At 42.6% G+C, this 144179-nt stretch overlaps 2 protein-coding genes across 5 annotated transcripts; one reads left to right on the top strand and one right to left on the bottom strand.

Moving 5' to 3' along the window:
* Positions 1 to 38252: 38252 nt before the first annotated feature.
* On the bottom strand, positions 38253 to 92397 carry PCGF3 (polycomb group ring finger 3). Of its 2 annotated transcripts, none has more exons than XM_032206454.1 (9): positions 92331 to 92397; positions 59946 to 60063; positions 56850 to 56946; positions 48177 to 48232; positions 47068 to 47178; positions 46525 to 46613; positions 45134 to 45271; positions 41791 to 41871; positions 38253 to 40022 (listed from the first exon to the last, which is right to left on the bottom strand). In XM_032206454.1, the coding sequence occupies exons 2-9, from the start codon at positions 60052 to 60054 to the stop codon at positions 39975 to 39977; spliced, it is 729 nt and encodes a 242-aa protein (XP_032062345.1). In that variant the 5' UTR covers positions 60055 to 60063; positions 92331 to 92397; the 3' UTR covers positions 38253 to 39974. The 2 variants fall into 2 exon arrangements, with proteins under 2 accessions (XP_032062345.1, XP_032062346.1); XM_032206455.1 differs by lacking the exon at positions 92331 to 92397 and adding an exon at positions 67430 to 67453.
* Positions 92398 to 127322: 34925 nt separating this feature from the next.
* Positions 127323 to 143784, top strand: SLC49A3 (solute carrier family 49 member 3). 3 transcript variants are annotated; one of them, XM_032206450.1, is made up of 10 exons: positions 127323 to 127488; positions 131709 to 131867; positions 132707 to 132926; positions 136719 to 136795; positions 136913 to 137050; positions 137620 to 137736; positions 138624 to 138776; positions 139897 to 140054; positions 140177 to 140289; positions 141771 to 143784. In XM_032206450.1, exons 1-10 carry the CDS (start codon positions 127360 to 127362, stop codon positions 141920 to 141922), a joined length of 1416 nt encoding a protein of 471 aa, XP_032062341.1. In that variant the 5' UTR covers positions 127323 to 127359; the 3' UTR covers positions 141923 to 143784. The 3 variants fall into 3 exon arrangements, with proteins under 3 accessions (XP_032062341.1, XP_032062342.1, XP_032062343.1); XM_032206451.1 differs by lacking the exon at positions 140177 to 140289; XM_032206452.1 differs by lacking the exon at positions 141771 to 143784 and having other exon boundaries at positions 140215 to 140283.
* Positions 143785 to 144179: the final 395 nt, after the last annotated feature.

Genomic DNA, 144179 nt, shown 5'->3' with positions numbered 1-144179 from the left:
TCAGGTTTGTCTCATGTGTTGAACAGCCCTTAAACAAATACCATTACAAACTAGATAGTCTCTCATTCTACACACATTAGAGTGTTGGGGGCTGATATTTTTGTTGTAACTGTGGGAATCCTGCAGATAATCCTGAAAACCATTGGAATATGGAAAACTTTTTACTTTAAGTTAAAACCTTGGCTACAGACCTGTGCCTAACACTTGTTTTTCAGTTTATATAGATTGAACTACATACAGAAAAATCCTGGTTTCTGAGTCAAAAAAAACAGTTTCCTTTGCCATTTCTTGGTGGGAGGTGGGGAAGAGAATAGGTTTGATTTGTTGTGTAGGTCTGTTTTCTTGTTTATGTGAGAATGTGTTTTAGAACAATGTTTTGTTTCCAATAAGATAAAATGGGAAGAATAAGATAAAACAGGAAAGGAGTATCTGAGAGAGTTAAAAATTAGAAAGATATTTTACCACATGAGAAGAATATTTTCTAAGTTGGCAAGCCCAACTTCTGCATTTCATGTTTCTGGATTTAATTTAATATTACATAATGCAGGGCTAGATACTGCATAGTGGGGAAAAAAAAAAAAAAAAAAGCTTCACCTTTCATGGTTTTGTAGAGACAATGACAAAAGATGTGCAGTAAGCTGTTAGGGTAACACGTAAGGATGTCTAAAACACAGCAGAGAGCTTTGGTCAGCTGTTTGTGGAAGGAAAAGTGGTTGTGCTCACCAAACTTGCTGAACTTCTTTGTATGAATATCTGGACAAAGAGCCACAGAAAATAACAATTGATGGACCTGCTCCATCTCAAGAACATGCAGTGGCATATATTTTTTTCTTACAGAATATTTCCTAACTAGGGATTCAGCTTTCTGCTGCCAATACCAACAATCAGGATGCTGTTCTGTACTGAGCTGTATCAACCATCCAAATGCTCATCAGCCCTAAACACCGTGTTTCCAAATGTCTCCAATTGTTCGTAGATTCTTACATAAACCTGTATGTTGTATCAAAGCATCTTGCCCAGCCCAGCTGTACAAATGGTTCTGACATTGAGTTGGGTAGGTCATGTAGGTTACCCACAGGTCTCAGTTTTTGGTTAGCCTGTAGGAACCTTCTCACCACATTTCAACTCCCAATTCCCACGGCACATCCTGTACCCATGGCAAGAAGCAAAATTCTGCCATTACCAGAGGTTGGCAGTTCACCTGAGGATAACAGATGCCATAGCTTGGCAACTGGCTTTTCCTTGTGAGCCTTTCTCCAGGATCACTGCTATGAAAACAGCCCAGACTGCCAGAAGGCTTCTGAAGACAAAGCTTGTTGCTAGAAACGGTTCTGTATTGATGCAGAGCCAGATTTTCTCTGCTTCTTTTCATCTTAATTCATAATTTCATTAAACAGATTTACAAAAAAAAAAAATTAAATACGTGCACTTAGAATTCTAATTTCAAAATGCACTGAGAAATAGGAAGGGGACAAGCCCACAATTATCTCAGTCTTTAATGCAGTTGCATAAAACCCATAGCAATTAAGTTGCAAAGTACCGTAATTTAGATAAACAAACAAAAAACAAGGGTGGGTGTAGAAATGTTTGCTTCAGAGACAAAATAGATGTCACAAACTGCTTCAAAACAAGACTGTAAAACAAGCTACAGCACACATAACACTTCTTGGTGATTCTGGCTGCTGCCTGTACATGGTTACCTTCCTCATAAAGAGGGTAGCATTTGGAAAAGAGGCTGGAAGGGAATGGATAGTTTCGATCAGAGGTGCCCACACCAGGTACCACAGATAAATTATGCCAAGAGCTACGAAGAATTGTCTCTTCCACATCAGTGGCCACAAAAAAGAGCACCAAAGAATGCAAAATGGGAATATCACTCTTGTATTTTAAACGACAGCCTATGGCTACACCCCTGAAACTTCAGCGGGAATGTTAGAAATCTCAAAGCCAGCCCTTCCCACCACCCCCACAGTAAGGGTTGTCTGGGCCCCATAAGAAGAAGGCAGCATAAATCACTGTCTGCAGATCTCTTTGAGAAATAACAGGCTTTAGCTTCACTGGCAAAAGCTACTGTGCCTCTTCATCCAATATTCCATCAGTTGCATGGTTGGTGTTGTAAGTGTTCAAGAAAATGACCACTTCATCCCAAAAAGTCCACGACATCCCTGAAAGTCCACGACAGGATGCTGAAGACTAAGAAATGCAGCTTAAAAGTATTTTCACAGACTGCAAGAGAAATGTATAATTTCCCCTGTGAATAAGAGGTGTTTTGTTTTGTTTTGTTTTGTTTTTTTAAATATCACAATATCCCCACAGGACAGAAATCCCAGTTTTAACTAGCTTGGTTCTGAAATTTGTCAGCATTCTGGTGCTTTAACTGCCACTCCAGAAAAATCAGGCACAGCTTATCTTTCCCATCTGTACATGCAAGCCTGAACAGCGAAGGTGGGAGAGGGAATTTAATAAGCGATTCCATCTCATATTTCTTCAGCTTCCTCTCATTAAATCTTTAGCAGACCACAAAGAGAATACAATATCATCAACCATAAAGAAGGCTTTTACTGTCAAAAAATGTAAATTATTGGCATTTAAAAATAGTAAATGGTCTTTAGAAAAATGAAATTCCCAAACAATTCCACAACCTGAAAACTGAAACAAATTTAGTTCTGGCTAAAATTCTGTAAATGTTACATCAGCAGTTTCAAAACATTTTCCATCTCTTTTCCTCATAGAACTGTGAATAGCTTACATTTTAAAGTAATACTACACAGGCAATGTCCTGAAACACTTGCAGCTTCCATGCCTCTCCAGAAGGGTCAAAATTTTCCAGGGGAAAATTTTAATGTTTAACTACTTCTCAGTCCTGTCTAAACTCTCAACAGTTTTCAAAAATACATATTTTGAATGGGGAATGACACAAGACATGCCTGACCAGCTTCCTGACTGTTGTCACTGCACGTTTCACACCAGAATCCTCTACACCACTGCAAAACAGCTCTTCTGAGCAAAGGACAAAACATAGTAGTACCAAGGAGCACTGTCGCTTTTCATCTCCAGAAAGAAGTCCTGCTTCTTCAGTCCAGGACAGAAAATCTAAATTGTCTCTAATTTAAATGAGTCTTTCAGGTAACATCAAGGAAACACCAAGCTATTTGGCCAAGATGTTTTCTCAATGCTAAACTCCTCTGCTCCACACTTCAGAGAGATTGGATGGGTGCATGCAGTGAGCCTGGTATTTCAGCTTGCATCCACAGCCAGAAATACCTATGAATCATTCATGCTAATACCCACCTCCTGTGATCATGAAATTCCACCAAAAACTTTTTTGTTGGGGAAAAGGTTCCTTACTAGCTTTCAATGACGCAAAGAAATGCAGGTGCCTTGTTCAGCCTTCCTAGGCTTGTAAGAGAGAATGGAAGACCTTCTCCGTGCCTTCATGGGTTGACTCCAAGACTTTAGGCCTCCCATAACTGCTGGACTTGTCTTACAGGGAGAGTCTGTCCAGCACTGAACACTGGGCCTACTGCATGTGTGGAGGTGACTGGACCATAGCAAATTCTTGTTGCAGCGTGGCTAAAGGTCCCTGACTGCACACATACATACTCATTCAGCCTCTCAGGAAGGAATGGTAGCAGTCACATCTGTGTGTCGCTTGCAGCTTCTGGAGGAAACCGTGACCTGCTTTTCTGAGTATGTATCTGTCAGGTCATTTGAACACTGCTGTATCTGTGTGGCAGGCACATCTGCTTATAGCACATTGCTCTAAATCGTAAAAGTCAGCAGCAGCCAAGCTCCTCCATCCCCGTCTTGCTGGTGTAGTTGCTAATCCACTCTGGACCGGGACAAACCTGCCTTTACACAGCCACCACTTCATCCTCACCCAAGCCAAAGACAAACATCCCTTGTCCCCACCTCAGGCAACAGCTGGATGCTCTGTTCTGCTCCCATTACATTCCCGAGAACTGGCTAAGGAAACCCCAGCCAGGGAATCTCCACATGGTGGCTGTCAAGAAAAGACAGTGTGGGTGTTGTCTGTGTGACCTGAGTTGCCAGGCCAAGGGCACAGAGCGGTGCATGACCTCCTCCACCATATCCATCTGCCGCTGCCGTGGCTGCCTGTCTCCCACAGCACCCATCCCACCCATTCCCCAGGATGTGTCCACAACAATGTGCTCATAGACCACTCATCCTGAGTCCAAGGACCACAAACACCATGGGCTGAGCTGCCAGATCCTGGTGGGAGCAGCCAGGAGCAGGTCCCAAAGGAGAGCTTGGCTGGTATCTCACTTCTCAGGAAGGCTGCTGGCACTTGGAAAGTTGTAAACTATTTGGGATCTGGCCGCAGGTGGCTCCCGCACAGCTCTTCACACATCAACACCTGCCTAAATCCTCACGGAGAGGCACTGTTCCCTGACTGTTTCTGAGCTGACATTATCAGGCACAGATTCCCATCCTGTTCCTGGCTGTGCCACCTGCTGAGGAGACCTTGCCAGCACACACCAACCCACACCACCCTCTGCCAAAACCAGGGCGCCAGCACGGATCCTGTAAATCCTCTGAATTGTTTTCTTCTCTCCCCCCTGAGCACTGGATGGAAGTTATAGTAAAAAATTAATGCTCTGAAGTGCTGGGAAAGGTCAAAATCATTTAAAAGTAAATAACAGAGTCAGAACAGAGTACAAAGCCCGTCTGCTCTCAGCTGACATGTCTGGCAGGCAGCACCAACATGAAGCTCAGAATTTTACAGGCCGTGGTAGCAAGTGAAGACTAGAACAAATATTTAGGGCTTTCATCTTTTAGCACTTCACAAGCATTAAAAGCAGTCAGAAAAGCAAATCTCTTGCGCAGGTCTGTACCTCCTCGCTGCGTAGTCAGTGCAAGGCCAGAGGCGAAAGAATTGGCCTCCTCCATATCAGCAGTTCTGCTGTGCATGGGAGGGAGGATTCCTGCCAGCTTCAGCAGTGGATGGACAGTCGTGTAGGATCTGCTGTGTCCCTGACATCAATCAAGCTAGTCGTCATGCTTACTGTGATGTTTAAACCATTCTGCTGAGGCAGTTGTGTTTGAGCCTGTGCCTCCCTGATGGAAGATATCGCCCATTTGGTGGACGTGGTTGCTCCAAAGGTGCTCCACACCACCACATTTGTACACAAATCAGAGGTATGATCAGCAGTAAGCATTCATACCTATGGACCTGCCTTCCTCACTGTGGAGCAGAAATTTTTCACTTTGCTTTCCTAGAATTGAGAAGATTCATAGCCCTCACATGCCTGGGTATCTACAACTTGAAATCTTACCTCCTTGACACTACACTACTTGCAGGCATTTGCCTACTTGCTAGCAAAGTTCCTATTTATGGAAACTTCTCTTGGACACAAATCATATAAAAGACTACTTAGCCTTTGATAATCTTTAAATGTCAGGTTACAGGTGAAGGTGAGAGTTCATACAGTTTCTCTCTCCTGTTCTACTAGTTAATTTGAGTAATTTGGCAATTTTCCTTTGCATTTAACTGAAAGACTTGGGATTGTGCAATGCTGTACTTCAAGCCATAGTACCACATGTCGGTTTGTTTGTTTGTTTGTTTTTGAACTTCTTAGATTTATCTATTTCATTTGGGGCTGAAATGTTCTTTGACTCATTCCCAAGGCAGATTAGGAAAAGGAATCCGACTGGGACGGTTTCCGTATTCTGCTTGTGTGGAAGATCACAGAATCACAGAATCACAGAATTTCTAGGTTGGAAGAGACCTCAAGATCATCGAGTCCAACCTCTGACCTAACACTAACAGTCCCCACTAAACCATATCCCTAAGCTCTACATCTAAACGTCTTTTAAAGACCTCCAGGGATGGTGACTCCACCACTTCCCTGGGCAGCCTGTTCCAATGCCTCACAACCCTTTCAGTGAAGAAGTTCTTCCTAAGATCTAACCTAAAACTCCCCTGGCGCAACTTAAGCCCATTCCCCCTCGTCCTGTCACCAGGCACGTGGGAGAACAGGCCAACGCCCACCTCGCTACAGCCTCCTTTAAGGTACCTGTAGAGAGTGATAAGGTCGCCCCTGAGCCTCCTCTTCTCCAGGCTGAACAAGCCCAGCTCCCTCAGCCGCTCCTCGTAGGACTTGTTCTCCAGGCCCCTCACCAGCTTCGTCGCCCTTCTCTGCACCCGCTCAAGCACCTCGATGTCCTTCTTGTAGTGAGGGGCCCAAAACTGAACACAGTACTCGAGGTGCGGCCTCACCAGAGCTGAGTACAGGGGGACGATCACCTCCCTAACGCTGCTGGTCACACTGTTCCTGATACAAGCCAGGATGCTGTTGGCCTTCTTGGCCACCTGAGCACACTGCTGGCTCATATTCAGCTGACTATCCACCATCACTCCCAAAGATGTATCATTTCCTCACAGGTTTCAACTTCAAACTGGTAACCCAATAGCTGAAACATTAATTACTATTTACTTTTTGGCTCTCCTGTATGCAGTGGACCAAGCTAAGATCAGTGAACTAAAAGCTGAGGCTATATTAAGGGAATACACATAATAACCATGCTTTGCACTACTGGCAATTGATTGAACAGAAAATTCACTGAACTGCCCTGATGTCACCTGTCTGTGAACCGTCTGGCTCTAATAATGACATCTCCACATGAAAACATTTCGGCCTGTTTAACCTCCATCTCTCTCCAGCTCTGACTGAAGGCTGACTGATTCTGTCTTAGGATATGCTGGAAGGTCCATAATAGTTCGTGTGGGAATAGCTGAGGAGTTAGGGCTCCATGGGTTTGAGAGACCTTAGTTAAAAACACTTCAGCTTCATCACCTGAGGGAGGAGAGGCTTTACAGGCTTCTATTTCTATTCCTTTTCCATCCAAAGCTCTTCACTGAACTACTTCGTTAAATCCAAGGTTAAAAATCAGGAAATGCATCAGTAGATGAGAAAGAGTTGGATTAAATCCACACATCCACAGCTTGCTTTATTCACAGCCTCAGAATTTGACAAAAAGACTCCAGAAAAGAGAAGGTTTCACAGTCCTGAGGCTGCTGGGTTAAACAAAAATTCTCCTCTAATGTCTCTGAAACAGAAACTGTGCCTTCACGCATAATAAAAGAGCAATGAAGAACAAAGTCGCAAGCCAAAGCTTCTCTTTTCCACTCCAGTGTACTTTTGGATAAAAGGAAATCAATAGTAGCTGTGAGATTCACATCAGATAGATCAGCTCATGAGCACAGCTCCCTGATGCCCTGAGGATGTCTGTGCTGTCCCTGCGAGCAGGTCAGCCTAGCCCGAGGGCACGAAAAGCCCACTGCAGAGTGCACAGCACTGAGAGGAGTCTTTGATCTCTGATAAATTGAAGACTTGGTGGGAGCAGGGGAAGGGGATGCAGATAGTTTTGTTATTCGCTATAATTGAGGGAAGTATTTTTAAATTCCTTTCTCTGCAGCAAAACTCAGAGAAGATTTCCTTTCTTCCAGTTCTCTTTGTTCTGCAAAATTCATTTTTCGGCTTGAGAGGCTTTTCCTCCTCACAACAGAGAAGGGAGGTCTTTCTGAGGACCAATATTACAGTGTATTTGTCCTGCCGGATGGCACATATTTGGATTTCTGTCTCTCACAAAAGTCCCAAGGCAGAGGTCAAACTTTTGCAGCAAGCACTGGCAGTTTTGCCATCATTCTGCAAGGTGCCAGCTCTCAGGGGGATCTCACTGCTGACCTGCTACCACAGACAGGCCCACAAAGAAACTCACCAGCAGGCTGAGCCTGGGAACTAGGAGAGGACGTGAGCTTCCACAGGCTTTGAGAAGGTGCCCCTTCCTTCACAAGATCACACTAAACTGCAGAGGTAGGGAGCTGGAACATGCCCTTGCTCAGTGGTGTGTAAAAGTTCAGTGTACCAGTGAACGCAAGCTCTTGCGGAGCTGCATGGCAGGCTCTAAAATGCTGCTGGAGTCTGAACCCTCCGCACATGGGAAGGTATCTGTGAGGGAGTCAGGCTCTGGAAATCACACATTCACCTCCATTCCTTTGTCCTGTACAAGTGAGGCTGCAGCTGCAGCTTCTTCTGTGACCAGGCTGTTCACAGTCCCAGTAGAAGAGAGGCTGGAACTGTGGTCTGCTGTAGCGTAGGCACCCCCAAAAGCATCCTCTCCTTGGTGATCATGACACTCAGCTTACCCACCTATAAGCACTGAGCACCAGGCAAGAAACTATCAGCTTTCAGGTTCGTAGGAAAACACCTGTGGTCGATGCCATGAGGTACTCACATGAGAACTGCCTAGTTCACCCTCTGCTCTGGCTAAAACTACACACACAAGCACCGCTCACATAGTGCAGACCTTCCTTAGCATAGCACCGTCCTTTTCTCAAAGATTTGGCTGCTTGGGAGAACATTTTCCATTACAAATCCAGACTCTTATCCTCACTCAATTTACTGCTGCAAGCATTGACAATTGCCAACAGCTCTTCCTCGACAAATTTTTGATTTGGAAAAAATGTCAACTCATTTCAATGCTCTATTTTCAGATCCAAACTTATTATGAATCCACCTCAACTCCATCTCTGATCCGCAGATACCAAATGCTGTCTCATCTACTTGGCACTCGATACTGGGAGACTGAGCTAGAGGAAGATCTTCCCATCTTCCAGATTGCCTGCATTTTCTTTCAGCAAAGGAAATAGTTCATTTTTTACAATGGAATCATTCATGAAAATGGCATTGAAACAAGCACCTGGGCAGGGCTTTGAAGAGAGTACGTGGAGCCATTAATAACTACTAGTTATTTCTCCCTTCGGTTTCCAGAGCTCTCTCCTTGGTGATGCACTAATGGTGCACATCCTGGAGATGCCTTCTTTGTGACCAGTTTAGATTCGACAACAGTGTTGATTCTGACATGCTTTGTTATGTTTTATTTGGAAATTTATAGGCTGAATCTCACAGACTGTAAAGTTATGAATGCAAGTGCTGACAAATTTTACTACAATATAAAACAGATTTTGCAAGAAGTGAAAGGAAGCTTAAATATCAGATAGCATGGAGAGACTCACATCAGCATTAAAGCACACTAGCTGCATTGGTAAACACTGTAATAAGCAATAGACAATAAAATTATGTTTACTAAGTCAGCCTAAATTGCTGAAATCTTCCCTGGCTGTCCATAAAATGATGCAGACTTTACTTTAGGTTATAGCAAATCTCATCTAGAAGGAGCCAGCTGAGAAAATGCAGTTTCAGAGACCACCTGTGGCAAAAGAAGCAAAACACTGTTCTTCCACTCCCTTATTTCTAGGAATCTATTTGGGGAAGTACAATGGTGGTTTTTGTTTTTGTTTTTGTTTTGTTTTTGTTTTTATTTGTTTGTTTGTTTTGTGGGTTTTGTTTGTTTTGTTTTGTTTTGTTTTTGTTTTTGTTTTTTCAAATATTCTTTTACACAGAAATTGCAAGACAAAAGAAGCTCCCCTTACCAAGCAGATAACTGCGGATTGACAAAATCACATGGCATTTGCTCTGTTTCTGTATAAAATTGGACCTTCTGTGGTTCTGGAAAGGTCCTCAGACATGAGCATATGTCTGCATCTATTCCCTGCCAAATACCAAATTCCAGAACTTGAGATGAATGGGAATGGGACAACGCCACACATGCTCTAACCTCCATCTTGAGCCCTTAATATTCTGTAGGTTGTAAGGAAAACATTAGCAGAATAATATATAAATTCCCTATAGGAATCTCTGCACCATCCCTTACTGGCCTTCTACATCTTCTTTGTACGCAGTACATGATGAAAGACAGAACAGATGTTGTTCACAGGTGCTTCCTTCTCTCAACATACATGCAACATGCAAAACAAAATATGTTAAAAAAAGAAGGTGAGACAAGATTGTATAATTAGGGACTAGGAAAAAAGAAAAAAAAATGCTAAAAGAGATTGTTGTCCTTTGTTAAATTGCAAGGGAGTTAAACCAGGAGGGACGCCACCTAGCTGGTAAAAGCAGGAATTGCTGCTTCACCAGTATAAACTGACTCAAAAATCTAGATGTAGAAACAAGAACTGCATAACTTCCCTAGGAATGCCAGTGGCAGATTAATGGACATTTGCATCAACCTTTGCCAGCTAAAGAGCTAGTCCCACGGCACCAGGACCCAAATAAAAGGGCTGGAATGAACAATGGACTCCCGAGCAATATAAAATACAGCAGGAAAAAAATTATCAGCCTGTAGGAAAAACTTAATTTCTGCCCATGTTCCCCATAATGACATTTAAAAATAAAATAAAATAAAATAAATTGTAATCTTCTTTGTTTTATAAAGTGTGTAACTTCATTTTGGTACCAAGGTCACTTCTCTGTTTGAAATGTGTGTGTGCAGAAAGTGAGGGCTTCTTTTTTTCTTTTCTCTCATTTTTTTTTTCCCTATTTTCAGTCCATAGTTTATTTTTAGACTTAACCTTTCATTCTGAGCTAGAAAGGGAAAAAAATAAAGCAGTGAGAATTCCCACAAGACAAGAGGAAAAAAAAAAAAAAAAAGAAAAAAAAAAAAAAAAGGTGTTGAAGAGCACTGCTTCTTGAGGAAGACCCGGAGCGACCTCAGCCCACCCCCAGGTCTGCAGGAGATGAACCCCTGTAACTTTGCCTGTGGCCACACTTTAACCCCCTCTCCCTCCCAACAGACCTCCGCAGCCCTGCCCATCAGAAGCCTTTCTGTGATCTCATCACACATTATTTCTGCCTGATTCCCAAGTCCACTGGAGGTTACTGAAATGTGTAAAAGCCCCGTGGTAGGCAGGCTAGCTCTCTGCACATCTGAAATCACCGTCGCTGTATGGGCCAGTAGAGACTGGCACAGCACGTTCGGAAATTTGTTTAGAAAACAGTGTAATCTGGAAACACCTCTCAGTGGCAAACAGAAAGGAGAGAATATTGCACAGAAAGAACATCAAATGAAGAAATTTGCGCTACTCAAAGCCCACTCGAGCACTTCTGCATACAACTGATGTCACTGCTGACTTGTTAAGCTGTTTATGTTACAATGGGAAAAAAAGGGAGCATTTTTTCATCTCACAGCTCTAGTTCAGCTTGATTCCAGGGTAATGTAATGGATGTAAGAAATTTCTCATTTTTTATTCCTTAGCCTCTCGTTCAAAACAAAACAAAACAAAAATCAAAAAATCACAGGCTGAGAGGGATCACCCTCCTTAAGTGCACCTATACACAAAAATTCCACAGGACAACAGACACGGCCATTAGAAATCTATCAAACATTTTGATGTGCACAACTACTCTAAATGACAGCTTGTTCTTGCAGCCCAGGCTGTATTCAAACCCAGAAGCTGCATCGAGAGCCTCTGACTGGCACATGGCAAAATAACTCAGCTGGGTGGGGAGTGCTTACCCAGCACGGTGTGAAGGGACAGGAGTGGCTGGGCATGGACAAAAGCACAGGGACAGTGATTACCCCAGTCCTCTCACCTGGCACAGCAGTGACTTTCACACTTTCAGCTCTTCCACAAAGGCACTGCCCAGATGATAAGGTCAGTCTACTCATTAGCTGCTCACACATTTTGCACAGGCTGAATTAAGGGTTTTTTCAACGCCATGGTTTGGTCATGCAGCAAATGCCAGTCACTGTGCAGTAGGTGTTTCCTCTCACCCACTAACTGAGAGGCAGCGGCACTATCAGAGCAACCAGATCTCCAAAGGATCCCAAACTGTCCCCACAGGCAACCAGCATGGGAAGCCACTCTCAAAGGCAGCTCCCAGAGAACAGAGTATTGAAGGTAGTAATGCAATCCCAAAAGAGAAAAAGCCTGAAGAGAAGCAGCATCCATTTTTCTTGATAGATGTGGTGGTTTCACACTGGTAGCTCCAACACAACACTCTCTCTCCCAGTTGCTGTAGCACAGCAGTATTTCCCCCCCTTCCTTAAATCTGCTCCCCAGAGGCCCACCCAGCATCACTCCCTGGCTCAGCTCTGGCCAGCAGCAGGTCCCTTTGGAGCCATCTGGAGCTGGCTCTGCTCTGACATGGGGCAGCTGCTGGGCTCTGCTCACAGAGGCCACTCCTGCAGATCCCCTGCTACCAAACTCTTGCTGTGTAAACCCAGCACAACAGCAAGCACCCCAAGATGCCAACTTCCACTGCAATGCTAAAAGAAGAGACAACCTATCAACTAAGTCATCATCTAACTGATGAAAATCTTGCCAGTTTAGGCAGACTGCAGAAAAGCATTTGCAAACACTTTTTTTTTTTTTCCTAGCAGTGGGACATCCAGCCCTATTTCCAACCACTTTCAGTGGCTTTTTGAGCTGAAAAAGTCCCATTGGGTACCCAGAAAAGTCTCTCTCTTTACCCCAGTCCTCTCGGAGATGTCCAGTCTCTCCACCAGATGCACACTGAAACTCCTGGCACTGGCAAATCAAGCCCTTACTGCTTATCTGCTGGCAGAGCACTGTTTCAAAGCAATAGCAACTTTGCTGAATTTCACAAATAATACTTTTTTTTCACATAATCAAGCAAGCTGATAATATGGACAAGACACTTTGACAGTATTGTGGTCAGGGCCAGAAGAGAGCATTTGTTTCTGTTCTGGGCAAAGCTTTGTCAACAGAGAGCCAGGAGATCTTGATACTAGAAAGCACTGTGCCCACGGGTTGCTTCTCCCATGGCACAGGCTCACAGTTCCTGGTTCACAGTTTTCGTACACATTAAGAGAGACTGCAGCTCCCGGCATCTAGATGTGATGAAGCTTCTGAAGGATTTCACAATGCTTTTCTGAAACTGGTTGCATATCAGCCATCAGTATGTGTGTTTTCGTCTATGACAGAACTAGGTTCAAAAACACATCTACTAGTTTTTTAAGACAGTTTATATGAATTTCAGAAAGCTTTGGGAAATATGTATGTTTTCCCCACTGATACATATAAGGATATATTTTTTTTTAATCTTGTTTATTTGTTTTTCGAAGAACTCTCCATCTGTTTTTTGTCCAAGTAAACTAAGATGTGGGGTGGCCCAAAGTAGCAGAAGACTTTCCCAGTGGTGATCTCTTGTTCTGTACCTAGTTCTGGAGCCCCCTTGAGTAGGCACAGGTTTCACACCTTTAAGTGTTGGTATTCCTCCTAAGGATGCAAAGGTTCCCAGTTTCTCTTTGATTAAAGCACAGAAGACGCCTTAAACATTTTTTTCCCTGAGTATTACAAGATAGAATCATAGAATTATAGGATCACAGAAAGAAATGATGCACCTTTGAAAGAAATTTGAAGGACTTCATCGTCTCCTTCTCACCACTTACAGACTCCACCTGCTGACACATGCGCTGTGGCAATTTTTCTTTATAGTCTTTCACTTCTGCAGCACCTGCCCTTTTCCCTGTGCCACAGCCAGGCGCGGTGGTTACTTGGTACTGCTCATGTGAGCGCTGCAGGAAGAGGAGCAGTAAGTCCATTCTGAGCAGCGTGCCTGTTAATTGAAACCAACTGGAGCACAGCACAACGCAGCTCTTAAAAACAAAGGAGATAAAGATGCGTGCCAAATCAAGTGCATTTCTACATCTGTTTCCAAGGTATCGTAGAACCTCATCAAGGGTGGTAATGGAAACTGTCGCCGTAGAGCTGCCTATAGAGAACCATGGCTCAGATTATTATTTTTTTTATTTATTTTTTTTTTCTCAAAGGCCTGGGAATTGCAAAAGAGCAGATGCTGTCACAAAATGGGCTGCGACTGTGAATTCATCATAGCTGCACCACTACACATCCAACATCTTTTCCCACTCTACTGGGAAAGAGCAATCTGGCGCTTATAAATTCATACGCTGAGCCCTGAGGATGGCTTCTGGGGAGGGGGGGAAATATGTCAGTACAGGTACACTGGTCATTTAATGAATATACAGAAGGGAGATTTGTGATGCTGTTAAAGCTCTTTTTCAGTCACCTAAAGGAAAATGCCTTTGTTACTATGAGACCAACACTGCTGAAAACTGAACAGAAAATTATGGAATCTGTGATAACAGCTTTGGAGAGGGGGGAATTCCCAACATTATATTTTAGAACTTAGGAAGCCTTTATGATCTGGAGACAAGGATAACATTTCTGTATAATATCAACAAAGAAAGGATCACAAGGTGTCGAACACTAAATGCATCTCTGGGCTGTAATCTTTTCAAGGTAACAATCATTTCTTTTTCCTGTCTGTAAAGCCACTAGTATAATGAAGCCTTCAGTCTATTAGTCACACCTAAAATGATAACTTTCTGCTATTACTACTGATGATTGCACTGGGCTTTTGGCTAAGGCTGAGTACTGTACTGAGAAACATTTAATGCCATATTCTCCGGGCACAGGGAAGATTTTGCACATGAAGTACTGTTTCCCAAACAGCAGCCCCTGGAAGCAGCTCAGGAGGGCAAGAGAAACTGAGGCAGTCTTACGGCAGGTGGGATAAGCAGTCATGATGGGCAAAGGTGAAAGCAAAAGCTGTTCTTGATGCAGCTCTGCAATTAACAGCCAGGACACATCTCTGAAGCACACATTTGCTCACGCAGAGCAAGAAGAATACACAAACACAACCTTCACTGCTGCGGATCATTTTTTGTTTCTGCTAGAGCAGTTCTGCACCTATCAAATGCCACCACAACTGGGGGAAAATATTCTTACTAGTATAAATCTATCATCAATTCGCCTCTGTCAAAGCAACTAACTTTGATTTGAGACTTAAATAATATAACCTGACTGCCTGCTTTGATGCTGCTGCTTCTCTTGTTTATAAGTCACACACACACACGCACACACACAGAGAGAGAGAGAGAGAGAGAGAGAGGAAAATGTCTTAATTTCTCTGCTTTCTGTATTAATTTAGCCAAATGTTTGACTGTGGGCACCTAAGTCCTCTTCCCAAAGACAAGTATTCTATTGCTAGTTCTCCCATTATCCCAAACATCTTTTGGTTCCTTACTGAAGCTGTTTCATGTAACCTTTGTCTTCTCTCTTCTGCCACCCAGTGCAGCCAGCAATGCTGAAAGGTCCTCTACTCCTTTTTGCCCAAAGCTCTAGAGGACAAAAGACATGGGAGGAGCCTATGTGGCTGCTTCTCCCTCCTTGCCCAGTTTCTTTCCTTGCAGCACATTCCCAGATAAATTTGTGCTGTTCACACAGACCCAGTTAGCGTTCCCAGACTCTGCTACTGACCAGGAACTACAGTAGGGACCACCAGGGACCGCAGCCATGAGATCTGGGGAGCCACAGACCTGCAACATGCTGTCTGCACCAGCACGTTAGCAGAAAGTCTTTGAGTGGACAGAGCTGGCAGGCACTTGAATAAATCAGACATAACAAGGAGGGGTCATGTTGGCATGTGTGAAGGAAAGCACTGCCTCACAAACCTATTAGTGTTCATGGGACGACTAAGACGACGTGCCAGCTTGAAACAGTTCTGATGGACTTTATCACAGTCTTCAGGAGACATGGATCTCCCGTGGGATAACAGGTTAAAGTCCTCAGGCATGATTAAATGAATGGTTAAAAGAGAAGAGATAAAGAGTGGGAGGAAACAGGATTTTTTTCCAACAGAGAAAGATCTCCAGAGAGATGTGCATTAGTGACCTTTGCTGTTCAACACAGCCTCAAATAAGCTGTAAAAGGTCAGGAGAGAATAGGAAGGGCAGAGGCTTCACTAGTAACACGAACCTAATCAGAGCCATTCAGACAAGAGCCAGCTTTGCATATGTACCTGCTAATACCCAGTGACTAGGTAATAAAACAGCAGATGAAATTTCCTGTAGATAAGAACAAAGCAATGCACATTGGTGGAAAAAAAGGGAAAAAAGAAAAAAAAAAGAGACAAAAAAAAAAAGACAAAAAAAAAAAGCCATCAATATCACGTATAAAATGATGGTCTCCAAACTAATCATAACCACAGAGGGAATAAGTTCCTGGCTGGTGATACAGTAAAAACACCTTGCTCTGTACTAGACAAAGATGTCACACAGCCAGAATTACTACAAATGGGATAGAAGGCACCAGAGACAACATCACATTTACTTTCCTGTACAAGTGAATAAACCTCGGATGCTCTGTGCAATTTTTTTTTTTTTCTCTCAAGAAAATATAATGGATTTACAAAACATGACAAGAAGGTAAGAGGGGTGGTCAGGTATCTGATACAGCTTCTGCCCAGTGAACACCCCAAAAAATGCCTGGATCAGAGGGAGAGGATTATGATGTTTGATACATATTGTTATGATACAGTGTGTGGGGGGAGCGGTATCACATGAAATGACAAAAAGCTCAGAGAGGGTGACCAGGAAATAATTGTTCAGCTGACTCCTCCAGTAAAAAGGTGGGGACATCTAATCTATCAGACTGTCAGAAATTCAAAACAAATGAAAGGAGGTGACTTTTGAAACAATACGTAATTCATCTGCTTACTTCTGTACTACAGCATGTGAGAGGTTTACACAAGTCCAGAAAGGAACATGGAGAAATTCACAGGAAAAAGCCAGCTGGGGCAGTTAACTTAGATCTGCCACCTGCAAGATGTCCAAGAGAGTGCTGGTATGGAACCACAATGCGCCCGACCCATTGAGCACAACTCTTGGCACCAGCTGCTGACCAGGACACCGGGACAGGGCCTTTGGTCTAATTTAGGCCAGCTGAACTCACCTTTTAGGCCTGGACACAGACAAAACTGTCAAACTTCCATGAGGAGCAAACCTCTAACATCCTGAGCAACAAGAGGAGCATTTGGGGCCTGCTTGAGCCTGACAGCAAGTTCCAAGCAGTTCTCCCTGTTCGTATCTCCCATCTGAGGATGAAGTTGAACTTTTTTTAGCTGGTTAATGAGCTGATTAATGGTGCTGATGATAACTCCCAGTAACTACAGACCTGTAGTTAGGTAAGTATATAAATACACAATTATTGCCCAACTATAGACCATAACTTGGTTCCCTGAAGTAGGATGTCAGGAAGTAGGGGTTAGCTGGAGGAAGAAGTTTATGGGGTTAAACAACATCAGTAACACTGATGTCATTCTTTGCAGCATGTTTTCGAGGCTGTGTGCAAACTTATCTAATTATAGATTATAATTATAAAGACTAGCATGCTGGAATACTAGCACCTGCCAAAATCAATAATGTCAAAAGGTGGACATAATTAAAAACAATATAATTGTAATTCTGCCAAGAATCAGTTCTGGCACACTGTACTACTGAACTCAGACCAGAGCTGTTCCAGTGGGTTCATCAGCAACCTAACTAAGCCACAGCCATTTTCTAAGGTTTGTAATTACTGCAATCAAGTAATGCTATTTGCCTCTTATTTTCTCTTTGCTCTAAAGAAAAAAAAAAAAAAAAAGTGTTCAATTCCATTTAACCTCAAAGTGCACAGGCTACAGTCTTATGGGTAACTTCTGTCTACACTATAGCCACAAATCAGAATGTCTTCCCCTTGCTCTACACCCCATTTCCACTACACGTTTCAAAATCCTCCACTTGGGTTGTTTCAGCTTGGGATTTTTCCCAGATATAGCCTTAATGCAGAAGTGGATACTGAGAGCAGCTAGGGTCTTTTGTGGTCTTTCCGTCTTTGTGTATTTACATTTTCAGGTACGCCTTATGCTGCCATATCTTGGTAGTGATGGACCAATCATAGCCATATCACAGGAGGGAGGCTGAAATCTTTGCTTCCTCTATCTGATCTGGGAAACTGAACTTCTGTTGTTCCCTCTCTGAGCCTGACAGTGCTGGGAGGAAAATGCATTCAAGCAGAACTCATCAGGGTGGTGACAAATTAAATTCACCTACCAGAGATAAAAATCACAAGCCAGCACAGATCAAATGATGAGACATCTTCTCATGTAGGGCATCCTCTGAAGCCCTCCTGAAGTCATCAGTGACAGGTGTCATTATTTTCCACCACTGATAATGCTGCCCTACACATGCCCATTTTGCACTGAAGCTGAGGGATTAGGCTGCTGCACAAGGTTTTATATCAGGTCCTTGTCAGTGAGGGGAAAATGCTTGGTTTTGCCTATTAAAGGGAGGTTCTTTCCTGTGGATATGGCTGTTGTGATTTTCGAGCAGCCTTCTGTCCCTCCCCATGGCCTGTTTCCAGCAGATCCACCCCAAGTTGCCTTCTCCAACTTCTTGGCCGTGGGAGCCTCACACGTGTAGAACAGAGTTGCTGGCGAAGGACTTCACTCTGTACCAGCCCAAAGGGACACACTTTGCTGACTGCATGGGGTAAAGCTTCTCTGTTTGCAGAGCAAAGAAACAAGTCATGCTTTAGCCACCAACCTTTATAGTGGATATTAATCAATTCAGCAGCCCTTATTGCCTCCAGCAGAGCTGGTTCTGAGGGATGATCTACAGCAGCTCTCCCCACATCTTTTTAGTCCCCACTGGGGTTGATTTTGCCAGCCAGAGGTTGTGACAGGGTAATGTAATGTACCAATGTCTTGGACAATGCAAGGACTGCCCTGCAGTCTCTGTGGAGGTGGAAAATGGGTGCTGGCATGTCCCCCCGCAGCATGCCGTAAGTTTGGCCACGCCACACAGCCAAGGCTGGCATCACCGAAGTGCTCGCTTAGCCAAAAGCCATGCCAGGATTTCAGATGCTCCAAGCCAAGAGTCCACTTAGGAAAAGCCAAAGAGATGTGAAATGTAGCATTTCCCTGAGAGTCACCTTGAACAACTAGACCAATCTGTAAAATTCATGCTCTGTTCTTGAAAGAACATGAGCATGAAACTTGCATGTAGATACACAACAGAGATATCCCCAAAACTTTCAAATGCCATCTCTCATAATAAGACTCCATCTGCATGCTCCTCCTTTTTTTCCTTGGCAGAAAGCAGTCAACATCTCAATCACTAATCCTCAGTGGTACCACCCTTCCTTTAATCATTCCTTTGGTGAGGAAACAGGACTCTGAACAAAAGCACTCAGAGCTCTTCACCAGTACTTACTGAGTTTGGAAACTTAGTAAATAATGGTTATTTCAGCCCAGCTCTGACGGCCAAAGGCAGAAAAGTTGTGTCCTTCCCATCTCTGAGCTTCATTCCTCGTTTCTAACTTCACAAGGCTGAGGTGCAGATGCACTCCATAGAAAACATAATGATACCGTTCACTTTTCTGCAAATTGTACAAAAGGAAATGGAACAGATGTTAAACACTGCTGCTAGCCAGAGAAAATTAATTTTAATTTTAAGATTATGAACTGTATGTTTCAGTTCAAAGTCCAGTGTAGCTTTTACAAAAAAAAGAATAAAAAATAAAAAAAAAAATACCACAGGTATGTCCATTCATTTTCTAGAGCTTGGCAGTATGTTAAAAATTATGTCTGATACTCAATTTTTCCAAGGCATATAACAGTAATAAATAACAGAGAAGTAAGAAAAAAAGTAATTGTGAAATATGTAGTGGTACTTTTCCCAGTACAAAATCATCTACCTGACTTCCTTAGTCTCCATAGGCTAAAAAGTTTAATTAAAAAAGAACATGGTTATCAGACCACTTGCAGAAAACTCATTTTAGCATGAATTTCAAGGTAGAAGCTGGCTCTCCTGGGGCAACTGTGATTCACTTTTTTTGACCTGACTTCTGGAGGCAGACTAAACTAAGCAGAAGGATAGAGGAATTATGCTAAAGAAGATAGCTGGGGTACATACAGTGACATTCTCTGCATGAATAAAGCAACAAGACAAGGATTTACAATCTCAAAAAAAAAAAAAAAAAAAAAAAAAGGTGAATACTCAGCAACTTTGCAGGAAAATAAATTCAAACTCGATTCATACATTTTACTCTGCCGTGAATTAACAGATATTTTAGTGCATTCAGCTGCATTACACAGAATAAACATTTTCTGAATGTTTACAAGGTTTTTTTATTACCCACCCAAATCACATTACTGCAGTTTGACTTTAAGGCTGTGGTCTGCAGAATAAAGAAATTGAATTTAAGCGGGGAATAAAATCGTTGATCGATGCTGAACTAGTTTCGCTAATGTATTTTGGGTAATTTTTGCCAGCTGGAGGACCGGCCCTCAACATAAATCAAAGGGAACCGAGCACGGCTTAGTGCTCCGTCCCAGGAAAAAAAAAAAAAAAAAAAAAAAAAAAAAAAAAAAAAAGGAAAAAATAAGAGGGTGAGGGGGGGGAGTCATGCAAAAAGAGTCCTCGAAAAGCATCACGACGGAGTCTCGGCTGAAGAAGTCTGGCAGCCGGGGGCGGCGGGGTGGCCTTGCGGGGGTCGGGAGCGGCGACAGGCAGCGCGGCAGCGACACCGGGCGGCGACAGGGGCGGCCTCGGGGGAACATCGGGGACTGCTGAATTCCCCCGGCATCGCATAAAGTGACCCCCGTCTGATAGGACTGGCAGGATTTAAACACCCTCGATGCTGAAAATGCATCGTCCGAAAGCAGGTTGTGCCGGGAGTGACGTCTGAGCGTGAATCACTGCCCTGCCGTGCTGTACCTGTGCTTAATTAATTAACGACGCTGCTCTCCCGGGAGGAGGCACGGGAAGTCTCACGAGAACTGTAAGGGCTGGATATGTTGCCAAAATGATAGATTTTAGCATAACTAAAAGCCAGGCTTGTAAGTAAATGCCAAAAGATTAGCCTTCTCTTTTGGCTCACCCTTTTTGCTAAAAAAAAAAAAAAAAAGTGTTGCTTTTAACAAAAAGGTGATACAGAAGAGAAAGTTCCTCTGGTGAAGATGCAAGATATTACTCAGAAAGGCTAATTTCCGTGGTTTGGGCTTAATTAAAATCAAGGACAAAAACAGCCACAGGCTGCCAAAAGAAATACATGTTTACAACTTCGGCTAAGCCAGAAAATCTCAGTAGCAGTTAACACTGGCAGGTCAGGGAATGCAGAAGAAATAGTAAGGTGGATGCTGCCTGGGTGGTAGCTTCCCAGCAGTGAACGTGGGTTACTCCAAAAGAGCAAGTGGCCTCAGCGCCAAGAAGAGGCATGGCAGCTGGTGCTCTCCACAAAGGTGGGAGATGTGCGGTGAGCATGCCCTGGGGCTGAAGCATCTCTTCTCTCCCTGAGGGGGAATCTAAGCCCGTTTCTGATGTTTGCAGATTTTGCAGTGCTGTGTTATGATTCGCATACAGTAGTACTGGGCAGCACCACCAGATCATCATGCAAAACGTGAGGCATCTTTAATTTTGCAGGTGTCAGTCCTTCACTAGCATGCCTCACAGCACTGATTTTTTTTTTTTCAAAGATGAAAAGACTTTCAAGAAGATCTGAGGCCTCAGGAAAAAAAAATGTGGACTGTTCCTATGTACATGTATGCCCTCTCTGCATTCTAAATTTTGGAACAGAAAAAGCCTCTCAAGGGCACTGCAGGAAGGAAACTTCTGAATTATCTATGCCCTGGGAGCACTGGGCACAGTGGAAGAAAACAGTGATTCCTCATTCCTGCCATGACACACCTTTCTCTAGAGCCTGAACAGAAATGACACCCTTAGAGCATCCAGTTCAGAGTTCATCTGGTGAGATACACAGGTACTTGGCAGCCTAGGCAATTTGGAGATGTGCTCCATCCCACTGTCCCACCAGACCGTCCATCTGTCTGTGAGCTTGCCTTTGCAGAGGCTGCACACCAGCCTTAAATAGTTGCTTTCAAACAGTGCCACTTCCTGGTTTCACCGAACCACTGCATGTTTGTGGCTGATTCATAAGAAAAGCAGAGCTGTGGACTGGACACGTTGCCCAAGGCAGCAGTCAGAGCAGGAGCCCAGCCTGCACTCCTCACAGGGATAAAGTCACAGGGCTGAGGGAGAAAATCTGATATTCTCCTTGAACCAGGAGAAAATCTGATATTCTCCTTCCAGAGATTATTCATGTCCTGAGGAAAGTTTTATTACCTGCTTGGAGAGCACCACAGCCAGTTCCAGATCCCCCATTTACTCTTCCTGCCTAAATCTACTTAACAGCCTCCAAACTACAGCATGCTTCAAGCGTCTCCAACTAGCTCCCTGGTACAGACTGCACTCATTACCAAGCTAATGTATTGCTGGATAAGCCTCCATTATTTTACACCCTTCTGCTAGCTTCTCATCACTTTCAGCATTCCTCCCAGAGAGTTAAATAAAATTCAGAACCATGAAATAAACAGGAATCGCTGCTGCCTTCCCACAGCTGAGTACATTGCAGACATCTAAATTTAACTTCTCCTACGGCCAGCAGTTAATTTACTCCAGTTATTAGCAGTAAAATATCTCACACAATCTTGCAGCCCTCCAGCTTCTCTCTAAGGCAGGCAGTGGTCAGCTGCAGGCTTAAAAAAAAAAAAAAAAAAAAAAAAAAAAAAAAAAAAAGAAATATTTGACCATGAAGGGATACTGTGATCGTTCAATCACTTGTGTGCATTGCTTCCTATGGTAAAACAAATATTTGGGGAACGTCATCTCTCTCTTTCTCTAACTGTAGGATAGATGTCAGTAATGAAGCTGCAGTGGGAGGGTATTACCAACACCTCCCTGCAGGGATTTTTGGAAGAGGTTTATGTGCCTTTCGCATGGTTTCCACCAGCATTGTTTATAACCAGCCCGACCATCTGACGTGCCCTTGAAATATTTCACTATGTTATCATGCAGCATTCTGCGTGCACTGCTAGTTCCCTTAGGCACAAAGCACTTAAAGGAAGTGCTCCTATAAGAGCGCATGATTTTCAGCTCTAGGTTGTGTTCCAGAAAGCCCACGAAGGCCTGGGAAGGGCTCCAAAGCCATCCAGAGCTCCAAGACCAACTTGACTGAGACCTATGGTCAGTTTTGTACTGAGGAGCTGGAAAAGCCCAGATTCACTTAACTACCCCCAATTTATTGCCATGAACTAGATCATGCGGGCTCTGCTGGCTCTGCCCTCTCAGCCCCTTTTGTTCTGTCCCACATGGAGCCCACTGGGGTACCTTCATGCCCACATCTGGATGAGGGAAGTTTTTCAAAATGCTGGGGATAGTGCAAGGGCTGAAGGGAAGACATCAGACGTCACGTCCAGCCAAACTCGGATTCCTCTGCCCTCTCTGAATCCGCAATTAGCTCAGTGAAACTGGCTTTTGAGAATATCAACGCGGACAGCCCTTGAATGCAAACCCACGGGAGGTGCAGCATGAAAACAACCATTAGTTGCTTTTAGAGTGCTCTGTGGATGACAGCCTCCCCTCCTGCCACACAGCACAAACAGCCCACCCCTGGCTGCGATCCGGCTCCCGAGCTGCCTGCAGAGCCTGCCGCTGGTCGCTGCCATCGCTGCTGCTGCATTCAGCACCCGCAGGCAGCACAGCACGCACTGGCTTTGCCAGCTGTACTCCATTATGCTTGCCCTAGAGAAGTCGCTTCCACTCCCGGCAAAGGCGAACACATGAGGAGAGGAATCTATGCAGAGCGTTTAAGAAACCTCACCCTCATCTGCAGAGGCTTTCCAGAAATTATTGCTCTTCCTGCAGGGGTGAGCACCGCCACCACGTTACAGAGAAAGAGCCCAGCGTGGTGTGTGATGCTGGTGCACCTGTATCACCTAATTCACAGCATATCGTCTTGGCAAGAGACATGTCACAGCCTCAGGAGCATTAATTTTTTTCTTTTTTTTCCCCTCCTCCAAATAAAGCACAATACTTTGCTTCTATTTTCAGGAACAATTCTCCTGCCAGAGGCCTGCAAGGTACAGAGCTGTGGAGAATCCCTGACCTTCCATGCTTAAAGGCAAGGTGAAGGTCACAGAAAAGAAGACTCAGACAGCATCTTTGGGGTTCGGTGCTATCAGCAGATTTCCGAAGTGATTTGATAGAGAAGCCACATGGCACAGGCATGGAGTAAAGGCCAGTCAGCACACTCAAAATCTTGGTGCTGCCTGTCAGCACAGATTGTGCCAGTCACAGTACTGCTGTTGTGATTTGGGATCTCTCCACTGCAGTATATGGCTCAGTAGCCATGGGGAAGGCACCTCTGGGAAGCCAACAAGCTTCAGTCCATCTTGAATGACATGCGACTTTGATTTTTAGAATCTCAGAAATCTGTACATTTAATTTATTTCCATCTGTGTCAGATTCAGACTAGTCAGCGTTAAACACTCTTTGTCCTAACAACTGTTTGTTCTAGTTAAAAGTTTTCAAAATACTGCATAATGAGACAAACAATGTTAATTTGACAAATATATTGAAAAGCTATTTTATTTTATTTTATTTTATTTTATTTTATTTTATTTTATTTTATTTTATCATTTATTTATTTTCCTGGAAGAAGAATTGTGTAATGAATCAGAAGAGTCTTTTAATGCATCTCCATTGATGTTTCCCTTGGTCACACTTACGGGACATCCTGTTGGAGCTGAGCTCAGCTAGGAAAATGAGCACATGCAGGAAACATCACTTTCACTGCCAGCACTGTGAACTCTTCCATCTGCATCCCTACAGGATCTTCGGGGATCAATCTCTACACGTGCAAAGATGAAATGCTGAAGGCCAGAGCTAAAATAATGTAGCTGACATTTTATTGGTGTGGGATGGGGCAGGGGACAGTGTTGGTAGTGAATATAAGGTGTTTTTTCATCTAAATGAAAATGCTATAAAATGCTCTTTTAGTCACCCTGGATGTCTGAGAAAGGTTTTGTGTTAATCATTATGATGATACCTCTTTAGCAGAGGAATAAGTGTACAGACAGCCAAGAGGAAAAATGTGCATGCTTTTATTCACGAGGGTTTAACACAGCTCCAGTGAATTGCGACAGAGTATAGCAGAACCAACACCGAAGCGTGTACAAAGCAGCACAAAGTCCACATATTTGTAATTCTAGATTAAATATTCTGCTAAAATACAGCTGGATCCAACAACCTAGAGCAAACCACTGCTGCCTTTTAACACAGTGCACCACAGTAGAAGGCTATTTTCTTCATTTCTCTCTGCTGAGGTGTCTTTCCTCTGTTAACATAATAGCATGTTGGAAATAGTTCAATAAAGTATTGCTCTGGAGAGAACTATGAACTCTACATCCAAGAATCGTAGTGTTAACCACCTGTATTCCCCTGCTCTCCTAGCACTGTTGTTCTGAGTCCTTTAAATCCTACTTCAGTAGCATTTAAAGCACCAGGTAGAGATTTCTTCACTGCAAGATCAAAAAAAAATTAAAGCAATAGCATTAAAAAATAAAAATAAAAATAAAAATAAAAATAAAAATAAAAATAAAAATAAAAATAAAAATAAAAATAAAAATAAAAATAAAATTCTCCTGTGTTTTTTAACCTATAATTATGGAAAGACAAATGAAACACAAAGGAACCCCAAAAGCTGGAAAAGGCAAAGAATCTGAAATAGAGATTTAGAATACGAAGTCCAGAGCCATTTGGCCCTCAGACTTGAGCAGTGAACAGTGGTGATGCCCACTACCTGACAGGCAAGCTAAGCTCCTGTGTGACACCAATGCCTATGCTTGAAGGCACTGCCTGGGAGTCCTTCAGACAGAAACAAGACAGGCAGCACTTGGCACGTGTTCTAGAGGAACAGATCTGGTAGCCCTTACAAGACAATGTCTCACTCAGAAATAGAGCCCCTGTCCCCCTTACCCACCTGTACGTGTTCTGAGCTCTGCCCAAGTGGGCTACATCCACGTGTAAGAGCACAATGTGGCCTGTGTTCATGCCTCCAGTGTGTGCTTGGAAAAGGGAAAATGCCACTCCAAGTGGCAAGACAGTTTCTTTGTACCATGAAGTTAGACGTACGCTGAAAACTGCCCCAGCTGAGCAAAGGAAGAGTCAGAACTTGGCAGGGGGCAACTCACACTGTGGCATACATTGCAGCGCTTTTAAACAATTTTTGAGAGGCTTTCATAGTCTGGTATATACAGTGTCTGGTATTGTCTAAAAAAGTGAAGTGAAATGGAGCTCTGTAGTCTACCAGAACAGCCCTTTCCACATCAGCATTGCAGCACAGAGAGGTGGCCAAACACGGGAGAAAAGGCCCCAGGTAAGGGTGAGAACAGGAGAACCGTGACGTGAGCAGCTCCTGCAGAGGGTTATGGCCTCCAGGACTGTGCATACGGAGCCAGTAGCCCTTTAGCTCACAAATGGTTTGACTTTAGTTTATACAGGAACCAGAAAAGTTATTAAAACCCCAAACTTGAATACTAGAGAAGTACAGCACGGGGGGAAGTGCCAGGTAAACTGAGAAACAGCGGCCCCTCATCCCCAAAACAGACGGATTAAATCAGCGCTGAGTGGTTGCGTTCCAGCTCCCAAAGTCTCCTACACAGCCCTGTGATTATCAGGCATTACTCACAGCTTTCTCTCCAAGGCTCTTCTTGCACAAAGGATTGCATTTAGGTGACAGCACGTAGATTTCTGTAAAGTGCTTCAGGTCCTCAAAAGCAGGCGGGTGCACTGTGAAGGTATTTCAAACACAGGCATGCTCGGGAGAGTTTTAAAAGCAATTCACTTTTGCTGTGGTTTAACACAATGTAAATGGGGGATTTAGATAGTTTATTCTAAATACTCTGTTGACTACATTGTCTAGTTTAAAAAAATAAAAATAAAAATCTTTCTGAAGAAATATTATTGAGAAAAACAATACTAAACCTGAAGGAAGTTGGGAGCACTTGATCCATGACACAAAACTCATCCTCATAACACTCATCCCACTCATCCACCAACAGCACGTTTCTGATACCTTACCTGTCTGTTCAGCCCTCACTTCCTTCCCTACTTTTGAGCTTTAGGGTCACAGGTTAAATAAAAAAACAAACAACAAAAACACACCTTATTCAAAATGGCATCAGTCAGCAAGAAGAACAGGTGGTGCTGTGATCCCAGAACCAGGAAGAATGGCCACAGTAGTGCAGTTGGGACAACTGATGGAGGAGATGGCCTCTGTCCCTGGGTCTGGCATTTCCTCTCCGTGGGCATCCAGCTGCTTCTTGCTGAGTACAAGCTGGGTGATGCTTTGCTCAGAAACAAAAGCTGTGTGACAGACTGTTTATCCCATATTGGCAGCTACCACCTGCAAAACAACCACAAAGACCAACAGCCACACATCCAGCTGAGCTGAGAAGCTGCTCCATTGTCACCCATGCACGGATGACTTGCAGCAGTCAGCATCTGACCAGCCTTCCCAACAAGAGAAGTGGGCAAGGCCTTCAGCCAGCTCTCCTCTGCCACCTCTCCTGCAATCCTGCACGTCTGCAGCTGCAATACCAAATTATTTCTGCTCCATGAGGAACATTTCTCCACCTCTATTTAATTCTGAAATTTTGGAATTTTGAATTTTGGAATTTTTGAAGTACTTTTGGAAGTACCTTTGGAAGATACTTATTTGCCCACCACTACCAGTCCTAGGGATGCTTGAATGCGGAGGAACTCAGCTAGCAACAAAATACATTGCATTACCGATCCTTAAAAACATATAGGCTGGAGGATGGCAGCAGGGGCTAAGCAGTAAGAATGACTAGTTTGTTTAGTGCTGTAATTAAATATTTTCCCTTGGCATTTGAAATCATCACTTGAGCATCTTGGATATATTACACCTATCCAAGGAAGCCCTGAACATGCAGGTAGGGTGCCATTCTCTGAGTTAGATTCAGCAGGACAAGCCACAGTCTGTGGTGCCAGGAGATTACAGGCAACTTTGCCATGATGGCACACCACCTCTCATTATTTCCTATCTCATTACACCACCAGCATCCTCCCTGTGAAAGACGCTTCTCATGCCAGATGCACATACCCCTTGATGGGCATGGCCACGACACTGCCACATAGGTTGGACCTCATGCCTCAGCAGGTGCCACATCACTTAATCTAGCACACAGTTGTCAGTTTATGATAAATCATCTGCACACCCACAAGGAGCACCATGGCAGGTCAGTGTTACCAAAATGCATCCCCAATGTGAGTATTGCCAGTGTTGAAACTTCTTTGCAAGAAAATTCTTCCTACAGATGACTGCATACATAGCTTAGAGGCTACAGCATACGTGCATACACGAGAAAGAGCATGTTTTGTTTCTGGTGACATTTAATGAGCTTGGGCTTCTAGATAGAAGACCAGTACCATCAACCTGTTCTTTGATTAAGAAAATAAATGAAAATCCGTGATTTCATCCGCTTTGTGCTTTGTCAAGCATGTACAACTCTCTTGGTAATTTCAGAGCACAACCTCTTTCACTCAGAAACCAGTTCTGGGAAATAAGCATAGCTCTGTGTGCTGGGCTGCACTAATCAGTTCTAGAAGCAGATTAGGAGGGATGAGGACAAACAGCGACTGACCCCCAAAGCAGGACTGCAGAGAGAATTTAAGCAGCACCCCAAGAAAGGCTTTGCTCTAGTATTGGCAGAGGGAGCTGATAGTATTCAACAGGCTTCATTCACTGAGCCCCAAATCTGGCTCTGCTACCTTGAAGCAACACTGAAAACAAGCACTTTTGTAAGTAGAGTGCTGCTCAGCATTTTATTTTATATTTTATTTTATTGCTACTTTGAATGGGTATCTCCCACCATTCTAAAACAAGCTGAAAGTGGATCACCAGCTGGCAAGGAACAGTTTTGGAATAGAAACCCTTTGCACAGCAAGACAAAAAATCAGAAGAAGGAGCTTCAAGAAAAGCCGAAAGCTCTTCTAGCTCAATAAGACAGAGGCTTATTTTCATGCCCACTAAGCAAGAGGATGGGCATCAGCATCACGGAGGACAAAAGCATTTGAATTACAATTTTTATGATGAAAAAGGATTATTAGCATCCAACCCAGCCCTGTTGTAGCACATTTCTTTTAGCCAGTCCAGGGATAGCACCCCAAATTCAGTGTTTGCTCACATGCTGTAGCTCTGGCATTTCCAGGGCTATTGCTGCCCACAATGAAGGAGGCTCTGCACTTGCAGATCAGTTTCCTCCACAGCTTGGAGTCCACCAGACAAGTCTGCAGCAGCTGAAGGCAGGCAGAGGGCTGTCCTCCAACACAAAGACCATCTCAGGCTGCTGCTTCTGTCTCAATGCTCCATGGCCTCAATGGGACCTGAGGAAACCCTGAGCAGCACACGAATAGCAGCATCCCTCCTTGGTTTTGGCTACAGGATTGTGTGCAAGGAGATGGAAGATGCCTATTGTAACACCTGTCTGGGCAAAAGCCACACACATCCTGAGAGAAGACCACGGGAGGGGAGCTACTCCAAGACACGCTGCTGACACACAGGCTCCACTCTTCTGATAACAGCTGGCAGAAGCAGCCCAAAGGCACCAGCAGGGCTGCCTCATCCTCTGCCTTCCTGGGAGGAAGGAGAACGTGGCAGCATGTTTCACTCTTTACTGTTACAGCCAGGGGAGATGGAAATCAGAAGAAGGGCCATTGTTGTAAGCAAAATTCTCCCCCAGCCGATGCCTTGCTGAAGTGGATTGATAATAATCTTACTTACAGAAAATAAACAAACAAAATCAAATCCGAAGACCAAACAGTACACAAATGTGTCACAACAAGAACTGTCATCAGAAAATCTGTAGCCAGTTTACCGTGTCTGCTGCTCTGCAGATGGCAGATAGCAGCTCGCTATCTCAATAGCATCTCGGCAGGTAGCAACTGTTTGTTTCCAGGGTTTTTTGTCTTTTTGGTTGGCTGAACAGTCCAACATTGCCTTGTTAGCACAAATAACCCCTACATGAGCCAGATAAAGGAAAACAAATCAAAACAAAAACAAACAAACAAGGAAAAAACAAGGAGTCACAATTTGCAGTCACATGTGCTAAGAACACAGCAACGTGCAAAGGAAACTGAAGAGGCGTTCAGCACAAAATCCAAAGCACTCAGCAAGCTCCTCATGTACTGCAGCATGTATTTCCCTGTTGATTTACTTTTTTTTATTATTTTTATTTTTCCCAACCATGCCATTTTCTATCCATTTAGCTGTTTAATTTACGCCCATACGATGCATAGACTTATCAGTCATCCCAAGCGCCCACTGTGCTTTTGATGTTGCCCAGGCACAGCCTTTAATGTTTCCCAGACAATTCACCCCACCTGATGGCCTCCAGGATCTCCTGGAGACTTCTGATTTTTCTTTGGCAGGCAACAAACATCCTTCACATCAAGTCTATTACTTAGCCTTGGAACATTGTCAGTCCTTTCAGATCCAAAGCCACAGTAATTACGTTTTACATTTTCCAGGCACTTAGTGCATTAGTCCACATACCCTTCCTAATTCTCTCTGTGAATTGGGGATAATAATTGGCTGGCAATAAGAGCAGCCTCTGCTCCCAGTTTCAGTCACGAATGCAGGAACCTACAGGTCTTGCTCTTGCACAAGGATGGAGCTCTGCCTGATGTAGCCCTGCTCTGCTCCCACTTAATGCTCTAGTATGTGCTGAAGTTCAACGGGTGCATTCAACACTCAACCCAGGGACACACCGCAGTTTTGCTAGACAGTTACCACATCTTTTTCTGAATGCAGAGAGCCTCTGTAGGTGTTAACAGTTACGCCTGCCTCAGACCATGCCATCTCCAGGGCAAAGCACGGCTCTTCCTGCTCCAGAGATAGGACAGTCTCTGCAGAAATCACCAGCCAGAGATTTCTGGATTAAAAAGCCACCATCCAGAAAAACGTCAAGCACACGTGCAAATCATACTGCACAACCAATGTATCCCCAGCCTGTTGGCCTCATTAGTGATGCCAGTTTCATTCATGCAGCCAGATTATTAGCCCCTCTTCCTCCTATCCTGCCTCCTCCCTTCACTCCTGTTTTTACTTCATGGCCATATCACCACGACAGGTTTCCAGCCAAGCCTACCCCGCAGGCACCTCTCACAGCATGCAGCCTGCTCTCTCCCAGCACCATCCTGTGAATCATAACCACCGAGGGGATGAACCAGATCTATAAAATTATGCCACTATGTGACTTGTACAGGACCAGGAACTGGGGAGGCATCTGACCAGGGTCTACTGCCTTCCTGGCAGCAGCTTGGGTCTTGGGTTGCCTGTTCAGTATCAAATCATTCAGATGAAAATGAGCAAAGTTTCTGTAAGGTTTTGTGAACCACAGTAAAACCATGTAAACTTTGTCTGAGCATGAGGATACATGGAACCTGGAAGCTCTTGAAGAGACAAGTGGTGAAGAAGCCACTGTCCTATCAAAAGTTACGCAGAGCTGGGGCTGCTTGTTTTGTATGGAAAGGAAAAAAGATGCTGTTTCTCTAGAATGAGAAGCCAGTTATGCCTCTGGAGCCAGGATACACCAAATCAGCTGAGGTGCCAATGGTAAAGGGCCCAGAACCAACTTCTCAGTATTCTCACTTCAAACCAACATTATTGTCACCATTCAAACCAACGATTGCCATTTTCAAGCAATGCCACGCGAGATCCAGTGAGAGTCTGAAAGCTGAAGAAAGGGCTTAAGCACCAGACACTGCAGCTGTAAGGCTGAAACGAAGCAGAAGAATGCATCTTTCTCAGGTGATGTGAAAGCAGGATCAGCAGATACATTCTGCTTGCCACCCAGGTTCACCACGATACCATCAGTCTCTTTCCAGGCATTCTCAGAAACAACCAAACACATTTAAAACAAACCCAAGTAATGCTGTCACGATCCATTTCAGCTGCATACAAAGAAATTGCTCACGTGGGAAAACAAAAGCATCTGGAGAATACGCTGTATTATAAAACACATACTAAAGCAGAAGCTTTGTTCTGCAGCCTGCTGAGAACCAGCAGACCTACCCAGAAGCTGCGACGCTATTGCTGCACCAGCAGCCAGAATCTTTCATTACAGCAACTGAGGCCTTGGGCTTGTGCTCTCGTGAATGAAGCAGACCGAACTAAGGCAAGCAATGGTGGGTTTTGCATCAAAGGGGAAATTAAATAAATAAAAAACCTCAAAGACTTCCACAAAAATGAAACTTCCCTCAGGTGTGGGAAGGAAGAATTGTGTGTAATTGACAGAGGCAGAGAACAAGAGGCGAGGCTGTAAGGGCAGTATCACTTCGTGGAGATGACCCAGTCAACCTTCCCACCGAAGCCAGCTGCTCAGATTTCTGTTTTGTTCTCATTTGCACAGTTAGGTCATGCATTTAAATACATTAGCATGCAACCATCATACGCAGCATATCAGGTACAGCTCTGACTAATCCAAACCAACAATACAACATCTCTACACAATGACAGTGCAAGTCCAAGAATATTTTCAAGTGAAAGACTAGAGGTGTTTAAACAGATGTGGTCCACATTTTACCCTTGGTAGGAGACTCTTCTTGTAAACTTTTTTCTCTATCAGCTCCAGGCCACTGTTTGAATTCCTAATGGAAAAGCTAATCAAGATGAAGTTTGAAAAAATAAAATAAAATAGAGGAAAACAAAACAAAACAAAACGCAGAGAGATTCAAGTTAAAGATGTACAGGGACTTGCCACATAAAGGTGCAGAGCATTGCATTATACCCCTGTCCAGACACTTACATATTCAATTAATACTTTTTTTTTTTTTCCTGACTGCCGTAATCTCCAGAAAAGTCAGATAAAATCATTGCACAAAAGTAGATATTCCACTTGTAAATACTGACTTTTATAGCAGAGAATTCAGTCAGAGGAATAAAAAAGCACCAGGTAGAAATTCCTTGTGCTGGATTACCTTTGGGGAAAAATGTAGTTTGCTGCTTATTAGCTGCAGGGCAGGTTTCTGCTTTCAGGGTTAGCTACACAACTATTAGCACAGTTTCTTATTTTGAAGCTTGGGAATTTCACAGTCAGACAAGAATTGCTTCTGCTCTTGTTTAGTAGATCAGCACCATGGCCAGGTAACAACAAGGGTTTAGTCTTGCCCCATGATGTATTTCTGTTTTCCAAAATGTACAATGAATTATTTATTTTTTTTATTTTTTTGACACCTCATTTCAAACTAACATAAAGTAGTGGTAAGAGAGATAGAAAGTCAAATAATTTATTTTTTTTTTCTGTCCAAATCAAAGGCAGAGAACATTCTGAATTACTACAAGTATATTTTACATGGTACAATACGAAACATCGACTTCCAAAACAATTTTTGCAACAAGTATTTCAAAAGTCACATTCACAACAGATGCTGACAGCAGTGCTTTAACCATTCCTTAAGTGAGGTATACATATTAAATCAATCCCCCTGCATACCTGAGTAATTTCTCCATGACGTATATGCCAATTAAAGACAGCACAACTTGCATGGTGTTATGTCACTATGAACTTCTGCTTGTGTAAGAGATGGCAGAGGTTTTCTTCTCCTAACTACTATAGCGTTTACACAAGTCAACAAATCTGCAATCACACTGGCATGAAGTAGAAGCCCTCTGTTCTAGCACATCAGCTCTGCACTCCTGGATTTTTTTGCTGAAAATACAAGGGAAGAAGCAGTCTGAACCAGGACCATCATGGTTCAGTGGCAGATGAGAGCAACCGACAGTACAAAGTACAGGGAACTGTTAAAACTACCAATGATGAGAGCACAGATTTAAAAGAAATAGTGCTTGCTCAGGAAGAATTAGCGCTAGCATTTATTACTTTAATGTGACTACATATAGGCAAAGGGACCCTTCTACGGTAAGTGTCTCATGCTGATATTTAAATTAAGCTAATCAGTGGCAAATGCCTGATTTCCGCAGGACAATTATATATTGGTACTGTCAGTTCAAGTAAGAGCTGTGTGTAAGACCCTCTAACTTCAAACCAGCCCACAGCTGTTGGCAATTTGGCAATTCCTAAGAGGCCAGTAGCAGAAAAAGGAGGAGAAAAAAAAAAAAAAAAAAAAAAAAAAGAAAAAAAAGTCCTTCCAGTTCTCTGAGTATGTAGAGAACACAAGCTATATACAAGCTATAAATTTATATTACTGCATATAAATAATGCAAGGAAATCAATTACTGTAGCATGTGTTTTTGAGTTTACTGTAGTATCTGTACTAGGTATTTCAATTAATTTCAGCTAAAAATCCCCTTACACCTCTGGTGTTCGGGATTTAAAACCATTCTCAAGGATCTTGAAGAAAAAGACAAGTTCTCAATTTTAACAAGTGAGCAAGCACTAATGTTAGCCAAATACCAGAAGACACTAATTTTTGAAAGGCAAAACAAATTCATTAAATGTTCCAGTAAGCAAGAGCCCTTTTTTCTTAGCAGTTCAGATAAAAATAAAATAAACAAAGGGGGGAAAAAAAGGTGTCTCAGTCCCCCAAATAAAATCAGAATATGCATGGTTATGCTCTGCAATTTGACGTGTTAAAGCACACATTTGTGGTCCAGAGTGGTGCAATCTACCCCTGTGCATCAGCATGACCAGGTAAAAGTGGGACTGAAAGCAACACATAGTTCCAGCAAGTACAATTCTACCCACAGATAAATTAATATAAAAGGGCAACTATGTTTTAATTCCATGCAGCTGAAGCCATTCCATTTCCTAGCCAGCAACTGCACGCCATTCACTTGTCACATGCATATCTCCACCTGGGCAGTGGGGCAATGCTTCAGGCATTGCTAGTGTTTTATTTGAGGAAGATGGGTTATAGACATATTGATGACAACCATGTAATGTTGTTTCAGTCACACTGGGTTTGTTCAGTGCTATTATGTTATGCTGACTAGGTCCTTATGTTCTTGAGAAAAAAAAAAATGGGACAAGAACTTCCAGCCTGACAGGATTTCAGTTAGTTTCTCTGCTTTTATTAACAAGCATATAATATTAATTGGCAAAACACTGGATACAAGCTTCACTATCATGAAATCAAAACATTAAGCAATAATCCAAAAAGGCTTATTCAGACAAAACTAGCCACCAATAGTACAAAAATACACAGCAACACAAAGCATAAAAAATTGTAAACTTTCAAATGAAGCTAAGCCAAAAATATGGTTTTACACTGTGACAGTTTCAATATCTTTATTATGCCATATATGAGGATAAAGGCTTAGTGGTTGCACTGGCTTATTGTCCCTTAACTGTGAAATAATCTTGTTGCAGAAGGAAAGAAACTCTCCTTTTGTTTGGATGACTGAACTTGAATTCATGATTCCAGTAAACCAATGCTTTGATTTTCAAATAAAAATTGGGGAAAAACAAACAAACAAAAAGTCAAACAAACATCAGCCCAGCCTTTAAAAATCAGGACTCCATCCTTCAGCTACACCTGACTTCGCATGAATGAGCCCGGGTGTTGCTGTGGAACCATCCAGGTTATTTGCAAAGTTACCAACGGCAGTGCTCACAGGACACTTAGTTCCTACCCTACCACTCTCATCTGGGTGCGTCGTTGTGACCTTGAAAGATATCCTAAATGAAAGATTTCCTAGAAGCCCTATGGATGGATCAAACACAGATCAAATAGCAAGACTGGAGCTTTAGTTTGTATATAAATAAATTGTAACTCAATGGTAAAACATCGTTAGCTTGCCGCAAAAAGCAAGTTAAAGCAAGTTCATAGAAAGAGTTTGTACTGATTGCAAGTTTAGATGAAAGCAGAGACTGAAGTATTGTTCCCATGTTCCTTAATGTTGTTCTCTCTACAGCTTTTAACTTCAGCAACAGATGTCAAAACCTCTCAGTTACAGTTAATTATATCTTATGCAGAGATTCTAGTGTATAGGACAATTTTTTGTCCTATTATCAATTTTACACAAAGGAACTGAATTGTAGGTTGTATTAGCATCTCCAGTGAAACATCCAAACCGAAGTGATTACCTGAGGAAAGAGAGAAACTAGATTCTTCTGTACAGCCCAGCCTTCTGTACAAAATGTATATTAAATGTTGTTGAGAATATAACTTACTAAGATTCATCTGCTGATGTACAGACTGGTTGGCTTTTTCCTATTACATTTATCTCAATGGTAAGATGCATAATGTTGTAAAATTGGCTCACTGTATGGTTACTTTTACCATCCTGTAGAAAAAAAATATAATTAAATGAATCCCCTAGGACTATTAATGCTGTTATGAAGACAATAGAGCCAGATAAGCTTTCAAAGGCTCATAGCCTATTGGAAAAAATAGCACCATCATAGTTGTAGTCTGATATTTTTTATGGTCCCATATCCCCAGAGGTGATAGTGTTGTAAACACTATTGCACAACCAATAAAAATAAATATTCCCAGGTTTGATGGTATACAAAGATACCAGACATAACAATGGCACAAAACATTTTCAGATAGGCTGCAAGTCTTGCCGATTGCTTCCACAATTCACATTAAGGTTTCTTGCAAGATCATTTATTTCAGAATATTGCTGACAGATAGTTCTTGTACTTACACAAATTTATATCCCACACTCCACTCTTAAAATAAAGAATAATCAAAACCAACATCCCCAAGTAACAGCCCCAAATAAAACCCCCTTTGAACAAATCAAAAATGCCATCTACAGTCCTTTTTAAGTTTAACGGTAAGTAGATGCTACATTTACAATTTAAACATATGCCTAATAAATGCATGTTTCAAACCTATTGCACAAAAACATAAGTAATGCTCTTTATCCATATAAAACAAAAACATACAAATAAAAGCTACTTAAACTCAATGTAAAAGGAAGAAGCTTGTAAAAACATCTTACAATTTCATCTTATATGCCCGTAAATAAAGTTGGACCATTGAAACCAAAAATACTTGGATGGTAAAATAAGACAGAAGGTTTAAAATAGAATAAATAATTTTATAAAGTTAATTTTTAAAACCCCAAATCTTATTTAAATTCAATATTATATATTCTATCTGAATTCTCTGTTTTTAATGAAACTATATTTAATGAGACTCTGACCCTGGGTGATTCATCAGTCTCATTGCTGCTGAGGATAATGTAACAAGGTACTTCTTTACTGTAATTATTTACCAGCATAAGCAATTGTGAAAACTACTTCACAGTAATGCCATCTTCAAAGAAATCCAAAATAAACTGAACAGGATCTCGCTAGGACAGAGATATCTATGCTGAGTCCAACTTTCAGTTCAACTTTGAACAGAATCAGGGTCATTTTACCCAATATAATCTTGATATAAATTAACTGTCTCCTAAGCTTCACAGAAGTGAAACAGAGCTCTGACCCAAAGGAGGCCTCCCTCTCAGTTCAATTCAATTGCATTGTAGTCTTTTAGTAAGGCTAGAGTAAATAAATATATGGTCCAGACACAATCACACCCCTCCTGAGGGAAAGAGTTACTATACCAAAGACACTATGACATATGATTTAGAAAAATAACAGGGGTTTCTTTCTTTTTCTTTTCTTTTCACTGATGAGGTTTTATCAGACTAAACACATTGCAAAAGCAGTTGCACACAATTCTGAGGAAAAAAACTCCCAAACATTTATAGATATTAATACTGTCTTGAATTTACCTGTCTATATAGGTATCAACAGAGTTTTCAACATATTGATAGCACCATAATAAATTCAAGTGATTCTAAAGAGGGCTAACAACTTCCAAATATATGTTCTGCACTACAGATTTATTTTTTTTTTGTTTTTTACAGAAAATGATAGATTGGAAAGGCTTATGAATTTGCTTGTTTGCTACTGAGTCCTCAGTTGTACAACTACACAGTGGAAAGTGCTAAAATCCTAACATACTTTTAATAGCACTGCATCAATGTCTGGATGTACAAAATATTTCTGCAGTACACTCATTCTGAGGTAGACAGATCTCATGCACGTGTGTGTGTGTGTGTGTGCACGTTTGTGCACACATATAAACACACAAAAACTATCTTAACCAGGATGCTGTCTAGGGGATTTAATTCTATGTCTACGTCAGGTACAGCCAGTATCTGTACATTCAGGGTGTACAGAAGGTGGCAGTTTATAGTCGTGTTAGTATTCTCAGTGCTTCACTGGCTAGAGCCAGTCCCTCATTTACACTAGGACAGTAACAACCACATGAACAGCTCCAGAAAGGCCCAGTATGCCAGTTTGCATATGCATTCACACCACCTGCATTCAGTGTTTTCATTAAAAGGTAGACTCAGGATCTCATTTGTTCTACCAATTCAATAAATGTTAAACACAGGTGAAAGCTGAAATACATATATGAGTATGGAAACAGTAAGACAAAACCAGAGCCACATTCCAATTCCATCGCTCTGTGTGCATGCACACACCCACACACAAGGCCTGGATGTGGACCAGACGTTCAGATCTAGCTACTTTGTGCCTCGTTTGCAGGGACAGCAGCTCTTTTTAGCCTTCATTTGGGTCCCATCTCCATCTTTCGGTAGGCTTCCTTTCTTTTTCTGCTTGCATAACTTTTGATTTCCTTTCCATTCACATCTGTGACTATACATAAAAATGAAAAATCCTGTTTTCAAAGATAAACAAAAAATGGAACATCCCTTCTGCAGCAGCAGATCTAAGAAAGGAGAGCTGAAGACTCCAAAGAATGAAAATGCAGAAGATATGCTGAGGAATGTGGTGCTTTGAAAACTCAAGAGGAAGATGACTGAAAATACTTAATAAAGCTCTTGTGATATCAGCTTCCTGTTATCGGTAAAAAGTAATACTTTGTTGCAGAAGAGGGGAAGGAGCACAGATAGAGAAAGCAGGGCAGCTACAAGCAGGCTTACTTTCTTATCCAAAGGCAGTTTATCAAAAAATAAAATAAAATAATAGGTATAGCAGCTAGCATTTTCAGCTGACTGGAAAATGCTTCTGAAAGTTAGAAGGTTAGCTATTTCCAGATGCAAACTGTATATTGGGAGTTCTAAGTAACTTACACCCTGGCATACAAATGCTCTCACATCTGTACTATACATGCTATACAGTACACATCTTGCAGAAATCAGTTTCAACTACTGTTTTTAAAAAGCTGACAATTACAAAAAGCCTTACAAACAGTGCAGTGAACTCTGCTAAGTGCTATTGAGGGTGCGTTCCATAACATACATGTAGGTTTATATGTGTATAGATATGTACACACACACACAGCATATATGTCACCTTGCATCCACTACGGCTGATGCAAGTAAAATTACGAGTTAAGGCCAGAAGGTGCAAAAATAATCTTGTCTGACCCCCATAACATCTAGTAATTGTCCTGAAGAAAAAGGTATGGTTTCATAAGAAAACAGGTGAAGGAAATATAAAGCTGTTCATAAAATATAAAGCTGCTCTTAATTACCTAAGTAACTTTTAATCACTAAAAATTGTGCAATATCACCCAATATTGTTCAAGAGCCAGGGTTTCAACAGTCAGTGACAACAAATTCTCTCTAAAGTAAAAACTGATTTCTGCAAGCCATAGCTAAATAAGAAATATGTATTTATATATATTTGTTAAAATTCACAAATCTAGCACTTCTGAGTACTTGTCATGATGTGATGCCATGGCAAAATATCAGGGCACATTAGAAATCAACTGCAGTGACTGTTATTAATCTTACCAAATCAACATGCAAAAGGGGCATCAAGACTTTACCAAAACAGAAAGTGGGGGAAAGCAACAATTGGGCAAAATTAACAAACTCATTGGTTTCCCAGATTTTCAGAAGTTTTCAATGCAGCATAATAAATATCACCAGTCACTATATCATTAGTTATTTTCAACGATCTACAGAACAACTTGATTAAAGCCAATGCAATCAGGCATACTATATAACACAAGAACACTTTGCAAAAATATAGTTTTTAAATATTCAGAATGTGAGAAGTAACTAAATGCAACTTGGTGTCAAAAGCAACATTTTAAAACCACCCCACAACATTCTAACTTATTTCTGTGTAACTGTAAGAGATGAATCAGGCTGAGCTACATGGAACTGTGAAGTGTTTTCAGTATCTGTAAACTTAGTGCTGGTAGTGTCTTGTTGAGTTGCAATTTCTTTCGTACAAAATAAGTATAAATATTTTCTGTCCAGAAATCTAGGTAACACATCCCTAGGAGAAATATTCAGAAGGACAGTCCGCTATGAAAGCACTACAGTCTTCCAAAATTATTCGGCTGGTTTGTGTCATGTGATTAGTGATGCACTAAGAAGGTGCCAGATGATAGTCTCTGCAAAAAACTCTGTCCAGAAGGACAATAAAGTTCTCTTACAGCAAGTCCATTTTGGGTCTGTAATGTAGCAGTAGAGGTGCTTTCTGCAAGACAGAAATATAAGCTAAGTTAAGAAACAAAACCAAAATTAAACTTTTCAGTACATAAAGTTGCAAAAGTAAATTTCAGTACACAAAAGTACAAAATTAAACTTTTCAGTAGGTGTTTTTATAAAACAAAGCTTAAACAAACTATCTTAATAGCTGTTCTGTGCAAAAGCACGCAGTACTTATTAACTGTAATAGTGTAAAAGCACATGGCACTTCATACTTAACAGGTCTTACTCAATTCTTCTTCTGTGAACGTATCCATTGCATTTTTAAGTATAGGTAAACTTACAACATTCATAACATCCTGCATCAAGGAGCTGTGTATCCTGTAAAGAATTGCTTCCATTTGTTTGTTCTGTAGCTCCCACCTGTGAGTTTTCATTTTATGCCCTCTGCCTCTTTCACTGGAGATGGCAATTTATGGTTGCCTTTTCCACGTGACTCAAAATTCCACAGATTTACATAATAAAGTTAAATACAAGACTTCTACAGATGCATATAAATTAGTGCTCTTTTTCAATTCTTCATTTTTCCATAAAATTCCTAGCATTTGCTTTTTTTCTTCTTTCATCTGGTTTCAAAGCCTTGAAAATTCAGCCAGCTTACAATCCATCATTTTATATATGAAGTTGAGCCCACTGTTATCCCCAACATGTATTCTTTTACATTTACTTACACTGAACTTAAGTTGCTTATTAATCTCCAGTCACCGAGAACTATAAAGGTTTGCTTCAATCCTTTCTAACCAATCTGTCTTCACTATCTCAAATAACAACAGCATTGTAATTGAGCTGTTATTGCATTATCCAGACCCTTCCTGGTCATTCAGGAAGGGATTCTAGTAGGATTCTAATTGTGACCTCTCCATGTTTCAAAGACTGACCACTGACTTCTCTTCTGCATATGCAAGTCAATTGTTTTTCTGCACAAAGACAGAAAAACAATTCTATACTCTCACTTGCACCTCTTCCAGATATGCATCCAAAGTTCCTAAGACCTATCTCAGTGTACACTACAGGTTTATGTGTTGTTGTTTGTCTATTATGAATACCAACTCCTCATTCAAATAGCTTCAAATACACATACACTGATTCTGGAGGTGTACCTCGACTCCTAAGTGCTCACCCTTGCAATTCATTCTTATACTTGTTTCACTTGAGCTGCCATTATTGTGATAACTTACACTCATAATAAATGTTCCACTTTATTATTCAGCTGCGAGGGGGTTGTTAAGAGAAACCACAATCAGCAAGTCAAAGATGTACTCACTTAACAAGCCATGTTTATGCCTACTAAATACTGCTGGAATTCTCCTTAACTAATGCAGACAAGCACTGTAATTACTCCCTCTCCTTGAGAAGTACATCAGCCTTCTTGAGCTAGAGAAGAGAACTGTGTTGAAAATTTCTGCCTTGCCTGCATCACTATCTATTTTCCCACTTACACAGAGGAAAACCAGTTTTTACCTGATTTAGCTAAAAATAATACTTTCTTGTGGCTTCAACTTCCTCTCCCTAAGTTGATCACAATTTGACGGTTGACAGAATATACCCTTTCTCCTTGCAATGTACATTTAATTCCTTTTGGCTTCATTTTCTTTGAAACAAAATTAATAATTACTGTTTAAGAATGTTGTATTCTGTATCTATTGAAGGATCTTTTTATTGAATTTATAGTTACTGCAGTACGGTTCCAAATGACACATTTTATAACTTTTTTTATCTAGCCACTCCATGATTTACTTGGAACCACTGTGTCATACCTTAAATCTCCATCTAGTAACAACTACAAACTTGAGTGTGTGGTCCTTGCCAAGAATCTCTTCATTGCATAATATGTCCAGCTGGCAAAAGAAAGAAGACAGTTAATTTGTTAGGACACCGTACATGAAACAAAACATTTCTGGCAATACTACAAACATTAGACATTAATTTATTCTCCAAAGACAGTGGAACCATTCATCTTGCAATTTTTCTGCAAACAAAAACTGTGTAAGGGAACTGTCTTTTCTCAATATAAAGAGAAGCAAGAATGTACCTATCTCAAATATCTTGCACGAGCTGGACTTAAGTTATTTGATTTAGCTTCCCAAGCAGCACTAATGCCGTCTCCTAAAAGCTTTATATGCTTTTGAGAAAGGCTGATTAAATGATGAAGACAGAATCCACAAGTCCAAGGAGAGCTTTATTATTTACCACATTATGAAAAAAAATTACATGAACTCCAGACAGGTGACTTTTTGCAACAAGGTTGTATTTTTTAAAAACTGTCTGCCACTCCCTGATACACTATATTTACATTTTTTTGTTGGTAGTTTTTTTGTTTGTCTTTTTTTTTTTTTTTTTTTTTTTTACTTTTGCAGATCCTCAGTTGTTTATAATAAGTTGTTAAAATAAGTTGCTTTTACTTGTCCGCCTCAGCATTGAAAGGTCTTGACACTAGAAACAGTAAGGATATAAACATAAAAACATGAGATCATATTGTAGTCAGCCCAGCACAAAAAGTTACTTTGAAACAACGCAAGGACAAAGACTCATAACTGTATAATCATAAGTATGTACTAATGTAAGCACAAAAGAAGAGTCAGGAATGTTCTAGGTAACCTATGCTTCATTACCATAATAAAACGCACACCCCTGGGTGGCAATCTGACATGATAATGAGCAACCAGCCTTAGGTTAAAAAGCTGGCACAGAACTCAACCACACACATTACTGAGCAAGTTATGGAACCAAAAGCAACCAATGAGTGACTCTATCCATACCTTTTAAATTGTATAAAAGGCCTGGCACTCAACTCTGGGTGTGCTTGCTTTGTGAATTACTGCCTGGCCCACAACTCCGTCAGATTTGAAATAAAGGTTAATCAGCAGACCTTGACTCGGTGTGCTTATCAGCTCCAATTCACTGGGCACAGACACAGCCCTTTTTCAAAGGACAACAATATAACTAATAAACAACTCAACAGCAATAGCTGAACATGAAGTAAAGCATGAAATATGCATGAAAATTTTAAGTTCTACCTAGGTTGCATATATTAACTACACTCTACCACACAACCCAGAAAAATCTGAACATACTTTCCATCCATTGACATCACTTAGCTAACTAGCAATAACTCAAACCTTGAATAGTCTACTGCAAGCAGTCAAGTTCCCACAAGCTTAAAGCCTTCTACCATGAACCCATTACTTGACACTGGTAAAGTGATTGCACCACAATTTATGTACCCTTTAAGAAAGTGGGAGGGATAGCTAAAGAATAAAAAGGTACTCTTTGAAGTTGGTAGGAAGGATAGTAAGTTACTAAATTAGACTGGTGGAATGGAACAGAGGTTTTGAAAACAAAAACAAAGATGCACCTGCAAAAAAAAAAAGTCTCATTTAAAGAAAAAGAAAACACTTTTGATCAATGATGGTACATATGCTGCTGTTGGTCTACAGCCAGAAGTCAACAGAAGAGGTCGAGGCACCAGATGTTACAGTTTTGTTTCAAGAAGTTTAGCTGAGTTTGGGGATGTACTCCAACCAAAAGACAGAGTACTTTGAAGTACAGAGAAGCTAGGAAGGAAGAATGACAGAGATGAAAACCAGATCTTGAGGTTTGAGAACAAAGATGTTGACACTTTGGACTAGAAAGCAGATGCTTGAGATGCAAAGACACTGTGAACAATACTCAAAAAAGTAGTAAATAGAGACTGCTTTCCTATGTTTGCCTTAAGTGTAATTTAGAATATGAAATGGGAGAACTGTGAAAAGTTGTCTTTCTTTCTGTACCTTTCACCATAAGTTCTTCCCATGATTCCAAGTACTGTCTGCAAAGGAAAGGTAAAGTAGGTATATCATAACACTGCTTGTGATAGGCAGCAAGACTTCAGCATGAACTTCACTGACAGCATAGAGGAAAAAAAGTGTAGGAAGAATAGCCCTGCAAAACCCCGGGTGAGTTCAGGAAAAGGGCAAGAGGTACTGCAGGCAGGCAGCTGCAGTTCCCCTGCGGGCTGTGCAGGGAGAGGCCCCTGGTGGAGCAGGCTGTCCCCCTGCAGCCCATGGGTCCCACATGGAGCAGATCTCCACGCTGCAGCCCCCCCATGGGTGGAGGAGCCCCCGGTGGAGCAGGTGGATGTGGCCTGGAGGAGGCTGCGGCCCATGGAGAGCCCCCGCAGGAGCAGGCCCCGGGCCGGAGCTGCAGCCCGTGGAGAGGAGCCCACGTGGAGCAGGGGGTCTGGGGGGAGCTGCCCCCACCCGTGCTGGAGCAGTTTGCTCCTGGGGGATGGATGGATGGACCCTGTGGGATGGACCCATATCTGGAGCAGTTCTGGAAGAGCTGCCACCTGTGGGAAGCCCACACCGGATCAGTTCATCAAGGACTGCATCCTGTGGGTGGGACCCCACAGCACAGGGGACGAGAGTGACCGAGAAGGAGCGGCAGAGAAGAAGCGCTGTAGACTGACCATAACCCCCATTCCCTGTTCCTCTGTGCCCCTCAGAGAGAGAACGCAGAAGAGGGTGGATGGGGAGAAGGTGTTTCTAGTTTGCATTTAGTACTCATTGTCGTATTCTGTTAGTAATACATAATGAATTATATTAGTCTCCCTATGTTGATTCTGTTTTGCCTGTGATGATAACCTGTTAAGTGATCTCCTCGTCCTTATCTCCACCCCTGAGCCTTTTCCATCATATTTTCTCCCCCTTTTCCTTTGAGGAGAGAGTGAGAGAGCGGTTGTGGTGGAGGTTAGCCATCCAGTAGGTTAAAAAAACAAAAACATATATGTGCTGTATAAGCCCAAGAAAAAATAATAGCTACATTCAATTGTAACATTACAAGCTGAAAGAGGAAGAAGGAAAACTTAAGGGAAAAAAGACTATAAATTGTAAATTGAAAGTGGAAAGAAAAAATTAATTTGAAGAAAAATAATGTAATTGTTTACATTAATTTCCTTAGCTTACAAAGGACAGGAAAATGGCTACATAACATATAATTTAAGAAATGGTGAATGTGTTTATTTTCTGAAAATAAAATCTGACATTGCTTTGCAAAAGAATGACCCCACACTTTCCATAGGACTTTTATCTGCAAAATCATTTTTAGAAATTAAAATATTACCTCATTAAAAGAAGAAAGATTAAGTTTTTTGGCAATGAACTTCTTTAGATGCAGGACTGTTGCTTGTGCTGAACAGCGAATCCATTTTCGTTTCAATCCACGCAATTTGCTGCTATTGCATTCCAAGCAGATGCTTACCTTCAGTAAAAAGGAAGCAGTCAGGGTCGATCAATTTTCTGCAGTTCTCATTATCTATTCCATATGCAGTTTATATTAATGCAACAAGGTGAAAAATTGGAGTACTAATATTCCTTAAACTGAAATGCATACAGTCCAATTGATGAACACATTTTCTAAAATTTCATCAGTTTAGTGATAAATACTGCTCCAACCAAAAAGGGATCTCAAAGAAAAAAGTTCTAGGAAGAACTTTTATGTTGAAAAAAGGATGCTACAGTTCAAACTCCCAAACCACCTCTAGTTGGCAAGGACTGTACATCACAATACAGTATGAAATAAGAGAACTATTGCCAATTATTAATAATGTCTTCTACTGTAACGCCTTGCTTTTAATGCGACTGCTAAACCCAGTTAAAAAAAAAAAAAAAAAAAAAAAGGAATGCATGTTGAAAAGTGATTATAATGTTTAAAAAAAGAATACGTATAATGGATGTAACAGACTTAAAGTTCTAAAGATTAGCTGCAAAAAAAAAAAGTCTCTTCAGTTTCTATGTTTCAATTTCACTTCTTTTCTCATCCAGCTATATGTTACTTTGTCTAAACTCTTTGTGATGATTCCCTTTATGCAATAAGAGGGTCTAGAACTAGGAACAATCCCTTTGAAAGTACTCATGCTTTATAATTCAAAACAAAATTAATCCAGGTTAAATTTAATCTAGACATACATAATAGGAGAACATAAAAAGAAAGGAGTGTTTATCCCAGCAGGACATTTCACTTTCAAACATGTGTTGTATTTAAAAATTAATGGTGGATATTCTGGCTTTCATACTATTTTTATGATATAGTGCTAACACTGTCTAAAATATGGGAGATTTAAAAAGAAATAAGTATTAAGTGAAAGTGCATGAGCTTTTATTTGTAACTATTGATATACATTCAGTTCAATGTCCCAGAATAACCTTTGGATACATCCATTCAGAACAGGACCCAAATAACCTAAATCTATGTTAAGCCAAAAGCCAATAAATAGTTTGAAACTCAAAAAAGACAGGAATAACATATTTTATGAAACCATCTTTAAAATATTCTCCATTCCTGCCAAAACCCAAGGATTAACTTAGGGTTACACAAAAGCATCTTGCAACAATGCATTTTTTTAAAGCAGATAACAGAAAAAATAGCTTAAAAGTCAGGGCTTTTTTTGATAACTCGAAGCAGTAAAGCAGTAAAATACCAGATAAAAATAAAAACATGCCCTGTGATCCCACCTGTTCATCACTTCGGTGGTAGTCATTATCCTCTTCCTGTTTTTCCTCAGAAGTTTCTTTGTTTGAATTTTCATCTGTTTTAGTTTCACCTTAGATAAAAAAGCAGATATGTAGGATATCACTCAACAGAAGCACCTTTCAATGACAATATGATTCAAAGAGCAGGGTTCAGGACTTCTATACAGAATAAACTTCGCAGTAGTGCTAACTTGCTTTGGCACTGGCTGCTGGCAACCCCACACATGAAAGATAGGAAATAGCATACAGCACAGCTTCAGCTGAACTCCTAGCAGTGCAGAAGCTGAGTGGTTTCACAGAGTCCCCTTGTGGGCACTACTACCGAGATTTCCTTCACCAAGAGTGTTTATGCTAAAAAGAAAGATTATGTGAACAAATAAGGGACAAAAAAATCCTGCATGCCTATTGTACACCACTATGAAACAATTCTGATTGTTATAAACTGAGACACACACTTCTGACCTATCTGCTTGACAATTATGAGCAGTCCCCCACCTAAGATGTAATAAATAAAAGACTGTTTACCATTCCGATGGGAATCTAGATGCTGTTTTGCAGAACATGTCTCCCCTTTGATATCCCCTGGAACTTCCATGCCAAGTTTGTGATAAAACTCCCTTTGTTTCTTCATTTCCGCTGTTAAAAATTGAAACATTAAATCCTGTAATAAAGTTCTAATGCAACATTTATGAAATTATTTCAAATCCCTTCTTTTGTAAGTTGAACAGGCTTGCCATCAAGGAGTGGTATTGTCACCACTTAATTCCACATCTTTGTTAATGCATCAAGTCGTGCCCAATCTTATCTTTCAGAGTTAGAATACTACAAAGTCATCCACACGGCTACGATTATAACATTTCTATTGAAATGAGATGATTTTAAATACTATGCCTTATTCTGAATCCCTCCCACAGTATTTCAGCCAAACCACTGTTTTTGAATTTTTGTTTATAGTTCTGATTTCACTATGATAGAATTGATTTTATAAAATCTATTTAAGCTTGCTTATCGACATCTAAGAAATTCATTCTTTTCAGCTTACATAGATTAAGATATTCTATTTAAATGAAAATCACATGCAACATCAACAACAACAACAAAATACAGAACAGTTACTAGAAAGTACTTGTTTAGTTGTACAGATCCAGTCTCAAAGAGGACTATGAAAGTGCAAATTGAAAGTTACCAGCTAAGAAAGGACTTTCACAGTAGAGGAAAACTTCCATGAATCTAAAAGCTCTTCTGCATTACATGCTACCTCTAAATATTCTGGAAAGCTGGCACAACAGATCTAAGCACACAATTTAAAAAGAACAAATGAAAGCTGCAGCATACAAACATGCAAAAGCTGAACTACTATTCTGTTAATACTACTTTTTGGTGAAATATCCCATCTTGCCTTTTTTCCCCCCTCAAAAAAATTACTGCGTGTAAAGATATGAACCTAAGTCTATCACTAGAGATAGAACAAATGAAATAATACAGGTCTTTGCTGTATTTTTCCTCAAATTCTCTCTCACCCCCCTTCTGTATTTTCATCACTTGAAAATGTGTGTGCTGTTTTTTTAAACTGTTAAAGGAGTAAAGAATTATGTGCAAGACTACATGTAAGAAAAGATCATACCACAACTTACCTTCTTGGAGGCCTGGCACAAGTTTGTAAACAATATCTTGCATTGTTCTGTCATGACTATCAAGGAAAAAAAGGAAAAAAAAAGAATCAAAACATTCAAAGCATTGATTCAAAAGATACCTGTTACACAAGTTCCAGTACTAAATTGATCTAAAAGCTCTAAATTTGTTTAATTTCTAAAGCTGATATTTATATCAAAATAGAGAGGACAGTACCTAGAGAGGAATTAGGATAAAATATAGACTAAGAAAAAAAGAAAAAGGAAATTAGGGGAAGAAGTGGGTTCTTCCCCTCCTGCAACAAGGCTCATGTTGTCACTAATAATCTCAAAATTCCTTGACAACTCTGAGGTAAAAACCTTGTTACTGCGAAAGAACAGAAGCTAGTGTGTTTATCATCTCTACAAATTAATCTCTCACATTCCTTAGTTATTTAGTTATCTGTACAGGACTTTTCCCTGTTACAGCAAATATATATATATATTAAAAAAAAAAAGCAGCAAACACACACAAAAAAACAACACCCAAGAACATAAAGAAATTTGAGTTTGCTCTTAAGCCAACATTTTATTTATGAGCAACATTATGTAGCTCAGAAGCCCATATAAGGTGATGTGCCCCAAACGAAAGAAGCATAATGAACCCACACGTGGCAGAACTGGAAGGGCAGCAGGACTATTTAAGTTTCTAAACTGTAATTCCCAGATCACAAAAACAAAGCTCTGTTTTAAACCAAACTTTATCTACAGTTTGCCTGCAATTTCTAGATTATTCTACAGTAAGTTACTGTCTAAAAGAAATATAATATTATCCTAAATTCCAATTGCTGTGGTTTAACCCAACTGGCAGCTAAACACCACACAGCCATTTGCTCACACTCCCCCACTCCCTCTCTTGGGATGGGGGAGAGAAACAGGAAAGTGAAGCCTGTGAGTTGAGATTAAGACAGTTTATTAAGACAGGAAAATAATAATAATAATAACAATAATAATAATAACAACAATAATGATGATAATAGTACTAATAATAATGTGTACAAACAAGTGATGCACAATGCAATTGCTCACCACCCGCTGACCGATGCCCAGCCTATCCCCACCCCGGCTAGCCACCCCTATATATTGCTCAGCATGACCCCATACGGTACGGAATACCCCTTTGGCCAGTTTGGGTCATCTGTCCTGGGTCTGTCCCCTCCCAGCTCCTGCTGCACCCCCAGCCTGCCCGCTGGCAGGACAGAGTGAGAAGCTGAAATGTCCTTGGCTTGGTGTAAGCACTGCTCTGCAACAATTAAAACATCGGCATGTTATCAGCACTCTCCTCATCCTAAGCCAAAACATAGCACCCTACCAGCTACTAGGGGGAAAACTAACTCTGTCCTAACTGAAACCAGGACATTTATTGGCGCCCAACATGGGGCATGAAGGTTTGAGGGAACGACAGATCTGACCAGAGCTTGTTAAACTAAAATTAGTATTAGACCTGCTTAATAGTTGCTAGTCACAATGTTTATTCCTTTAATCTCAAATCTGCTGTGCCTGTTTTCTAAATTGAGTTTTATAACACGTTACCTTCTGTATGTGCTCCCAGTCATGCTGTTTATCCTCTCTGGGCTCTGGTTTAAGATCATTATGGTACTGTGCGGTGTAACGGTGGCTTATGATACGATGACATTTCCAGTCATGACTCTAAGCTGGTATTTGTACTCAGCACTGTCATCGACTCTATACTTTGGAAACCAGATCTCAGAAATTATTAACAATTACACCTATTGCCTTTTTTTTGTCAGGGACCCAATCTTTAGAGGGGAAAGGGGAAGATATTTTTTCCTACTTGTTCACTCTCCCCTTCTCCTTCACCACCCTCTTATCCTCCAAGCTTGTTATGATAGTTCTCCATGATTTCGAATATCCTTGGGATACTCAGACCAGCATGTTCTTGTTGTTATGTCTCCTGAATGTGCTTCAGGTTTTGTTTAAGATTAAACAACTACTTAGGAATCTCATCCAGAGATCTGTGCTGAGGCAGGATAGTTGTGAGTGGCAGGGAGTGTGGGAGGATATGGGCTGGTTTCTCGAGCAGTGGGCACCTCCAGTGTTTTGGAAATTCACCCCTGAACAACTGCAAAATCCTAAAAAAATGGTAGAACGCTTGAAAAAAGGGTGTCATGACTCTGGCAGTTCCAAAGTGACACAGATCACTGTAGCATGCTGGGGTCCGGCCCACACCTATCAAGCTGCAATTGATACTGCTATCAACTTAGTGACACACCCTGCGGCCACTCCAAGTCCTGTGACAGGCCCAATGGCCACTCCGACCCCTACGGTGGACCCTGCAGCTGCTCCAGCTCCTGTGGCTGGGTCAGAGAAACAAGCTGTAGCAGTGCAAGCTGCCCCTCTACGAGACAACGTGAAAAAATTCAGGTCATTTAGAACCCAGAGAGTCTTCTGCTAGGTCTGCTAGGTATAGAGACTACGATGCTGGGCCATCAGGGATTCAGGAGGAGGAAGATGAGGATGCCGAAAAATCAACAGTAACTACCTGAAACCTAAATGAGCGTGAGCTATGAGATGTGCGAAAAGATTTTGGTCGCTGTATAGGTGAGCAGCTTGTCACCTGGCTGCTCCAGCGCTGGGACACTGGAGCCAATTGTGTGGAACTAGACGGCAGGGAAGCCAGGCGGCTGGGATCCCTTGCTAGAGATGCAGGCATTGACAAAGCAATTGCAGATGGAGCACAATCTCACAGCCTCTGGAGGCGTCTCCTCTCAGCTGTGAGGGAAAGGTATCCCTTCAAGGAAGAACTTGTATGTCTACCAGGCAAGTGGACCACTATGGAGAAGGGAATCCAGTACCTGAGGGAATTAGCTGTATGGGAAGTGATTTATGAGGATCCAGACCTCAGACAAACATCCAAAGATCCAGATGAAGTCAGGTGTACACAACCCATGTGGTGGAAGTTTGTACGGAGTGCACCATCATCATATGCCAGCTCATTGGCAATAATGGCCTGGAAAGAGGATGAGGAACCCACAGTGGATGAAGTGGCTAAACAACTTCAGCAGTACGAAGAAAGTCTCTCCTCTTCCTTACAGGCCTGCGTCTCAGCTGTGGAGAAACTTTCTGAAGTGTTCCACCAACAAAAAGAGAATCTATTTTCCTCCCCACCTGAACAAACCAGTGTCCACCAACCAAAAGAGAACACTTGGGAGAAACTTTCTGAAAAGTTTCACCAACTTGAAGAGAGATTATTCTCCTCCGCACCTGTACAAAGCAGTGTCTCAGCTGTCAGGGTAGGCATTCATCCACACAAGGAAGACGATATGGTGGGTACTCACCCCGTGCCACCCTGTGGTTTTACCTATGAGACCATGGAGAGGACATGAGAAAATGGGATGGAAAATCTACCACGACCCTAGAGGCACGGGTACGCGAGTTGCAAAAGAAAACAATCGTGAAAAAGGGATTCTCTGAAAAGTTTGCTGCTCCAACTTCCAGCAGACAGTCCTTCAAACACAGAAACGAAGAAGATTCTGACCAGGATTAGGGGGGCCCTGCCTCCAGCCAGGGGGAGGAAAGGGAAAATCAAGTTTATTGGACTGTGTGGATTCGATGGCCTGGCACATCAGACACACAGAAGTATAAGGCTTTAGTAGACACTGGTGCACAATGTACTGTAATGCCATCAAGCTATAAAGGGCCAGAGCCCATCTGTATTTGTGGAGTGACAGGGGGATCTCAGCAGTTGACTGTATTGGAGGCTGAAGTGAGTCTGACTGGGAATGAGTGGGAAAAGCACCGCACTGTGACTGGCCTGGATGCTCCATGTATCCTTGGCATAGACTATCTTAGAAGACGATATTGCAAGGACCCAAAAGGGTTCCGGTGGGCTTTTGGTATAGCTGCCTTAGAGACAGAGGGCATTAAACAATTATCTACCTTGCCTGGTCTCTCAGAGGACCCCTCTGTTGTGGGGTTGCTGAGGGTCAAAGAACAGCAAGTGCCAATCGCTACCACAACTGTGCACCGGCGGCAATATTGCACTAGATTCCCGAGACTCCCTGACTAGAAACTAGAAACCGAGACTCCCTGACTCCCATCCATAAGCTAATTCGTCACCTGGAGAGCCAAGGAGTGATCAGCAAGACTCATTCACCTTTCAGTAGTCCCATATGGCCAGTGCAAAAGTCTAATGGCGAGTGGAGACTAACAGTGGACTATCGTGGCCTGAACGAAGTGACGCCACCACTGAGTGCTGCAGTGCCGGACATGCTGGAACTTCAGTACGAACTTGAATCGAAGGCAGCCAAGTGGTACGCCACAATTGATATCGCTAATGCATTTTTCTCCATCCCTCTAGCAGCAGAGTGCAGGCCACAATTTGCCTTCACTTGGAGGGGAGTCCAATATACTTGGAATCGGCTGCCCCAGGGGTGGAAACACAGCCCTACCATTTGCCATGGGCTGATCCAGTCTGCACTGGAGCAGGGGGAAGCTCCTGAACACCTGCAGTACATCGATGACATTATTGTGTGGGGTGACACAGCAGAGGAAGTTTTTGAGAAAGGGAAGAAAATAGTCCAAATCCTTCTGAAAGCTGGTTTTGCCATAAAACAAAATAAAGTCAAAGGACCTGCACGAGAGATCCAGTTTTTAGGAATAAAATGGCAAGATGGACGCCATCAAATCCCAATGGATGTGATCAGCAAAATAAAAGCTATGTCTCCACCAACTAGCAAAAAAGAAACACAAATCTTCCTAGGGGTCGTGGGGTTTTGGAGAATGCACATTCCTAATTACAGTCTGATTGTACACCCGCTCTACCAAGTAACCCGTAAGAAGAATGAGTTTGAATGGGGCCCTGAGCAACGACAAGCCTTTGAACAAATCAAGCAGGAAATAGTCCATGCAGTAGCCCTTGGGACAGTTCGAACAGGACCAGATGTAAAGAATGTGCTCTACACTGCAGCCGGGGAGAACGGCCCCACCTGGAGCCTCTGGCAGAAAGAACCTGGGGAAACTCGAGGTCGGCCCGTGGGGTTTTGGAGTCAGGGATACAGAGGATCTGAGGCCCGCTATACTCCAACTGAAAAGGAGATATTGGCAGCATATGAAGGAGTCCAACCTGCTTCAGAAATGGTTGGTACTGAAGCGCAGCTCCTCCTAGAACCCCGATTGCTGGTACTAGGCTGGATGTTCAAAGGAAGGGTCCCCTCTACACATCATGCAACTGATGCTACATGGAGCAAGTGGGTTGCACTAATTACTCAGCGAGCTCGAATAGGAAACCCCAGTCGCCCAGGAATATTGGAAGTGATTATGGACTGGCCAGAAGGTAAATACTTTGGGATATCATCAGAGGAGGAGGTGGTCCGTGCTGAAGAAGCCCCACTGTACAAGTTACCAGAAAATGAGAACATGCCCTGTTTACTCATGGGTCCTATCGTAATGTGGGGAAGCATCGGAGACGGAAGGCTGCTGTATGGAGTCCTACACGACGAGTTGCAGACGCTGCTGAGGGAGAAGGTGAATCGAGTCAGTTTGCAGAAGTGAAAGCCATTCAGCTGGCTTTAGATATTGCTGAACGAGAAAAATGGCCAGTTCTCTATCTCTACACTGATTCATGGATGGTAGCAAATGCCCTGTGGGGATGGTTACAGCAATGTAAGCAGAACAACTGGCAGCGCAGGGGCAAACCCATCTGGGCTGCTGCATTGTGGCAAGATATTGCTGCTCGGGTAGAGAACCTGGCTGTGAAAGTACACCACGTAGATGCTCATGTGCCCAAGAATCGGGCTACTGAAGAACATCAAAACAACCAGCAGGTGGATCAGGCTGCTAAGATTGAAGTAGCTCAGGTGAACCTGGATTGGCAGCATAAAGGTGAATTATTTATAGCCCGATGGGCCCATGACACCTCAGGCCATCAAGGTAGAGATGCAACATACAGATGGGCTCGTGATCGAGGGGTGGACCTGACCATGGACGCTGTAGCACAGGTTATTCATGATTGTGAAACATGTGCTGCAATCAAGCAAGCCAAATGGTCAAAGCCTCTTTGGTATGGAGGATGATGGCTGAAATATAAATATGGAGAGGCCTGGCAGATTGATTACATCACACTCCCCCAAACTCGCAATGGCAAGCGCCACGTACTTACAATGGTGGAAGCAACCACCGGATGGCTGGAAACATATCCTGTGCCTCATGCCACCACCCAGAACACTATCCTGGGCCTTGAAAAGCAAGTCCTATGGTGACATGGTACCCCAGAAAGAATAGAATCAGACAATGGAACTCATTTCCGAAACAACCTTATAGACACTTGGGCCAAAGAACATGGTATTGAGTGGGTGTATCACATCCCCTATCATGCACCAGCCTCCGGGAAAGTTGAACGATACAATGGACTGTGAAAGACTACATTGAAAGCAATGGGCACTGGGACATTCAAAAATTGGGATACGCATTTGGCAAAGGCCACCTGGTTAGTCAATACTAGGGGATCTGCCAACCGAGCTGGACCTGCCCAATCAAACCTGTTACGTACTGTAGATGGGGATAAAGTTCCTGTAGTGCATGTAAGAAACAAGTTGGGTGAAACAGTCTGGGCTACTCCTGCCTCAGGAAAAGGCAAACCCATTCATGGGATTGCTTTTGCTCAGGGACCTGGATATACTTGGTGGGTAATGCAAAAGAATGGGGAGGCCCGGTGTGTACCTCAAAGGGATTTAATACTGGGTGAGAATAGCCCATGAGTTGAATTCTATCACATTAATTATTCTACAATACTGTATGTCATCACTACCATGATTGCTATATACCATAGATGAGAATGGTGATTAATTAGAATGTATTGGAAAGAGTGTAACCTGAGCATGACAAAAATGGTATGGAATAAGGGGTGGATAGATGTCCTGGTGTCAATTAGGACAGAGTTGATTTTCTTCCTAGTAGCTGGTAGGGTGCTGTGTTTTGGCTTAGGATGAGAAGAGTGCTGATAACACGCTGATGTTTTAATTGTTGCAGAGCAGTGCTTACACCAAGCCAAGGACATTTCAGCTTCTCACTCTGTCCTGCCAGGGGGCAGGCTGGGGGTGCAGCAAGAGCTGGGAGGGGACAGACCCAGGACAGCTGACTCAAACTGGCCAAAGGGGTATTCTGTACCGTATGGGGTCATGCTGAGCAATATATAGGGGTGGCTAGCCGGGGTGGGAGGGCCGGACTGCTCAGGGTTAGGCTGGGCATCGGTCAGCAGGTGGTGATCAGTTGCATTGTGCATCACTTGTTTCATACACATTATTAATAGCAGTACTATTATCATCATTGTTATCGTCATTATTGTTATTATTATTTTCCTGTCTTAATAAACTGTCTTAATCTCAACTCACAGGCTTCACTTTCCTGTTTCTCTCCCCCATCCCAAGAGAGGGACTGGGGGAGGGTGAGCAAATTGCTGTGTGGTGTTTAGCTGCTGGCCAGGTTAAACCACAACACCAATCCATAGATAAAGTCAGAAACAGAAACTAAGTATGTCTCAGCTGCTGCAAGGTCATTCCTTCAGTAGAGCCTGGAGTACAAAATCCTGGATCTGACTTAAATAACATGTTTGCAGGTTAAATAACAGGTATTCTCAGGTTTCTCATCACCTGACTTGTGCACTTCACACCAGTGGAGACCAGAGAATAATTACAGAAATGGCAACAATTCAAAGACTATTATGTATGATTAGAAACCTCTTGAAATAGCACTACATGAAGAACCAAAATATCATTAATTCTAAAATTCATGTCAAGCAATAGCAACCCAATTTTCAACTGTCACATATAGATTTACAGGAATATCTCCAAAAATATTTCAATGTAAATGAGTAAATCTGCCATTACTATGTGATCAAAGGTGAGAATTTAACATCATTCAGATTTGTTAAATAGATGATGTTTGGTTTATGTGTTCCCCAGACCGGGGGATGAACAGGCATTCAAGTCTATATTCTAACATGTATTGTGAAACTCTTGACTACCATAAATAAACTAGTAAACCAAAATTAGGCAAAGCAAAGACTGCTTTAATCTTGAAGGGGCAGTATTTTATAATTATTGCAGGGAAGATACTTCCTTTGAAGTGCATTCAATGACTAAAAGCCAACTGCTGAATTCCTTCCTAGCTGTTCTCAATTTGATGCTCTGCTTCCTGTCTCTTTTTGACATGGAAAACAATCTTCTGAATCAAGGCACTGGTATATTCCTGTAGCTTTACAGTAGACAAAACTGCTGTCTTGAGTGTTACTTGTTCCTTCCTGCCTATCGGTACTCACTTCATCCTTCAAAGCACGATTCGACAGGGACTTACAGTTTTGATGATTTAGTAAAAGAATAATTTCTACAAATGTTTCATTTATGTAACTTTAATGAGTCATTAGAACTTCTCAAAATTTAAACAGTAAAGTGCATACTTTGCATATTAAGATTTAAAAATACTAACAGATGTTAAGAAATTGCAAATTCATAGCAAAGTTTGATCCTGTTATCTCCTCACATAATCATGTTCAACCTTCCTTTTAAATGCGTAGCGTTCTGATCAGCAATTAAGAAAATTTAGGAAAAAGCTGTGCTGTATTAAAGAGGTTAAAACAGTTTAGAGTGCAATTAGTTGCATTTTTGCTTTCATACCTACCCAATATACTGCAATGGGTGGCTCTGATGTATAACAATTCTACAAGTCGGACAGGTGTTGTTTTCTTCCAAATATTTCACTAGGCAGCTTCTACAGACTGGTAACAAGGACATCCACAATTAAAAAGAAATAAAATAATAATAATAATAACAATAATAAAAGCTTCTTTTCATATGTTTACAGAAATGCTTGTTACTGAAATATACACAAGAGTAATTTTTTACATTGTGCAAGCATATCTAACCACACGGAACAGAGTTTCCAACATTTTTCACAAGTGCTCCTGATACAGAAAAGCGATGCACTAGAATTAAGGCACCTGTACATAGCCAGAGTCTGCCTAACATAGCATACAACACACTATCCCATTTTGGAATTTACTAGAACTAGTTTCGAGCACACCAGTTTCCAGCATCCAGCTTGCACGGATGATACTACATGCATTATATACCATACTAAGGTACTAAGCCAAGCTGCTTTAACCATGGCCACACAGAGAAGTGTACCGTGGAAGTGAACCTAGGACAAAGACATCATTCGTATATCTATTATTTTTTAAAACAACAGAAAATGTTCCAAAACTGGATATCCAGGCAATATTTCACCTCTAATTTTCACAGGGTACTTGGCAGTTAAACTTCCTTCAGAAAAAATAATTCCATAGGGACAGATCTTCAGTATTTGTAAGAAGTGCTAGCAAAACCTGCTAAAGCAGTCATACGTTATAGAGCTGTACACTTTTTGGAACATTTTCCAGCTCCATATACACACTTATTCACATCTGATTCAAAATCAACTATTTATTTATTTCTTAAGAAACAGTACAGATAATACACATCACTACATCATTTCATCTGAAGTTCTAAATAATCTCAAATTAAAAACTGTAGAGGAAAAAAAGTGGTATTTTTCTTCCTCAAACAGCAGCAGTTCATTTTGGTATTAATGCGTTCATTCTTATCACACAAAATGAAAGAATTCCTTTAACTACAGTGCCATCTACCTCTCAGACAGGATGATGGTACATTTGGAAAAAAAAAAAAAAAACATCTGTTAATATCAGGGAAATTATTCAGCAGCAAAGCAAGCATCCTGACTGTACTCCACATTGTACTTCCATGGTATCAGCAATAGTACTGTTGTTGGTAGAGGTTATGGTTGGGACAAGTCCTGTAGCTTTGTGCACAAAGCAGAGATCTTGCATGCATGGCCGTCTGTTGCAGTGGAATGCCACAACAGTAGCTCCATTCACAAGAGTGAAGCTATACCCTGATCTTACCAAGCCAGTGATAGCAGAACCAGGGACAAGCCACAAATGGGGGGAAAAAAAAAAGAAAAAAAAACAACAACAACAACAACAACAACAAAAAAACAGTAGGAACAAGCAACAGGCATTCCCTGGCCTTTGAAGAAAACACTGTGTATTAATAAAAACTTACTTCATAAGTGAATGTAAGAAATGGTAAGGCTGATGTGAACAGATTGGAGAGCTTGTTTTTTGTACTATTAGAAGAACGACGAAATATTACCCTCTAGCTCTAAGTTAGACAAATGACTTGTCAAAATGTTGTTTTTATATGTAATGTCTTGTTGATGTGAAGTGAAGACTTCGGGACAAAAACTACAGAAAAGTCTGGCTTAAGGATCCAGTTGTCTCCCCTACTCTCCAGAATGCGCACTATAGAAATTAAGATGTGAAACACGAACTGAAGGGACAGAAGAATAACCAAAATGGCATGGAAGCATGACAAGAATAGCAGACTCATTAAAACTGATGAGCAGAACTTAGAAAAGAAGTACAATGGAAAATATAATATTAGACAAGTCATGAGTATCTTATTTCCCCTTTGTATGAAATTTTAAGTGGCATATAAGTCAACCGAAATAAAAATTTTCATTTTGTGGAGACAAAGCCACTGCCATCAAGTAATTCCCTTCTGAGAAAGCAATGAGGCCATGGGTGATGAAGCTATTTGAACAACATACTAGTTTTATCAGAATAAAATATGGTGACAGAAGCATTGTAAAATGCACTGGATGTAAGGAGTTGTATAGCAAGTACTCTTTAATAGATTAATGCAGGTAAACAAAAACAAAACAAATGATGTTCTCAGCTCCCAGCAAATAAAACCGGACAAACAGAAGGGCCCAGCTTACAAGAACATGTTGGTAACCTGCAGGAATTCTGAAGACACAGCTAGAAAAAATACTTTTGGTAAAACCCTGTCATGTAAAGTAAAGCCATGATTGTAGCTACTACAGAAGATACTGAATGCCACTAGCACGGGTCTTCTGGATTGAAGATTAATTCCTCAGCTGACGCGTACTTTGGCAAAGGAAGCTAAGAATCAGAACTGATTTAAGACAGAACAATTCTTGAATTGGCACTTTGGACTAAGTGAGTTCTATGGCTCTTCCTCAGGAGGACTGATTTTTATTGATTCTTTTCAGACCTTTAGTTGGAACTCTGCTCATATGCCAGTCTCCATCACGGTATTTCAAACCCTATCATCCTTACATACTGTGATATTAGCAACAAAGGTACTGAGAAGAATTTATAACTTCAAGTGAAGGTGGTTTTGTAGTTATTGTTTTATTGAAGTCTAAGGCTTTGTGAGGTTCAAGGGCATAATTCCTTGATCTGAAACTGGAAATTCACAGAGCAACATAACAAATACCTCAAAATATTCTGGAACAAATGCTTACTGTTAGGGTACAATAAAATATACTTATTCTTCATCAAATATGGTTGCTTTCTGCATAAAGACAGGAGAGCAAGAGACATCTGGCAGGCTCCAGGTGGAGCACATATGCTGGGTCAACTGTCACAGAAGAAATAACTAGGCATACCACATTCCTTTAGCAGGAAAATTAACTGCATTTCTGAATACATATGTTACCACTTATCTATGGCTTCAAGTTTGGGCAGTAAAGCTTTAGTGTTCTCTTCACTTGTTTTGTTAAAAACATCATTTTGTTAAAAGACAGTGTCTAGCAAATCATGCATTATAGATGCATAATAGATGTTTGAATTTCAACTAAAAATTGTTGCATCACATTGCACATCAAATAAAAAAAATATTTAATTATACTCACACGTATGTAAGCATTCTGTAACAGTGGTAGCATCAATCAGGTATCCATTGCACAGGCGACAGGTTATGTGGGCATTAATGTCCCAAAGCTTAATCTTTCTTGTTAGCATCTTTGGTGTCTGCAGAAAAGAGATATTATACAGTAACATAGCTGTAATGATGAGGTAAAAGTTGTTTGGGCATAAATGATTAACTAGAATTCACCTAAAAGATATGTTTACACAGCTAAAGGCTCTCATACACCGTATATATACACACATGTGCATGTACACACAATGGTAGCACTGACTTTGAAAGAACTTCTCAGAAATGAAAGGTGAAAACAAGAAGTTTTTACAAGTTAAGGTTTCACTGTATTACAAGTTAAAGATTCACCAGCATTGAAAACAGTCTAATTATCTATTGATAAGCCCCTTGCTGCCCATGGGACTTGGATATGAGATCAAATCCTACCATTCTGTTGATCTAAGTAATCGCATTTGGTTTAGTCATAGGAAAAAAATCATGGGGGGAAAAAAAAAAAAAAAAAAAAAAAAAAAAAAAGTGGAGTAAAAGTTCTCAGAACAATTTGAAAGCATTTTTGCATTTTTAAAATTCAGAAGTCAAAAGAACTGGGGCTGGCTTGACATAGTATGCTTAACCACACTTACGCATCTGCCTTGTGCCACTATGGTTAAAGCACAATTTTGAAGCCATCTCAATTAACAGAGCTGAAAAGTAAACCTTATGAAATCTCATTTTATTTATACTCAAGTTAATAGAAGAGCAAGTTACAAACCAAAATTGTCTCACCGGCAGAACTGCAGTTTGCCATACTAAGAAATGTGAACTAGGAAGTTTACCATTCTTCAGAGCAAAGGATGGCATAACCATCATTAGATGGAAAAATAAAATAAATAAATACTCAAAAGTTAGAAGTGAAACCGCTCATGTAACTTCTTTGGCAGCAACTTCGAGAAGTTGCTTTTCTCCAGTTACTTCGAGAAAACAGAAAACAAAACTTGTGCCTCAAGAAGCACATTGATATTTTTTAAATGTATCTGCATTTTCTTTTTCAAAATGTATTGACAAGAAAATTGTACTGTTACCACAAGTTGACAGCATTAATTACATGAGCCATTTTAGGCTGCTCATAACTTATCACATCGGGCTCCTGCAGTGCAGATGTCACCTGATTACACTGTTCTCTACTAAAATGACTTGACTGTCCCTGGCTCACAAATACTAGTTCTCATCTAGTTTACTTTGGGATAAATTTCAGAGTTTGTTTGGCAACACATTTTCCCCAAATTTCACAAAAATGTCGTAACAAGGTCATACCACCTTAACTTAAACAAAGGAACAGAACACGACAAATTAATTAAGCAAAAAGAACTATCACAAGGCAAACTTTCATAAGAATCAGAAGTATACCAGTGATAAATTAGTACTTTATATTTCAATATAAGTTATGGAAAAGCACATCCATCACAAGCGCACGCAGGATTGCATTGTCCTATACAAAAAAGGACTAGGAAGACTTCTACTTCTCACGCCTAAGACAACGCAGACATCGAACTTGTTTTATAGCATCCAGATTTCTTATTTAAGCCAGTGACTAGCTGTTACAGAATAATGGAAGTGCAAACCCTAGTGCCCAGTTGCAAAGATAGGTCAAAATCAGTGCTAGGAAACTGAATTACTTTTCTAAACCTAATTTTACAAGTTTGCTTCTAACCATCTGAAAAACACACACACATTAAACATTTTCAAGTTAGCGCATAAGATATCCAGTTAAAGAATCTACTGCATGAATTACTTAAATTTAAGGAAAAAGATATGTATAACCACTCATAAGAAGTGTTCAGGAAACAGCTTGGAACTTCTATTAATGTAGGCAGCACCTTGGAAAACAAAATTCATGAAAGACAGAAGAGAAACCAAGCTACAGGAATACTTAGAAGAGGCCATATTAGTACAATGCTAGTTACTTGACCAGTCAGGAATTCAGAAACAGGTGTTCAGGACTGAAAGATTAAATCTAACCTTTAATGAAGCATACGAGCCAAAGATACTATAGCTAAAACTGAAGCAAAGAAGTTATTACTTTTCTTGAAAGACCTTGACAATTTTTCCCCACTGCATTGCCATTACAGGCATCACAGGATATAGCACTAGGAAAAAAAAAAAAAGCGCAGCTGTCCTGGTTTCAGTTAGAACAGAATTAATTTTCTTCCTAGTAGCTGGTGGAATGCTGTGTTTTGGCTTAGGATGAGAAGAGTGCTGATAACACCCCGATGTTTTCATTGTTGCAGAGCAGTGCTTATACCAAGCCAAGGACATCTCAGCCTTTTGCTCGGTCCTGCCAACAGGCAGGCTGGGGGTGCAGTAAGAGCTGGGAGGGGACAGACACAGGACAGGTGACCCAAACTAGCCAAAGGGGTATTCCATACCGTATGGGGTCATGCTAAAATATATATAGGGGTGGCCAGCCGGGGGAGGGGGCCGGACTGCTCGGGGTTAGGCTGGGCATCGGTCAGCGGGTGGTGAGCAATTACATTGTGCATCACTTGTTTGTACATATTATTGGTAGTAGTACTATTATCATCATTGTATTATTATTATTATTGTTATTATTATTTTCCTGTCTTATTAAACTGTCTTTATCTCAACTCATGGGCTTCACTTTCCATTTCTCTCCCCCGTCCCAGAGAGGGAGGGGGGAGGGTGAGCGAACGGCTGCGTGCTGTTTAGCTGCCGGCCGGGTTAAACCACGACAGCAGCAAATGAAAACAAATTTAGATGTGACATAATATTATGAGAATGATGAACAAAGAACACAGAAAAGAAGGTAAATATACTACAAAGAAGTAGTAAAGCCATGTTTAGCAGAAGAAGGAAAAAAAACACACTCCACTGACCGAATGAGAAATAAAATCATGCACTTCCTAGCAACTGAGAAAATACATGTCCAACAGAATATCCTGAGAAGGCCTAACTGGCAAACCAAACCTGTGAAAGTTTCATATACCTTTCTAGAATGGCTCATAGAAACTCAACAGATGATTAAGAACAGAAACAGGAAACTATTGACAGAAGTGACAGAATGGTAGCAAGCTTTTTCCAGTGCATTAGCTACCTTAGTTTCAAAGCAAGATTAAAAACTGCAGTAGGAGATTTCTCCAGAAGGCCTGGCCCACACTGCTACCATACAGCAACTACAACAAGAGAAGGAAGCATTCACTGCATAGACAGCCACAGAATCTTCAATGCAGCTGATAAGCAATGCAACTTTTTTTAATATCTTTAAGCAAGCTGTTAGGATCAGACTTCACCTTAACCAGTATCTCGTGCCCTCTAGTGTCAGGAAAAAAAATGCTTATTTATTTTTCAAAACAGTTTGTTTTTCAAATCTGTAACAGCAGGAGGACTTACACAGTGTTAAAAGGAGGAACTAGCAGCAAAATGGTGCATCACAAAAACGTCAGTTTAGTTAGACTACATTTCTAGAGACTCAGACTTTGAAGACAACTCAGATTCCTTCCCTGAGGGAAAGAAAAAAAAATAATTAAGCCAAACTAATGACATAGATTAGAAGAAATGATAGAAGGTCTAAAGCTACAGCCTCATGTAAGAAATTAAACTCATTAATAACAGCAAAAATTAAAAACTCAGAGTGATTCCAGATTCATCACGTATCTGTTCTGTATTGCTTCAAAGGAAAGTAAATAGCGTAACTTCAAATTACACCATCAACTTTTTTTTTTTTTTTAATCATCATCATTTGTGCAGGATAAACAGGATAAATTTTGTACTTCGAAATACAAACCTAAACTACTATTCACAACATTTTGGAAGAAACTCTCCATGTTTCTTCCAAATCACCAGGGGAGGTGATTGTACCCCTCTGCTCTGCCCTTGTGAGGGCATATAATAACAGGACAAGGTGGAATGGTTTTAAACTAAAAGAGGGGAAATTTACATTAGATGTTAGGAAGAAATTCTTCACTCAGAGGGTGGTGAGGCACTGAACAGGTTTCCCAGAGAGGTTGTGGATGTTGCATCCCTGGAGGTGCTCAAGACCAGGCTGGATGGGGCTTTGGGCAGCCTGATCCAGTGGGTGACAAGCCTGTCCTGGGCAGGGCAGGTGGAACTAGATGATTTTTAAGGTCCCTTCCAACTCAAGCCATTCTATGATTCTACGACTATGTGAATAGAGGTAGAGCATAGGATGACATGACATATGTTAACAGCTATCAATTTACAGGGGGTACTAGTCTATTTTAAGTACATATCTGCCCTTGAGGAACTCCAATATTCCCATGTCCCTGCTGAAAAAAACTTAGTCACTTTCATCATGTAAGATCACAAGTTCTCACCAAATACATATACAGACACACACACTCTCTTTGAGTAACCATATAGACATGGAATAACCATATATACATGGAAGTTCACTTCTGTAGAGGAAAAAAAAAAAAAAAAAGGATCATGTTCAAGGATTAGGAGCAAACAGAAAAGATAACAACTGCAGGAATTGAAAAGAATACCATAAATAAAAACCCAAATCTTATTTCTAAGTCATCTTAACTCCACCTTAATTATTACAGAATCTCCCAGTCATTTCAATGTGACAAGCACAGTAATGAGCTACAATCTATTTGTTAAAAGTGTATGGGCTTACAATACATCATTACAGCTAGCAAATCTCAGCTCATTTACTGAGTTTACCAAACCAAGCTACTGAAAAAAAACAGTTAGGCTTTTTTTTTTTTTTTTTTAAATAGTGGGCTCCCATGAAAGCAACATAATATGTACATTGAGAATCTCAGTATTCTTCAGAAGTCTCAGCATTTGCCTTGACTATTTATACAGTAATCTCAAAGAGTTTCTTCTACCATAATAACATGTAGTAATATAAAGGAAAGCGAGAAAAGCACATTTACCAGCTGCTGGATTTCTGAGCTATTCCAACAGAAGTAACATCCTTCTACACAGACTTCTTACACTTTCTGCACAGACAGCTAATCCATATTAGTCATATCATACATTGCAAGTAAAAACTGTCTCTAAGCAGCATGCAATGTCCAAAACACAAAGTTAGACTAAGAACCACCAAGATTAGCCAGTAGCAAGCCTATTTTCTGGAGAGAACCAAGCTTTCCCTTTAACACCTTCCCTTTGAAAAACGGAATGAATTTCTCCAGATCTGAATTTCATTCAAGTAGTATCTTGCACAAATCTCATCTTCTCATCCCTCAACCAGAAAGCACTATTTTTTAAAAAGAGAGATAAATGTGAATTCAGGAAATTCCAAAACAAGTAATCTAAAAATAATAATAATAAAAAAGTATCTCTGAATACATGCTCCCAAGCAAGCCTGTAACTTCAGAACATAATAGTGTTCAGACAAGTGGATAAAGCCCCAAGCAACCTGATATGACCTCATAGTTTACCCTGCCTTGAGCATTTGGATTAGATGATCTGGTATCTCTTCCAACCTGAGCTACCCTATGATCCCATGAATTTACTACCCTATTACACTACCTTAGTCTACCCATGTGATAGGTATACTTAATTTCTTGCTATTTCGGCTATACTCAGGATGTTCATTTAGGTACATCAAGGAACTGGTGTCTGGTTATAATCACACAGATTTAAACTCAATGAAGTTAGCACAATCCCATTTAAAACTTCTGCTTTTAAAAGAAAAGTGGAAGAATTAGGTTGATGTTTAGTCACAAGCGCTATCCTGAAGTAATGATAGGAGAAGATAAGTCTACTTTTCCAAAGCACCACCTAGTCTGGTGTCTTGTATTAAAAAAACAAACAAAAAGCGTAATACACAAAACAACCCACACAGCAAACATGCAACTTCAGAGGACAGACCAGGATCTGAAAATTTGTAACAACATTTTTCAGAACCAAACAGAATCTTTTTCACAGTTGAACACTGCAAACCTTAGTCCCCATAGCAGTTAGAAGACCACAAATATATTTCTTAAATGTATGTTTAAGAAAGTCAGTCAAAGTCAACCAAAGAAAATCTGTAAGACATAGGCCTTCGTTTTTTCTCCTACACAGTTACCTGCTTAAATTATAGTCTATTTCAGTAAGTAGTCTTGAATAAACTGAAGGAAGTGTAGATAACTTTATGAGACTCTCAATCTGCTGACTGAACGGTAAATATTTTAAAGCTTCTCACTCCTCATCTAGCAAACAAGTGAATGTTAAGAGTCAAAACATGATTTTCTTTCACTCAAGACCTTGTTGTTGGAATGAGAAAGTTTCATTTATCAGTTCTAGAATCACAAAAGATTTCTCAGCAACACATGCTTCTCAATAATCAACCTGAATCTCACCTGCTTTTACAGGAACTGTAAAATGCAAAGAAGTTAACACTCAGCAGGTTACAAAGATTCACAGGTTCGTGTAGTTTGGAAGTAACTTCCAAAAGGTTCTAATCCCACTTTGCACTCAGTGGCCTTACCAACTCAACTTCCTGAGAATACGAGTATCTCAGACAATAGCTGAACAGCCACTTTTTACGCATGCCATCAGTACTTTCCACTGGGAATTATTTTAGAGTCATACCAAAACAAATCAACAGTGTACTTACTGCTTTAAAGAAATAGGAAACCACCTAGAGTTTCAGAGACCTGAATCAACCCTTGAAAGCACGAAGAAGTCCTGTTTGAGAAATTTTAAAAAGAAAGCCCTGAAAAAACTGGGCTAGATCAATCTTTGTCATTGAGGATAACTAACAAAGCCTCCTTTCCTGAACTCTGCTAGTAAAGAATTCTGAAATGGATGAGAAAGATAATGGAAGAGCTATCCAATTCAATCTTGAAGAGACTGCTTTCAGCTGTAAAACAATTAATTATTCAGAAACAGCCTATCTACAATGGAAAGAGAAGAGGCAATATTTAAGTGACAGAATATGGACAGCACACAAGCAGAAAGTTCCAAACATCCTAGTAATATGCCAAAATGATCACTTGGACAAAGATTTATGTTTCTTCATCTCAGTTCCAGTTGATATTGGTTTATAACCACGCTGCTGGAAGGGAACGCCATCAGCCTCTGACTGTCTGGTATTACATCATACATGAGGCAATGCGCGAAGACGATTATAAAGGCATCTGGACTACATTCCTAATTCGAATAAATAAATAAACGCACACACCCAGAGTCAGGAGATGCAGACGTGCATGTCAGTCAACTGGTGTTGGTGTTGTCCATCCCATTATTTCATCTACTAAGGCAGCTTTCCACTATCAAGCAAAAACGTGGCAGTTTATTACAGATCTCTGCAGTAAAGCCGTACCACCAACAAGACAAGGCTGAATGCTCATGTACAAAGTTTTAGTTTTCAGGACTGAAATCTCTCTGAAAGATATGATTAATGTAAGCTCACAGAGAGGATAAGCAGAGTCTCCTTCAAAGTATGGCCTTATCATTAATATATAAATTAGTCAGGAATATTTTGGCCTACTTGAGGCATACCTCTTAAAACAGCATTTCTTTTCAGAGTCTGCCATCCAGAGACCTGAAAAGACAGAAAAATAGTCTGAAAGTTAACATCCAAAATTCCTCAAATTCCTGCTGCCACTTAGAAATACTTAGCTCACCAAATTCACCTAGAAGTTTCTACATTAATTTAAGATAACAGCAGGGTGGAGGCATACACTTTGTATCTGATTATGTAAAAGAAAGACTGTCTGAACTAGAAAGACTGAAAAGGAAATTCAAAAGAAAAAGATGCAATATAGTCTCCTATGGAAGGATAGAGTTACCACAGAAAACTCAAAAATCCAGCCAGATCTGCCACTATATGATGGAAAAATTAAGAAAACTAGATTATGTCCAGAAATGACAGAAACGAGATAACCACAATTTATGGATTATTTAGATAGTGGTCAGTCAATACTTTGTTGTTGTTAAAAAAAAATGAATTGGAGATCCACAGACAGATGATTATTATTCTCAGTTGTGAAGCTGTATTTACAAGTAATCTGTAAAATCCAAAAATACTGTCAAGGAAACAATTTTTATTTCCAGAATCTCTAGATATTTTCCAAAATAAAGTTGTTTTATATATATCTATATACACATAAAACCTTTGCATCACTTTCTAGATAAGAGGATAACCTCATACAAATACCTGACAAAAGAAGGCAATTTTTCCTGTTAAATTTATTCACATGTGGAATACTCAGATGTTACAGAGACAGGTAATCAGTACTACTGCTCCCATCTTCCTGCTCCACAAATCAAAGCATGGCCTGTAGTTACTGATTTTACTGTTATTTCGCTAAGGGAATTACAAATACCATGACACAAAATATTTATGGTAGTACTAGGCAAGAACGTCAATACAAAACAAATAAAAAATATCTTTGCAATTCTACTGTCAAATACTTTTACTGCATTCAGAGAGAATTCCACTGTTAGCTCTAAGCGATGCAAAGTTGCATCAGATGCTCTTTGACTGGAACCCACAAAAAAATCTTCACAGGATGTAAAACCACTCATAAGAATGGGAGAAGAGACAAAGTGGCACCTGCCACAAGATGTACTTCTGCAGCACAATAGGGAGAACAGAACAGCCAATTTGAAGACAGAGTCAGAGGTTTATCACCAGCCTGAGAACATATCACAATATAAACCTGTGAGTAACAAAGTCTTCCAAAAGGGATGGTTATGCATATTCCTCACTGCTGCTGGGAGAGGACATGGTCACACTTCACTTGAGCTGGAAGGAGAAAGTAGTGCTTAAGTTGCGAGAGATATGCCAACAGCCAAGTTGGTCCTAAATCACCACCATATGCTTCACGTTCTGGCTGCAGGAAGACCACGATGCACTATAAAAGCTTAACATGGGGAAATTCAGTTCACTTAGATAGTTCTTGAGAACTGGGCAAGAGGATTGATCTACTGATCCTGCACACTGACATGATAGAAGACAGTACTCCTATTCCAAAGTGATTTTATTTAAAGGACTGTTCAAACTGCTCTTGATAACATGGCATGTTATCAAACTGTAATTCTTGTCTGTTCCACTCAGCTCGGTAAGGCAAAATGGGAAGTTGCTCTGAACAGGTACAAATCCAGAAGTGAAGCAGACACCTGAAGGGTTTACAAAACAATTTCAACCTCATTCTGTTCTAAAAGGATAAGTACACTTTTTTTTTTTTTTTCCTTCTGCTGAAATATAATGTTGCTTCATTAAAAAGCATTAAAAATAGTGCTCACAGTGCAGACCCTAAGAAAAAGCAGCTATGTGTGGGAGATGCTAGTAATTTTGCTGCATAATTACTGAGAGATACTGAAGTTATAGAGCACTGGAAGCAGAATGAAAACAACAGCAGGTATACCTCAATTCACAAGCGTAGCGGTATTGAAGTGAAAGTCACAGCCCTAAGAGCAAAACATTACAATGAAGGAATTTTGCACAGACCCAAAACTTACTACTGGAAAGAAAATTTTCAAATTAAGATATCAGCCTGCAATACATTTGTTAGTATCTAAATATAGATGGTACCCAGTAAACAAACAACAAGTTGAATTAAACTGCAGAAAAAAAAAATACACAAATTCACACTCTAAGCATGATACAACTCAAGCAGTGTTGCACACTCATGAGGTCAAATATATGGAGAAATACAAGCAGAAAATTTGCACCTCTTCAGCTATCTGGATTAAGTCACAAAAACAGCCTGACACTGTAATCAATTGCATTAGAAATATGGAAGTTATTAATACCCGAACAAAGAAGCCTCTGTTTCACAAGGTAAGTTACTTAAAAGTAGCTTACTAGAATAAAGTCATGCAGCAAATGGAAAAAAGAAATACTGCTAAGTGTTTCATTTAAAAAAAAAAAAAACACCAGCAACAAAACCCACCAGTTCAATATAAAGTACCTTATACTTCTGCAAATCTTTCCATCACAGGACAAGATCTCTTACAAGTCAGATATTTATTTCAGGACAACAAGAGTAGTCCTAGCCCTACTTTCCTTGTATCGGCTCATACAGCTTATTCAGTCCTCTGGAAAATGGTAGGAATATCTCCTCAGGTAAGCAACTTCAGATGCGGGATACTTTTTTTTTTTTTTTTTTTTTTTTGAGGGATGAAAGGACAACATAAAGAGAATATTCGCAGATCCTCTGACTCCAGATAGAAAAGTCATTTGTTTCAACTGTTGCCAAGTTTACTACTGTTGAATACTCAAACATCAAACAGTGCCTCAGCCACTTAGAACAGTCATTTCAAATAAACTGGAATGAGAACATCGTGCTGGATTTATCGAGATGGGAGAATATTTTCTTCTGTTTCTCCAAATTGAGTTTTAAAACAGTGTAAACTTCAGCAGAAGTCTGTGTGTTTTGTTTGTAAAGCCCTATTTAAAGAACCAATTAGAAACAAATCTTTGTTGAGCAGGATGGAATAAGGCTCAAGACTTGCATTTGCTTTAGCAAGTCAGGTTAAGATAAACAGCTGATATGTCGCCTTTGTATGTCTTACTTCATCCACTTAATTATGTTAAGGCACCAAATGTATACATGTACTCTTTTCAGTATCACGCCAGCAATTCCTCATGTCTCAGTATCATGCCTGGCAAGCAATTTTACCCATTTTTAGGACTGGATTAGTACCAGCAGATGGCACTAGTGCCCTAACCACATGGAACAGGTCTGCACATTGCTATCTTCAACGCAGAAAGAGTGAATAAACAAAGCATGCAAACAAAACCCACCAAACCTTACACATCTGTTGTTTCCACCTTCCTAAAACAAAAATCCACTAAGCATATAGTTTATTTCAATAATTTCCTAGTACTTTGACATTACTGAGAAACCTGTGTGACCACCTTAACACTGCGGGCGGCGTGCTTTCTGATGTTTCTCGGTCAGGGCTTTTTGTTGTTTTAAGTTTACCTTCTGTCCAGTGGAACACAGCAACTTCAGTTCTGTGCCCACTTCATAAGCATGCTGAGCAACCTGCTGAGAGCACTTACGAAGCAGCTGACAAGTCAGGTTCCTCCAGTTCCAGTGGAAGTTTAAGAATTCGTTTTTCAGCATCTTGAAGACAGAGGCAGCCTCCAAGAATAGTACGCTATGTTTCACTTACCTGTGTATTTGCCTCACTGCTGCACTGCTAAATGCTACTAAAAACTGGTATGGAATTGAGCCCCAAGGATGCAGCCTGCCACTGCTGGCACAGACCCTCTCACTTGTGTGCACACCCCAACGCACAGCTCCCCAGCACTCCTCTGCTCCCCCAGAGGCCACCCTTCACCATGGGCTCGCAGCCTTAGAGGCACACCATGGACACAAGGGCCCCTGTGACCCAGGGAGCCCCCACACCTCACTTACGGCAACTCCCCGGTTGTAGGCACCTCAAAAGCCTTCTGAACAGAGGTTTGACTGCAGTTCACGGCTGTCAGATCATCCCTGCATGCAGAATTGGGAACCTTCTACCCAGAGAAAAATGAAAGACAGGCTGTGCTGATCAGGCACAGGGTACTGCCTGGCAGACATACTGACCAGCCAGCTACATGGGACCATTAATCCCCTTTTGCCTCTGTTTTTCCACATTTGTTCCTCCCTAAATCACCCAAATGCCTCCCTTCCCCTGCCTTTGGCTCATCCCCAAAGCGTCCTGTAAATCTCATGCCATCCCCAAATGCTGTTTCCCCACATCCCTGTGCAGCAGTCTTGCAGGCCCCTCAGACCAAAAGGTGCTCCAGCATCCACTCAGGCTGGTAAAGTGTCCATCTGATGTGGCTGATGGCTTTCCAGGGACAGCCCTGGTTAGGTGACATCCCTGATAGCGTGTGCCCTACACTGAGTCCTTATTTTGTGTTCCTCACCTGTCACTGAGTCCCTGTGATCCTCTGGGTTTGTGGAGATGGGCTGTTGACAGGCTGACGGCTCCTATGATGGGCCTGGCAGTAGTAACACCATGTACAGTTTCCCCATCTTCCCCCTCCAAGTCTTGCAGGTGTGCAGATGAGCTTTATCATGGAACTTATTAGGCCTCTCTACATGTCTGTATAGAAGCAAAGTAATGCAAGCTGTTCTTCAGCCCTGCTAAAGGGTAATACTGAAGCTGAGGGCGCAGAACACAGGATGGATCCTCACCAAGGAAAGGTCTTCTTCCAAGAGGTTATTTCTCAGGTGGCCGAGGGTTCTTGTGAGCAAGAAGCATTTTCTTTGTACAAAATCGTTACAGTACATTCCACTGAGCACTTAAAAATACTTATCCCTCCTCAGTCTCTCACAGCTAGGTTTATGAAGCATATGAATGCTAAAACAGAGTAAAGTGCTGGCAATTAGATAAATACTTCAGCTGTGGTTCAGAAAAGAGAAGAAAAATGAGGTTAAATCAGCTAACTATTCCAATTATACAGCACAGAGTGCACATAATTATCAGATAGGCCACTGCCTCCATGTTTCTTACAGGGACTTGCCAGCCCACCATAACTAAAGTGTGGGATGACAGCTTGACTCCTACAATCAGCATAACATTCTCCACTATTTCAGTTTGCAGCCATTTACAACCGAATCTCATTCCTTCATAATGACCATTCCAAAACAGAGGCTTATGTTAATTTCACTACAGATAAAAAGTGACATATTACAAGCTCTGTAAAAATGTTCAGAGAATGTACTTACTTTTCATGAAGGGACTGAAAAGCCATTGAGCTACCTTTCTTACCACAAGCAAATGTCAATACGTACTTTTGGTTTTACACATTTCAATACTTTGGTTTTCAGGTTTTTTTGGTGGTTGGTGTTTTTTTCTGAGACATTTCATTGCTCCCTAATGAATGGGATGCCTCCCTAGAAGGTGTAACTTTAGAAACTGCAAGTTCCTGATTTCTTCCCAGTATCTAGAATTATCAGACTTTTGTGTCGGAGATGCAGTTTCATAACATGTTGTGTAAGAAGGTCATATAACTAAGTAGAAAAGAAAATGTAAAGAGGATGACTGAAATGGTGCAAGTCTCTAGCCCACTAATTTTTTTTCATTCTGTAATAATCCCCAAGCAGAGGACTGCTTTCAGCACTGTTATGAAGAACTAGGAAAAAAAAGAACAACAGAAACAAAGAAAACTTATTTCGTGGACAGCAAGTAAAAGCTCTTTCAAGACAGATAGCTAGAAAATTTCAATTAATATATCATCAATAGCTTTACAAAAATACTGAAGAAAATTTAAAAAACAAGCCCAGCTTTAAACTGGCTGTTTGAGTTGGTCATTTAAAAGGTTTTTATTTTGTTTTGTTTAAATCCGTAGTCTTGGTTCCGTAATTGACAAGCTAGTGCAATGTTTTTTCTCTCCCTCCCTGCAACCACCTGGCAACAAAAACAAGCTGTGCCGGAATATTTCTGTGGTAAAATTGCCTGTGCCTAATAAGCATAACTTGTTCTTCAATATTCCTCCCAATATTTTAGTGCTAGGTTTTAAGTTGTCACATTTTAAAGTCAGAAATTCTCACTATTCATTAGTCGTTCCACATTACTCTTACATTTTTAGTGATTAAGACATAGTCAAGTATCAAAGAGTAGAAGGTGACAAGACAAGACAAAGGATGAATAACGTGATCTTTAGCCAACTTACCTGAAATAATCACGATTAAAATTTTCTAAAATAACATGACAGACTATAATGGTAATGTCAGCCATCAGGTAATTAAAAGGGAGACAGAGAGACTAGTATCACATCACTTTCAGGAAAGCATCCTTTAAAATGACCATGTTCTATTTGTTACTTTGATCTACTGTGCTCGAGAACAGACTGCACTTTGGTCTTCTTTTGAGGATACTTGACTAACAGGTTAAAGGGAAACCACTTGGGGTGTAGTCACGCCATTACTAATACTGGCAGTAAGGTGTCTAAAGAACTGTACAGCCCTAGGTGAAACATGTTTGCTTTTTACATGTTTGTTTCATTCATTTCAATGCAAGATAATGCAATGCAAAAGCAAGACACCACTCTTCGTAAATTACACATAGAAAACAAATAAACTGAATAAAAATTGAATAATTTAATTGAAAAAATGAATAAATTACATGTAGAAAAATGTTTAAGATGAAGTAAAATAATAATCAGGACATAGTAGGATTAAATTTATCTTAAATCTATCTAAATATAGAATCATTTGATCTTTACTCATGCCTCATACTTACCTTTTATGGTACAATGAAAGCAATTTTTTTTTTTATAGAACACCTGTGTCTGACTGTACAAAACGAATTATGCCATGAAGTGAGTTGTCAACACAGCAAAGATGACTGTTCAGTTTTCTGCCTTCCACACTACTAGTATAACATATAATGAGGGAAAATAGGAACTTCAGCAAGGCAAAAGAAATAGCAACTCATCTGAGGACAAGTGACTCCAAATGCATCCTATGCCCCTTCGCACAAGCTTTAACAATTCATTTCACTTATATGTTCCTTATTCCTCTCTACAAACACCATCCTATCCCAACTTCTGCAGTCATTAGCATTTTTAGAAAATTTACAAAATAGTAACTACCATAAAAATATTGAATATTACAGAAAAACAGAGCCATTCAATCTCAGTTTGGCATCTGATCATAAAAAAAAAAATAAAAAAAAAATCAAAATTACTGGACACATGTTTAATACCAGTGCTGAATACAAAGAGATTTTAATATAATTCTGTTTAAATATTCTCCTTTAAACTTTGCTTAGATTTGGAATTTTGGCATTAAAATTGACTGTACTGGAATCCTGAAGAGTTAAACAATTACTACCTACTGGATAAATTTTTACCAAAGAAAAATCAGATAGCACATTTCTAAAAGTGTCCACAGCCAGAAATATGCAAATAGCTGAATTGTAGTGATATAGGAAGTTAGTTTTTTTGTTTAACATGTCAGTTGACAACACATGCTTATAAAACCCTTCTAAGTCTAAATTAAAGATGGCACTCTGAAAAAATCAAGAAAAATCACTAACAATTCTACCCTTAATAAAATACTGACAAAAGATTAGACAGTTGTAATATGTGATATTATACTGTACATTATAAACTCATCTACACCTTTTCCTACCTGTTAGAGTGACAGAACACCATGGAGAATATAGGCATCATCCCTGCACTTGCATTTCATTTTCTGTAAATGTTGAACTTTACTATTTGTATAATACATATGAAGCAACAGTCACCACAAATTAGAAATACAAACCCCCCATATACAGTGTCTTCCATCCAAACACATGAAAGCATGGGACAGTGGCAAATAGCAGATACATTAGTAAGGGATTAACTAAATGATCCAAATAATACTTCATGCACTACTGTTTCTTCAAGACTCAGCCTGCTGATAGAGCACGGTCACAGCAAGCTCAAGATGATGGTGATAAATTTGTGGTTTTCCTCCGTAGTTTGTGCTTGCTGATTTACAGCTGGCATATTTCATACCTTCAACACTTTCATATACACTTCATCCATTATTAATCCACTCCTATAAAGAGTGCCTGTGACCTCTTTAAATCTTTATTTTAGAAGCCCACTACATAATGTTCTTGCAGGTAATACGTACCTTTCCATATAAATATATGGAAAGAAAATGAAAGCACAGTTAAATTGTACTAACAGGAATTCAAAATAGCAGACATTAAGCTCCCTACTCCTGTAAAACTGGAAAAAGATTTTGGCTTGAAATCTCTTCAGCTCTGACAGTGAAAGCAAACATATGCGATGAAATGCAAGACTGAAGTTTTCCTGACTGCAATTGGTAATGATTGAAAATTGCCTCATACAAATATGCATAAAGCATCAATATTAAATCAGTGCTGGCATTTAAAAAAAAAAAAAAAAAAAAAAAAAAAAAAAAAAAAAAAGGTTCTCTTGGTTCTCTTTAGGAAGAGAAGCAATAAGAGCACGAAGTAAGAGAATGGCAGATTTTTCAAGTAAGGAAAAACGTATATACACACTAAATGCAACCTGGCCTACTTTGCTGCTTCCCACCTACCATCAAAACTTCCAGCCCTAGTGTGTTATTCCCCTTATCTTTCCTTCTCTACCCTTTCCACTGCCTTAACACTTTTTTACAGAGTCAGGCAACAGATAAATATGTATCATATCCACCCAAGACACACATGCAAGTGTAATTATGGAAGAGGCTTTTCAACTGGCAACAGATGGCAGGCATCTCCTATCAGAAATAAAACATGATCATGAAAGGAAAAGTATACATAAGAATTTTTAATAGATGATTTCAGTTTTCTTTCAATCAGAGTACTAACTTAAAGCTACCTTAAGTATAGTTACAGTAATCCACCTTGAGCTTACAGATTTCAATACAAATTTCATTGTGTAAAGATGTAGCATCTTAAAATCTCTGGAACTAGTCCTAAGAACTGATACTAAGTTAAAAAACAAAAAAAAAAAAGAAAAATGTAATATAAAAACCATGAAAATGAGCTGACTGTGGTAAAAGCACTCATCCTAGAGAAAGAAATGACTATTAAAAAAAAAATCATGCATTCATGTAACTATGAAATCATATTTAAATTGATTTCAATCAAATTTAATATGGGCAATCAAATTTCAGAGGCAAGATATTAAATAGCCACTAGATAGCACCAGACTCCAACCACCAAACTCCCGAGCCAGCACTGAAGTTCTTCATGTACTGAGGGCAAAGGTGGCTTTGCAAAAATCATAGAACAGCTCAGTTTGGAAGGGACATTAAAGATCCCACAGCTCCAACCCCCTGCCATAGGTGGGATGCCACCCAGTAGATGAGGTTGCTCAGGGCCTCATCCAACCTGGCCTTGGACACCTCCAGGGATGGGACATCCACAGCTTCTCTGGGCAGCCTGTGCCAGGGCCTCACCACCCTGAGTGAAGAAAAAATGTCTGCAATGAGCAGCCATGCCTCTGGGAACTTGCAAACTGAAAGCAAATTAAGTGGCCATAACGCAACACCATTAAAACTGTGGGTTTCTTTCTGCCTACAGCAACCTCAGCCTTCCCAACCACTTTTGACCCCTGAAACAAGTAATGTAATGGGCAGAGAAAAAGTCAGCAGCAGAAGGGCACTGGAAAGGGAAAAAGCAAGACAAAAAGACCCTGAAAATGTCAAAACTCTTTCAAAGCTTGGTGCTTTAAACCCATTTAGAGAAAGTTAGGATGAAATTTTCTGAAATTTTAATATATCCCAATAGAGTCAGTGATATTTCAGGGGGGCAGTGGGGTAAGTATTAGAAACATCTTCCATAAACATCTTTCATAACTTCTGTTCTCATCTGTTAACAGTGACTGCAGAGTATATAAACAGTCACTTGGCTGTCATGTGAGCTTCAGGTTTGTATTTCATCTCAGCCAGTACCTTACCCTCCACAGAAACCATTTCCACAACACCACTTTCATTGCTTTTGAGAGTTGCAAAAGTATGCAAATAGTGAGTAACAGTAAGCATCTACCGATACTCTGAACTCGTGTTTCACTAATGCAAGCCATTTCCATTTCATTCCGGTAAAGCTCTGGCAGCTGCAGCATAGGCAGACACAAGCTGAGATGAGAAAATGAGGCAAGATGATGTATCAGAACAGATGTTTCATTTAATACTAGATAATCTAAATAATTCGTCACATTTGTGATATAATCCCATTAGAAGAGGTGATTTAGTGGTCTCAAAAGCTCTGCAACAGCAACACAATTATTTTTTATTTGTATTTTGAGGAATCTTTATTTAATCAAATGGACTTACTACTCTAAGTATGTGGCTTATTGTACAAGCACGTGGTCCAGTCTTTCACTCAGTCTAGTAAAGCATGCTATTACAATGAATTTTAGTTAATGAAATTTCTCTTTAGAAGAGCTTTTACAGATTACAACCTCACAAATCCTATCTTCAGCAAATTTTCTTGCAAGAACCATAAACTCTGAAAGAAGTTGTTATTCTGAAGTAGTAAACATTTAGCCTTATCTGCCACCTAGCTGTCTTGGTTAGCACAACTACAGAATTTCATCACTGCTGCATCAAAGCAGGTCTTAATGGAGTCTTATTAAAACAGCACCTTCCATATAGGTAGCGTTGTTTCAAGGCTTAGGAACACTCTGGGCATGACTCATCACACTGTAGATAGTCTTCTGCTGGCCTGATAAATTCATTTATTCACACGAAGGTTAAAAAAGAACTGGAGAATACTCAAGGGAAGAGGCTGCATGCACTGCACAGTGATAACTGTGAGCTTCCTTTGGCAGCAGCAAGCCATTAGCTTGGCTCCACTGCATGTGAAACCACAGCCTTCAGAACTCATAAGCAAGCTGCTTTCAAGCAGCCTCTCGCCATTAAAACACACTTAGCCATTCAGACCATGTTTGTGGGGGAGCAGACAGGCTAACAAACTGTGGGGTGCAGAATAGGACCTATGCGACAAGAGAAGGGCTACTTTTCTGCAAGACAGCCTGGAGAAGAGCACCCTCTGACCAATCTGATTTCTGGGAAACCAGTTTTCCATTTCTGACAAAGAATCACTACCTTAATTACATATAAATTACTCTTTACATTCTATTTCCTTTGTTTAGTGCTGAGAGTACAAGGTCATTTCTGATGAACATCTATTGCAACCACTGATAAAACTGGGAAGAACCTTAGAGTGTCAAAAACTTTAAAAAAAAAAAAAAAAAAAAAAAGCCCACACTATAAAACCCACAACATTATCTCAGGAGCTAGCTTCCTTCTTTCATTAGTGACTATCACTACAACCTCGTCGAGAATTTAGAGCCAGAAACTACAAACCATTAAAAAGGCAATTTGTTTCAATTCAGAAACCTAGGGACCCAAACCCAGAGCTTTAGGGAGGCTGTAGTAGAAGGGACCTGAACCCACACCACTTCTTTGAACATTTAATGTCCACGCACTTTAGAGAAGGTAATTTATGACTGAACCACAGCTGAAACAGATCTTAATCTTCATTACTATGCCCTCTGTAGAACAGATGAGCAACTCACAATACCAAATTAACCTTAAGCTATCATTTGAATGGATATGCGTGCATTTGCACTGATTGCCCTGGAACTCCATACATGATAGTAAGAGCTTGCCAAGTCCACCATGGTGAAGACAGAAGTTTAAAGGACCCTGTTAACAACTCCTTAACCAACCAACCAAACAAAAAACATTTAAGTTTTGGTAACTATTTTAAAAGATCTTTTCCTTCCTCATTTGCCATATATACGTACATTTTAACTTCCTTTGTTGAAAGAAATCTTAATCCTAGGTACCATGAAAACATCTATCTATGTATGATGCCATACGTGTTTCTACAGTATCCTAAACCAACCACTTATTAACAAAGATGAGGAAAAGGTGTATCTGTAGAGAGTAATTGTAGAATCATACAATCATTCAGGTTGGAAGAGACCCGATCACCAAGATCACCTGGTCCAACCATCCCCCTTCCACCACTGTCATCCACTAAACCATGTCCCTAAGCACCATGTCCAACCTTTCCTTAAGCACCCCCAGGGACGGTGACTCCACCACCTCCCTGGGCAACCCATCCCAGTGGCTGACTGCTCTTTCTGAGCAGAAATGTCCCCTAATTTCTAAACTGTAAAACGAAAAAGTTAGAAACCCTCTTCAGGGTAACCTGAGAAGAGGGGATTTTACACCTCTTATGTGACGCAGTCACAGATCTTTATCAGAAAGAAGCTTCCCATTCTCACACAAATATTGCCAGCTTTTAAGAAAGAGAGGATAAGTTATCTTCATATAGGAACTGAAAACAATTCCTCTTGGTATATAACAAAAGGCTTTTAGGAATTCAGGTTTTCAGTCCCCTGCTTCCACGTGTTAGTCTAGACACAGCAACAGCCCACTAGTACAGTAACTTTCAAGATGGAAATCTGTGGTGAGAAGGCAGAAGTTACCATCAGGTAAGTAGGAAGGTGCTGCAATGTAATCCTGTGAACACTACCAGCAACACTTGTCTTTTTAACATCTTCATGTAGTTTAACAGAACGCAGACTACAGCACATGACAGTTAATCAATTCAATCCATCAAAACAAAGATTTGAAAGAATCTTTAAAAAAAAATCATGCCTTTGCTTAAGAAAAAAAAATAAAAATCTGTAAGCAAAGCTTTCAACTTCACTGAGCTGTCCAACAACCCTCTCCAAGCAGCTATGAAAGAAGATGAGCAAGTGTTACTGGAACTGCCCTGTACTTTGCAAATGGTAATTGGCATTCTCTGTTCTTTCTGGATTCAAATGTGCACACAGTAAATGAAGTTAGCTACCCAATGAACTGCACCACTCAAATGAAAGAGAGCCTCGCAGAATCTTCTTTCTGCTTTTGTTCTTGAAACCACAGGATGACTTTAAGATGTAGTCTGCTCTCACTTCTCCTATTGTTCTAGCAGTTGCTTCGACTTATTTCTGACAGAGCTGAATATTTAACGGTTTACTGCTCTCCTTTGAACTCCTGCTGCTGCAGCTCACTTAACCCAGACATGGTCATTCCCTTTCAAGTGACAGCAAATGTTAAAGTGAACCTGGTGGTTAGCTTCCTTCACAGAAAATGCATTGTTTGTTTAGTAGTAAGTTACACAGAAAAAAATTAATCAACAGAGCAGGAAAGCTTTTTTTTTTTTTTTCCTGTTCACAAAAACTGGATGTTCCTCTTTATTTCCCAGTATTTGATTACCTCAATTCTTACCTTGAGGTCTTGAAACCTCACTTTTGAAAAGATTTTCCCTCATTAAAAAAAAAAAAAAAGAATTGAAATATCTAAAGGTAATTACCTGAAGATCCAAAAGAAGTACATCTGTTAAAGTGAGAACACTGAGGCAGTAACTTCAGAAAATCAGGACCATCCGAGATGGGACTTGCAGGTGTTGCAATAGACCAAAAGCAACAGAGGCTTGCAGATGCTACTTTCAAAGATGCCTCCTTCTTAAAAATGCAGGAGAATGTGCTAATAAGACCTTTCTTTTCCTTAGTAAGGAGACATATAAATATATCAATAATGCCATTAACAGTTGAAGTACAGTCATCATCCACTGCGAGCATGAAAAATACTCGTGGCCTCTGAAATTCACTGCAATAGCTTGTGTTTTGTTGTCAACATGTACTGCACAGGACCGGATTCATCATCTAAAATTTACTACTTGACTTCACTATTGTGGAATATTTTTCAAGTATCTAAGCAATCCCCACTCATTAACTTTTAGAACATTTCACTTTGTTCAGTATAAAGGAGTTGCTAGACATAAAGAAGAGTGACAATCAGCTTTCTATAGTTTCGCTAGCATAAATCCAACTGACTTTCAAAATGAAAATCTTATGGGTTTTAGGCATTTTATCAAATTCAGACGCTGCTGTTAATTTCACAGCAGTCACTATTCTGCAAGTACTTCAGAGAATACAAAGTACAGCACGTGTAAATAGCAGAGAGCTCAGGCTTTATTATGCAAGGCATACAACAAACGTATTTCTAATAGACTTTAAGGGAAACAGAGGACCTGTTATCACAGTGACCACTTACAAAGTTTCACAGGAAACATCTGTTCCAACTGCTTCTGAACACTTTAAAACCTCAAGTAGGATAGGGGAAGAAAAGAGGAAAGACACTCAGACCATCTGCATTGATACCACCACCTATGACAACCTCCTCACCTCAAACCACACCACAGGGAGAAGCCAGTTTTCTTGACCTGTGTTCATTAGTTTATGGATTTCCAATGCTCTCTGCTGTACACACCCGCCTCTTTACATGAACAAACACACGGGCCTGCGCACACACTCAGCCCATTTGTCAAGCTGACTCCATCCAAAACTAAGCAAAGATACAATCGTATGATTGCCCCAAAACTCCAAAGTACAGAAAACTTCATCGAGTGATAAAGAGCCACATCACCACGCTTTTACTTCTCATTGGTAACACTGGCAGTACAAGCCAAATGAGACAGCCAGGACAGCTGACCCAGCCTGACCAGAGGGCATCCCAAACCCTCTCAGGCTGGGAAGGGGAAGAAGGAGCAGGGGGACTCTCGTTATGAAGCCGTTTGCTTCCTGAGCACTGCTGTGCTGGGCACTGCTTGCTGATGGGAAGCAGAGAATAATTATTTCCTCCATGGTCTCTCCTTTCCTTCCATCCAACTCCTCCTATCTCAAACCCACTCACTTCTTTCCCCTCTGTCTCATTTTTTCCTCCTTATCCTGCTGAGGAGGGAGGGTGAAAGAGAGAGAGGAGCTGGGTGGCAACATAGCTGCCTACCAGTGTTAAACCACATCGCCTTCATATAGTCAAATTCAACAGCATTTTACCTGCAAACAGCTTGATTATTTCTAATGAGCAGGAATACGGCAGTCCTACTATTTGGGGAAGACGCTAACATCTGTCTTTTCTTTTCTGAGGACTGTGAAACAACATTTGCTATTTTCTTCAGTAAGTACTCTAGACTGCTTTTAGTGAACGACCAATTCATATTGGTCCCAGTCTGCATGGACTAAAGCCAAATGTTTCGAGTATTAAGTGAAACAGGTAGTCTCATTTTCACTTGTTTGCTGAGTAGAATCACTGGCCTAAATGAAGTTTTAGAAACTTAAACAAAACAACAACAAAAAAACACTTTTGTTTTTTTTAAAGAAAATTGATCCTTAGCCCCATACAGTTATGGCAGTAGGTAGCAGCATCTAAAGCACAAGAATGCCCCATCACACAGCAGGGCAAAAAGCTGTCGGTGCCACCTGCCCTCTGCAGAGCAAAGGCAATGAGCCAGCGCCTGCCAACCCGACAGGGGAGGGCAGGGATGGGCAGCAAGGGCACAGCAATGCGTGCTCAGCACAGTGGACCGGGCTGGGCCCGTGTGAGCCTCCAGCAGAGCTGTGGGATACAGCACCTCGAGGGAAAAGGCTGGCATCGGGACACAACAGCGAGTATACTCCTAGCGGGAGAGGAAAGGGCTGGGAGGAACTGGGAGAGAAACAGCACGGAAATTGAAAGAAAAAGTGGAAGAGGGTAGCATTGGGAAAAAAAAATAGAGAAGGAGGAAGGAAAATAAAAGTTTGTCTTCAGGAGGAAAGAGGATGTTAAACACTGAAATCCCCTCTGGGTTGCTGTGTTTTTAAAAAGCTTTTCCACCTAAAATGAAATAAACTATAAGAACAAGAAGAAAAACTGTATTCATGCAAAAGGCACAAGAAGCATTCATTCCTCCAGTGCTACTCCACTCAACACAGTAGCTTGAGCTTTTTCAACTCTCGTCTTACTTTGACATGCTGACCATTCTGGCTTAACCGCATTAAAATAAAACAAGAACAGAAAAAGCAGCACTGAGATACTGATACTCTGACCCCGGCACCTTAACACATTTCCATACACACAGCTTTTCTGCAATTAAGTCCAATAACTGTATCAACTAGACCTAGCAAGCAGCACAGAGGTTTGAAAGCATCCTTTACCAATGCACACAAGATATTTAAAATTACATTTCATCAGTCATGCTTCTCATAGGCCACACACTCTGGACCCATCAAGTTGCTTGTGTTTGGGATCAGCCACATTGCTCCAAGTAAAGATTCCACTACAAGCTTTTGGCAGCATTCATGAAATCATTACAGTAACTTCACCTTGGTATTTTTTTTTGAGATTTCCTTAAATTGCTATGCATGCTTATGTAAAACGAGCACCACATTTTCGTGCAAAAGCCAACACATTTGCAAGTACCCATCTAACTGACCATGCATTTTTTTAAACTACTTTGCTTTTTTATTTTCTTGTAAGAAAACAATCGTCGTTTTCCAACTTGCTACGTAGAATAACCATGAAGAATTCTTCAGCCTTCCAGTTCAGAAACATTCATTACATCATCTACAGGATAGCAGTGTTTGAAAACTTACATTTGTAGTTAGAATTCTACCTTCAAGGCCATCACACACTGCGTTTATTTTCATTTCCACATCACCATTAGGTCAGTGTTTTGCATGTGTGTGGGAATACAGAGAAAAGGTCAATGTCCCGCGATATGAAACAAGCATTATGTTCCACAGACAAGCGGCACTTCATAGAAAATATTTACTATTATCAAATTGTTTTGGTTTTGTGTTTCACTGGCTATCTTGCAGGAAGCAACGATTTCCGAAACTTAACTCTTAAGGCATTTTTTCACTGCATAATCTAAAAATGTGTTACACTACAAGAAAATCTTGTGTACCATACAGATTACCATTCAATCACTACAAACTCTACATCCAAGTGATTATTAAAAGGTAGTTTCACAAACCCTAACACACACACACACACAACACACACACACACACACAAAAGGGTACGAAATGAGGCTGAAACCCCAAAAAAGAGGGCAACACCATTACAAATCACCATCTTGTCTATCAGTTCTAACACTACAACATGACAGTGGTTTAAGTGACTTGGACTCTGACAGAAAAACCTAGTGCTAACAAGTGGCGTGAGGGCGGATTCAGCACTTAAAAAAATGAATTCTTTGCTGTGGCCATCTGATCACTGGCTTTTGTTGTTGTTATTCAAAACAGAAAACTTCCACTTTGCAGCGAGTTGATCTTTAAGAGAATCTGAAAGGTCCAAATTGTTACGGCAACAAAATAGACTGTCTCACCAGAAGACTAGTTTCATCTGCGTGGGCTTTGACAGCTGTCCACCCCTTGCTGGAGAAAGCCACCTTGAGGCAAAACATCCTTACACATCAGGTGCTTATTTTAACAGTACAGAGCACTGGCACAAGGCAATGATGAAGGCAGCTTTGTGCCTGACAATATGGGCTGAAGGTAGCAGAAGAGCAAAGGGAAGCTCTTCAGGAAAAAGACAAGTGGAAAGAGCTCTAGACCCACCACTTGCCCATCAGCTGTAATTCCCAGGTGCTGTTCTTACCCTCCAGATGCTCCACTGGCATATGTATTGTATCTCCAAAGACAACAGTCTGTATTTCCCTTCCTGATTTATGTTCAGAGAGATTTACACTTCAATAGAGTAGTCATGGAAATGTTCTCTGAATTGCCCAATGCAGCTTAACCCGATCGCACAGAAAGAAAACAAATACCAGTTTCCTTTACCACAACCAACTCAGCACCAGCTGTGGAACTCCCATCAGCTTCACGTGCTCCACACAGCAGGAGAATTAACTGCCTCCTGAAGTCTCCCTTCCCAGCTCTGCATACAGTCATTTCATCACAAACTCAGACCTGATTCGTTTAGAGTCAGAAGTACAGAAAACAAACCACTGAACAGAATTTGTTCTTCCTTACCCAGCCATGGTAATGGCACTCTGTATGTAGCTCATGGGACAGCTTAGTTCTGTTTCATAAATGAGTTAAAGATATGCTCTACATTTAGATCATTGCACAAAATTCGTCAGAATCCCTTAGAAGAAGGCACAGATCACTTTATACATAAGTAATGAATGTTGTTGAAAGTGAAAAAGTTGACATAGATAACCAATAGCTAGGCAGATAGCTCTCTCATTACAACTTCCAGTAAATAAGACAGCATTAAGAACAAAGATAGCATTAATAGCCAGCTGGAATAAGATAGACTAAATTTAAAAAAAAAAAAAACAACAAAAAAAAACGTAATCAGTAGAAGAATGGAACAGCAGACCAACTTCAATGTTTTACAAAAAAAAAAAAAAAAAAAAAAGGGGAAAGAGACAGCAATGTGAAAAACTACTACGAAAGCAGACAAATAACCACTAAAAGGCTGTTATGCTGTCAGGAGCCAGGCGTGCACAACAGCATTTCACACGGACATGAACAAACCGTGCATATACTGCAGAAACTTTCTAGTTCACAGTAGCACATCAGACAGCACCAAGTTATGAAAAAAGCAATGGCAAGTCATCAGCTAAAGCTTTTTACACTTTTTACATCAGTCTTTTTGTTTATTCTATATGAAAAGGTATCCATCATTAAAAACATTGCTGAACTTAAAGAATTACAATAGAATTGGTATTTAATTAGCATCCAAAGAGATGGCTGATAGCAACTGAAGTCTGCAGCCACACAATGAGACACAAACTATTCAAAAACTGCAGGAAGAAGATATCCTCTCAAAAGGTTCAGTCTAACCAGGATCTGACATTCCACGCAAGGAATAATCAAGCAAATAAGCAAACACTATCATTCCTATGTATCATCATAATTACATTCCAGGTATACCTTAAGTCTCCTCCAAGAGCTTGTAAAGGCAAAACCACTTTCATAACCTCTTATTGCTTCCTACCATGCGTTTCAAACCCTAGATTGGTATGTGACCTGCACAGTAAAAATGGAAGTGGTATTTCAGTGCAAGATTGTAACTACTGCAGCCTCCTAGCAGTATCTGTAGGCTTGAATTTGGCTCCTCTCTGCAATTCACCAAGAGTTACTTCTAGAGATTGAACTATGCCGTAAGAGACAATCAAAATAACTTACTGAAGCTAATAAAAATGCCATGGTTGTTTGAATAGATGACACCTTCACTCTCTCCCTCCATTCTTTACAACACAGATTAATAAAATACCTCACAAGAAAGACACAATATTAAAAGTTGGGCTGACAAGGACAGGAAGGAGAGTGCTTCCCAGCATACTCAGGACAGATCTCCACACAGCAAATCCTGAGCATTTTTAGTCTCAGGAATATAGCACATGTGGATCCCTTTGTACATTATGAATGTTTGCAAAAATCATTCCCCTGAAAAGTGCATTCCCCTGACTTTACATTAAGGGCGGGAGAAGAGCGAGCTGACTGCCCCCACCACGTTTGCATGTGAAAATTGTCAATGTCTGCAGATGGTGATAATGGATGACTAACTTGAAAAAAAGGTTACTTATTATGGGAAGCAGTAAGTGGCTAGGGAATCTGGGGGAGAAATAAAAGCAGCTCATTTTTCCCCTTGTATATGCCCCTCCACTACATGTATTTTACAACAACAGGAGGCCTAATGATGGTGGCTACAGAAGAGGAATCTGTAATCTTTTCTTTTCTCTCATAGAAGCTATCACCTGGCCACAATAACCTTACAGAATTTGAATAACTGTTGCAGGTTAGAGGAAACATGTTCCTGATAAACAATTTCTGGTAGTAGCATCTGATTTTGTGCCTAAAAAGTCACATGAAAAATGACTGCAACCAATACAGAACTCTTCACACCCACATATTCAACATATTCACCAAATGAGATCTCCAGGTGCTAATAACCACTTAATACCATGAGAATCACTAGGCACAGATGGCTTCTGGTGACTTCTGTCCAATAACTGAGAGAACTTTACGTGCTGGAAAGTAAACTGAAGAAAATTAGCTTTGTCAGCAGGCCAGAAGCTTTTTTATCTGGTCAGGCACCATTTATGCTACCTCAGAAATAAGGGATCTACGCTCATTTCCTCGTAGACAATGGCCAAGATAAGAAGCTTGACTGAAGCATTTTCTGAATATAAACATAAGTCTTCTGTGAAATGATTATGGAATAACCTGATCTTGGGAGTGATATCTACCTCAATCTAGCCAGTCAAGAAATAAAAGAAGATTAGAAAGTGCATGATTAATAAAATGGTATGCATATGAAATACTTGATTTGGTGCCACAAAGCACAATGGTGCTATTAACAAAGATAAATGTTATTAAAAAGCACCTTTCAATTAAACTGCTCCAGCTCAATGGTAGTTTGATCCAAACTTTTGGTAAAATAAGCTATTACAACAATATTGCAAATAGGCTAGATTTTGTACTCCCTCATAGGGATACGGATTTTAGCAATAAACATCATAACTTAAAAGTGCAGATTCCAGATAAAGTAATATTAATTTATCAAACCCAGACACATTGGAAAAAGAGAGCTGGGAAGGAAAATGTATGTATCAGTTTTCCAAGGGAAAAAATTGGGCATCTCTTCACAAGTTGTCTGAAGAGTGAGTACGACATCCCAACAGTACAAGCGTAACACCAAGACCTTTCTTTCATTAAGATTTTAACTAAATACCTGTAAGTTAATCATCATCTAGTGGCAACCCAATACAAAAAGCATGAACCTAGAGCATAAACTGGTTTATGATACAGGACCATTTTGCAATCAGTCTTAGGAAACTGTTACAGGAAAAGGTGGTTTCATCATGTAATCCATTCAACAAACAACACACATCCATGCAACTGTTCCTAAAAAGGGTAAATGCTTATCTCTAAACCTGGTGGATTTCATTCATAGAGCACAGTTTTTGGCTACGCTGCTCCCACACCAACACGAACTAACTCTTCCTTGAGTACAGACTTTTGCACGAGGCCAGAACAACGTGCACTTGTGGGTACAAAATTCTAAGTGAGCACTTCACCAACTGGTAGCATTATGCTTGAGCTTCCCTGAAATAAAGAGTCAGTTAATCGCAAAAAACTGCATGCGGGAATGGGCGTGCAAGTCGGTAAAAGATTGACCAGCATAATGAGAAACAGACTACTGGAATCACTGGCTGTGAGACTGGGGAGCTTCTCCAAGAGCTGGCAGAACCGACCAGGCAAACACTGCTTGATGGCTTGGGGTCCACACCTCTGGTGAAAGGAATAACTCCGAGATGCAAAGAAAAGCTTTTCAAGGATTAAGGCGGCTGGTTTGAGTGCAGCGTGTTTGCGTTCTGCTGAGGTGAGGAGGTGGCATTAGAAATATCTTTAACAGAAACACATTTAACAGAAGTGAGAGTCTGGAATATAGACAGCTAGTTTTAAAAATGGGTGTGTGCATTTTCGGTGGTTTGCAGGATTAGCTATTTGAACAAATGCATAGAGAACCACAGAATCAGCTAGGATGGAAGAGACCTCCGAGATCAGCTAGTTCAACCTCTGTCCTAACACCAACAAGTCCTCCACTATTCCCTCGCTTCTTGCCTTTAGTGACTCCTCAAATCAAGACCACAGTCCTTGTGTCTAGAACATATTCCATGTTTTAGACAAAAACTGTAAGCAAACCCAAACCCAATTATTAAGACAGGGGGGAAACACAAGAACACGACTTGGACTTCCAAATGTCTCTGTGTCCAAAGGTAGCTTCTGCCACTAAAATGCAAGTCCTTTTAACATGTACAAAGTTCTAAGCCACTGTCACATACAAGAGCAGAATAAAAAAGTAGGTATCTGTTAATGACAGCCTCAATACATGCTATAGGGATAATGATAAATCTGCTTCTTGTCACCTTGCGGAGATATAAAAAGTAATAGTTCGATAAGTTCCTCCACTAGGAGCAGAACAAAACAGGATGGTTTTCTTTGCACTTACCTATTTCTTCCTTACAGTCTTACCTCGCATTGTACTGATGCCAGCAGACATACCTGAAGTAACTCTAGTCCTCACTCCATGCACCCTTACCACTTTCCCCAGCAAGTCCCTCAACTTTTAACTGAGATTTGAACAAGAGGCAGTCATTAATGTGCAGGTAGTCACCTTTTCGACAGCAAGAACACGAAACTCACCACATTTTGTCTTTCCTTCTACTTCTGAGCAGCCTGTGCTACCCTCTTAATTTTGAATAATTTGTCCTACGTTTGGCAAAGGAATAAATGACCCCTCAGTTGGGTTTAGCATGAAGTATTTGTTCTGATTTAAGAAAAAAAAGTGTGGGGGGAACAGTGCCACCAATCAAGTCACTGCTATTTCCTTCCTTCCTATGTTGGAAGGACATGACTGCAAGACTTCCAGATCGGTGCAGTAACGAGCTTCGATCAAACTTTCAATAGCAAAGAGAATTCCATTCTCACAAGTCCTCATCGCACTATTTAATTTTCATGGTCTGTTGATTTAAATATAGAGCCTCCTATTCAGTAAAAATAACCTGAGAAAATCTAACTTGGAGAACAGTAGCAAGTTGTTTATTTTTGTCTATTTAAAGTAGATTATAAAACAAAACAATGTTTACAGTATGTCTTCAGTCAGACATGAAGCATATTGTTACTTATCACAATAGCAAGGATTGCCTTTCATGCGGAATAACCTTTTTGTCTCCTCCCTTTTATTACACCTATGACTTCCACATATCATACTTACTGTTTAATACCAAAAGCCTGCATTTCAAAGAGGCACGTGTGAGGAATATGAAACTATAAACTTCCTTCAAGACAGGACTTCAAAAGAAGTCTAGTATAAGCTGAGACATAGTATAAGGTGTGGACAGCTTCTTCCTGGCTTTTAAACTTACTCCAGTAAAACCAGGCAGGTTTTTTCTAGGTTTCCTTTAAACCCAACAGCACACCTAACCTAGCAAATTGGAGTAAAAACCATCATTGAACAAAGAAACTGAGTTTAGACCACTAAACAGTCAGGAACCCTGACAGTCTTACTGCATCTCTGAACACCACTATCAGCTTGATTTTCCGTTTAGTATCTCTTATTTCCAGTTGTGTGCCAACTGGATAACAGTTACAAAAGAAAAAACAGAAAATGTCTAACACACAGGACAATACCGTAAGACCTTGTGCATGTGTATAAACCAATACAGTCCATTAAGGGAGTAGCTAAAAAGCAAAACGCTATCATCGTGCGTACTTTTCAAAACATTATGTCCACCTCCACTTCATGGGTCATATCTGGCTTAGAGCTGCAATGGAAACACTTCTACTTCTTACAGAATTTCGCAGAGAATTCAGTGTTTTACTCTGGAATTATTTCAGACCTCAGAGATCATTACCTTCCCTTTTAAGATAAAAAAAAAAAAAAAAAATGGAAAAAAAAAAAGAAAAGCTAAAAAGGCCACCTAGATTACAGTCATTTGGGAAAAAGGAAATGGAAGCTATTAAAGCAAATATAGAACTCCTCTCGAAAGAAAGTTTACATAGATCCCAGACATAGAGTTGAAAGGTGACCTCCTCCAATGCTTGTACATAGTCCCTAAGAGCAGGTTGGGCAACTGGAGGAGCTAGAAGCTGTACTTTACAGTCTTCTAGTAGCAGAGGTCTTTCATGGCACGGTAGTTAATTTCTGCCATTCCAGGCATTAGTATTATGCTAGCACTGTTATAAACTAGGTCAACTTTAGCACAACATTTTCAAAATGTTCTGTCTTGATTTTCTATGCTGACAGCAGAGCCACCAGATCAGGTTGGCTAGATCAACCCACGTAGAGAAACGAAACAGATTTCCATCAAGCAGAAGTTTACGAAATGCTTTGAAAGCTGAATCTCTACACGCTTTCAGCTGCAGTACCCCTACGCATCTTGTTAGAAAAAAAACGCCTGGCCCTTTTCTAACTAATTGTGCCTGATCTCAACAAACACCTTCAGTTCTGCACAGGTTCTGCATTCTCTTAAACACACAGTCAAATGCCTAGGAGTGCAATTTAAATGGAAATAGTAAAGCCAGTGGAAGGGTACAGAGTTTCTATTTCTGTTCACCCCGTCGCCAACCAGAGAAATTTAGGAATTGGAAAGCAGCCTGTAAGAAAGGCACAGTATGCGTCACGGTATGGACTCCTACCTGACCTGCTGCTAAAGGAAGAACCTAAAGTTCACGAGTATCCTACCAAACAACAACCAACAACCACAAATAAATAAAAACAAAAACAAAACGCAGCACACAGCAGCAAGAAGACCTGTAGCAACACATGGAGCCTGTGTCTAACTGTTCGGGCTCCATCCCGGAGACCAGCTCACGCTGGAAGATCCACACACGGGACGGAGAAGTTCGCAGGAGCCTACCCGAAGGCGCTGCCCAACTTTTCTCCCCTCGAACCCTTTGTGTTTCTGGATTCCCACCTCCTCACCCCCAAGCTGAGCTCCTCGGTGCCACGCTGGAGGACAGCCACGGAGGGCTGCCTGCAAAGACACCCAGCCGAAACGCGCCCAGAGGAACCTTCCAGACCCGCGGGGCCAACGAAGCGGGGCTTTTGGGGGGCTGGCTCCTCGGGCACACGGATTTTCCTGCAGGAGGAAGGAAACTGGCCAGCACACATTTTTTTTGACACCTCCAAAAAGCGCCCCAGGTGGGGCAGCAGCCGGGCACCCACCGACCACACAGGACACCCCGCACCCCTCGCTTTTTATTATTATTTTATATATATATTTTTTTTTTGGGGGGGGGAAATTTTTTTCCTTTTAGGGACCCCCAGGGAGCGGGTGGGGGCCAAAATCAACCCTAAAAAAAACATAGGGGGGGGGTTCAAGGTGCAGCCCCCCAAAACCCCCCCCCACACACACACAGACAGGAGGGGGGGGGGGGGGAGGGACACGGGCGCCCCCTCCCCACCCCGCAGCGGTGCTGGGAGGCCGCAGGCCGCCCCCAACGCCTCGGGCGAAGGGGCCCGAGGGTGTTTTTGGTGTGTTTGGGGTATGTTTCGGGTATTTTTGGTGTGTTTTGGGGGTGCCACCGCCCCCCTCCAGCCTCCCCCCCCCCCCCTCCCCCCTCCCCTCCGTCCCCACTGACCTGCCGGTGTCCGATCCCGGGTGGTGGGCGCGGGGGTGCTCAGGGGGTGGAGGGGAGGGGGTGCTGAGGGCTGGCTGTCTGTCTGTCCGGCTGTCTGTCTGTCTGTCCGGCTGTCCGGCTGTCCCCCTGCCCCACCGACCTTCCCCGGGCGCTGCAGCGAGCGAGGAGGAGGAGGAGGAGGAGGAGGAAGATGGGGAAGGGGGAGGGAAACCGGCCCCTCGTCCCCTCCCCCCTCAAACGGGAAAGGGAGAAAAAAAAAAAAAAAAAAAGAAAAAAGAAAAAAAAAATAAGGTTAAAAATAAAAAAAATAGCGGCCGGGGGAGGGGTGTTGCGGGCAGTGAATTAAAAGGCTGGGCCCGGAGTTTAAAACAAAGAGGCGGAAATCGCCGAGCGCGGCCCGAGCCCAGCCGAGCCCAGCGGGGGCGCCGCGATCAGCGCGCATGCGCGCGGGGCGCTCGGCAGGGCCCGGCGCTCGGGGCCTCCCCCCCCCCCCCCATCCCCTCCCCTCCCCTCAGCGGGGCCGCCCCGCGCCTGCGTGCGTGGCGGGGGGGGGGGAGGATGGAGGGGGGGTGGGTTGTGGTGGGGTTGGGAAGGGGGTTGAGGAGTGTGGTGGGCTGCGTGGGGCAGGGCTGCTTGCACAAGGATGTGAAGGGGGGGAATGTGTCCTGCCCGAAGTAATGGGGGTGTGTGCAGCTAGCTCTGCCTCAAGAGGAGGGGCGTGAATAGAAGCAGGGCACCATGAGGGTTGGAGAAGCCCTCCAGGATCACCTGGCACAGCCATCCCCTACCACCACTGTCACCACTGAACCCTGTCCCCAAGCACCACGTCCAGCCTCTCCTCGAGCTCCCCCAGGGACGGTGACTCCGCCACCTCCCTGGGCAACCCGTCCCAGTGCCTGACTGCTCTTTCTCAGCAGAAATGTCTCCTCACTGCCAACCTGAACCTCCCCTGGCACAACTTGGGGCCATTCCCTCTGGTCCTATCACCATTTACCTGTGACAAGACACCAACCCCCAGCTCCCCACACCTTCCTTTCAGGCAGCTGCAGAGAGCAATGAGGCCTCCCCTGAGCCTCCTCCAGCCCAAACACCCCCAGCTCCCTCAGCCACTCCTCACAGGACTTGTGCTCCAGGCCCCTCACCAGCTCCATAGCCCTTCTGACTGACTGACTGGAAAGCAAACCTGTTGGAAGCACTGTGTGGGTTCTGGCGGACAACATGAGCCACCAGTGTGCCCTGGCAGTAATGAAAAATACCCGAATCTTGTGATCCTACCAGACCAGTGCACTGGGGGAACATCATTGTTCCTTTAAATTGGCACTTGTTAGAACAAGCCTGGCATGCAGCCTTCAGTTTTGGGTGCATCAATATGAGAAAGTTATTGATAAACTTCAGTAAGTCCAGCAAAAAGACCTCCAGCATAGCAGGGGGACATTGTGATGGGACAGAAAGGAAAAAAAAAATAAAAATAAAGAGATCTCTGAGAATAATTAAACTTTGGAAGAGGTTTCCCAGACAGGCTGTGCACTATGCATTTTAGGAGATGTTGAAGATCAGCCTAGACAAAGCCCTGCTTTAAGGTAGAGGTTGTACCTCCGGGTGTCCCTTTCTACTTGAATGTTTCTGTAATCCAGGGATTAATTGTCAAGCAGAGAAATCAAAAAAGGCCAGGCAAATTCAGATTAACAGTATCTCAGTTGGCTAAATCACCCTGGGAAGACAGCAACTTCCTCGATCTGCTGAAAAGCAACATTGCCTTTTAGACCATGTGTGAATACGTTGGTCTAGGTGACTAATTTTGCAACGAGCTGTTGGCTGCTTTTTCCATGCTTCGCCTTTCACCTTGGCTGACATATATATATATTTATATCACATATATATGGGACTTTACATATAGTATGTATATATGTAAAATGTATTTTGACATCTCTTTTACACTTTTTCCACTTATATTATCATGTTTCTTCTTCACAGCCTTCTCTGAAGATGCATATCAAGAGTATAAAAAAATTCCTTATACTGACTTTTGCAAAGCTGACACGCATTTCATCTCAAGTTTTGTCCCCGGAGATGCAAGATGCAAGTTCTTGTACATGCAAGAAAATCTAGTTATTTTACAAACTTAGTTTAGAGAAATGCTTAGGAAATCTGAGTGTACTTCAAGTGTTTTAACAACACCAGAATTGTACAAGTGCTGTTCTAGCACTAAGTCAGTCATGATATTTTGGAAATAGAATCATGATTTTTAAAAAACTTGGGAAGACACCACTGGCATTTCTCACTGAATTTGTGGTGAATTTGGGGGTGCTTTCAGCCCCAAAGCCTCCATTTTTCTGCTGATGACTGGAGAAATCTCTTAACAATAAAGGAAAGGTGATGAGCATTTATTGATATTCACAGACTGGTTGAGGATAGAAGAGACCTCTGGACATCACGCAGGCCAGCCTCCCTGCTATGTCTAGCTACCTACATAAACATAGCGCAGTTCCCTTCAGGGGATTGTTCTTTAAATACAAAAAGACCTAGCCATATCCCTACTGTTAAATGATGAACTTTACAATGAAAAACAAACAAGCAAGCAAACAGCAATGACAACAAGTCATGCACAGTTCCTGGGAGTTCGGCATCTGGGTTGTTCCCCTCTTAGCACTGGTAGCTGCTCCAGCAAGAGGAAGGCTTTCTGCAACAATCTGCATTGTGCAGGGCAGTGTGCTGACCTTCAACAATCACCTTAGTTAAGTTACCTCCCTGGCTGGTGCAATTCAGCAGAGGGGTTGCATTTTTTATGACCATCAATTATCATTTGGCTGCTAACATACCAGACTACACATATACAGAACACTGGTAAGATTCCTGATTACTTACACATGTGGAAACCACTAATATAACAACTTTAATTTCAGCAATTCAGTTTCAGGTACATTCCCAGACAACCTGTGTGAAATCAAAAGCAGAGATGGAAAGATCAGAGGTAAATACCAGAGAGAGAAGCAGGCTACAGGGGAACATGGATGTTTGGAAAAAACTTCTTCTATTATGAGCTTAACTATTGCTGCTGTTAATTGCAGGGGTAAGGGTTTCTTAAGCATATAGGCTCCAGGCTGTTAGAATGCAGTACCACGATGTCCTTTCCCTTGGGGACTTATTTCTTTTAATCTAAGTTACAGCCTTGATAGGAAGCTGAGATGCAAAGTGTGACGATATGACAATGAAACTTTGCAGAATGCCATCTATTCCCTTTGATTAGCCAAGGAACCCTCTGCACAAGGCATGATTGGCTCTGTGCTGGGTCTGGCTGGGATGGAGTTGACTTACCTTGCAGCAGCCCATACAGTGCTGCGCTCTGCACCTGTAGCTAGAGCAGCAGTGGTATCACACCAGTGTGCTGTCTATCACTGAGCAGTGCTGGTGCAGCACCAGGGCAGCTGACCTAAACAAACCAAGGGAATATTCCATACAGTGTGGTGTCACGCTCAGCAATAAATGTGGGGAAGGGGAAGAAGAAGGGAGGGCTCTCCTCATCAAGACATCTGCCCTCCCAGATAACCACTACATGTATTGAAGCTCTGCTTCTCAGGATGTGGCCAAACATCACTTGCTGATGGCAAGTAGAGAATATTTTTTTTCTCACTCTCTGTGTTTCCACATAGCCTTTGCTTATTTTTTCCCTCTTCCTTCTCCCTCTATTTAAATTATCTTTATCGCAACATGAGTGTTTTGTTTGTTTGTTTTCTCTTTCCAGTATACTTTCTTCTCCCCCTCTTTTCCTGAGGAGGGGGAGTGACAGAGCAGTTGCGGTGGAGTTCAGCTGCCCAGCCTAGTAAAACCTCCACAGGCTCCCATCTCTTCAGGTAACCACAAGAGCTCCTCACTTCTTTTTCCAACCTGTTGCTGTGAGACCAGCGTATAAACCTGCACGGGGATGCAGCTCTGCCTCAGCTGTGTTTCCACCCTGCTGAAATTGACCTGTTGCATTGTCCCATACATAGCTTGAACCATCCACACGTGTTGCCAGTCACAGTACTGAATTTAGGCCAGTGTGCAATTCATGGTCCACCTGCTACCCCAAGTCGTTTTCTGAATATGATCAGTTCTCACCCTAGTTCTGCCAAACAGGGAGAAAGCAGGAATCTATCTCGTATATTGGCTGTCCACTGCTGAGCAAAACCAACCTAGCATAGGGCTTCACCTATTTCCAGTATTTGCATTTTTTTTCCTAAGACTATCCAAGGAAAGAAGGAGGTTCATTTATCTTCCAACTCAGGTATACAGCCTCCATATATTTTCAAGATTTTTTTTTTTTTCCTGCTGTATACATGTTGTAATAGACAAAATGTTCCTTTACACAAAGTGTTCCATGTAAGCTGTATGTTTATACTAAAAGTACTTACACTTAGGGTTTTATAGTAAACTACTGATTTAAGTCAGGCATTCTCACCAGTCACTTCTTGTTCACTCATCTTTAACACCTCTATGTTTCCTGACTGAAATTTCAGGCATCAGTTCCTAAAGGAGTTGCATTGTCTAAGAAGGGTAGGAGAGACAAGAGACACACTCAGATACCTGGTTCTCCCCTGTAGCACACTTGTTTCCCAGGATGGTGTATCGGGGATCCTGTTCATATTTCCCTTTGGAGATCAGGCATAGTGCAGGCAGGCACGCAGTGCATGGTGTGTGTGTTTCAGTAGGGTCATGTACAGGAGAGAACAGTTCAGACAGCACTCTTCAGCTGCAACACACCACCCTAAGTGCAGGAGAAGGCAGTACATCAGTCTGAATGTCATATGGGAATTTCCCAAGTGATTGAATACCTACCATCATTGGCCAACAAAGATCAGACAGGAAGAGAGGGAGGGAGGGAGGAAGGGAGAACAAGTGTACGCACAGGTGACTCACCTGGGAGTGTTGATCCTGCCCGTTTGCATTTCAGGCTGAGCCTCTCTTCAGGAGCCTTGATGAGCTCCAGGAGCTGTCTGTAGGGCAAATGAGTGTCTGGGCTGTCTGAGGTCTGTATGAAATGTCTCAGTGCTGATGCAGGTAGCATGGGGAATAAACAAGAGGCGTTAGAGAAGTACGCACACCTTCAGGGCTATGACCTCGTTGGCATTGCAGAGGTGTGGTGGGATGGCTCCCGTGACTGGAGCGTTGGAATGGAAAGGTACAGGCTCTTTAGGAAGGACAGGCAGGGGAGATGATGGGGAGGCATCACCCTCTATGCCAGTGAGCAGCTGGAGTGCATGGAGCTCTGCCTGAGGGTGGGTGAGGAGCTTATGGGTCCCTTTTATTAAAAAAAATATATATATATATATTTTTTATTATATTTTATTAAAGGCAGGGGCAGGTGAGGTTACAGTGTGGGGCTGCTGCAGGCCACCCAACCAAGAAGACCGAGTGGATGAGGCCCTCTATAGACAGACAGAAGCAGACTCATGTTCACAAGCCCTGGTCTTCACGAGGGATTTCAACCACCCTGATATCTGTAGGAGGGACAGCACAGCAGGGCATAGGCTGGTTCCTGGAACAAAGGAGGTTCCTGGAGTGCGCTGATGACAGCTTCCTTCTCCAAGTGACAGAGAAGCCAACGAGAAGAGATGCTGTGCTGGAACTCATTTTCACTGACAAGGAGGGAGGGAGCACGGCAGACTAGCTACCCCGGGCTTTGGGAGAGCAGGCTTTGCCCTCTTCAGGGATCTGCTTTGTCTTCTTCAGGGGTCGAGTACCACGTGTCAGCGCTCCGGTGGGAAGAAGGGCCCAGGAAAGCTGGTTAATATTCAAGGATCACATCCTTCAAACTCAGGAGCAATGCGTCCCAGCAAAGAGGAATTCAGGCAAAAACACCAGGAGGCCTGCATGGAGCTCCTGCCAAACTCAAACAGAAACAGGAGGCCTAAGAGGGTGGAAACAAGTAATAACGCTAAAGCTTTATTAGAATTACATTTGGCCACGGACATCAAGGGCAACAAGAAAGGGTTCTATAGGTACATTGGTGATGAAAGGAAGATAAGGGAAACTGTGGGCCCTCTCCAGAAGGAAATGGGAGACATGGTCACCTGGGATATGGAGAAGGCTGAGGTACTCAGTGACTTTTTTTGCCTCAATCTCCACTGGCAAGAGCTCTAACCCTACAGCCCAGGCCCCAGAAGGCAAAGGCAAGGACTGGGAGAATGACGAACTGGCCAGTGTAGGAGAAGATCAGGTGTGAGACCACCTATGGAACCTGAAGGTGCACAAGTCCCTGGGACCTGACAAAAAGTATAAAACTCATTTCACAGTGTATAAAAAGGGTATCACATGTGAGTCGGTGTTACAGGTTTTCCACATTGTTAAGACTATTGATCAAGTGTCATACTAGAAAAAATAAACAAGAGGAAGTGCAGGAGAATAAACAGGTCTAGAAAATAGGACCTCAGGTGACACGGGGAGCTTGGGTTTAGTCTAAATGAGGGAGAAACATCAGAAATAGATTCAAATTTTGAGGTATTTGGGTGGATATTTTTCCAGTGTCCAATGTGGATATATATCTATGGGATATAATTGCCACAGATTCTCTATCGTGGAAGACTAAGAAGAGGCTAAGCAAGCATCTACCAGGGACTGAAGGCTCACAACAAACACATCCGTAAATCCAGCTGAATCTGCCTTGGATGGGTGCACGGAGTGAGGGAAGGAACAAACAAACAAGCAAGCAAGCAAACCGGCCAAGCAAGAAGACAAACAAATAAACAGCAGCAGCAACACCAACAACAAAAACAACTAGAAGGCCTCCTTGCAATTTCTCTGACTCTCTTTTTTAATTATTATTATTTTATTATTTTTATTTATTTATTTATTTATTTATTTTACTTTTATTTCTGAGAAACTACCTTCCAGCACATCCTCTAAGAAACTGTCCTGATTCAAATGGGCCTTCAACAAGACTTCATCTTAAGTGAACTTCATGTACCCACCAGTTGCTTCTGTATAGATTTCCAATACAGGAACTGTTTACCAAACATATGGAGCTATATTTTTACAGTAACCATAGCCTTCACTCCTGGAATTAAAATAATTTCAGTGAACCATTCAAACCAGTCAGCCTGCAGATACTTCTTAGTAAACCACAGACATAATCTCTAGAAGCTCCCAATCAAGTCCATTTCTTCCTGAAAACGCAGCAGCTATGTTTGATTTTTGCATCCTGATTTACTTTTGCGAGTGTCTAATTTTAGCTTCATATTTAGTGTGATCAGGTCCCACTGGAATTTTCCTTGCTCTGGGGTGAATCACTGCACTGTAGAGGGATTAGCATGTATAGTGCTCCTCTGCTTTTCTTCTACAGTTTTTCTTTCTCTCATTCTGTATTCATCTGATTATCTAATTCCAGTTGTATCTTCTTACTGTATTCTTTATCTTCTGGATGGTACTCCATTTATAAAGACAAACTTGTTTCAGTTTCTTAATATGTCTTTTAATGCACAGTTTTCACATCAGAATGGCTTTTCTCTTATTACATTGGCTCAGTCAGCCCAAAACATTTTTGCTGCTTGCTATAATAGTCCCACTAACACAGGGTCTGTATCCCCAAGTTTCAATCAATTTTCTCCACATTAACTAGAGAATACTTGCTTTATATCATCTATTGTCTTGTGGGCACATGCTGCCTTCCATGGAAAGATGCCTATAGCTCATGCAGTGATCTCCAGCATGGCTGGGGGCTTCCAATGGCCCCTTGGAAGGCTCCTTTTTAGGCTTTTGCTGTGCGTCCTTACACTTTGACTGAGCTTTCCGTTTCTCTGCAAGGTTTCCCTGCAGTATTTTTCACGATGATATTATAAGAGATTTATCTATTGTCTTGCAAGTATCCAGCCAATGCCATGCCCTGTATGCTATCTCAAAGCATGCTCCCTAGTAAGTAAACTGTCCTGATAACTCACCCAGGCTGAGCTGGCCATGCAGTCAGGATTTGTAAACAAGTGTTTTAGGACCGGCTTTGTTGTGGCAGAAGGAACGTGGGGACATGCTGATGACATCCTAAAGCTTGTCAGAATTAATGTCAATAGCAGAAAAGTTTCTGCTGAGGTACCAGAAGGGAAGTGTTTCAAGTGCTGCTGCAGTCTTTGAGGTGAAGCATGGTGTTCTAGGAATCAGCAGAGACGCAGAGGGAGAAAAGGAAGCTCAAGAAGAGACAGTTGCCACCACCAATGGACCGCAAGAATTCATCATATTCAGGTGGCAATCATGCTTATTTCTCAGCCTGTTACAGCACCAGGCTCTATTTGGAGGAGAAACAGGATGTCTAAAACCAGTTTGTTAGTTACCTGGACTTATCAAGACCCATACCCACTTCTAGCAAGCACCTTTTAACCTTTTTTATGTTTTATGTTTTACCTCAGGTTAACTAATGTACCTCAGTGAAAAAGAGCTCTGCCTTCCCCCAGTGAAGACAAAGCACTACAGCTTGTTGCAAGGCAATTTATTTCTGTTTTATCTTGGTGGTCCCATATCACAGGGAAACTGAAGTGCACTCCCTGCCTCTGGAGTGTTTAGGTTGGAATAGTTTGTGCTTACTGTTTTACCTGAGAAAGAGAGAGAGATGGAGACCAGATGAAAGCAGGTATCACAGAATCACAGAATCACAGAATTTTCTAGGTTGGAAGAGACCTCAAGATCATCGAGTCCAACCTCTGACCTAACACTAACAGCCCTCCACTAAACCATATCCCTAAGCTCTACATCTAAACGTCTTTTGAAGACTTCCAGGGATGGTGACTCCACCACTTCCCTGGGCAGCCTGTTCCAATGCCTCACAACCCTTTCAGTGAAGAAGTTCTTCCTAACATCTAACCTAAAACTCCCCTGGCTCAACTTAAGCCCATTCCCCCTCGTCCTGTCACCAGGCACGTGGGAGAACAGGCCAACCCCCACCTCGCTACAGCCTCCCTTGAGGTACCCATAGAGAGTGATAAGGTCGCCCCTGAGCCTCCTCTTCTCCAGGCTGAACAAGCCCAGCTCCCTCAGCCGCTCCTCGTAGGACTTGTTCTCCAGGCCCCTCACCAGCTTCGTCGCCCTTCTCTGCACCCGCTCAAGCACCTCGATGTCCTTCTTGTAGTGAGGGGCCCAAAACTGAACACAGTACTCGAGGTGCGGCCTCACCAGAGCTGAGTACAGGGGGACGATCACCTCCCTAGCCCTGCTGGTCATGCTGTTCCTGATACAAGCCATGAATAAAGGTGAATATAAGCCCTCAAAGAGGCTATTTCTTTGTTGACGGATGTTGATGTTTTGAAGCCAGTATGTCTGCAGGAGAACTGTCAAAGGCAATTTTAGACATCTCAGTGCAAGGAAGATCTCTTGTAGATATTCACACTGCGGGTGTCTGGATCGTACTACTCTTTGTTACCACAGAACCTAGTCACAAGTCTTCACCTGGTTCCCCCACCTCCCCATCATCTGCTACTGTGTGGCAGATGGAAACGGCATTTTTCACTTTTTCTTTAAGAAAAATATTAACTGAAAACACAGGGACAAGTGGGAGGTAATTAAGGACAGGATCCAGTCATCCCATGATCATATTTGCAACATATGGTCTTGCAGAGTTTGAGCCTTCCCCAATCATTTATGGGCTTCGGGGACTTGGCAAGGAAGGCAGGGAGAAAGAGGAAACCGTCACCCCCAGCACAAGCAGGGAGAAGTCGGCACTGTTTTGTTGTTTTGTCTTCAGAGATGAGACAGCTCGTATGTTTGGGAGCCTGCGGTTGCTGAGTCAAGTAGAGTCCAGCTGCCATGTACCCAGCAGGAAGAGGACAATTTCTGGCAGCGAAAGAAACAATAGATCAGCAATTAAGGCACACCCAAACTGAGATCTCAATGTTTCCACAGATCTCCTGTGTCATTCTGGCTATACTGCTTCTTCGGTGCCTCTGCCTCCCAGCCAGATCATGGGAAGGAAGAATGACTGATCCTTCATTCAGCCTGCCTGAGGGGTCCACGTTGATCTGATTGATGAGTTTTCCAAGCTTTCCTGAGGTATGAGTGAAACAGCACGAGGGAGAAGGCTGCAGACTGTTGGGGCAGAGTACTGCACTGAAATGGTTTGCCATTAAATAGAATATCCCACCTCCAGACTGAGCTCTGCCAGTCAAATCAGCATCACTCTGCACGCCATTTTTTGTCCTAGGAAATATTTTGAAGGTGCTTCAACTTTTATGACTCAGCGAAGTTTAGAAAAATAAGGGCCATGGTGTCTGACCATCCTTCAGATTTTGCAAGGTTGTTGGGCAGATAAGTAGGAGCCAGGATTCCAGCTATGCCTTCAAAACATTGCCATGAATAATTGCCCCTCTAAGACGAAGAATGGTTGGCAGGAGCATCAAAAATTATTTATTTCTGAGCTCAGACAAGAGGTAGAAATTGCACCAACTTAATATTTGACAGACCAGGAAGTGACTTCCAGTTTTCTCATAAGTCAGAAAATGCTTCTCCCTGTGAAAAACATGGAAAAGCAGAAAACAGCTGACTGCCACAAGGAATACCACGTATTGACAATCCCATCTACCACCTAATCTACCAAAAAAAATAAACAGAAGCGAAGAATAAAAAGAGAATAAAAGTTAGTTGTTTTTAAGAATTGTTTTTAAAATATTTTTTAGATACAGTAGTCTGATTTTCAAGATGGTACCATTTTAGCTCCTTTTTATACCCACTGAACTCTTTACTTAACAGTATTACTTCGAACATTTAAGTACATAACGAAAAATAACATTTCTGTCTGTATCTAGGAAACAAGAATGGCTCAAGGTTATGCATAACCACACAAAAGTTTTTAAAAAAATTGTTGTTCTCCCAACAAAGGGCTCCAACTGTACTACGCGTAGGTATCTACTCACAACTTGTGGGAGCAGTGCACATGGCCCACCTACTGAACAGCTTTCTACTTGAGGTTAGTACAGTCAGAAACTGCAGGCTTCTCGCTCGGCCACCCTAGCTGAGGAGGAAATCACCTCTGCTAGAGCAGCGCAGCAGTCACTTGGAAGGCGGGGGTGGCCACCATTTCCTCCGCGTACACCCATGGCCGGACACCCACACGTTTGCCACCGCTTGCAGAATCTTGCCCTAGGCAGAGCCATCTGTGCTGTTTGCTTGTTCATGTCAGCCCTGTAGAGATACCACTCAAGGCAACGAAAATCATTGCAGGTTTTGCGTTTAAATTATTGAGCACATTTAAATGAATTATTGAGTACATTTTCTGTCTGCACTGCTGGAAGTAGAGGTTCCCACACTGAAGTCGTGGACAGGTGGCCTGCACTTGCTGAACACAAAAAGGCAATGTTATAAGCCAGGCCAAGCACCCTGTTAGGTAATACACACCTTGAAAAAAACACCACACTTAGCTTCTTCAAACTCATATCAAACATTTCTCTTCTCATCAGAACAATGAGCAGATAGATCAGGATGCAAAACTTGAAATGGCTCGGGTGGGCCTCTCCTGGGAAGGTCAGGGTGAGGTGTTTGTTGCTTGATAGGCCCACAGAACATCAGGACATCCAGGGAGAGATGCAATATAGGGGTGAACTCATGATCAAGTGGTGGACCTGACAGTTCAGACCATGACACAGGTCATCCATGAACATAAAACATGCTGCAGTCAAAAAAGCTGTGTGAGTACAATCTCCACCAGGTGGCTGGAAACATACCTGGTAGACGATGCAACTGCCTGAAATGCCATCTTGGGCCTTGAAAAGTGAGTTCTGTGGTGTCATGGTACCCAAAGGAGAATTCAGAGAACTCAGATATTTTATTTTATTTTTCTTTCTTTCTTTCTTTCTTTCTTTCTTTCTTTCTTTCTTTCTTTCTTTCTTTCTTTCTTTCTTTCTTTCTTTCTTTCTTTCTTTCTTTCTTTCTTTCTTTCTTTCTTTCTTTCTTTCTTTCTTTTCTTATCTATCTATTTGATGTGTGAGTGTGTTTGTGCATGTGTTTTTGTGGTTGGTTGGTTGATTTTATTTTATTCATTTTTTTCCCTTTCATGAAACTGCCACTATTCTCAGCCTTGCAAGATTTTTTTTTTCCTGCCTCCCAGACCACTGCACCCACATGTACTCTATCTGACATATATGCTCCTCAAGCGTGCTTCAACTTCAGGCTTAAAAGCAGTAGTTCAGAGCCAGCACTTGCTGCTCTTGAATGTGAGCATAATAGTCTGCAGACATGTTAGGTCACCAGTCAGATGCTATATGTTATTGGCATCTTTCATGAAATCTTTCTGAAATATTCCTGACCAGATCATAAGTTGAAGTTTTCCTTCTTCATTGTCTTTGAGGGACAGATCTCTTTCAATTAATACATTTCAGGTTGAACAAGCAGGTCTATTTTTGTGAGGTTTTGTGCTTCAAGACCCCAGACCAGGCTTTGCAGTACTGCAAATGGAATTGCTGTTCTGGCTGAACAGAAAAGGACTGTCTTGGAGACTGTAGGTGGGCTTCCCTTAGAACCGGATGGGTTATCGTCCTTAGGACAAGGAGACAAATCTAAATAATTTGTAATGCCTCAACTGTGAGATATTACGTAGAACGCTAAACATTTCCCCAGATGAGAGGGGAGAGACCCAAGGCTGATCAGCAAGAGCTGTACCTGTTAATATATGTATCTCCAAACCTTCAAGTTGCTGAAGAAATTTATCCAGACCCATCCACTGCATACCCTAGGCAACCTGGACAAGCTGGCACAACCACAAGACTTGTGCTTCAGTGACAGTTTATTTATTAATGACTATGCAGACAAGCATCGGTTTCCACTGACACCTGCGAGAAGCTTTTCTGGGTGGTTGAAGTCCACAAAACCCGCTGCCAAACCAGGCAGAGGGTTGAGAGGGAAGAAAAACTGTCTGAAAATGGATTCTGAGCCACTAACAGCCTCAGCTGACAACCCCCTGTCTCAAAAAACAGATCTGGAAACTGGAGTTCTGGAAGCTAGCATATAAACTAAAGCCTAAGAACAGACATTCAATCTGCTTAACAAGGTGGAAGATAGGCTGTGGAAAAGACTCACAGATCATTATGTTCAAGGGTTTGGCAAGCACTGAACAGAATACATAGCAAGAACTTTTCATCACCTGGGGCCAAGTGAGCTCTCAGAATCAGGTCTGCACCAAACAAGACACAATTCCAAAATTCTCATTTACTGCATCAAACTTCCCTTGCTCCTCCAAAACAGAATCTCAGTGTCTTTTTGCCACTTTTCTTGGCACCAACATCATTTTGGCTAGAAAGATGCTGTAAGGAGTCTTGCCTCTCCCCAGCAGGGCAAGCTAATTGGTGCAATGTTTCATTTCAGCATAGACCTTGATGCATTGCCTTGTGTTCTGTAACGGCACCAAGGGACTAACCAAGCAAACGCGTGCAGAACTCACAAGACAGGAGTTCAAAGCAACGAGCTTGTTTTCAGGGATGAGCAAACCAAGTTTCTTTTGCCTAGAATATTTTTTTTTCCTTGTTTGTAGTGTGGATGTGCTGTGATAACTCTTTGCCCTAGAGGCTGGCGTAGAGCTAGGTCACCTCACTGATGCTAAAGAACCATTCAATATATCTGTGGTATAGACAAGGCAGAAGATTGACAGTTTCACCCCTTTCCCTAAGGTAATCCGGCCTAGTCATGACCAGAATGAGACTATCATCACAGGGTGCTGTCAGCTTGCCCATAATTACTTTCTCTAGACATAGCAGTCAGTATCAACCAGGGTTTTCCATACATGCCACCTCCTCTAGTGGCCAGGGAAAAGGCTGTGATGCCTTTTCCTTTGTGCTCATTTGTTAGTGTCCCTGGGCACGGTAAGGTGTCCAGGGGAGCAGGAGCAAGTTAAGCAAGAGTTGTGAACATGGGATTGCAAGGAGTAGACGGTAAGCAGAGAGGGGAAGTGTAGGGGGAGTTTGTTGTGTCAAAGGAACAGAGGAGGCAAAGGTGAAGTTCAAAACATTTTGTAAAGCAGCTGTTTCCTGGATGTGCTAGGGCAGAGAACTAACAGGGGGAGAGAGTCCACATACAGAAGTACCCAGGTGGTTAGAATGGCACTGTGGTGAGGTGCCACAGCCCAAACAGAAAGTCAGCCATCAGGCAGTACAGTGGCAGAAATTACAGGGGTCACGGGAAGGAATAGTGCTGAGGAAAGTGGGGAGGACAGCTACGGTGAAGGAAAAAAACAGGACTGGGGAGAGCTGACAGTGGAGCTGGAGAAGGTGAAATGCCAGTGATGAGCTCCCTCCTCCTCACAGTTTTCTCTGCTCCTGCGTGGGCTCCTCTCCACGGGCTGCAGCTCCGGCCCGGGGCCTGCTCCTGCGGGGGCTCTCCATGGGCCGCAGCCTCCTCCAGGCCACATCCACCTGCTCCACCGGGGGCTCCTCCACCCATGGGGGGGCTGCAGCGTGGAGATCTGCTCCATGTGGGACCCATGGGCTGCAGGGGGACAGCCTGCTCCACCAGGGGCCTCTCCCTGCACAGCCCGCAGGGGAACTGCTGCTGCCTGCCTGCAGCACCTCCTGCCCTCCTGCGGCACTCACCTGGGGGCTGCAGGGCTGTTCTCTCACATTTCTCACTTCTCTATCTCCCAGCAGTCCCGTGGCATTTTTTACTCATTCTTAAATATTACCACAGAGGTGCCTATGAGCACCACTGATGAGCCCAGCTATACATCTGAGATGGGGATGGCCCCATGTCTCTTCTCACCCTGGCAGCCCCAAGCTAGCAAAACCTTGCTACACACACCCAAGTGAAGAACTCTGTAGGTTGAATCCGGGATTCTCTTTGGGGAAGTAAGTACATTTGTGAACTGGAAAGAGGTGAAGAGGAGTGGTCATGCACAAAGGAATGGGCTTTGCAGAAAGAGTGAAGGGAGATGCACACACTGGAATCCGTGAGACGAAGTAGAAAAATGAAAAGATAGACACTGGTTTAAAAAGAACAAACACAAATTAATACTAAGGGAGGGAATATTGCAGAGAAGAGGGGAAAGAGTTAATATAGTCTGTTTTGTAAGTCTGTGGGAGGGGAAAAAAGGAAGGAACAGAGAAGATGGAGGAGACAGTGTATGAGGTTTGAATTTGATTTTAAAGTTTTACAGAAAATGTAATACCTATACATAAAAGTTTGTTCCCCATGTATCACCTTCAGGCATTGGTACAACAAACACACCCCTTTCTTGCACTCAGCTTGAAACAATTAGTAAGCAAAATGAGGTGACTGGTCCTGCTTCCGCTTGGCTAGGTCCCAGAAGGTTATGTGGCAAAGGCGCGAGGTTACGTTCCCTGACCTAAAACTACCTGGCCTGTGGGATTTGGATTGTATTTCCAGGCTGACCCTAGCTCATTGCTTTCTCTTCTACTTTCAAAGCAGGAAATGCACTAAGGGACAGCTGGACTTTCTTCTAAAAGACATCCACTATAAAGCCTGGGGATTTCTGTGTTGCATCTCTTTCCAGATTTCCTTTAAACAGCTTCAGTTAAGAAATCTGCAGGTTAGGACACACAGCTAGTCTTTGCCCAACTCTGTGTGCAAAGCCCTGCAGTACTTTCAGGTTTATGACTAAGATAACTTTTCAACAGTAGTTTGTATTGGAGAATCGTCAGGCTTGTATAAGGTTTGTTACCTGCCTCTTCTTAGTCCCCCTTACCCCTGCAATACCTGTCCCGCTCTGCAACAGCACCCGGGGATGGAGAACTATTTACAGCAAAGCTATAAAAAAAAAAAGAAATAAATCTTAGTGGAAAAAAATCTTAGTGGAAAAAAAAATGCAATGGAGGTCTGTAACTGTGTGTTATAAATGGCTCAGGATTCAAATTAGGATTAAATAAAAAAATAGGATTTATTCAAAGAATATAAAGGAATAGAGGTAAGCAAACAGCGCTGGGTGCACCGGGAGTCTCCGCTCCACCAGGACGCACACCAGTTACATCAAGCAGCTGATTTTTATGCTCCTAGACTAATACACATTCATTACTACGTCTAAAAAAAATAGATTATTATAATTAGCTTCCGGGGTCCAGTCCCTCCTACTGGAGCATGAGCAGTCTCCTCTGGGGGTCTCTTCTGGGGGTCTCTAGGGGTCTTTCATGCTGAAGGCTCATAGTCTTCCTCTCCCCTTTGTACTCACTTGGCACCATACCGAGTTTATAGAACATTTTCTGCGGGTCTTGTCTCCCAGCCATCCTTCAGCTTCTTTTTTCTTCTTCTTAATCTCTTGGCCCCCTGGCCAGATACCAAAGGTCTGCATAGTATCCCATAACAGTCACTAGTTGTTATCAGTTGTTCTGAAACTCCCAGACATCAAACACAAACAGCTTTCTTATTGGCACTTCACGAGTAATTAAAACATTCTTCCCCAGCCATTCACAGGGACAGTCACATCTATAGCAGTGTTAAATTAATCTCGAAGAAGACAGGAAAAAAAAAGCTGTAACTGTTAGAAATAGAAGTCCGGAATAACAAAAGCAAACAGGTTCATAAATTTAAGGAGTATTCTCTGAAGACTTGATAAATTGACTAGAATGAGGGGGAGACTGGGACACACTGCATCTGTGGTTCAAGAATTAAATTGCCAGTGCAGGGCCCAGAGGCAGACAGGATTCAAACAGAATTGTTCTTTATGGACACGAATTGTTAAAACATTCCTCACACGTGTCTCTAAAAACTCTCTTGTAGAGCCCACGTGCAGGAGGAGAACTCTCCTCCCACCAACTCCTTCTCAAGAGGTCTGCAGTAATGCGGTGTCCCCCTGGCGCAGCCACAAGCTGCCACAGGCCACAGCTTTATTGATGAATTTTATGGAGGTTGGGCAAATATTGCGAAGATTTTGGGAAGGGAAAGAGAGGACAAGGACTGTTTGCATAAGCTGTGTTTCTTAGGAAACAAGGATCAAAACGAGAGGACTATGGCTTAATGTGAACCATACAATTTATTTCAATCAGGCATTCCCATAAAGGAGCAAATCTGAATCATGGCTTTGTGGCACACAGAGCAGTCATCTGCTGATTAACAACCCCCTCCCCCTCTCTTCTCCCCCCCAGGTTAATGAGTCAGCCAAATCACCCACGTTATGAAAGCCACGGATAAAATTTAGAAGTGTTGTCATTTTCCTTGAGGAAAAGGCAGTGCTGATGAGTGAATCTTAGTCTGCTGAGGTCTCCAGTCATGGGCAGGAACATATTTATCTCTTCTGTGAACTCTGGAGAAGATGTTATTCACCGCTGACTAATGATTTGGGGTGTTTCGAAGAGGTGTAGTAGGGGAAGTATTGCATGCGCACTCCGAAAGTCAAGCATCTGGTTTTGGTTTCTTAAATCAATACCTTTAGTCCGAAGAAAAATTAAGTTAGCAATTTCCAGCCTTAAACCCCATTTTACTTTCCCTAAAGATTTTTGGCCTGAAAGAAGCGATGTTTCCTGAGAATGTAGAATGCTTTGGCTACATGAATAAGACCATTCTATAGTTACTCTATTGCACCAATCATTATATTCACCTGCTTTGAAAGTTTGGATTTCTGCTGAACATTTTTCTGCCTTCTTCAAACCTTATAAGCTGGCTTATTAACACTGTTTTAACCTTTTTGGAGAGCTAGTCCTTACTGTTAACATGGGGAAAAATAAAAATAAAAAATAAAAAAAAAAACAGGCTCCTTGTAAAGGACTTATGAGAAGGTAAGAACTGCGTAGGGTTAACACCAATTATATGGTTCCTGTAGCCAGCACTCTGTGAAATCAGGTTTAGCCACCACTGTCAGCCTAAACAGGCTTGTGACTCCAAAGTTTTGTATTCAAATCTACGCTAAATATATTTGCATGACATTTCCATTATTTGTAGAGTCAAACCTTTACTTTTACCTCCTTCTACCCAAGTGGGCAGCCTGCTCTGGAGGCTGTTGCATGCCCTGAGGATGGTGCTAGGACCATCCAAGCACAGGACTACAGCTGCTCTGGCCTCTTACTTAGAAGCAGACTCCTGCAGGAGGACTGTTCCCTTTGGCAGCGTGTGGGAGAGGGCAGGAACAGGGTCCGCTGGGGGCCCCAGGTCTCTGGAAAGGATAATTCTGCTGAGTACTGCAGGTTAGAACTGAAACGAGCACCGAAGGTAAGTCCCTAATGGTTAATCTGTGCCTGTTTATTTAAAGGTTCAGCTTGGCTGATATGATGCTGGGTAATTCAAAGATTTGCTGCCTGCTATGATATACAGTTCCCATCTGGGTGCTTTTGACTTTTCAGAGTTTAGTGCCACTGCAGCATTTGCAGAATAAGCAGCCATCCAGGACTTCATTAAAATAGCCTGCTTGGCCAATACCAGTTCCAGTACCACAGTATCTCAAATACATGCAGCATTCAAAAATAGTTTAAAAAAACATACCAGTTAAAAAATAAATTAATTAATAAAAAAAAAAATCTGCAAGAACTAAGAGACCTACAGTTCAGTAAGTAGCCTCAGAAGTAATTCCTCCTCATCAGCCCTGTATCTAAAACCAGACGGACACTGAAAATTCAGCTCTCCTAAACACAAAACAGTGCATGTTTCTGCTTTTAGAGGAGACAAGTTCTGCTGCCAAGATCTGAGGCACATCCTGATTTGGAAACGTGTAGCTTCAAAGTGATGCAGCGCGCGGGAGTCACCGTGCACTGAAGAGGAGCTCTGAAGGAACAGCTCTGCAGGGAACAGTAGGGAAAGACAGAATTTACTTCCATTTGACCTGTTCTGATCGTTTTTAGGTCCCTGGGCTGTCACTGGCACCGGTGCAAGCAGAAAACATGCATTTTGACGACTTCTCCCAACTGTCCTTCCCTCATTAAAATTCTTCCTTTCCAGCCTCCCCAGAGGTTCAAAGAAATCCACTGACTCTGTGTGTTTCCCAAGGCGCTCATCTGTCCATGGTCAGAAGACACCAGCCTGGGACCTGACCCAGCCCAGATCTGGCAAGTCGCAGCTCTTCCCCTTGTTCTCTTCCTCCCACACACCCCATGCACGAGTCTCCAGAGAGTGGGTTTAAACACTGACAGGGCTCTTGTACATAGCCACTCCTCTGGTATGTAATCCCCCCTGACAGCACAGCTCCATCTGTGCCACATTTCAGAGTGCATGGGGGAGGATCTGCAGCCTGCAGAGTTATTTTGTAAGACTTCCATAGGCTTTTGCAGCCCTGAGTGGGCAAGAGTCTGAGGGCAGGGAAAGTACTGTCCCACCTTTCTCTCTGCTCTCCCCCCAAGTTAGCCTCAGTACCAGGGAAGAAGCTGCAAACACAGGATGAATCAGGAGGCTCCTACAAAGCAGTGACTGTGATTAATACACTGTGATCATGCCAAGACATGTGTGGGTTAGCTTGCTGCAGTTGGGATTTAAAGAAAACTGAGAAATGCTTTCTTTTGATGAGAAATGCAAGGAAGACTCACAGTGACAGGGTATTTCTATGGTGACCAGTGCAGCATCGTATTCCGACTACAGGGATAAGAGATGTTAATAGTGGAGCCCTGGCTCCTGAAGCAACCAGGTCTTGTGGATGCTGAGTGTGTTCTAAAAGGAACAAGAAAATAGTTTCACACAGATTTCAAATAAAATAAAATAAAATAAAATAAAATAAAATAAAATAAAATCAGAAAAACTCTTCCAGATGTAGAAATTCAGAAGTGAGGTACGAGAGCTCTTGGATTCCCAAGTACAGTTCTGCAACTACGACACTGGTTTTTCAGTATTTCTAGTGTTACAGGCAGAAAACAAGCAGAAACAATAGGGGCGCTTGTGGAGCTGGATACCACAGGAATACAAAGGCTGTATTTTCAGCTTCTCACTAGGAAAACATCACAGCTTTTTTTTTTTTTCCTTTTTTTTCCTTTTTTTTTTTTTCAGCATGCACATTGGGGTTTTGTTAATAAGGGAGGCAAGGCAAAGCATGGGACACAAGGCATAGACCCAGAAAATAAAAAAATAACACCCAAGCCCCATATCTAGATATAAACCACACTTTATTTCCTAGAAAAGCTGTCTTTAAAGGGAAACACATTTCCTCTGGAGAACCTTCATGTTCTCAGCAATCTAAGCTGATAGTGGTCTTGTTTTGGACAAACTCTAAACACACACACAGTAAAAGATTTCAGCTCTGTCTTTCTCTGCTAAGCTGTTTTTTCACTTATAACACTTTCATAAATGTCTCCTTGAGCTACTTTTCTCCCTGGTGTAAACCACTAGCACTTTCCACTGCTTGTACCTATTGTTGCTCTGAAGTTTCTGCCATCATTTCTTACCCCTTTCCATTAGCGAAGGCATGATCTTAGCTTACAGAAGCCTGAAACTCACATAAGGCTTTCTTAAATCTTCATACCTGGATGAGTCCCACCTTACTTGCTGGTCTGTAACACAGAATCATGGAATCATCTAGGTTGGAAAAGACCTTCAAGAACACCAAATCCAACCATCAACCTGACCTATGGAGTTCCATCACTGAACTACACCCCTTAGTGCTTCATCCACATATCTGTTAAGTGGAGATGGGGACCTTCAGGGATGGGGACTCCACCACTTCCCAAGGCAGCCTGTTCCAATGCTTAACCACCCTCTCCATAAAGAAATTCTTCCTAATATCTAATCTATGTCACCCCAGCACAACTTGAGGCCATTTTCTCGTTTTATCACTTGTCACCTCACAAGAGACCAACACCGTCCCCCTTGCAACCTCTCTTCAGGTGGTTGAAGAGAGAGCAATGATATCTCCCCTCAGCCTCCTCTCAGATGAAACAATGCCAGTTCTTGCAGTCGCTCCTCATATGTCTTTCTTACGAGTCCTTTCACCAGCTTTGTTGTCCAGACCTCTCTGTAAAACCTCCCTACCCTTCAGATCAACATTCCTGCCCAACTTTGTATTGCCTGCAAACTTACTGAGGGTGCACTTCATGCCCTCCTCCAAATCATTGATAAAAATGTTAAACAAAACTGGCCCCAAAACGGAGCTCTGGAGAACACCACTGGTAACTGGACTAAATATAACACATTAAGAATCTCTTCCTAACTTCTGGAATCAGATTAAATCTGGCAAGCCAGAATGACCAATAGGCATATAGTTGGTAGTCCTGAAGCCAGGATGATTGTCATCAATGCTACAGCTTCATGGAGAAGAAGACGTACAACAAATAATCTTCTCTTGGCCATATTTCTCTTCCAATGTAAGGACCCTCAAGGGGTCTCTCTTCATAGGTCAAGTATCCTTCTAGAAAAGAAGGGGCTCCTTCGGTCCTGCCCCTGTGCAGCTCTGAACCAGTCTGGATCCATCCTTTCTGTCCCTCCATCCCAAGGGAACTGGAGACATCCAAAAGAACTCTTCTTTCCCTTCTTGTCTCCAGGCTGAACAAAAGCCTTTTCTCTCCACATCTTTCAGATGTGCTGTGTTACAGCACGCTATTCATCTCTATCACAGCTGTTGACCTCATTCCATGGAGCTGTCCTGCTCTGGGGAGCCCAAACTGGACACAGAACACCACATGTGGTCGGGCTCAGTGGTGCTAATATGAGGGGAATGATCCCTAGCATATGGAAGAGGTGGCATAAAAGCAAGTTTAGGCAACTGAGGCAATTAGGTTATTAAACAGATGCCTTGGTTCTTCTCTAGATTTAGCAGAGGAATTCTTGGATCAGAAGCTGGGGTGCACATGATATGAATTTTGCCATAAGGAGACATCAAAGTCTGAATTACACAGAATAAAGTCTGTAGATTAGTTCCTCAACACTGCACCAGCCCTGCAGGGGAAGGCAGTAGATAATCATCTTCAAGGGGTGCTGGAGTAAGGTATCTCTTACCTAAAGTTCAGTTTGATTTTCCTTGTCCCTGAAAGAGGCAAAAAAGTGACCACTGAGAATATGAATAATGCAATTCTGTTGTCAGTGTTTCTGCAGGTTTCAGCTTGTGTCATCTTTTTTTTTTTTTTTTTTTTTTTTTTGTGTTTGTGTGTGTGTGTGTGTGTGTGCCACGAGACCCCTGAAATAATTGCACTAACTCATTTTGTTTTTCATTACTGGCAGATGCTGCTGAGTGAAACAAGGATCCAGAGTCTTGCATAATAAAATGAAAGCTGTTCCACTGCCTCTCTGCCCAGGACAGAAGGCTTCGCTGTCTAACAGAAAACAACTGAAAGGTTGCCTAACACTGCCACCTTGGGATGCTTATAAACACAACAGTAATTCTTAAACTTTGCTAAAACAGTCTTTAAGTACAATTCTTAAAAGTACATTTTAGAAAGTACAGTCAAACTTGTCTCTGTAGAATGATCTAAAAGCTATCAATTTCCATTCAAACGAATTATTTTAAGAACTCAAGAGATTATTTAAAAACTGTCTAAAAAAAGCTCTTCTCTCAAAAACAGATTCAATTTTGGACATTAAAATACCTAAAAATTATTTTAGGCTCTCCAAATAAGCTCTTGGATTTGGAGGTTGACTTCAAAGTTGATCAGTTCCACCTGCATTTTAATAGTTCAAGTAAGATTTAAATTCGAAAAACTAAAATCTACCGTTTTAAACGAATAAATCCCATGAGTCAAACTCAGCCCTACCATAATAATTTTAGACAGGAGGTGCTTGCAGCAAGCTCTGGAGGAGGAAGCCAGACCTCTCCTTCGGGTGACAAGAGCTTATTGTCTGCAAACCTAGCCGGTTCCCTTACGAGGAAGAGTTAAGAAACCACTCGGAGTTGCTGTCTGCAGATGTTTAACGCTGGCCTGGGAGCCACTAATGGCCTCTAATTGCAGACAATTTGCAGCCCCCGGCTGGTATTAATGCCAGCGCTGGCAGCAGCTAGCTCCAGCCCCATCATGGTGGCCTGGAGCTGCTGACAGGGCAGGCCCATGGCGGTAGGCCTCTCTGCCACCCCTGCGCCACACCGGCCCCACACCAGCTGCAGCTGCATCCTGAGGGGAGGAAGACACGGTTTCTCCCACCAGTCTGAAGCCACCTGCTAAGGGAAAGCTGAAAATAAAAGAAAGCTGGCAATACAATGAAGGCGGTGTGGTATTGCACGCAGCACCAGGTGCACAGAGCTGCTCTCTTCAAGTGAAAGTGCCATGTTTTTCCCAGCCTTACCTTGGGGGATCAAGGAGACACGAAAGCTTAGCAGCCAAGAAAACACAAATTCCCACGTGAAATGGGGTAGAAGTGCCTTTCAGGTGACACTGGCTGCTTCTTGGAGGCTCGTGCTAGAGATGAGAATAGTTTTACACTGTAATGAAGGAAGACAAAAGTATATTTGGTGCTGAGGAAGCTGTTGGTGAGGAACTTGTTTCCTACATTCACTGCACATGCAAGGAAGCCCTTTATAGGGATGAAGCCTTCATTTGGCCTCGGTAAAACAGCTATAGTTAGTAAATAAAATGTGTTGGCCACGCAGGGCAAACAAAATCCCCCGGGCTCACAGGTAACGTGATGCCCGGCGTGGAGCTGAGCTGTCTGGGCAGGACCCTGTCAAACTGCTGGCAGGAGGCACCAGTGCAGCCAGTGTGATCAACATAAAAAACCCTCCAAAACACCACAGGCTCCAGGGGCCCTGACTTGCCCTTTGTATTAACATTTCCTCACTCCAAATATCCTCATACACACCCACAGCAAACCACCATCAGAACCACTGGCAGGAAAAACAAGCTGCCTATCAGAGCATTCAGCGTGGCTTAGAAGAAGCTGAAGTGAGTCTCAATTCTATTTCTGTACCATTTAGGATATTGTTATTATGAAAAATATGCATTCCTGCTCTGAAGATGTTTCACAGAGCAATTTTACAGATCATACAGAAATGACCTGAACATGGCTGATGTAATTTATTATAGTCTTTAATGTTCTTGCAACAGAGACAGCTTGTTGTCATTCTGTCCTCTATGCAAACCCTGTTCAAATGGACACTTAAAAAAATATTGGCCTAACAAGTCATTCTTGCTGCACAGAAATTGAACAAACATAATTCAGCTGCTGAATCAGATTAAATAGACGGAAGAGCTGAAATTCCTGAACACAGTGTGATTTAGAGATGTGGGTAGGGCAACAATACTTTTTCAAGTTTTATACTAAGCACGAGTCTGGTTACAAAGACCCACAAGGGAAAACGTTCTGGACAATGCAGAGACTGTGTCACGAATGGAGCCTGGGGTTTCTATACCCCTTTGCAGACCAGGTCTCTCTACAATGAGATCTACTTCTCATGGCAATGAATGACCGTATGTGAATGTCAGTTTTTCACTGTAAAAACTCAAAAAATGCAGCAGTAAATTTAGAGTCTTCTGGAAAGAACTTGGAAATTAAATGAGGGAATCCTAAAAGCTCGGAGGTCAGTAAATAATAATAAAGTTCCCATTTAATCTCTGTTAAACAAGTGACTTAGTGGGCAACATTGGAGAAAATGGGGCAGAGCAGGGATTAGCTTAATCAGTGAATGTTTAAGTCAGGCAAATGTGGCGACCACTGGACCAAAAGCTGACTCCTGTTTTGCTATTTTTGCATTGCCTGAAAAAGTATTTTATGAACCATGTTTTCATACCAGATGTGCTATTGTCTGAAAGTTGCTCTTTCCCCAGTTTGCCCAGGACAGAGCAGTTTCATAACAGCCATTTTCCCACTTACGCTTCCTGCTCCCTCGTCTGCCAGACCCATAAATTACTTTGCTAGAAGCCCTTTTTAAAAGGATTGGTGGAGATAGGTACTTTCTTGTACAAAAGGAATTCACTATTTTGAAGTGTGCCTTTGCCCAGGTTTCAAATACGAGCCAAACCTCTCAGCAAACCCTACAGAGGGGACAGACAAGCAGGCTTGGGAAGCTCTTCTCGCCTCTTCTGAAGCAGTAACCCTGCGGCAGGCTGCTCTTAGAGACCTTAGCTCCCAGTGTCCATATGGATAGGTAGAAAATGCTCCATCCATGAGAGATGTAGCTTCCCATCAGTGCCTCTATGGCATAGTCAAAACCAACACACCTGTATCAGTTTTTTTCATCCAGGGGGTTGGGCAGATTCGACCAAATATTTATTTCCAGGCATTTTAAGGTGTGGAACACATTAGCAACTTATGATAAACCTGCTAAAACAGTGTATCTTTTCACACTGGCACTATGAAAAAAGTCCTATATTTTCATGCAAACGCACTGTAGTGCACTGTTTCACCTCCGGTGTGTATTGTATATATTTCCCCGTGTTAATAGTAAGATTACTTAAATTGTGGTATTTTTGATGTACTTTAAAGCTACGTGTTGTCAAAATTGGCATCGCCATCAGCTTTTTTACTATTAATTAAAATAGTTGCTCTAGACTTGTAGACTGTCTAGACATCTAAACTTCTAACTGAAGGTTATCAAGAACACTTGCTGTTGTGATATTATTCTACCTAGTTTTGTGTTTCCCTAACTAGTTAGTATTGCTGTCATTTGAAATGGTGCTCATCTGCCAAATTAGACCCAGATTAAAGAAAAGAACATGAATAGCAATATAGAACATGAATATGTCCTTGGAAAGCTCCCTGAGATCTTCAGTGATTGTTTTCCTATGAAGTCTTTTATCTGCATGAACCTAGATGTTAAACTTAAATAAAGGTAGGAAAGTAATTTGGATGTTGTGCTATAAAATTAGCAAAATAGGACAGCTTTCAAGATGCCAACCTTGCTGTAAAATAGGCAGAGGTCTAAAAAGAAAATTTACTAAGTCTGAACATAAGAATATTTTTGATTTTAAAAATGATATAACCAAATGACACCTCCCCTTAGGAAACTGAAAATATGGGAGAAAGATTGTATAACTAAGTTGTGGAGAGAAAGAGCTTTTTGCCTTTTTGAACGTATTTGAAATATGGAGGGGAGTCTCTGCTTTCATACTAGCATATACAAAATACTGCAGATATAGCAGGGTTCAAGGCAGAGGACCTTGCCTATATGTGTTAGAAAACAGGCTTCAGTAGCTCAGGGTTAAAGGCCAGCTACAGGACCTAAATAAACTTCTCTGGTGTCAGAAGTCATGATCCTACAGCAGTGAACTGTAGGAAAAGTTCATGAGCACACCATGGTGATGCACGGGGTCTAGGGAAACCCTGGGCCTTTGGTATAAACCAGTATTTGAACATCACTGCAGACATCATATCTGCCCTGGCTGGTGGAAAGCAAAAAAGGAGGTAATTGGAGGGAAAATTAATTGTTAGTTGCAGCTTTCTCTCACTTTTGTTGTTGTTGTTGTTGTTGGTGGTGGTGGTGGTGGTGGTGGTGGTGGTGAGTCTCTTTCTAGATTTCAGTGCCAAACTGAAAGCTGACCATGATGAACTAAAGTCCTTGTGTTCTGTCAATTGTTCAGCCATTCATCTTACCAAACAGTTTTACTCTGGAGTTGATACTGTTGGCACCTGGAGAGAAAACCAAGGAAAGCAACTGTCAGCATGCAGCCATCTCTTCTGCAGTGGCTTTGGGAGTAACAGGAGCTTCTACTGTGATTGATGGGACTTCAGATGTGAGAAAGATAAGGGCATGCTCTTTGCCACAGTAGTGTTACTCATTCCTGAGTATGTAGGTGAAAAATAAGCAACCTCACCCTTAAGAAATGAGTGTGTGTATTTCCTCATTTACATTAAAAAGATGGGTTCTTACTGGCTCTCTTCTTGGGGAGTCTACCTGGAAATGCAATTGATGGCCTGCTCCATGTGGAAACCTACAGCTGGATTTTAGAGTATTTGTGTAATACAACTTTAGTAAATGAACTTTGTGTAGTTATTTCTTTGCATTACTAATGAGGCAGCATCATATATTGCAACATCAGCCTGGATGGGTGGCTGCATTGGCTTTGCTATCGCAGTTTATGTTTGTTTTGCAAACAATCAGTTCTGTGCAGATCATCTTTACCAGCCTGCGTGCTATGAAGTTTATCCCATGCTCATTTCATGAACGATTCCTTATACTGTTCTTACACAACACTATAATATCTCTTCTCAGCAAGAGTAAAGGCCAGAATAACAGTTAAATCTGAATGAGTTAGATTTCTGCTGGAATAAAAAATGTCTTCAGGTCAAACACTTAAAAGTTTCACAGTCTGTGCCATCTATCAGGCTTTCTAAATCAAATGTTTATTCTCACTTCCTATTCTGAAGCCACAGGATGTAAAATAAGTCACAATTTATACAGATGCTAATTACTGCCTAAGAATATTCAAAATTATCTGTAACCACTGATTTTAAAATCTCGTACAATTAAGAATATTTAAATTGTGTAATTGGATTTTTAGCTGTGCTAGCATCTGTGACAGCACAGAAGAGAAAACAAATCAACCTCTGCGTGGTTAATTTCTGATGTGAGTTTAGCTCTACAGGATCAAGAGAAACCTGTGACTCGGCAGGGCAGTAAAAGGAATTTCAAATGATAACAATTGAGTATATCTGTACAAGAATTCTGCCTCCAGATCTGTTAATTATGCATTAAACTGAGGATTAGGTATTTGCCCAGGGTGAGAAGCAAATGTAAAGTTCAGCATGAGAATAAAAAAAAGGTACTTTGTAAAATACAATACTCATTAACAGATTTAAAGTAAGACCTAGACTATACCCTGTACATCTTCAGCAACTTTGTGATAGACGACTGGAGCCAGGAAATATTAAAATTGAGAAAAGCACGCTGAAAATAGGCATTAAGTAGCTGGATTTTACATTCTGGTCTGATGTCATAAGAGTCCTGAGAATAGTTCATAGAATCATAGAATATCCCGAGTTCGAAGGGTCCCATAAGGATCATCAAATCCAGCTCCTGTTCTTTCTACAGAAGCTGTATTCTCCATGGGTTTCTATCCAATATCCAGTCTGCCACATTATTTTCCCCTCTTGGTCTCATGCCAGCAACCAGAGGGCCTCCCGTGACCCCACCTCTTTTTGTTGGGTGGATGGGGGTCACAAGGCAGTGTGATCTGTGGTGAGCTTGGAAAAGAGAGAGGGGTGTTGGAAGGGAACAACAGCGATCATCGAGACCAGCAGCCTGACCACTTCAAGGCTAAACAAAAGTTAGCGCTTATCATTAAGGGCATTACCCAAATTCCTCTTGAACACCAGCAGGTATGGGGCACAAACCTCCTCACTAGGAAGCCTGGTTGGTTCCTCTTCTGTTTAACCATAATTTCTTGTCAACAGCTATTTCAGAAACAGAAGAATTGAAACTGCTCTTAAACAGGACGATTTTTCTGGACTTCTCTGAAGTTTTCAGATGCCGCTTCCTGCAGGCAGAAAATACTAAAAGTCTCTAATTACACAAAGTAACAGAACAAGCCCGCAGTAACATAACTGTGCCTGCCTGCGTGCCCTGCTGGGTGTTGCATGTGAAGGTGCGGTGTGTCCTGTCCTCCTGCGCAGGGATCAAGTGCCATGCTGGAGATGTCAGGTGTGCAGAGGTAGAGGCAAACCAGAGGAGAGGGAGATGTCCTTTGCAGTAACTGCTCCAGGATCCTCTATCAGCAGCCTCAGCTGACCTGTATACAGTAGCTGCTCTCTACATCTCTAAAGTGGTATAAAGCAGAGAGGATGCATCTGCGAAACGGAGTATAGAAAGGCAAGAAAAGGGTTTTGAGAACTCATCTGCAGACATTAACAATCACACATGATTACATCATTTTTTGGTGTTTTAGGTAATGTTTGGGTAGGGAATTCCAATCATCAGGGAAAACATGCAGCTGAAAGGGAGTATGCGTCCAGTTGTATAGCAAAGTGCACAAAAGAGAAATCGTAATTAACATAAAACAAACCTTCCAAACACAGGAAACTTCACTAAAACAACTGAACACGTGCAAGAGAGGCGCAAATAAATCATCTAACCACTCTTGGTTTTCTCTTGTGGAAACAAGGGGATGGGAAGAGGAAGTGGGGAGGGAGAAATAACGGCAGAACTATGAGCAGCTGTCCACAGAAAACACGGCGGTCTGAGACTGTGAACAACTGAATGCTGTGATAAGTGCTGATTTATAACCATATCTCCTTTGCACAGCATCCCTGAAAAGTGGATTTAACAACATCCTTTCTGTGTTCTACCTGGACGGCTCGCTTCCAGCGTTGAGCGTCTCTTTGCAGCTTCATCTTAGGTGTACTGTACCTGGACTTAAAGCAGTTGACTTCTGGGACCTTCAGGCATCCCATCTTGCATAAGATATGTGCCTCCTTACTCCATCCTTTAGCTCTCATTCCTTTGTGCAGAGGACAAGGGACAAATCTGGGAATGCATATAGAAAAGGCTGTCTTTTCTCGTCTCATTCTCACTGTGCCTGTGCAGCAGCAGCAGCTGCTTGTGTGGCGAGGACATCTAGCAGCCTTGGAATGGGACACCACCACTGGCTGTACTGGTGGCAGGCTCAGGGAAGGATGCAGGGCTGGGCAGAGCTGGGGGGGCTCCTGGGGAAGCCGAGAAAGACTTTGAATGGCCTTGGTAGGCAGCACTAAATTCCATCTGCAAACTCATTACTCGGAAAGGTAATAAGTGAAACACTTAAAGAAATAAGAACAAAGACAAGGCTGTGCCTCTAAGGCTAATTGCTAAAATTGTCTTTTGCTTCAAAATGTAAATTTAACACCTACTTTGTTGGATTTTGCACTGATTTATTTTAAATGGAACATGAAATATCATTAGATCTAATGATTCTAAAATAGGTTCAGCTACTGGTGTTTGCAGAGCCATGAAATTGTGTTTTCCACAGGAAAAATAAAAATAAAATAAAATAAAATAAAATAAAATAAAATAAAATAAAATAAAATAAAATAAAATAAAATAAAATAAAATAAAATAAAATAAAATAAAATAAATAAAATCTTTCTCCTTGAAGGATTCATCTTACAAAGCACCGATGGAGCTGACAGTGCACAGCCAACATTTATGTGGCCATAACAATAATTTCAGTAACTTGTCTTGTCTGAGTTTGGTACAGATGTAGATGGAGAAAACCTGGATGATTAAATACCAAAATAAGAAAACAGTTGAAAATGTCAAGTAGTGTTTCAAGTCTTTCATGGAGCTACCCTGGGCTTCAGAAAGGATTGTCAGCACAGACACAGCAAGCAGGAGCATATTTTTCTTCCCATTCTCAGAGCCCACAAGCAGAAGTGTCTAAGGCAAGCACCATTTGTTTTGGCCAGAAAAGCCCTTTTGTTGGTCTGGAATTCTGTGGGAATTTGGGTTCACAGGCTCATATCTGGTGCAAAGGGGAATAGGAGGAGCCCTTTCCAGGACTGGCTTAACTGTAAAGAGATTCAGCCCCAGGTCAACGGGCTCTCTACCCAATGGGCTGGATTTGCATTTTGCTGTTTCCTAAGGTGTTTTTCTGATTTGACTGGCATGTTTTGCTCTGTTTGGCCCTTGTGAGCAACTATGTTCTGCGTCTGGAAGAAAGCGTCTGGTTCAGCAGTTTGCAAACATACCAGTGTGGTGACTCCTGCATTCCAGCTTCCTCTCCATACCTGTCAGTAACATGGAACTTGCATATGCAACAGTCTCTTGCAATCTGGGAAATCCTCTTCTCTGTTTTGCTATACATGCTTAACAAATGACCTCTTTTTTTTTCTTTCTTTTCTTTTTTTCTTTCTTTTTTTTCTTTTTTTTTCCCTTTTTTTTTTTTTTTTTTGAGATATATTTACATATATGACCTGTTCCCATAAAGGGACCTGTTCCCATAAAGGGACTTAGACTTGCACTGTGATGGTCTCAAAGACGGAGATTTTACTGTTTTCTTCCTATGCACCTTCCAGTGTGCACTGTGGAAACAAGCAGGATGCTGGCTTCCACACATGCAGAATGAGTCTTTGGTGCCCTCTCTGTCACAAGCTGTACATGGACCGAGGACAGGAGGATTAACGTTAAAAAGTCTAGATTAGCCAAAATCCAAGGTTCCTTGGGGAATTCTCCTCATGCTGCTAATATCAGGCCAAGGGAAAGAACAGGAGCAGATGTAGGATCCATTTATGTTACAAAAGCATTAGTCACTATGTTGTTTGTGGAATTAAAAAAAAAAAAAAAAAAAAAAAAAAAAAAAAAAAAAGAAGGAAAGGAAAGGAAAGGAAAGGAAAGGAAAGGAAAGGAAAGGAAAGGAAAGGAAAGGAAAGGAAAGGAAAGGAAAGGAAAGAAAAGAAAAGAAAAGAAAAGAAAAGAAAAGAAAAGAAAAGAAAAGAAAAGAAAAGAAAAGAAAAGAAAAGAAAAGAAAAGAAAAGAAAAGAAAAGAAAAGAAAAGAAAAGAAAAGAAAAATATTGCTACTTTAAACACTAACCATTAGGAAATGCCAGAATAAAAACTGTTTGAGCAATCCTAATCCCACTCCCCCGCTCTTAATGAGTCTGTATTGTCTTTAATTATACCTTCAAGTACCATTTTCAACTCCTCAGAGAGTAAGTAATGAACAAAGCCAGTAAATCTGTCTGTTTCCTCAACCCTCACCCCTTTTTTATCTGTTAGTGAGTTTTAATGAAACTCAGCAGAGGGACAGCCTTCTCAAAACCAGCACAATTCCCATAGTTTTCTTGAAAACCCATGGTTGAAGAGAGAGAACCTGTTAGCACTCCAGCACGGAAAAACTAGAGTCAGCAGGAAAGAGGTGATCCAAGCAACAGGGGGATATTGCAAATACCCCAACCGTGATGAAAGGTTACAACTTACTCAATGCTAGTCAACCCAAAGGTGCACCCGTAAGATATCTGGCTGCTTCATCCTACAGCTCAGGACATCTTGTTCCCTGCCTCTTCCAGTGCACAGCATGGGAAGAAGCAGCCTTTCACTCTGTGACTGTCCCCAGCAGTGAAGAGGTCTCGGAAGCCTCAACCAAGTGGAAAGAACAGGTCATTTCAGTACTCAGGAAAAAAGAAGACCAGCTTGGCTAAGAAGGGAATCATGGCAGAACTCCAGTGCAAAAAAAAAAATAAAATAAAATAAAATACAGGAGGTGGAAGCAGGGATGGGCTACAAAGAAGGAATTTAGGAACATTGCCCGGGCATGTAGGGATGGTGTCAGGAAAACCAAAGCTTAGCTGGAGTATAAACTTGCATGTCAAGGGTAATGAGAAGAGCTTCTATTGCTAAGCTAGTGGTAAAGGGCTGATCAAGGAAAATGATGGACTGTTACTGAACAGGCTGGGTTGTTTAGTGAAAGTTGGCACTGGCAAACCTGAGAAACTCAGTGCCTTCTTTATCTTAATATTCACGAGCAAGCTCTCCATGCCTCAAGAACTGGGATTCAAGGAAGTGAAGGATGAGCATTAGTGGGTAAACTGGGGTTTGCTAGAGAAAACTTGACTCATACAAGCCCATGGGACCAAAAGGACAACGTTCAAGGATGCTGAGAGATCTGGCTGATGCCATAGCAGGGCTGCTTTAGGTCATCTTTGAGAGGCCATGAATATTCCTGACAATTGGTAAGGTGCAAATGTTGTGCCTATGTCCAAAAAGCACCAAAAGGACAGGCCAGATAACTGAAGGTTGTTCAGTCTTGCTTCGTTCCTTAGAAAAAAACACGAACTCTTGGTTCATGTTTCCGGATACATAAAGAGGAAGACAATTGGGAATATCAGCATGAATTCACCACAGATAAATAATACTTTGCAGACCTGCCTGATTGTCTTTTTTTTTTTTTTTTTTTTTGAAAAAAGGAATTGGATTTTTGGACAGGGGAGAGGAGTGGATGTCATTTACCACGAGTTTAGCAACACTTCCAACACTGTCTCCCACAGTATTCGTGTATCTGGGTTAGGACAGTATGTTCTGAATGAGTCAAAAAATTGATGGGTTAAATACTGGATGGATTGGGTTAGAGGGTCATGCTTAGTGGGTAGTCCTGTATCTGAAGGCTGTACCATGGTATCTGTTCCAGGACCCATCCTGTTTAGCTCATTTATAACTGACCTGAAGGATGTGAGGGAGTACTGCTTGTCAAGCTGGCTGGTGACACCAAAGTAGGGAGAACATTCAACACACATGAGGACAGGACTACTACTCAGAGGGACCTCAACCAGCCAAAGAAGGTAGCCAATGAAATTTCACAAGGACAAATGCAAAGCCCCACACCAGGGCAGGAAGAACCTGTTGCAGTTTTACAGGCTTTAGACTGGTTGGCTGAGGAGCACTTCTGCTGTAAATGTACCGAAGGGCCTTGGTAAGAGCCCCCAGGACATGCCCAGTAGACAGGAGGCTGCAGGGTGCCCTGGCATCAGAGAAGGATGACAGCAACCTGGGCTGTGTGAAGAGTATCACAGCTGGTAGGTTGAGGGAAGGGATTATTTTCTTCTAGTCGGTACTTACTAGGTTGTGTACTGTGCTCAGTTCTGGATCCCCCAACAGAAAAAAGACATTGATAAACTGAAGTGAGTCCCACAGAGGGCCATGAGGATGGCAAGAGACTGGTGCAGTTGCCTGAAGAGGAGGGGCTGAAGGAATGTGGTTTATTCAACCTGGGATAAAAGGATTTAGAGGATATAATCAGCCTTCCCAAACCTACAGGGAGGATCATCATGATGGGGTTGGGCTCCCTGCAGTGTTACGTGGTAGGAGACAAGGCAAACAAGTTGAAACAAGAGTGGTTCAGGCTGCATATGAAGAGAAACTTCTTCCTCATGAGGACAGTCCAGCAGTAGAATGGGGTTGCCCAGAGAGGTTGTGTAGTGCCTGTCCTTGGGGGCTTCCAGGACCAGACTGAGCCCTGAGCAACCTGTTCTGACCTCATTGCTGTCTCCGCTTTGAACAGCAGGTCAGACTAGAGTCCTCCTGAGCTCTCTTCAAAGCTGAATTACCCTGTAATTCCCATCCTGAGTGATCAGTACTGGAAAACTGCTTTGGATGCACAAACCTCTCCCAGTCCTCTCCCAGATCTTTCCACGCCCATTTCACAACCAAGGTTCAGAGACTTTAACTACCCCGTTGTTGAAAACCTTCTTTCACATACCAACTGCCTCAGTGTCTCTCCCCTGACAGAAAACGAGAGTTTTTTTTTTTTTCTATCACAGGCTGTTCTGTGCACAAATTATGTAGCTGGGTCTGTTCAGCAGGTGTCAGATGTGCTTACAGATCAGAGATCAAAGGTGCCTCAAGTACCTACAAAACCAAAAACCACCAAACTAGGAAGGACCTGAGACATATGGTCAAGCTGCCTGTTCCTGAAAACAAAAGCCAGGATGGTGAGGGGGTACCTGTAGGGTGCACGGGGGTGTGGGGAGGAGAGGGTGGCACTGGGCACACTGATGGAGATGGGCAGGCAGAAGCAGAGCACCAAGAAAGAAAGAAAGAAAGACAGAAAGACAGAAAAAAAAGAAGGAAGAAAGGAAGGAAGAAAGACAGAAAGACAGAAAGATAGAAAGCAAGTTGCCTACCAGCTTCTCACATTGAGCTTAGAAGAAAGAACAGGTGTGATACATCTAGGAGATGGTGAGGGGAAAAAATACTGAGTTTTGCCCCAGATATAAGTGATATTTAGTAAGATATTTACACAGATCCATCTGATTATTCTGGCCCAAACAGCAAAGCAGCTCTCCTGCTGCAGTTGTATTTTCCCTTTTTGTGGCCTTGTTTGACGCATACTTTCTGGTGGCTGAACCAGAAGAGCCCTCCAAGATCACCTGGCACAACCATCCCCCTACCACCAATGTCACCCACTGAACCCTGTCCCCAAGCACCACGTCCAACCTCTCCTTGCACACCCCCAGGGACGGTGACTCCACCACTTCCCTGGGCAACCCATCCCAGCGCCTGACTGCTCTTTCTCAGCAGAAATGTATCCTCACTGCCAACCTGAACCTCCCCTGGCACAACTTGGGGCCATTCCCTCTGGTCCTATCACTGGTTATGTGTGAGGAGAGGATAACCCTAAGGCAGAAAAGGGACGAACATGTCTCTTTATTTATCCCCCACGAGCAGAGGAGGAGCGCCTCACACAGGACCGAGGGCGGCTTCCCGCCCCATGCCCGCCCCGGGGCGGGCTCACAGCGAGGCGGCGCCGTACCGGGCCGTGCCGGGCCGTGCTGAGGCGATCCCACCCGATCGGTCCCGATCCCCTGGGCCCCAATCCGATCCGATCCGATCCGATCCCAGCCGCGATGGAGCAGGACGAGGCGTCCGTCCTGCTGCCCGAGCGCGGCCTGTCGCGGCTGCCCCGCTTCAAGGCGTACAGGCGGCGGTGGTTCCTGCTGGGGGTGGTGTGCCTGCTCAACTGCTCCAACGCCATGGTGAGCCCCGCGGCTGCTGCCGGGGGGAAAAAGGGGGGAAAAGGAGCAGGCTGAGGGGCTCGGGCAGGGTTTGTGTGGCCCTGCCCGAGGTTTGGGGCCGTAGTGGGGCTGGGAGGACGGAGATCAGCGGGAGGACAGGGGGGCTGCTGTGGTTGTGGCCCCCGGGTGGGCACGGGGTGAGGGCAGGGAGCACAGCCTTTAACAAACTGGAAGCCCAAATCGCTGCTTGGCATGCTGTGGGTGGTTATCAGGTAATACGCTGAGGATCAGGGAATATACTGAATCACCGAAAAGCTGAGGTGCCCTCTCATAGGGAAGTATCCATGTCCTTTGGGAGTGCGTGAAGGTGTCCTGCAGGGAAGAAGTGAGAAGCGCTGCTGCTTGCAGCTCCGTCGGCACAGCACGAGAACACGAAATAATAGGAAGGCACCGCTGTTAGGTGAGGTGTCCGTCCCTGTCCGTGTGGATAGTGGCTGCACACAGCTTTCCAGGCCGCCTTGGCACACGTACGCTTTGCTAAACACTCGGGGTGAAGTTGGAGAGGTCCCTGAAGTGGCCCTTCTGCTGTCTGCAGCCCTGACACGGGTCACGCCGCTGAAAACCTCCCAGCCCTGGATGATCAGAGCACTTGTCTGCCTGCTTGGTCTCCTGCCAACTTCCCAGCTCTCCACAACATTGCTTTGCCACTGTAGCAACTCGATCCAGAACTTGAGGACTTCGAAAGCCTGTGCTCAGTAAATACCCTAGGGTAGCAATACTGTTTCTAAGCTGCTGCAGATGTCTGGAATTGCAAGTATGCTGACACACACACAAGCTGTGACCGAACATTTCCTGATGCTGATGTTTCTCCTACACATTCCAGACGAAAATCACGTGAAAATGGAGGGAGTGGTTGAAAGAACATGAGATCAACGTGGTTGGTTTCTGTTTAAGAGTTCCAGATGGAAAGATTAATTTACCAGTTCTGCGGGGTGAAAATTGCCATGGAAGTTCAGATGAGTCCTTAATTCCTCTCCAGATGTTGCATGCAGTACTTTGTCCTGTGTGTACCTGTGTCGGTCTGTCTGCAAAATGCCTCTGGTGAGGATGCATGGCTTAGGAGCTGTCTGACTTGGAGAGAACAGGTCACCTCATGGGGTGTCTCACTGAAAGTGACAGCAGACAATCCTGAGAGAGGGAGGCTGTCATCAGTGCCGTGAACGCAATGTAGGAGCAAACTTGTCAGCAGGAAAGCACGCTCAGTCACACAGCAAGGGCAGGATGAGAAAGAAGTGATTCTTTGTTCCTTCTGTGCTAGGATCGTGGCTGGGCAAAGCCAGGCCAGATCATGTGGTGCTGAGAGAGGAACTGCTTCCTCCTGCTCTGCATCATCACGTGAAGTCCTGTCTTTAAGCAGGGAGCATAGCAGGGTAGATAAGGCATAAGGAGGGCTTTTACACCAAAGGTAAATGGTCTCTTTCTTCAATCTCTGTTACTGACCTGGTTTTCAAAGCCTCTGTCTCTGATTTTTACAAAGCGGGTACTATCTTGCTGAGGTTTGGTTCTCATTTCCCAAATACTGCTATTCTGGAAATTGCTAGCTGAAAATATCTTAAAAACTCCATAAGTAGGCACCGTCTACCAGGTTCACTACCTGCCTGAAGTCCTGGGCCAGGAGGCTCTTCTGACCACCACTAAGCCAAACTTAGATGATTGATCCCCAGATTATTTTTTGCCACCATTTCAGGTGGGGGGTGACCTTACTGTGCCTGTGGTTGCTCTCCAGATTTGTGAAGCTGATGCTGTGGTTTTGAGTGTGTGTGTGTTTTTTTTTAACTTTAAGCCTTAACGTGTCATAGTAGTCAGGGAGTGCTGACAGCTGCTCTAGCAGTGGCATGCTTTGGCAACACCTCCTTCCTCTTTGCCTCCTTGCTGCTGAGCTCAAAGGGTGGAAACTCTGCGCTTCGCAGGGGGAACTGCTTCTTGCCTTAATGCTGGGGACAGAGAAAAGCACGGAGAAATGCAAGCGAGACTGTTTCCTGCCTTGTTCTCTGCCTGTCAGCATGAGCAGGCGGGAGAGGAGGAGCGGGGCCAGGGGCTGGAGCTGGCTCACACGTGGCTGGACAGTTCCTGACTCACCGTCCTGGAGGACTTACACCAGCACTTGAAGTACTCAGGAGAGAAAGGAGAGCCCCACGAGTGGGGACGGCGTGCTCCAGGGCAGGGTGTGCACTCTCCTCACCCGCACCTGTCCGGTCCTGCAGTGCCCTTGTAGATACGCATGCACACGCAGCTGCCACCGCCTGGCCCTTGTGTCCTGCCAGCCTTCCCAAGAGCTGCAAGAGGCTAAAACGGAGATCCACGCAGCGAGCTGACCCAGCTGGAGGTCTCACCTCCATCCGTCCTTCCTAGGCTGCTGTGTCAGCATGGGTGTCTGCCTTTGGTGAGGCTGGGGGCTCTTTGCTCCCAGTCTTTGTGTCCATTTTGGTGATCAATGAGCTTGAAGGTGAGGAATCTGGTGGAGGAGCTTCGTGGCTTGGTCTCAGGAGAGGAGGAGCCCTGCGTGCCTCAGAGGGACATGCAGCATCAGCTTCAGAGCAGCCATGGAGCTGTGAGCCGGTGTGTGGGGGAGAGCACGCCGAGGCTGGGATAGCGCCAGGCTGAGGGCTGCTGAGCTGTGCCTGTCATAAAGCAGAAGGTCCCGTTTCATCAGGGTGGAGGGAAGCTGTGTCCTGCACGTGAAATGGACCCTGGGGAGTTTGTGTGGGAGTGAGAAAGTAAAGGCAGTGGGACAGAGGGAGAGACCCTGGGGAAGATGGAGGTGGAAAGGACATGATACCAGGAGAAAACTTAGAGGGTTTGGGTGAGGAAGAGGGCTGGATCCATTTTTTAGCATCAGTTGAGAGTTTACAAGGAAGAGAGAGCAGCAAAGAAGCTTAGATAGAATGAGAGCAGCTGTAAACTAAAAGCACAGGAGGGCCCAAGCAGACCTGCAGTTAATGGGGAAATGAGCAGGCAGTCCTGCAGCAGGAGAGGCGGGAGAAGAAAAACCAAAATGCCGGCTAAAAGAAAGTCAAAACAAAGGGAGGGAGAGCTGAAAGTGGAGCCATGCCCCTCCAACTTCAGTATCGGTCAGATGGTTTGAGTTTCGGTGCACTTGCTTTCCGCGGTGATCCCACATTGCCAGAGGAGGTGTGAAGGGGGCTCTCCTGTAATAGTGAGTACAAATATACCATGGGCGGACAATATTTCCGTCCTTTTCTTCTTCTGATGGGGCATAGATATACCCGGCTGCGTGCTGAAAGCATTGGGTACAGTTTCTTTCCTCACCCGTGATCTTCATCTACCTAGTTGTGGAAGGTGAGTGAACACCTTGTGTTGGAAGCACACGGATGCATCCTTAGCAAAGGATGCGCAGAAGTGTCTTTACATCTGGGATGGCACTCTTGTTTCTTTGTTGTGGGCATGGCCTCAGGGCTGATTTCAGGATCAAAGCAGGCCTCATCACTCCCAGAAGAAACCAGGAGCAGACAGTGATGTTGTGAAACCAGTGCAACTAAAACGGGGTGTAGGGGGATATTTTCAGATAAGGCACTGGAAGGATCAGTCGCATCGTTATTAACACACCTCTTGTGCTTCCCTCTCACACGTTCTGATATGGATGCAAATTTCTAGGTCCCCTCCCAGCCCCTGAGTGTGTGCAGGACAGCATGAAATAAATATTCCGTGGGGCAAGTGTGAGCCTCTTGGCTGACAAATTGCAAAGATGTTCTTACAAGGACACATCCAGGGCTGGTAATGCCAGGCTGAGTTGAAGAGGCTGCTAGTTGCAGGGAGGAGAAGGTAGCCTCTGTTTGGTTTATGCTAATGCAGGAGGATGTGTTGTGGTTTGAATCAGGTAAGTATGTGTGTTGGGGGCCAATGTGTTCAGCCTGAGGACAGAAAACCTCCTCACTGACCTCCACTTCAGCCAGCTTCCAGCAGCAAGGCAGGAAGACTGGGGATGAGAAAGGGAAATGGATGAGGAGCTCAGGGTCAAGATAATGATGGTGTCAGTGCCAAAATACTACCAGCATGCAAACACTGAAGGTCTGAGTTTTAACTACAAGCCTTAACACCCGAATTTCAAGGAGAGACTAAGGCAGCCAGCCTCTTCATGATGTGATTATTTTGAGGGGATGCTGAAAATCTGTTCTGGTAAAGGTGTTCATGTGCACCTACCTTTGTTCTCTCCTCTGCAGCTGTGGCTGACCTTCGCTCCTGTGGCTGACAAGATAGCTGCCTACTTCCACATTTCCCTGGAGATGGTCAACTGGCTCTCAATAGTGTACCTGCTCATCTCGATCCCGTTTGGTTTGGTGGCAACTTGGGTTCTCGACAGCGTGGGGCTCCGATGCGCCGTGAGTTGAACTGTTCTGTCACCCTGCGGGCTTTTCACCCGGAGACAGCAGAGGTGACATCTCCGTGGGCTTAGTTGCACAAAGCCCTAGCATGTGTACTGCGCATGGGAATCTTGCCAAGTGCAGCAGAGGATGGGTGTGTTGAAAGCTCGGTTCTATTTCAGTAGTAGCTGTCACCACCTCTGAAGGGGGGAGCTGCAGGGAAAGTCAGAATAATGTTGCGTCCCTACGTGCCTTTTTCTGCTTTGTTTTTTTTTTGTTGTCTTGGCCAACTGACAGGGACAGACGGCGTGAGCTGACTGTGAGGAGCTTGTTGGAGTCAGGCAAGATTTGCTAGTGAAGACTCTTAACACAACTATTTTGCTTGGGAGGCCAGTGTAAAGAGTAGCAGGGCAGGGTGCAAGCAAGAGAGAGACCCTTGTCATCTTACAGCTTGCTCAGTGCAAAGCCAACCTGGGATCTCAGCAGAGACTTCCCAAAAAGCAGAAGTGCTGAGGTGGTGGCACTGAGACACTAGCCCTCTAGCAGGACCTGTAAACTGCCTGACTTATTTCCACGGTCTTTGAGTTGTCACAAGTTATATGGGTGATGGTGCAAACTTGAAAATGGAGTGAAAGTAGTGAACTTTGGATTTTTCCTCAATTCCACGATGGTACCTGCTGTCTTGCATATGCTACATGATGGTGTAGAGCAGGAGAGCCTTCTTGCTCTTTAAGGGCACTGGTAAAGAGCTTACTGTTGGATCAGGAGCATCCTGCAGCGGCCAGAGGGACGGGGACAGTCTGCAGGCAACTTTCTGTGCAGCAGCTATTAACAACCCCGTGTCTTGCTTGCTGCAGGTGATCCTGAGTGCGGGGCTGAACATGACGGGTAGCATCATCCGGACGTTCAGCGTCATGAAGTTCATGAGCTTGGGCTCCCAGAATTACTGGTACCTGTTTGCTGGTCAGTGCCTCTGCGCGCTGGCTCAGCCCCTTGTCATCTTTTCACCGACCAAGCTGGCAGCGCTGTGGTTCCCGGACCACCAGAGAGCAACAGCAAACATGATCTCATCAATGTGTAAGTGACAGCTGCAGAGTAATATTGCTGCCTTGCAGAACTTGATAGCATTTGTATGCCTTTCAGAAACAGGAGGCAGAGGAAACACTGCCTTCTGTTCATATATCATGGTGGTTGAGGACAGCCCTCAGTGTTATTAAATATAATGTCTTTGTAGTGGTCTCATCTCTGCAACTTGCTGAGCAAGTCTCCAATTTGCAAATGGTGCTTGTGATCACAGTTCCCAAATTCTGTAACCAGGCAGAGGTGAGGCTGCAGCATCCACTTTACCCACCAGTTCTTCCAGTAGCGAGGCTGAGCTTGTATTCCAAATTGGTATACATGCATACCTGCATAAAACATACTCAGCAGGCAATGCAAGCACATTGAGCGTTCTAAGTGCAGGAGGACTACTCACACAGAAACCAATTCTTGCTTGTGAAGTCCCTGAGGTAGAGTGCCTGGAAGCTGGGAAACTGGAGGAGAGGCACCAGGTATGCTTGCTCTGATCTCAGCCCTCTCTTGGTTCCTTTGTTTCCTGCTAGATAGAAACTACTGCATTTGATAGACCTCTTTCCCACCTATGCATGACATTGTCCCCAGCTTCTCCCTCTAAGGACTTGAGAAGAGCATCAGAAACTAGGCTGGCCCGCTGACTCCAGATGGCAAATCTTGCATTACCTGCACGTACGGGAGAGCTCCACCTGCTCTTGCCTCCACACTGCCTTGGAGTTGTGTGGGAAGGGATAAGTCAGAGGAAAAGGCTAGTGTAGGAGGACACCTACACGGCTTTCCAATGTTGGTGTGCTGGTGCAAACCCAGAGCATGGGTGCTGTTATTTAGCAAGAATGGATTTGTGATGTCAGGACAAAGCAATTCTTTTTGCACTGCCTTCCCTAGAGCTGGGTGCACCTGATTGCTCACCTGCTTTCCTAGGGCTGAATTAGATCTTCACCTTCCCTGCTGGAGAAGGATCTCTGTTGTCAGTGGGGTGTGATACAGGTACTACAGAAGTACAGGAGTACAGAAGTCGCTGCTGGGGACCACTGGGTACTGCTATCCTTCTCCTCAGTGTGAAGTATCAGCCTCCAGAAAACTTGCTTTTTTTCTTTTTTTTTTCTTTCTTTTCTTTCTTTTTCTTTTTTTTTTAGTAAGTGAGAGAACAGCCAGAGCAGCCAAATAGTATTTCACTGACACAGTGACCTCAACCCCTACAAGAATAAATGGATTTAACTATGAGAACAAATACAACTGAAGAGCAAGGAACAGCAGATACCCAAGCTCTGAAGGTGTTCAGTCTGTGGCATGTTGAGATATCAGCGTGAGGACTGAAAGGGCTGTTATTATTATCTGCTGCAATGCTTGCATATTATTGTTTAGCAAACGTCCATTAATGGTTTCTGGTTACACCCATTACTGTACAAAATCAGGATTTCATTTTAAAAAAGTTTGAATATTGCCTAGAAGGAGCACCAGCCACAGCCCAGTCGTTTGCTTCAGTGGTTAATTACCTCACTGGCAAATGCCTACATGCTACTTCTCATCTTGATGCTCCTTATCCCCCAGCCACTGAGTCTCGTTGCACCTGTTTGGCAGGTAGTTATGGACAGTCGCCTCATCTCTCCTTTGTCTAGGAAGTCTGAACTGCTCCAGTGCAATCACTTCACAGGCACGTTTCCCTCTTCCTCTTCCCACGTATCTGCCTGTTGCTCACATCAGCTTTTTCTCTCGGCTCTCTCCAGTTTATCACCCTCTGTTTCCTGTGTTAATGCCAAAGCAGCACTCAGCGTCGCACACAGAAACTGGCCCTGCTGGTATCCCCACAGCTTCTGTTAGTACCTCCGAGTAGGATTCGCTGTGTTTGCATGCAGATGAAAACAGACCCTGCAGACAGGATCCAGCTGAGCAGCTGAGATCACTGTGACTCATCGGTGCTCTTTAGTTTTTACCACAGTCAGTCCTCCTATCACTTGTAGAGTTACTCACGCAGAAGCAGAACTGGGCCAAGCATGGATCCCTGTGAAGATGGTGGGAAATTCTCCCATGCCAGAAGAAAGAGTTAGAGTCCACTGAAGTGCTCTCTGCTTCATCCGCTGGATTCTTCGCTTCCTGTGGTCTGTCAGCATCTCATTTTCTGCCCCTTGTGCAGTTTTATTGCACCAGCATCACAGCCCACAAAACACACAGTCCCGCAGTGGGGTAGCGCGTACTAATCCAGGCAAAACTCCTGCTGATTAGCTCCAGCAATCTCCTTTCCATTCTTTCTCAGTCTAGGCCTGTATCGTTTCCCTTCCCAGGAGGAGAAGGCTGAAACCCTGTAATGACTTGGGTAGGCTCTCTTAGTTTTGTCAAATTGAGCTCAATGCTCACATTTCCATCTCCGCTCCTCCCCCTTCATATCTGCTGCTTCACTGTGCAGATAGCTCATGGTCATAAACATGAATATACTTTTTTTTTAGCCTGTCTCCTACAGTGCCCAAATGCAGAAGTTTAAATCCCTCTCCTTGGAAACTGTAGTTTAACCGTGTCCACTTAATGTTAGTTTGGAGCAGATAACATTTCACCCAGGTCACGTTACATGAACTAGGACTTTCCCAAACACAGAGTAGAAGTTCTGTGACTGTTGTGTGCTATGGCAGTGTTACTGATGCCTCAGCAGAACCACAGAACAGAGAAGGCTCTAAGGCACGTCTTGGGATACTCTGCACAGGCACAGGTTGCCCAGAGAGGTTGCAGAGTCTCTCTCTTGTGGATATTCAGAAGCTATCTGGGTATGGTCCAGGACAACTGGCTGCAGCTGACCCTGGTATGAGCAGGAGGGCTTGGACAAGAAGATCTCAAGAGGCACCTGCCAACCTCACTGATTGTTATGCTGATTCTGTGTGCACTTTTGCCTTTGGAAGAACTACTTTAGTTCCACATAAAACATTGCTGTAATTCAGCAGAGTCCTTCATTTACAGTGGTTGAGCTCTGGGCTGTCCTGCACATCATCAATAGCCTCCTGCTGAGGACTGGAGGAGGTGTACGCAGGACACACGCTGTGCCCTGGATGGACAGTCTTCTCAAAACGCAATGCACAACCCAGCAGTAGCAAAGGTTCTCATGTTTTGAAAGGGTTGTTTTGCTGATTTTTTTTTTTTTTCTGGACTAAATGTCCATATGTTCTCAGAGCTACCAGATCATGGCATGTTTGTTACTTTTGAGAATGAAATGGACAAACATATCAAGCACAGAAGGGTGGCCAGGCAATTCTCCTTGCTGCCTACCACCTTATTGGTGTACTCAGTCTGCTTGTGGGGGAAAGTTGAGATGGACCAACTGTGACTTGGCTCCTTCTCCTGAACTGCAAGTGCTTATAGGATGCTGTTTTTCTGCTTACTGTGAAAGATTAATCTTTCTGTTTTAAGGCTGGATAGCAGTGACAATGGCTAATCATATTGCAGCAATGTGTGAGGAGAGTGAGGAAATCATGGTGGCAGTGGAGTAGGCAGGAGACATTAAACTTGGAGGAAGGCTGAGGAGGTGACACGTGAGGGCATCACACTGCTTTCAGAAATTTCCCAGCTAGGGCTAGCATGCATACTCTTCTAGCTCCAGATTCAGGTAGGAATCTAAGATGTGGCAACAGTGACACCACACTGTTAACTTCTCACAGGTGTTCTCCTCCTGGTTTCTCCATATATATGCTTTGGTCTGTCCATGCTTGTTGCTCTGTTACATACTGCAACTCTGATGCTGACTTGGTAGTGGGGATTGACAGGTGATTATGACTGCTTGCATGAATAACGTATTTTTCTCTGATTTTCTTTCAGCCAATCCCTTGGGAATTCTCATAGCAAACGTGCTGTCACCTATACTAGTTCCTGAAGGAAAGCACATCCCACTGATGGTAAATGAAAACTGGCTTAATCAGCCAGCTGGGCTGATTGGGGTCCAGCTTCTTTATATATTTGGAAGTAGTGGGGCTGGAAAGACTGGTAACGTGTCTTTGCTTTGTGTTGTGTAGCTGGGTGTTTATGCCATCCCAGCGGTAACAGCCTGTGCTCTAGCAGCTGTGGGGATTCACGAGAAAGTTCCTCCAACACCTCCTTCAGCCAGTGCCACCAACTCCACCTCTCAGCCATTCCTCACAGGGCTCAAAATGGTAAGTGCTGCAGCACGGAGAGAAAACAGTGCTGAGGTGAGGGATGCAGCCCTGCCAGACAGGGATGCGCTGTGGTATCTGCTGAAAAAGCAGACTCTGAATTGCTTTCCACCAAACCTGGCACAGACAGCCTCCTGAAGGAGACCAGGTTCTCTTCCTTCCTCAGGGAGCAGAAGCTGCTCACAGCAAAGCCGTGAGAGACATTACCTGACTGTTCAGCCTCTGGCTGGCTGCTGTTCAGCTGGCTAACAGGCACATCTGAACTCATCCAAGAGGACCACACAATCTGAGCCTTCTGAGGTGGTAACAGATGTGGTAATGGGTAGGACAGCATGTGACAAAGCAAAGAAAGAATTTGGGGCACTGAAGAGATCCCTACTTCCTATATGGTCTCAGCTTTTACTTGTCTGCTGACTGAACTGATGGGAGAGAGGCAAACTCCCTTAGTGCTCACAGGGTTGCCCTTAATGTTTTTGAAGAGTCAAAGCCTCAGATCCTCAAATCTATTAGTCACAGCCTGGCCTTTCTTCCCCCTTTGCTTGTTTAAATATGTTAACTTTTTTGTCTAGCTCCTGAGGAACAAGCCCTACATCATCCTGGCGGTGTGCTTTGGAGGAGGAATTGGGATGTTTACCTGCTTTTCAGCTCTACTAGAACAAATCCTTTGTGAAAAGGGTTATTCAAATGTGAGTCTTCCTCCTTTCATCCCCACTATCCACAGCATCTATGATAGGTTCAAATGAATATGATGCAGTGTCTCACATCTTGTTTGCTTGTATTATTTAACGTAGGTTAAGCAGTACATTAATGCACAGGCAATCTTTCAGTGTAATGGATGATTTGTGTTTTTGTTACTGCCTCTGGCCAGGCTCCCATTTGCAAATGAAAAGCTTTTTCTCCCTAAACACTATTTAGGAAAAAAAGTGTTCCATTTTTACTTAAGCACTCCAGAGCACTGGTGTTTAAGCAGCCTTCTGACATCTTTCCCAAAGGGGGATGGAGGCTCCGATGGGCCCTGGAATGAGCAGGACATGGAAGGCAGGCTGGTGCAATTTCCTTTTTTCTTTGGACAGTCTTGCACGAAGCCAAGGCAGTAGGAAGTCACAGGTACTGCAACAGCTCTGTTTCCCCATCCCTTCCTGGACTCTGGCCAGGTGCAGCTTTTACAGCTGAGCACAGGGCGTGCACAGGTGAGATTCTTCCTGTTGTCTCCGTGCAGTAGCAAGGGGCTGTTCCAGTTCCTGCATTTCCCCTTCAGTCCTGCTGCTTGTACCCCTCTGGAGGTCCTCGTAACTTTCCAGCTGATAGGTCTGCACGTCTATATGCCTGCCCTGCACCCAGCCTTCCTTCTCAGGCTCACCAAGATTTGTTGTCCATTGAGACCGTGGTGCTGTGACCCACCTGCCCACAAGCATGTGATTCTGGGCCCAGTTATTTGCTACTCACAGTCCTTTGGGGGAAACCTGCTCTACCTCAGGAAATGATCCACTGGCAGCAGGCGGATGGGTCAGTGACATTAAAACCTCTTCCTAACCACTCTGTTTTCTTGGCCACTTGTTTTTCTGCCCTCCAGGTGTTTGCCGGCCTGAATGGTGCACTGTTCACAGTCTTTGGTTTGCTGGGAGCCTTCCTGCTAGGACTGTATGTCGACCGGACAAGGAATTTTATAGAGTCCACCAAGATCTGTTTCTGTCTGAGCGCACTTGCCAGCATCGTGTTTGCAGTGGTGAGTTTGCACTTGCATTGCACCATACGTGTGGGCTTACTTTTGTTGCCATCTAATAAACCATCAACTCAGAACAGGGTTATTTGACTCCATAGCATTTACTAAATTACATGTTCTACTTTGGGATTATCTACAAGGGCTAGGATTTTTTAGATAAATCCTAGAAGAAATCACAGAGAAAACATTTCCTGTGGGTTTCACAGAGGAACAGTGGAGCCTCAATCAGACTGCTGCAGGATATAAATAAATTGGTGCCGTTTACTCCTTTACATTGGATCCCCTCTTCCTTACTTCTCCTCCACTTCCCTGCCTAGTAAAATGAAAACCACCCATCCAAATCTGCTTGATGCCATGATGCTGTGAACTTGGATTCCAGACACACAGTTTCCCTTGACTTTACCAGCTCCATCCAGGCCTCTGGAGCTGTGCCAGGAGAGACACCTGGTGTTCCTCTGTGGTAATTCAAAACATAGTTACAGAAGGAGGTACCCGCACAGGGGCTTCAGGGGTTACACCCTTCACTTCACTAGCACTGGGACAAGGCCATGCTTTTTCCACAGGAGCTAGAAATGAGACTGTTTTGGGCACTAAACGGATCACCAGGTTTTGTAGATGTTTCAGGTGGTTTTGTATGTTGGTTTGGGGTTTTTGTTGGAAGTACTCCAATATTGCAAACATGAGTCTCACATGGTAAGGAGTAGTTTTCAGTGTGTACTGAGCTGTAGTAACCCAGTGAATTCTTATGTAACCCACTCCAAATGCCACTTCTGAAATGTTAGCTTTTGTCAGGACAGAAGTGTCTGTTTCATGTATTTCTGGAGATACACTCTTGGTAATTGAGTGCACTCCTGGAGAGTTACTGTCCAGGAAATCAAGTCGCAGTATTATAATTACATGCACATTTTTCAGATAATTGTGCTGATCCTGTCTCTCTCCGTGGTTAAGTTTGACAGCCAAATCTCCACTGTGTAGCTATTTGTTGACTAGGGCGTTGGAGGAAGAAGAGATGTGTTACTAGTGGACAGTGAGCACTTGGGACTTCCTGCAGGTGATGGGTTCAGAGGCACTCTGTGCAGCAGTGCCTGAGACTGAGACTTTGGTGCTGTTATTCTGCCTGCAGGCATCCCGGTTCAGAGGTCAGGCCATCGCTTTGGCCATCGCCAGCTCAGTCTTTGGTTTCTTTGGTTTTGCCATGTACCCCATTGCCATGGAGCTGGCTGTGGAGTGCTCCTACCCTGTGGGAGAAGGCACCTCGACAGGACTGATTTTCGTTGCAAGGTAAGCACACAAGTTTAACCCAGCCAGCCGTTGAGCTTAGGCCCTAAGCAATGATAGAGGTGGCCCAGTTCCACCTGTGTGTGGGTCAGGGGCAGTCACTGCATGCTGGCTTCTCCCCACAGCCAGATTGAAGGTGTGATTTTAATGATTCTGCTACAAGCCCTCACCGTGCGTGTTTCTGAGGACCCATCCTCCACCTGCGCCCTTGACCAGGATGGAGCCCTGGACTGGACAAGTAAGCACATCCCTGGGAAACAATGCTGGGCAATTGCTTGCACCGTACCTGTCCCCTGCTCCTGCCCATATCTCACTGTGAGGGAGCCTGCAAGACTTATTCCTGCTGCAGCCTACCTTTTGGCCACCTTTTCCAACCTGCCTCTGCACCCTTGCTGCTCCTGCTAAAACAGTCCTGAACGGCTGACATGGGGAAGACTTCTAAGATGCCAAAAAAGCTGCTGATGGCTGTGAGTTACAGTTCCTTCCCCTACAGCTGCTGTGCAGAGACCTGAGCTTCACCAAGCTCGCAAGCAGCTGCTCCTGGGGGAGGAACAGCTTGGGGTCACGGGATACACAACCCTGTCTGTGCAGCACAGCCCGTGCTGCTGGGCAGTGTGGCAGGTCAAGACCACAGACACTGACTGAAAGTCAATTCCCTTGCATCTGCACACGCGGCTGCCCGGGTCAGTAACATGCCTGTACAGCTCTGTTCTGACTTACATGTACTCCATATTCACCTTCCTTTCCAAGCTGGTCAGGAGGAGAGGCAGCAATTGATAGAAACTGGAACACAACAAATTTTTTTTTTTGCATTGTAAGCTAAACTCTGGTCTTGATCTCTCAGCTGGTTCATATTTACATGACAGCAAGTCCTAGGGACATGCCATAACAGCGGCTGCCAAACACCTTTGTATAAAATCCTCAGCTGAGCAGAAATCCCCAGAAGCCAGTCCGCTTGCAGGTAGGGAACAAGTCATCACAGTAACTGCTCCCAAAAAGCAATTTGGCTGCTTCATGTCTGAAAGTCTGCAACATTCCTCTTCATCAGATCAGAGCTTATGATTAGATGCCCATCCCTACTACCCAGCCTACTCATTTTGTGGTTTGATACACGCAGGGACATATATGTGGAGAAACGTGTGGAGGTGTTTATTTGAGATACTGTTTAACTAAGAACATAACTACTTCCAGGCATTGTATAAATTTTTTTTTTTCATCAGAAAAGCTGCAAGACACAAGTTTTAAGACACAAGTTTTTTACTCAGTTAAAGTTTATCCTTAGTGATCCTTTGATACACCTTGCTTTTAGATAACAAAACAAAGCTACCTGTGAGGTCTTATGAAGCCCAGGTGTTTTAAGTCTTTCTTGTAACATCCTTCACCTGCCCCCACCACACAAATGTCCACACACATATGCACACAGGTACATGCAAATGCACTCCCACAAACACACTGTGTGCACTGGTGTAAGACCTCCAGCCTGTGAGCCATGCAGGACACGAGTCCTGTAAGCCTTCCACTTTTCACTCAAATCCTCTTCCAAAGCCCTTGTTGTGGGACGTGAGGTTTGGCCTCACTGGGAGCTGCACGCTGTCCTCAGGGTAGCCTCTGGGAGGGGATCACCCAGGCTGTGCAGTTGTAAGGGAGCTGACCTCTAGCCTTCTGCACCATTTGGGATGTGTGGATTGACCTGCTAAAAGTCTATCATCTTATTTGCAGCTCCAGTGCTGGTGCTGGCTGGCCTCTGCAGTGCCATGGCTTGTTTCTACGTCATCTTCTTCCACACAGACTACAAGCGGCTCAATGCGGAGACAAACAGCGATTTGGTCAGGACAGAAGATACAGAATCAGCAGATGTCCCTGAAGCCTAACAAGGCTGAAAGGGGCATGCCAAGGGCCCAGTTAGTTAGGGAAGGACTCAGGCCTATGGGCAGGGACCAAGACTGCAAGTGCTCTGCTGTCAGACTGGGGTGCGTGGGTCCTGCTGCACAAGAAGCACCCTGGATTTCAGAGGAGAATGGCTGCAGCAGTCACTGGGGCACCTTCGCTGATCTTCTCCCTATCTTGTATTTATTTGTGTGTCTGGGCTGTAACACAGGCTGTGCTGCCAGAGGTCAAAGGGGAACTGGATAACTACACAGGGTTTTTTAGCTGACATGATTCAAGCTGAAGAAATGTTGCAGAAGAGTGAAGCATCATATTTCAGCCTTTTTTTTTCATTTTCACATACATGGATCAGGAGTGAAGCTTTTGGACAGGTGAAGGTTGCTATCACAAACCTGCCAGAGAACTTGCCTTTCAGGACTACGGTTCCCATATTGTATAGCAACTTTTCCACTCTAAGTGTGGAAATAATTATTCGGTAGGAGCTAGAGCATTTTTCTGTTGCAGCAGGGAGGTGTAGGTATATGGTCTGTAACACAAATCTGTTGCAATATCCACTTTGTCCTCTCACAGAAACAGGAAAAAGAAAGTGCTGCCTGCCATGCTGACTGTAAAAGAAAAAAATCAGTGAGCAGCAGAAGTTAAGCATAACAGCCTTCCTTGCCCTTTCTTGTCCCCTGCCATATGCCAAGACATTCAGGAAAAGTTTGTTTTGGGCTCTGGGTGTTTCCCCATCTGCCCAGCAATTCCAATGGCTCAAGCTTTTCACAAGAAGATGAACCTTATGGTTAGAGTTGTGCACTGCACCAAGCGAAGACATGCTCTCTTACAGAAAAACATTGAGAAAGCAGCTCACTTTGGGGGGAATGGTGTGGCAGCAGCTGGAAAAAGACCTGGCAAAGGTGACCACACAGAATGCAGGGCACCTTCACGAGTTTCTGCAGCTAATAGGGGATTCTGGTAGAAGACCAAGTAAGAAACAACATCAACAAGAACCTTGGAGTTCTCTCTACAAGCAACAGCTGCTCGGTGTTTGAAGAGATGGTTGGTAGCACAAAAGATCCTGTTTGGAGTTCAGTTCCACTACGAATTGCAACGGGTAGAGGTTGGACTCGATGATCTTGAGGTCTCTTCCAACCTAGAAATTCTGTGATTCTGTGATTCTGTGGGTACAATTGGTTTTCATTCTACAACAATGCTTGCACAGGAGCCCAATGTCCTGCTCTGGTGTTGAGGTCTAAACCTACAGCCTGAGGACTTTTAACCCTATGACATTTTGGTGCTAAAAAATAAGATGGGTGGGACTTGGCGATGCTTCATATCATGCAGCTTGCAGAGGGGATCTCAGTATTTGTTGATTAAGGGAACTTGATGCAAATTGGACCTCTGAAAATACAGTGGCTCTTTTTCTCCAGTCCAGTTAGGGGATAATCACATAGCAAAGAATGCACTTTACCTGATAAACACTAAAGAATAGCTCTCTCAATGCCTGAATTCTCCTTCCCATTAGCAACTGATTATCTTTCCATTTATAAAACAACTTCCTGCATCCTTCCATGGAGTCTCCTAGTTCCTACAGGTACAGCCTTGCTGTCCCTGATAAGCACTGATGTCTTATCATGAAGAGGAGCAGGAAGGAAGTCTTAAACTGAGGTAAAACAAGGTAACTTTGGACCTGTCAGAGGAATGAAATTAACCATTTCTGTAGCACTGGACCTAATACACTGAACAGATTAACACCAGATTTACCCATCTCTCCTGAGTCCTACTGTACTGGGAAGCAAAAAGCACTTGGTACTTTATAATTTTATATATTTACAAATGCTTATGTTTTTTAATAAAGGGTGGATTAAGAAAACATTACAAAAAGAGTCATCTTTTTTTTTCGCTATATTAATCAAGTATTTTGTAGGTCCAAGAGTGCATCACATCTGCTACACAGCACAAGCCAAAGGTCACTGATCTGGCATATGTGCAGTTAAACTGTGATTGAAATGTTGATAAATGCTACCCCAGATCTCTAAAAAGGCAGTGTGAAATTAGCTGCAGGTTAAACTGCAGTTAGCTCTATGCTGAAGGACAGTTTAAGGGAGACAGGAGACTAAAGCATCTCCAAAACCTGTCGTCCTGGTCAGAGTCGGCGTCGCACTAGCTAAGGCACTCTTCATCCTATCATATAAAAGAGATTTGAAAGGGGAGTTTTTTTCTCCACCAGCAGAGGCATACAGTTGTGTGAGGCTAGTT

This window comes from Aythya fuligula, chromosome Z (assembly GCF_009819795.1).
Source record: "Aythya fuligula isolate bAytFul2 chromosome Z, bAytFul2.pri, whole genome shotgun sequence".
NCBI classification, from domain to species: Eukaryota; Metazoa; Chordata; class Aves; order Anseriformes; family Anatidae; genus Aythya; species Aythya fuligula.
The sequence above is the reverse complement of the archived record's forward strand: the minus strand, read 5'-3'. Positions and strand labels throughout refer to the sequence as shown.

Bases quoted from the DNA above. Each gene is read 5' to 3' on its own strand.
- PCGF3 (XM_032206454.1), bottom strand. From the start codon at position 60,054: ATGCTAACAAGAAAGATTAAGCTTTGGGACATTAATGCCCACATAACC. The intron at 56,947-59,945 runs GTGAGTATAATT...CCTTGTTACCAG, and splicing joins TACAGAATGCTTACATACGT to TCTGTAGAAGCTGCCTAGTG. The intron at 46,614-47,067 runs GTAAACAGTCTT...TTTTTATCTAAG, and splicing joins TCTAGATTCCCATCGGAATG to GTGAAACTAAAACAGATGAA.
- SLC49A3 (XM_032206450.1), top strand. From the start codon at position 127,360: ATGGAGCAGGACGAGGCGTCCGTCCTGCTGCCCGAGCGCGGCCTGTCG. The intron at 136,796-136,912 runs GTAAATGAAAAC...TGTGTTGTGTAG, and splicing joins GAAAGCACATCCCACTGATG to CTGGGTGTTTATGCCATCCC. The intron at 140,290-141,770 runs GTAAGCACATCC...TCTTATTTGCAG, and splicing joins TGGAGCCCTGGACTGGACAA to CTCCAGTGCTGGTGCTGGCT.